General features: G+C 41.2%; 1 pseudogene; it reads left to right on the plus strand.

The window, feature by feature from the left end:
• The first annotated feature begins 89,413 nt into the window (after nucleotides 1–89,413).
• On the plus strand, nucleotides 89,414–91,732 carry LOC129638931 (heat shock protein HSP 90-beta-like; annotated as a pseudogene).
• Nucleotides 91,733–144,179: the final 52,447 nt, after the last annotated feature.

A 144,179-nucleotide genomic window follows, 5' to 3' on the forward strand; every position in this document is an offset into this window, starting at 1 on the left:
CTAGGACAAACACAATTTACCAGCTTAAGCAAACAAGCACAAATTTCTACCCCAACCATTCTAACATGCAGTTTCCTGTCATAAACATTCATAGTCTCAGGGTTACAAGTCAACAGTCTTTAGAGTTACTAAAACAAACCTTGCAAGATCATAGAAATGTTCTTTGCCCCTTTTCAGTAAACAGCCTTAGAAATTCAACTATATAATGACAATATATAGAAGCAAAGATTTAGCTTAAATGTTGTGAAAACTTGTAGGTAAATATTTGCTAAACTTCGCCTTTATCTGTCTAAGCAAAGGGTAATGGTTAATCCAGTGTTTTCATTTGTCAAAAATGCTTGTGTCTGTCATGTCTTAAACATTCTCTTTGTGTTTTCTATTTGAAACTTGTAGCCTCTGATTTCAGTGTTTATATCAATTGAGCCTGAATTGTAGATACTCGGGACTTGTTTTATTATTTTCCATAATGATGTATGTATAACTTTATCTGATAATTACTAAGAGTTTCGCTGAATTGAACTGAATTAAATAATGTTTTAGAAAATAGTTAAGAAGTAAAGGTGCCCACTGGGTGTTCTGATGGTTTTATTGTATTTCCTCTTTTCAGAGATGTAAACTAGGACAAGTATGGTTAATAATGATTAAATTAAGGTGAACTTAAACACGACCTTGAGATATCTTTCATGTATGCTCAGTCATGTCCGACTTTTTGCGACCCCATGGACTGTAGCCCGCCAGTCTCCTCTGTCCATGGGATTTCCCAGTCAAGAATACTGGAGTGGGTTGCCATTTCCTCCTTCAGGGGACCTTCCCAATCCAGGGATCGAACCCATGTCTCTTGAATTAGCAGGCGGGTTCTTTACCACTGAGCCACCTGGGAATTCCTGAGCTATCTTGAGCAGGAATCTAGTATAGAAGAAAGGTTTGGAAAATAAGAGGGGAAAATACAAGTGCTTCTTTAACATGTTGAGTTAGGATGGCTAGACAAGCCATCAGTCATAAGCAAAGTGGGAAAATGAGCAGATCTAATAAACAGAAAGGATCCCAAGTTAAAACAGGGAAGAGGAGAAAGATCTCTAAGGATTGGAACATATTAAAAGCAAATAAGTAAACATTCCTGTAATGTATGTGTGTGGAGGGGAGACCAGAATCTGTGAAAAGATTTTCTCTTGAAAAACTTCTGGTAAATCAGTGGAGTGCTAAAGGCCCACACAGAGCTTCTTGTAGGTTGAGTTCCCACATGTAAATCAGGGGATGAGAATTCACATGAAAGTGACTTATTAGTAGGCATTCCCAAGGAGGGGAGTGGGAAGGGGGCATGGGGAAGGAGGAGGCCAAGCAAGGGTGCTGCAGCCAGCAAACCTATGGAGGGTAACGTGGGCTCCGTCTTGAGGGAGCTCTGCAGGCGGTGGCGGTCACACCCCAGAGTTGTCCCCCACTGGGAGCACAGGGACTGGAGTTGCACTCCTGGACTGTCAGTCATTGGTCAGAAGCTACCCTGGGGGCACCTACAGCTCTCTCTTCACCCAGGCCAAGTGGGTGCCAGCAGCCGGGGTGGTCCTCCAGGAAGGAGGTGAAAGTGCTGCGGTTGAGAGAGCATGCAGTGGGGAGCAGGAGTGCACAGAGATGCTGAAGGGATCCAGGAGGTAACAGGCTGAGCTCCAACAGCATCTGCTACAGAGCTCTAAAGCCTCACGATTAAAAGTGGGGCAACAGCTCCAAAATCCCTAGAGCAAGCAGAATTGGAGAGGGAGATGAGATGCTCTGTGGCTTTTTCCAGGCTGCTCTGGACATCTGTGGGAAACAGGCCAATCTGAACACTTCCCCAGGGCTCTGCAACCTGGAGCTGAGAGAGAGAAACCGTTAGTCCTCGGCTGTAGACTTGGATTGGGTAAACTGGAGCTTCGTTGAAGTCACCAGGATGCGGCTCGCTGAGATCATGAAGGGACACCAGACAGGGTGGCAGCCCAGCCTATTGGTCAAAGGGAGCCCCGAGGGCATTCATGCCCTTAGTTCTATTATTTATCCCTTTTGCCATGGATTGGATTCAGAAATTAATTCTCCTCTTCGCTTTATTCTTCAAATATTTACTGAGCACCTATTATATACCAAGCACTGCTCTAGTGCTGAGACTGTGGCAGTGAACAGAAAAGATAAAGCCTTCTAGCCTATGCTTACAGCCTAGTGGAGAGAGAAGCAATTATCTGTGTGAAATGTGAGCTAGTTCTTTTCCCACTAGACTATAAGCTCCATTTTATATATGTGCATATGACAATGTCCCATAGAGACAACTGCTACGAAGGAAAACAGCCAGTCAGAGCAAGTGGATGGAGTGAAGAGTGAGGAGGTTATTTGGCATAAGGCTGCCAAGGGAGGCCTTTCTGCCAAGGGACATTTGAGCAGAGACTTGAATACAATGAGGGTACAAGCACGCAGGCAGGAGGCAAATATCTGTCAGTTGCAACCAAAAGTCTGATTTTGAAACATCATGGCTTGCAGGATTGTATGTGAGCCAACCTACCGTGGTTCCTTGGGCTAAGGGGGTGTGTGTTCCTTCTGGGTCAGCGAGGGCCTTCGCTTGGTGCTTTTGCCTCCTTGTTCAGGGCTGAGTGGGCTTCCCTTGTGGCTCAGCTGGTAAAGAATCTGCCTGCAATGTGGGAGACCTGGATTCGATCCCTGGTTTGGGAAGATCCCCTGGAGAAGGGAAAGGCTACACACTCCAGTGTTCTGGCCTGGAGAATTCCGTGGTCTGTATAGTCCATGGTCACAGAGTCAGACACGACTGAGCGACTTTCACTTTCAGGGCTGAGTGTGCACAGGGCTATGCCTGACATGACCTACTGAGAGGTGACGGTCTAGATTTTTCTTTATGGTCATTTGGATTACAACATTGGAACTTTTCTTTCCTAGTTCAGTTGTAAAATTAGGTTTTAAAATCTGCTTATATGCCAACAAAGGTTAGTCTAGTCAAGGCTATGGTTTTTCCTGTGGTCATGTATGGATGTGAGAGTTGGACTGTGAAGAAGGCTAGCACTGAAGAATTGATGCTTTTGAACTGTGGTGTTGGAGAAGACTCTTGAGAGTCCCTTGGACTGCAAGGAGATCCAACAAGTCCATTCTGAAGGAGATCAGCCCTGGGATTTCTTTGGAAGGAATGATGCTGAAGCCGAAACTCCAGTACTTTGGCCACCTCATACGAAGAGTTGACTCATTGGAAAAGACCCTTATGCTGGGAGGAATTGGGGGCAGGAGGAGAAGGGGATGACAGAGGATGAGATGGCTGGATGGCATCACTGACTTGATGGACGTGAGTCTGGGTGAACTCCAGGAGTTGGTGATGCACAGGGAGGCCTGGCGTGCTGCGATTCATGGGGTCGCAAAGAGTCAGATATGACTGAGCGACTGAACTGAACTATATGCCCTCTTACTTCCTGGTTCAAGGATGTGATCTTTCTTTCATTTTGGTTTGGTTTAAATCAGGTTTATTAAGATATCATTGGTATTCAGTAAAAAGTCACCCTTTTTAGGTGTACAATTATCTGAATTTTGACAAATACACAGAGTTGTGTTACCTCTGCCACAAGCATGACACAGAACATTTCCACTGAAGCCTCTGTATCCCAACACCAGATTAAATTTCAGAGACAAGAGTTTTGGGTGAAGTGGAAAAAGATAACTTTAATGCTTTGCTAGGCAAAAGGGAGCCACAGTGGGCTAACACTCCTAAAACTATGTGTCCCAACCTGGAGAGGATAGTGAGGAGTTTTGGCATAATGCTTCAAAGAGCACATGATGAGCTTGTGGACATTCTTCTGATTGGTTGGTGGTGAGGTACGTGGGCGTCAGCATCATCATCCTGGTTCCAACAGGTGTGGGATCTACTGTGCTTGTGGGCAGCAGACCATCATTAAATTTAACTTCTCCCACCCTGTGGGGGTTTCAGTATCTGCAAACAGCTCAAAGATATTGTTCTGTATACCGTGAGAGGGGACCAGCTCTCTACCCCAAGGCTGTCCTATTGTTTCTCCTGACTGCTCATCCTTTGTCTCTGCATCCCCTCCCTTCCCTGTTTGAACCTGCTCCTTGGAACTCAGGAAAAGTCTGGAGGCTGAATGAAGCCTACTTCCTGTAATCAAGAAATAATAAGTGGCCACGGAAAGGACCCACAGGGTCCTGCTCGCTATCACCATCACCCCAAGAATATGTCCTTGAGAAAACTTAGGACCTTTTCTCTCTCTCTCTGCTGACAAGTTGGGGATACAAAGATACACAAGCATGGAAAATAAAGTTAATACTTGAAAACCGAAATGGAATCTTTGCCTGGGAATTTAAGCTACAACGGATAAACTATTATAAAGATAAATATAAAATAATTACATAAATATAAAAATAAAAATATATTACAAAAAGATACCTTTACTAAACGTATTTTTTATATAAATTGAGCTGTTTCTTCTAGATTCATAAACAAAATAGTTAATATGTGAAAATTGTAATCTTCACCTAGACAATTTGAATTGTAGAGGATTGACTTTCTTTTTTTCTGTCTGCTTGGAGTTTATTGTCCACTGGCTGCAAGGCAGAGTTATGGGGTGTCAGGAAGGCTCTCGTGTGGCTTGGGTAGCAAAGAGTAGGGTTCTCTCAATTTCCTTTTTGGTGTTTTGGTGTTTTGATATTAAAAAACCAGCTGCTTCTTCTGGCTGCACCCTGCTTAGTCTCGAGGAGGTGAAGGAGGAGAGGGGGGCTCTGGAGGCCTGGGGAGATCCAGGGTGCTCTGGGGACTCCAACACTGTGGCCATAACCAAGAGACTGGATTTCCCAAAAAAGAAGCTACCCCACCAGTGTCCGGGCTGGGCTCTGGGGACACCGGGATGGTGGGGGATGGCTTCCCCAGGGTACAGAGCACAGGAGCCGTTACTGGAACTGGAGCCCAGGTGGCCCTGGTAGTAGTCATTGGTGGCTGCCATGCTCTTTCCTGGGAGCTGAGGGAAGCCTCGGTGGCGACCCCTCAAGGGCCTGGGCTCGTGATCACAGGCGGCAGGGATCAGAGCACTAGGCCACGGAGCCCATCTGGGCAGGAGACAACGGGCAGCTGCCCCAACCAACAAATTTTATCAAATAATAATGTGAACAGGTATGTTTTAAGACTAATTGAGCTGTTTCTTCTTGGTAAGCAACTACTATTTAGTCGAGGTGGGGTATTCCTTCAGGAATCATCTTGGTTCTAGCGTGTTCAGGACATTTGCGTTGAGATGAGATGTGGATGACCTGGTTCCTTCCATTGTCCCCCTCCCTCCTGCAGCCTCCATCAATGACCTTCCCTCTCCAGGGATATCTTTCTTTTTTCAACATGCCAGTTCTCCTCTATCTGTGGGGAAAAGCAGTTAATTCTTCTCTCTTAAATCCAGCTGGGTTCCCAGTAGCTAACATTTGTTCAGTACCAGCAAATTTCTAATTGCTTTTGGTCATCATCCCACTTCATTCTCCCAGACCTTGGATGCAGGTGGTTCTTTACAGAAGAAAAATATGATGGCCCTGTGCCTAGATTATCAGTGTTATGAGATCCCAGCACATCATCCTCTTTGATTCTCACAGCAAATCCTGTGTTTATCAGTGAGGAAACTGAGGCTTAGAAGGGGCAGGAGAATGTGTGATATTTCAGGCTCTTGGGAAATTGGTTTCATATTCCCCTTGCAGCTTCATTGCTTTGACTTTGCCCTCAGCTCTGCAGCCTGGCTGTGTTTCTCCTTCATTCCCTGCACCTGAGTCTCCCAGCCTTTACTCAAGGTGTTTGGGGCTGGGGGTGGGGGGAGGGGAGAAATTGCAGAAATTCTTTCAAAGTGGCTTAAATTTTAAAGGGGGGCTTCCCTTGTGGCCCAACTGGTAAAGAATCCACATGAAATGCAGGAGACCTGGGTTCGATCCCTGGGTTGGGAAAATCCCCTGGAGAAGGGAATGGCTACCCACTCCAGTATTCTGGCCTTGAGAGTTCCATGGACTATATAGTCCATGGGGTCTCAACGAGTCGGACATGACTGAGCAACTTTCACTTCACACACTTCACACAAATATGTTATAGAGGGTTATCACACAGTACATATGGTAGAAAGTACTGGTAGGCTTCTGATAGGACTGACACCAGGAATTAGACAGCAGTCAGGAACCAGGGCAACATCTTCTTATTTATTTGAACATGAAATCCTTTTACATGGGATATCCTTAACACCAAGTAACTAGTGTTCCTTAGAACCTTGTTAGACCAAGCATGATTCATGGACCATCAGCATGAGCTGAGAGCTTGTTAAAATACAAAGTCAGGCAGCACCCTCGCCACAGCATCAGATTTTATATTTTAACAAGATCCCTGGGTGACCTGCGTGTGCATAAAAGCCTGAGAAGCACTAACACTGGTGTAGAGCACAATTAGGGGAAACACTAATCTCTCAGGCCTCCATCAAATCGGGAGATTGAGCAAATGCCTTTATAGTTTTTAACCCCCTGAAGACAAACACTGGCAAACTTGTTTGCTGTGTTCATCAAGAGGCCTCCACTAGATAGTCCATTAGAATATGAGCTCCATGAAGCTAGAACTTTGTTTTGTTATAGGTCTTCCCCTTGCAGTTAGAATAAGGCCTGACATATGGTAGGCACTCAAATGATACTTGTTGAAAATTTTTAAAAAGCACCACAGGACAAAGGAATGTAATAGAGATAGTCCCCTCACTCCCTCAACATTCTATGGTGCTTGACTTTGCTTCAGTAGAAGACACTGTAATGATTGGCTGCGTGGGACTTACACTGCTTGGCATGGACTAACTACTGAACCAAACAGACCCAAAACTGTACAATGGCTCAAATACAGTAGAACTTGATTTCTTGCTCACTTACTAGTAAACAGATCAACAGGGTACTCTCCTCCATGCAGTCACTCAGGACCCAGGCTGATAGAGTGGCTACTACCTTTAACACGTGTGTCCCCAGTTGTCCTGAGAGTGTTTCATTTCAGTCATCTGAAAAGGGAAAGGCGCTTGAAGCAGCATGTGAGAATTCTTTCTTCCTTTGGTAGCCAGCCTTTGAGATAGCCCCTGCCTCCTGATCTTGATCATGTTGAGCCCCTCCCATACTGAATGGGATTGACCTGTGGAACAAATACAATATTGCAGAAATGACAGTGTGTGACTTCCAAGGCTGAGTTTTACTCTTGAATCACTGAGGGAAGCTGGCTGCCACATTATGAAGACATTCAAGCTTCCCACAGACGGCCCAGAGGCATCCCACCAACAGACATGTGAGTGAGCCAGCTTGAAAGTGGATCCTCCAGCCCAAAGCAAGCCTTCAGATGACTGTAGCCCCACTTTGACTGCAGCCTCATAAGAGGTGCTGAACCAGACCACCTTATTAATAGACTCTGAAATGCCTGATCCTCAGGAACTAGGAAATAACAAATGTCTATTGTTTTAAGCAGCTTAGCTGCAGGATGATTTGTTATGTGACAGTAGATGATTAATACATTTCCACTCATTTAATTGGCTAGAAATCAGCCACGTGGCCATACATAACTGAGAAACATAGCCTGGCCCAGAAATAAGAGGGTTTTACTAAGCAGTGGGCAGTCTTCCACAGGAATAGATAGAATAATCCAAAGATAAAATAAACAGAATTAAGGACATGGGTTCAAACCACAGAGCTAATGGACACACTTTGCCTTTCTCTCCATCTCTGCAGAGTCCACCTGCTCTTAGAGGGTCATCTCCCATTCTTGCCTCTTCTTGAAACTGTCTCTGTGAACTTCAAATCACATTCCTCCCTCTCCCCTCTGAACTCCTTTAGCTTTTCTTGGCTTGGTCTCTTCTGTATATAGCAATATACGTCACTGGTTCAGAGACAGGAGGCATCATTTGACATTCAATCATGCATTTCCTTGTTATAGCTCTTATATCACTGTCTAGGATGATTAACTTTTCATGTCTGTATATCTTGTCTTCCCAATTGTGTTTAATATCCTAGAGGGCAGACACCAGTGGAGGTAGATGATATATGATTTGTGACCGCATTAGCCCAATAATCTGTAAAGAGATTTATTGAAACCACCAAATCTAATCTTGATTAGAGTTGAATTTTAATAGGAATTCAGTCCTTTCTCTAGATCACTAAACATATGATCACAACCATGTATTTAAAATTCTGTTTGCTAAGCATTAGGTCATAGCCTCAGTGGTACCTAGCACAAGGGCAGTCAATGAGTATTATTTGAATACAATTTTAACAGTAACTAACACATCAGAAACTTGATTAAATTTTGGATAATGATATTTAGAAAAATGCAATGAAAATAGCTATTAATCTAGATTTATTTTGATACAACTCGCTCACCTGTGGTTTAACAGATCCTAATCAACTTTAAATTTCAACTACTTCTTGGTTTTATAGGAGCGACCATCATGTTGCCAGCAAATGTTATTTCATTTGCTCTCATTAGCCCCTCCTTGTGATATATATTAGTCATTTGACATAATTGCAGAGGCTTTATGTTCACCTTCCATTTGAATCTTAGCTTGATGCCAAAAGTACTGACTGAAGGACTGACAAGTAGATATTGCCTTATAATAAATTTATGAGGAGTTTATCAAGCATGTGCACTGTTCTTTGTCAAGCATCTTGTAGCTAAACATAGCAAGCAGACCATTTAAAGTAACAATGTTCACAGTAGAAGCTTTTAAGAACGATCACAGAATACAGCTTCTTGAAAAGGCCAAGTTTAAAAAAAAAAAAAAGCACCCTGTGATCAATTACTTCGGCTAATAAATACTTTGGTGACAATTTTGTTATTTTCTAAACTGAAAAAAAAGTTTTATTTTCATATCACTGATTTTTTTTTAAAGACCCATAGAATAGTAGAATAAGGAACACTGGTTGAACTCTTGGAATATGTAGTCTAACTGGCTCTATAAATACTTGAAATTAATTATTTATACTATATGTAAGGATTTGTTCTTAGAAACTGAGGAATTTAGATTTTAAAATACTGGACCTTTTAATGTGAAAGGAAAAAAATATGACTATGAGCTTTTCCCCAAAGATAAATGTTCTACTCTGACTTGAATCACTACATGTCAAACACACATTTTTTTCTGCTGAATTAAATTAGGGAATTGATTTGTTTTACAGATTCTGTAGAAATTACAATGGCTTTGAGCACCAGGCAAACTCACTGAGAGTACAAAAATCATTGGTTAAAATAAAAGGTTCTTTGTGTTATGTCTTCATGTGTTCAGACCCCAGAGTCCCTGAAGCAATATCAGCTAAGTACGCCACACTGTGATCTTGTAAATAAAACATGACAATCTGAAGGTCAGAAACTGTTTTACCAGGGTGCTCTCTGACTGCTAAAAGTAGGACCCATGATTGACACACGTCTTCTGTACAATTGTGTCCTTTACTCTGAGTCACCAGAGTTCAGTGTATAACCACATTTCATGTGCTCCCTTACAGAAAATTTTTAAAAATATGTCAATTGACTCTTAGCTGTCATAACTGTTTCTAAAATACTACAAGTACCACAGTATTTGTTAACTTGTTCATATGCTGTAAGTTTAGCATGATTTCATCATTAAAATATTAATAGAGACTATAAAGCTGGTTAGAAAGGCATGCTATAAAAACATACACCATGCAAAATAAAGTGAAGTTAAAATATACTGTTATCACTCACAAGAAACAATATAGTGGACTGTTTTTGGAAAAAATATATTTTCACTGATCAAAATGATTCGGTGTCAGTTGAATGCCAAATTATTTTTATTTAGAGAACACACAAATCAAAGGCACTAATAGAAGGATTATACAGAAGAAGGGATCCTTCCAGACCAGAAGAGGACAAATACTGGGCAGGGTTTAAGAAGGTGTGGGTGTACCTTCTGGGTAGTACCCCTGCATTGGGGTCTGGGCAAGAAAGCCCCTTGAAGTGAAGAGAAACTGACTGCTTGTTATCAATGATAACAATATCACCCCTCCCACCAGTTTGGGATAGACCCCTCCAGAAGGGGCTAGTTTTATGAAAGAAAAGAAGGCCTTAAGAAAAAGAGTGATGTCTCATATCCCTTAAAAGTGGCCCAGAGGGAGTTCCCTGGCGGCCTAGCAGTTGGGATTAAGGGCTTTCACTGCCAGTGGCCTGGGTTCAATCCCTGGTCAGGGAATTGAGATCCCACAAGCCAGGATCAAAAGTGGCCCAGAGGTAGAACTAGTGGTTGACCCATGACCTTGCTGGGCCTCTTTGTAACTGGAGAAGAACCACCACAGAGCTTGCTATGACCCATTGGCCTCTGGATGAGCCATCTTCTTCTGCCCCAGCCCCAGCCCTGGATCAGCCCTCTTTCTTGCTGCTACAACAGTACAGGAGCTGAGAGCTCCAGAATTTTATGGCAAGAGAAATGGTTGATGCTAGGCCCTTCAATGGTGCAGACATATTTTAGAATAACTTCTGAGATTTTAATCATCATTAGGGACAGCTTGGCTATGGGTTGAAATAATCATTTGAAATTACAAAACTCTGTTATAGCTGAGCAGCAAAGGACTTTACTTATGAATACTGGAAGCTTTCATTGGTATATGAGAAATTAGAGAAGTAAATATAAAGTATGTATTCTCAGCAGACTCAAGATAAAAATAAAACTCCCTTTAAAAACTCAAGGCAAACACAATAACACATTCAAGGCATTTAACAAAGAGCTGTTTAAGAGTCAGAATATTCAAGTGTTATATTTTTTAAATTAAGGCTATCATGATTATATTTGTTAGAATATGCACTGAGCTGCTATTTCTCTATTCTGAAATACACTGAGCCTCCCATAGAGAACCAATTTACCCGTCATCTTTGCCTGTAGTATGCCAGCACGGCTGTACTTTGCATTATCACATCTGAGACTAAGTCAGTCAACAAAAGCAGATTTAATATGTGACTAACAGCACTCATTTTTCTTTAAAGAATAACATAAAAAGAGTAAAATAAAGAATCAGAGACAGAAGCCATACATCTTCATATGGCTTAATATGCACCAGAATAGACCTTAATTAACATCATAATTCACATCACATAGGTCAGTGTTTCTCAAGCTATTGTCACAGACCAATAATTTTATAAATTACAATGAAAATAAATTATTAGGAAAGTATTAAAAAGCATACAAAACGCAAGCCCACTGATCACATAGTGCTACAGTAATGTCAAATTTTTGTAGAAGTTTCTACATGCTTATTCCCAATCCTTGTGCTTACCACAGACTAGTAACAGTTTGTGGACTAATAGTTTGCTGGTCCCAGTTGGTGTTAGTTAGTCACTCCAAGTTTCATAGGTCAAAATGATTTTTTATTTAAACTTTGTCAAATGTCCCTTGAAATAAGAGAGCCATTGACAGTGACTTGGACATTATCACCCCCTTTACAGTAACCTTCACAATATCATTTTAATGTGTGTTCAAAATATGACATATCATTCTGTACTGAATAACTTTTCTAAAGTGAAAGCTGCCTTCTCTCATTTTCCTGGGTATTTATTTATACCACCAGCCCCCAATCTTGTTCCTTAAATAATTTAAGAAAGGAGGATTGAGTGTGGTGTATACTCAGGTACTTGTTGTTTCAACCTTATTTGCAGAAGACGCATGCAAATTCAGTTCTGCAGATTTGTTCAGTTTAACCTCAAAGGTGTTTTTAAAACATTAGACTTTCAATGTCTCTAAGTGAGGCATTGGCACTTACCCGGCCCCACATATGAGTTACATGGCTCTCAGTCTTTGGTTTCTTAACCAGAGCCTCCTGCTGTTGTGGAAAAGGATGTGCTAGAGGCTGAATCCATTTGGGCTAAAATTTTAGACCTGTGACAGATGATGGAGACATTTCTCGTGCAACCTACACAAGTTGTTTAAATGCTCTTAGATTCATTTCCTTATTCTCTAAAATGGAGATAATACTTAGATTGCAGGATTCTTGGGAAGATTAAACAAGGCAAAGTAAGTGTAATGCCTGGCGTGCGTAGTTGAGAACACAATAATATTATTTCCTGTCCGAATCTACCTCTCTATGCCCCATTTCCCCTCACCCCCACTCTGCCTGCCCCTGCTCTTTGCACCATTGGTATTTCGCCTCTGGTGAGTGTACTGCTTCGCTCTGCTGAAGAGAAGGATAAATGAACCCACCAAAAACATACCTTTTCTAAGTACAGAGGAAATACCATACTAATACTTGCAGCTTTGCCATCCTTAGAAAAAAAGATGACTCAAAGATGGTACTAAATGAAAAGGAAAGCTCTGAAGGAAAAAGCTGTGGAAACACCCCTTTCCCAAAAGCAGGAACTGCTCATCCATCTGATGGAGTCTTCTTGCCGTCCACCGTCCCCATTTCGCGGATGAGCACCATGGCCTGAACAGCACTGCACTTCAGGAGAGTGTTTGATCTCTGTTAGCTCTAATTCTTCACTGGAAAAGTACTTGCTTGTCTGTTAAATATAAATATTTCCATGATTTTAGGAAATGTCTTTACTAATGGAATTAGCAGAATTGTATGCTTTTATGCGCTTTTTGTTTCCTGTGAAAACTGGTATCTTAGATAATAGCTTACTTAGTACCAAATGATTCCACTTATAATCATTTAATTTAAATATGTTTGAGAGAATATATTTAAGAAATCAAATTGTGTGCACTCCTAATGCTTTATTGGCCCTTGTAAGACACTATTTATACTTTCTGGTCAATTGCCTAATACAGTGCAATGATACTATCCCACACTTGGTTTGATGTGTCCACAAGTTAATGTATATTTTTCATTCAGTTTAATTATATATAATTACTAAGTGTTTAACTTCAGTTATAAAATTAATGACTATCACTAGTAAAAGTCTCAATTTAGAAGTAAATGAAATAAAAAACGTGTCTGCTCCTTGGTGTTTACCCAAGGGAGTTGGAAACTTAGGTCCCCAACACAGTCACACACATATATTTATAGCAGCTTTATTTATTTATAATTGCCAAAACTTAGAAGCCAAACCAACATGTGAATGGATAGATAAATAATGGTACATTTAGCTAGTGGAATATTATTCAACACTAAATGGAAATGATGAAGATATGGAGAAATCTTAAGTGTATACTACTAAATGAAAGAAGCCAATCTGAAAAGGCTACATATTCTGTGTACAACTATATGACATTCTGGAAAAGGCAAAACTATGGAGACAGTAAAAAAAATACAAAATACAAAAATCAGTGGTTGCCAGGGTTTGCAGGAATGGGCAGGGTAGGGGAGGGATGAACAGGAAGAGAACAAAAGATTTTTATGGCAGTGAAAATACTTTGCATGATACCATAATGATGGATACATGTCACTAAATATTTGTCTAAACCTGTAGAATATACACGACCAGGAGTGAGCCCTAATGTAAACTATGAAGTCTGGGTGATAATGGTGTATTGATAGAGGTTCATCAAGTAGCACAAATATACTGCTCTGGTAGGGGATGTTGATAATGGGGGAGACTATGCATATATGAGGCAGGGGTCTTATAGGAAATCTCTATACCTTCCCTTCAACTTTGCTGTTTTCGACTGAAAAAATGCACACCCTAAAAGTTCAGAGTTATGTTTTATTTGGCAGACATTCTTAGAACTTCAAGCCTAACAGCATCTCAAGTAACCCTGAGAAAACTGCTCCAAGGAGGTGAGGGGGGAGCTGGGCTATATAAGAGTGTTCTAATAAAAGGCAGATAGTCTTAATATCAGAGGATTATTGTTAATTAAAGAAAACCAAATATCTCAAGTTAAGGAATTTAGTACTTTTCTATATATGGGAAGATGCAAGAGTGTGGGCTCACTGACATCATTCCTTTGATGTTCATCTCAGCTAACTGGGGCTTGTATCCTGTTTTCCTATCCTGAGTTTCCCATGACATCCTTTGTTTACTGATAAGCAGAAAATGTTTTATTTCTCACTGTAAACCTGAAACTGCTCTTAATAAGTAAAGTCTTAAAAAAAAAAAAAGCTAAAGCTACTCCTACCATAAACCACTATCCCACTCACACCCCCCCAGTCAACACCCTTCCCCATCCCCACTAAAGGTCTTTTAGCCCTAAGAACCTGCACATTTCTGCCTTATTACTCAACTCACTCTGAAACTTTAGGTATAACCCATTCTTCAGCCATTCTGCTTTTCTCCATGAAAGATCTTTCTTCTCTTTTTTACTTCTAATCCTCTACCCCTTCAGATACTAGAATCCACTTGACTAAAAATTCCAACTCGACAGTAACAAAAAATGAATTACTAATTTTATAGAGATATACATCAGACAGTAAAGAATCTGCCTGTGATGCAGAAGACCCATGTTTGATCCCTGGGTCAGGAAGATCCAATGGAGAAGGGAATGGCAACGCACTCCAGTATTCTTGCCTGGAGAATTCCATGGACAGAGGAGCTTGGCAGGCTAACAGTCCATGGGGTCACAAAGAGTTAGACATGACTGAGTGACAAAGTATGGATAACAGACATATAACATTATATTAGTTTCAGTGTACAACATAATTCAACATTTGTATTCACCAAAATAGATCTAACATCCATCACCATACATAGTTACATATTTTTTGCCTTGTGATGATAACTTTTAAGATCTATTTGCAGCAATTTTCAAATATTCAATACAGTATTATTAGCAGTAGTCACCATGTTGTACATTGCATCCCCAAGACTTACTTATTTTATAACTAGAGGTTTGTAATTTTGACTCCATTCACTCATTTCACCCACCCCTCCAGCCTCTGGGCCTAAGAACCACCAGTGTGTTTATTAAGCTTGATTTTGGTTTTTAGATTCCACATACAGGTGAGATCATACAGAACTTGTTTTTCTCTGTTTGATTTATTTCACTTAGCATAATGCACTCAAGGTCCATCTATATTGTAACAAATGACAAGATCTCCTTCTTTTTTAATGACTGAATAATATTTGTGTGTGCTTGTGACATTTTCTTTACCCATTTGTCCACTGATGGACACTTACTTTTTTCCATATCTTGGCTATTGTAAGTAGTGCTACAGTGAACATGGGGATATATGTATCTTTTTACATTGGTGTTTTTACTTACTTTGCATAAATACCCAGAAGTGAAACTGCTAGATCATATTGTGCTCCTCTTTCTAATTTTCTTTCAATAACGTCCATACTATTTTCCATAGAGGTTGCACCAATTTACATTCCCTCCAATAGTGCACAAAAGTTTTCTTTTCTCCACATCCTCACCAACACTTATTATTTTTTGTCTTCTTCATAACGGTCATTTTAACAGTTGTGAGGTGATATATCATTTGTGGTTTTGATTTGCATTTCCCTGATGATTTGTGGTGTTCAGCATCTTTTCATGTGGGTGTTGGTTATCTGTTTGTTTTCTTGGGTAAAATGTTTAATTATATCTTCCTAGCTCTAATCAGTTGGAGGAGGAAATGGCAACCCACTCCAGTGTTCTTGCCTGGAGAATCCCAGGGACGGGGGAGCCTGGTGGGCTGCTGTCTATGGGGTCGCACAGAGTCGGACACGACTGAAGCGACTTAGCAGCAGCAGCAGCAGTTCTAATCAGATTGCTTGTGTTTTTGCTATTAAGTTATGTGAGGTCTTTACATATTTTGGATATTACTGTCTTGTCACATATATAATTTACAAATATATTCTCCCATTCCATAGGTTGTCTTTTCATTGTATTGATGGCTTCCTGTGCTGTGCAGAGCTTTTTTTCCCCTAGATTTAAAAAAAAATCGAAAGGAACAAAATGGCGGAGGAGTAGGTGGACATAGAGTATATCTCTCTCCACAGATACATCAGGAATACACCTTCAGACACAGAAGTGCATGCAGAACACCAGCTGAGAGTGGACAGGAGTACCTGACCAGTGGAAAAGAATATACAGAACCACGCAAAACTCGGTAGGACGAAATAACTAGGGGAAAAAGTAGGAGTGTTAGTAGGACTGGACCTGCCCTCAGCCAGTGGGTGAACTGAAGCAGGGGTCTGATCCCCACATCAAAGCAATCGTCTGAGTCAGAAGAGAACCACTTAAGGCTGAGAGTGTGGCACCCTAAATGGAATAAGAATCAGACAGTCCTTGCCAAAGCCATACATACCCCAGACAGGGATGCAGGTCCCCTGGAAGGCACAGTGGCTGGGAGCTGGAGTTTAGGGATTGTGGAGCTATCCCAGGGCAAGGGCTGCTGTTAACTATGGAGAGACAGATCAAAGGAATGTAAGGGGGGAGACTGTGGTGGGAAATGCCTGTGGAGGAAAGCAGGGCAGCCAAGGAAACAAGGCGATACTGCTGAGTCACACATAGCGGGTAGAGCCATCACCATAGCCTCTCTCTCCCCACACACCAACATGGGCAGCTGAACAATAGAGAGGCTGGGCCATCAAATGCCTGACGCACTGAACTACAGAGTAGGACCCCACCCAGGGTGCCCCTTTAAGTACCTGATGTGCCGATCTACAGAGTAGGACCCCAGCCGGGGGTGGGGGGGCCTCTATGTGCCTGATGCACTGAACAACAGAGAAGGACCCCAGGCAAGGGAGCCTTCTAAGTGCCTGAAGGGGCGGAGCTACGGAGAAAGATTGGCCAAAGAGGCCAGTCTTGAGCTACAAGATGCTCAAAAAAAGACTGATAGGGCCATAACTTTTGTGACTGAGGCAGTCCGTGTCCCTGCACACTTGGCACCGCCAGGGTCCCCATATGCCAAGCAGCTGTGCCACCTTCACGCTCAACTCTCACTGGGGCAGAGCTGCCACAAGCAAAAAAAGTCTTGCATCTATGCATGCAGGGTCACTTTGGTCGTGTCTGACTCTTTGTGACCCTGAAGACTGTGGCCTGCCAGGCTTCTCTGTTAGGGAGGGGGCTTCTCCAGGCAAGAATACTGGAGTGTATTGGCCAATACTGGTTGCCATACCCTTCTAGAGCACTATATTTCCTGCTGCCCTAGCTGCCAACTCCCCTGAGTACCTGATGCTGCCAGAACCTCTGCAACCCAAGCAGCTGCACCACCTCCACACCTGGCCCTTACAGGGGCAAACCCAAGTCCTCCAGGGCAGCCTCAGGAACAAATCCCAGTGGACGACCCACATGCAGAGGTGGAAATAAAACCACAATTGAAACCCAGGTGCAGTGTGACTAAGGAAGAATATCCAAAACCTTCCCACAAGCTGTACAAACTGCAGATTAAATCCACACAATCAATAAGGCAGACTCTGTGTCTTGCAGTTCAGTTCAGTTCAGTCGCTCAGTCGTGTCTGACTCTTTGCTACCCCATAAACTGCAGCACACCAAGCCACCCTGTCCATCACCAACTCCCAGAGTTCACCCAAACTCATGTCCATTGAGTCGGTGATGCCAACCAACCATCTTATCCTCTGTCGTCCCCTTCTCCTCCTGCCCTCAATCTTTCCCAGTATCAGGGGCTTTTCAAATGAGTCAGCTCTTCACATCAGTTGGTCAAAGTATTGGAGTTTCAGCTTCAACATCAGTCCTTCCAAGGAACACTCAGGACCAATCTCCTTTAGGATGGACTGGTTGGATCTCCTTGCAGTCCAAGGGACTCTCATGAGTCTTCTCCAACACCACAGTTCAAAAGCATCAATTCTTCGGGACTCAGCTTTCTTTATAGTCCAACTCTCACATCCATACATGACTACTGGAAAAATCATAGCCTTGACTAAATGGACCTTTGTTGAGAAAGTAATGTCTCTGCTTTTTAATCTGTTGTCCAGATTGGTCATAACTTTCCTTCCAAGAAGTAAGCGTCTTTTAATTTCACGGCTGCAATCACCATCTGCAGTGATTTTGGAGCCCCCCCGCCAAAATAAAGTCATCCACTGTTTCCCCATCTATTTGCCATGAAGTGATGGGACTGGATGCCATAATCTTAGTTTTCTGAATGTTGAGCTTTAAGCCAACTTTTTCACTCTCTTCTTTCACTTTCATCAAGAGACTCTTTAGTTCTTTTTAACTTTCTGCCATAAGGGTGGTATCATCTGCATATCTGAGGTTATTGGTATTTCTCCCAGCAATCTTGATTCCAGCTTGTGCTTCTTCCAGCCCAGCATTTCTCATGATGTAGTCTGCATATAAGTTAAATAAGCAGGGTGAGAATATACAGCCTTGACATACTCCTTTTCTGTGTCTATGGAATATATAAAAGGTCACTGAGAGTGCCCACAAAAGAAAACACACTAGTTCTGATAGCTGTGGACATTGGAGGCAAGAACACACAGGAGTAGGACTAGATTAGAATCTGAGCTGCCCCCACAGCAGGTCCAGGATCAGTGTTGGAGGGTATCCTAGAGAGGTGATGTGGACTGTGACTCCCAGCGAGGGAAAGGACTCTCACAGCAGTGACTCAAGAAAAACATTTATTATTCTTATGTTTTGACTTGTTCTATAGATTCTTTTGGAATTTTTTTTCTTTTTTTCTCCTTTTCCCCCTGTCTGTTGTAGTTGTTGATTTTATTGGCACTATGAAATCTAATTAAGCTTTTGAGCTTTTTTTTTCCTCAGTCACATTTTTTATTGTTGTTATAAACCTCTGCCTCTACATTCGGCTTTTGCAGTTCTGTGGAGTTTTCCTTTTTTAGTTTCTCTTTTTTAAATTTTAATTGTTAATTTTTTAAGCCTATTATTATTTTTTCTACATTTATTCCTTTGTTTGCTTTTCCTACTGTTCTTGTCCCCTTGTAGTTAATCTTTAATGTATACAAATCTTTATCTACCTTATTTAACTTTGCATATCTATTCTTTCTTTCTTTTCTTTCCTCTTAACATATGTTAGTTTTATTTTTATTGCTTTATTCTCCAATTGGCACCTTGCCTTAGTTTTGTTTTCCAGTTTGCACTTTAGTTAGTTTTGTTCTGTTAGATATAATTTTTGGTTTCCTATGTTCACCAGATCAATCTATTGTACTTTATTTTTGCTGGACTGTTTTGATTTTGCTTATGGGTGTATATGTATATGTGTATATTCAGTCACAGTTTTTATTGTCATTATAAACCTCTGCCTCTACTTTGGGCTTTCACAGTTCTGTGGAGTTTTCCTTTTTCTCTCTCTCTCTTTTTTCCTTCTTCTTCCACTTTTTTCTTCTTTTCTCTTTTTTTTAATTTTAATTTTTAAAATCTATTATATTTTTTCTACATTTATCCATTTGTTTGCCTTTCCTACTGTTCTTTTCCCCTTGCAGTTAATCTTTAATGTATATATATCTTCTTCATCTACCTCTATTTAACTTTGCATATCTACTTTTTCTTTTCTTTTCTTTCCTCTCAACATATTTGTTAGTTTTGTTTTCATTGCTTTATTCCCCACTTGGCACCTTGCTTTAGTTTTGTTTTCCAGTTTGTGCTTTAGTTAGTTTTGTCCTTAACTGGTAAATATACTTTTTTAATTTCCTTTGTTTGCTGGGTCAGTCTACTGTACTTTATTTTTGTTAGACTATTCTGACATTGCTTATGGGTGTATATGTATATGTGTATATTCCATTATCTTAATTATTATTTGCCCGATTTTATAACTGCCATTTGTCTGGGGTTCATCTTTGGTTTCTCATTTTTGGGTATTTGTTTTAATCTCACTAAATACCATAACAAACCACTTGTGGAATCTTCGTTCCTGACCAGAGATCAAACCTTGAGCTTTTGGAGTGGGAGCACCGACTCCAAGACCTTATACTACCAGAGAACTAACCCTAGGGAGTACCAAATAGTGAGAACTCAAACAAAGGAAACCACTTGAATACAAGACCCAGCATCACCAAACACCAGTAACACCCTGTACAGGATGCCTCATCTAAACAAACAAAACAAATATACAAACCCAATTGTCAGGAGACAGGATTACCACCTCACTCAGCCTTGCCCATCAGAGGAAAAACTAACAAACAAACAAAAACTCAGCACAAATCTCACCATATACTAAGCTTGCACAAACCACTGGACCAACCTTAAGAGGGAAGAAACAAAAAGGAAGAAAGAATTCAGCATTGAAGCCTGGGAAGAGAAAACCTCAAATACAATAAGTTAAAAAAAAAAAAAGAAAAGGCAGAGAAATACTATACAAATGAAGAAACAAACTAGAAACACAGAAGTCCAAATCAATGAAGAGGAAATAGGCAAACTACCTGAAAAAAATTCAGAATAATGATAGTAATGATGATCAAAAACCTTGAAAACAAAATGAAGAAAATGCAAGAATTAATCAACAAAGACCTAGAAGAATTAAAGAATAAACACACAGAGACAAACAACACAATTACTGAAATTAAAAATACTCTAGAAGGAATCAGTAGCAGAATATCTGAAGCAGAAGAATGAATCAGTGAGCTGGAAAATAAAATGGTGGAAATAACTTCTGAAGAGCAGAAAAAAGTAAAAAGAATGAAAAGAACTGAGGATAGTCTCAGAGACCTCTGGGACAATATCAAATGCACCGACATTCCAAAATAAGGGTTCCAGAAGAAGAAGAGAAAAAGAAAGGGTATGAGAAAATTTTTGAAGAGATTATAGTTGAAAATCTCCCCAAAATGGAAAACGAGATAGTCAATCAAGTCCAAGAGGCACAAAGAGCTTCATACAGGATAAATCCAAGGAGAAACACACCAAGACACATACTAATCAAACCACTGCTCCTGCTAAGTCACTTCAGTTGTGTCCGACTCTGTGCGACCCCATAGACGGAAGCCCACCAGGCTCCCCTGCCCCTGGGATTCTCCAGGCAAGAACACTGGAGTGGGTTGCCATTTCCTTCTCCGATGCATGAAAGTGAAAAGTGAAAAGGAAGTTGCTCAGTCGTGTCTGACTCTTAGCGACCCCATGGACTACAGCCTACCAGGCTCCTCCATCCATGGGATTTTCAAGGCAATCAAACTAACAAAGACTAAACACAAAGAAAGAATATTAAAAGCAGCAAGGGAGAAGCAACAAATAACATACAAGGGAAACCCCATATGTTTAACAGTTGATCTTTCAGCAGAAACTCTGCAGGCCAGAAGGGAATTGCAGGATATATTTAAAGTACTGAAAAGGAAAAATCTACAACCAAGATTACTGTACCTGGCATGGATCTCATTCAAAATTGATGGAGAAATAAAAAGCTTTTCAGACAAGCAAAAGTTAAGAGAATTCAGTACCTCCAAACCAGCTTTACAGCAAATGTTAAAGGGACTTATATAGTCAAGAAATACAAGAGAAGAAAAAAGATCTACAAAGTCAACCCCAAACAATTAAGAAAATGGCAATAGGAGCAAATATATCAATAATTACTTTAAATGTAGATGGATTAAATGCCCCAACTCAAAGACAGACTGGCTGAATGGATCCAAAAACAGGACCTATATATATGCTGTCTACAAGAAACCCACTTAAGACCTAAAGACACAGATAGACTGAAAGTGAGAGGATGGAAAAATATATTCCATGCAAATGGAAAGCAAAAAAAAGCTGGAGTAACTCATATCAGGCAAAATAGACCTTAAAATAAAGAAGATTACAAGAGATAAGGAAGGACACTGCATAATGATCAAGGGATCAGTCCCAGAGGAAGACATAACAATTGTAAACATCTATGCACCTAACATAGGAGCACCTCAATACATAAGACAAACACTAACAGACATAAAAGGAGAAATTGACAGTAACACAATAATAGTAGGAGACTTCAACACCCCACTCACACCAATGGGCAGATCATCAAAACAAAATTAATAAGGAAACACAAGTCCTAAATGATACATTAGATGAGATGTATCTCATTGATATCTTCAGGACATTTGATCCAAATGCAGAAGAACGCACCTTCTTCTCAAGTGCACATGGAACATTCTCCAGGATAGACCACATCTTGGGTCACAAATCAAACCTCAGTAAATTTAAGAAAATTGAAATTGTATCAAGCATCTTCTCCAACCACAACACTGTGAGACTAGATATCAATTACAAGGAAAAAAACTGTAAGAAATACAAACACATGGAGATTAAACAACATATTTCTAAATAACCAACAGGTTACTGAAGAAACAAAAGGGAAATCAAAAAATTTCTAGAAACAAGTGACAATGAAAACACGACCACTCAAAACCTATGGGATGCAGCAAAAGAAGTTCTAAGAGGGAAGTTTATAGCAATACAATCCTACCTCAACAAACAAGAAAAACATCAAATAGACAACCTAAGTTTACACCTAAAACAACTGGAAAAAGAAGAACAAAAACCCCCAAAATTAGTAGAAGGAAAGAAATCATAAAGATCTGAGCAGAAATAAGTGAAAAGGAAATAAAAAAAAAAATAGTAAAGATTAATAAAACTAAAAGCTGGTTCTTTTAGAAGATAAAATAGACAAACCTTTAGACAGACTCATCAAGAAAAAAAGAGAGAAGAATCAAGTCAACAAAATTAGAAATGAGAAAGGAGAGGTTACAACAGACAATACAGAAATAGAAAGGATCATAAGAGACTATTATGAACAACTATATGGCAACAAAATGGAACCTGGAAGAAATGGACAGATCCTTAAAATGCTCAATCTTCCAAGACTGAACCAGGAAGAAATAGAAATTATGAACAACCCAATTACAAGCACTGAAGTTGAAGCTGTGATCAAAAATCTTGCAAAAGACAAAAGCCCAGGACCTGATGGCTCCACAGGAGAATTCTATCAAACATTTAGAGAAGAGCTAATGCCTATCCTTCTAAAACTCTTTCAAAAAATTACAGAGGGAGGAGCACTTCCAAACTATGAGGCCACCATCACCCTGATACCAAAACCAGACAAAGACAACACAGAAAAAGAAAGCTACCTGCCAATATCACTGATGAACACAGATGCAAAAATCCTCAACAAAATTTTAGCAAACAGAATTCAGCAACACGTCAATAAGCGCATACACCATGATCAAGTTGGGTTTATTCCAGGAATGCAAGGATTCTTCAATATATGCAAATCAATCAATGTGATACACCATATTAACAAATTGAAAGATAAAATCATATGGCAATCTCAATAAATGCAGAAAAAGCCTTTGACAAAACTCAGCACCCATTTATGATTAAAACTCTTCAAAAAATGGGAATGGAAGGAATCTACCTCAACATAGTAAAGGCCATATATGATAAGCCTACAGCAAACATTATTCTCAATGGTGAAAAACTGAAACATTTCCCCTAAAATCAGGAACAAGACAAGGGTGTCCATTTTCACCACTATTATTCAACATAGTTCTGGAAGGCCTAGCTACAGCAATCAGAGAATAAAAAGAAATAAAAGGAATCCAGATCAGAAAAGAAGAAACAAAGCTCTCACTGTTTGCAGATGACATGATACTGTACATAGAAATCCTTTAAAGATAGTGTCAGAGAATTACTATAGCTAATCAGTGAATTTAGCAACGTTAGAGGATACAAAATCAATACACAGAAATCACTTGCATTTCTATGCACTACCAATGAAAAATCAGAAAGAGAAATTAAGGAATCAATCCCATTCACCATTGCAACAAAAAGAATTAAATATCTAGGAATAAACTTACCCACAGAGACAAAAGAACTGTACACAGAAAATTATAAGACACTAATGAAAGAAATTAAAGATAACATAAACAAATGGAGAGATATCCCATGTTTCTGGGTAGGAAGAATCAATATTGTGAAAATGACTATACTACCAAATGCAATCTACAGAGTCAATGCAATCCCTATCAAATTACCAATGGCATTTTTCACAGAACTAGAACAAAAAATTTCACAATACGTATGGAAACACAAAAGACCCCAAATAGCCAAAGCAGTCTTGAGAAAGAAGAATGGAGCTGGAAGAATCAAACTTCCTGACTTCAGATTATACTACAAAGCTACAATCATCAAGACAGTATGGTGCTGGCACAAAAACAGAAATATAGACCAATGGAACAAGATAGAAAGCCCAGAAATAAACCCATCCACCTATGGGTACCTTATTTTTCACAAAGGAGGCAAAAAAATACAATGGGGCAAAGACAGCCTCTTCAACAAATGATGCTGGGAAAACTGGACAGCTACATGTGAAAGTGAAAATGAAAGTGAATTTGCTCAGTCATGTCCGACTCTTTGCAATCCTATGGACTGCTGTCTACCATGCTTCTCTGTCCATGGGATTTTCCAGGCAAGAATACTGGAGTGGGTTGCCATTTCCTAACACCATAAACAAAGATAAACTCAAAATGAATTAAAGACCTAACTGTAAGACCAGAAACTATAAAACTCTTAGAGGAAACATAGGCAGAACACTCGATGACATAAATCAAAGCAAGGTCCTCTATGACACACCTCCTAGAGTAATGGAAGTAAAAACAAAAGCAAACAAGTGGGACCTGATTAAACTTAAAAGCTTTTGCACAGCAAAGGAAACTATAAGCAAAGTGAAAAGACAACCCTCAAAATGGGAGAAAATAATAGCAAATGAAACAACTGACAAAGGATTAATTTCCAAAATATATAAGTAGCTCATACAACTCAATGCCAGAAAAACAGACAACCTAGTCAAAAAGTGGGAAAAAGACCTAAACAGACATTTTCCCAAAGAAGACATACAGATGGCTAACAAACACATGACAAGATGCTCAACATCACTCATTATTAGAGAAATGCAAATCAAAGCTACAATGAGATATCACCTCACACCAGTCAGAATGGCCAATCATCAATAAGTCTTCAAACAATAAATGCCAGAGAGGGTGTGGAGAAAAGGAACACCCTTGCACTGTTGGTGGGAATGTAAATTGATACAGCCACTATGGAAGATGGTATGGAGACTCCTTAAAAAACTAGGAATAAATCCGCCATATGACCCAGCATTCCCACTCCTAGGCATATACCCTGAGAAAACCAAAATTGAAAAAGACACATGTATCCCATTGGTCATTGCAGCACTATTTACAATAGCTAGAACATGGAAGCAACCTAGATGTCCATTGACAGATGAATGGATAAAGAAGTTGTGGTACATATACACAATGGAATATTACTCAGCTATAAAAAGGGATACATTTGAGTCATGTCTGATGAGGTGGATGAACCTAGATCCTATTATACAGAGTGAAGTGAGTCAGAAAGAGAAAGATAAAATATCATATTCTAACACATATATATGGAACCTAGAAGAATGGTACTGAAGAACTTATTTACAGGGCAGCAATGGAGAAATAGGACTTCCCTGGTGGCTCAGAGGGTAAAGCATCTGCCTACAATGTGGGAGACCCGGGTTTGATCTCCAGGTCAGGAAGATCCCCTGGAGAAGGAAATGGCAACCCACTCCAGTACTCTTGCCTGGAAAATCCCATGGACGTAGGAGCCTGGTAGGCTACAGCCCATGGGGTCACAAAGAGTCGAACACGAATGAGTGACTTCACTCACTCACTCACTCACTCAATGGAGAAACAGATAAAAAGAATAGTTTTATGGACATGGAGAGAGGGGAGGAGAGGGTGAGATGTATGGAAAGAGTAACATGGAAACTTACATTACCATATGTAAAATAGATAGCCAAAGGGAATTTGTTGTATGGCTCAGGAAACTCAAACAGGGGCTCTGTATCAACCTAGAGGGTTGGGATGGGGAGAGAGGTTCAGAAGGGAGGGGATATATTACCTATGGTTGATTCATGTTGAGGTTTGACAGAGAACAACAAAATTCTGTAAAGCAATGATCCTTCAATAAAAAAATAAATTTAAAAAATTATTTATTTTTTGACTGCACAAGGTCTTCATTGCTGTGTGCAGGCTTTCTGTAGTTACAGCAAATGGGGACTACTTTATGGAGATGCAGAGGCTTCTCATTGCAGTGGCTTCTCTTGTTGCAGAGCACGGGCCCTATGCACCCCAGCTCAGTAGTTGCAGCTCACGTGCTCTAGAGCACAGGCTCAGTAGTTGTGGCACCTGGCCTTACTTCCTCTGTAGCATGTGGAAACTTCCCAGACCAGGGATTGAAACTTTCCTTACATTGGTGGAGAGATTCTTAATTCTTTATTCTTCTTTCTCCAGATTGCTTTGGCTATTTGGGGTCTTTTGTGGTTCCATGCAAATTTTAGGATTGTTTGTCCTATTTCTGTGATTTACCACCAGGGAATTCCAGAGCTTTTTAATTTAACATAGTCCCAGTGTTTGGTTTTGCCTTTGTGGCCTTTGCTTTTAGAGTCAGATACAAAAACTCATTGCCAAGAGGGATGTCAAGGAGCTCATTGCCTGTGATTTTTTCTAAGAGTTTTAGGTTTCAGTTCTTGCATTCAAGTCTATAATCCATTTTGAGTCAATTTTTGCATATGGTATAAGATGGTGGGCCAGTTTTATTCTTTTGTGTGTGACTATTCAGGTTTTCTAATACTGCTTATTGAAAAGACTGTCTTTTTGCCATTGTATATTCTTGCCTCCTTTTTCATAAATTAATTGACAATAGGTGCATGGGTTTGTTTCTGCACTCTGTATTCTATGCCATTGATCTATGTACCTGTTTTTATGCTAATACCATACTGTTCTGATTATGATAGCTTGAAGCCAGGAAATGTGATGCCTCCAGCTTTATTCTTCTTTCTCCAGATTGCTTTGGCTATTTGGGGTCTTTTGTGGTTCCATGCAAATTTTAGGATTGTTTGTTCTATTTCTGTGAAAAATGTCACTGAAGTTTTGAAAGGGATTGTACTGAATCTGTAGATTGCTTTGGGTAGTATGGGCATTTTGACAATATTAATTATTCCACTCCATGTACACAGATATTCTTTCCATTTATTTGTGTCTTCTTCAGTTTCTTAGTGTCTTGACTTAGTAATGTTTTAAAACATGTAAAATTGTATTATGCATGCTTTATGTTGTATTCAAGCATGAAGGCGCAACAGTTTGCCTGAAGTGGAGGTAAAAGTCTCCTTACAAGACTTCCACTAAATTAACTAACTGACCATATATTCTCTCTGCAAAACAAGACAGTCAAAGCGCATGACACTTGGAATGCCCCACATTTCACTTCACCCATGCAGTTTAGCTCCCATTTTTTAAGTTGTATGCTTAAAAAAAGATCATTTGGAGTTTTGTTCTCAAGTTTGTTTATTCCAGTTGTAATTGTAGGTATATTGTTTAGTTTTAAATACTATGAAAACTAATTAAATGTGAGTGCTAGTGAGGAGAGGGAAGCAGAATTTTACAGAGGGAGAAACTGCGTGGCAACTGCGTGGCAACGTGATGATCCCAGGGGCACTACTTCATAAACATCTTGCCCACTAAACTCCGTTTCAGGATCTGCTTCCCGGGAAACCCAATCTACAACAGTGTTGCTATGCATCAGAGCACTTAGCCTGGGGAAATAAAAATGTTTATGTCCATTCAGCTTAAATTTAATTTCATCCAAGTATAGTCAGACCTTAGACCAGAGGAGAGTTAATTCAAGGTATCCCCTAGCCAAGAAAAGCACCACATCCATTACGGATATAAGCATCTCTTCTCCTGAGCTATGCTGGCTGATAACCATAAAAGATGGGAAAAGTGTGATTTTTAAGACATATATCCTATCGATCAAAAAAAAATCTTATAGGAAAAGAAGTTAAATGTAGTAAATATATTTAGGTTCAGAAAATCTAGACACTCCCACTTAATATTAATATTAGAAGTCCTGAGTAGATTAGAAACTGTGAGACTTCAAAAAAAGAAAAGGACAGAAAACACCAAGAATTCAACATTGCAACAGAAATCTCTAGATCCTTTTCTAAGATGATAAATTTAGGCAAGGGAATGATTGCTCCTCATTACTGATGAAAAAAGAAATATGCTTGACAATAGTTGTGGGTGGACTTGCTACTTGGTCCCCAAAGCAGTCAAGATTAAAAAAGAAAAAATAGTCATTGTCTGAAATTTTCCATCGTGGTGACAGCTATTCCAGTGTGCTCTTTTGACCTAACAATCTAATCTATCTGATTTGCTGCAGGAATGTTTCACTAGTGACTAAAATGTTTATTTAGCTAATAAAATTATTCACTGTCATTAGATAGAATGATAGAATATTTTAATGCAAATAATGAGAAGAAAAGTGTCATCAACTGTTTCATTTGCAAGAATAGGCTAGCAAAGAAAATAGAAAGGAAATAAAAACATTGTAATGCATCACTTCAAGAATTATTGAATCCCTTTACTTTTTTTCATATGCATAGGGACTTCAGATATATTCACTTCCCATATTCTATCAGGGTGAAAAATTACATCTTTCCTATCTATAAATAGAAAATTTTATGACCTGCTAAAATTATACTATATACCCAAATCCTACATGGAATTATAAGTAGAAGGAAACTTAGGAATTGACACAGTTGCACTGAGAAATTTTCATCACCAAGAATAAAGAGGTTAACCTGTCTCCCCTCCACTCTCCACCACCTATGCTTCTTTTATCGGTATCATCTGACTATAAGTTCTGATTATCTGCCTCCAGTAGGTCTAGGACCTTGCACCACCTTTGATCTCTTATCAGCAACATTTTGATCAACCATCCCTAAATCTTTTCTAATGTGTGTGTTTTTAACTGAATTCCGATGAAAATTTGGAAAGGTATTGCATCTAAAAAGAAGTGCAAATTTCTAATGGGAAAGGGCAGATGTGGCAAAAGCAACCATTGGTATGCTTCATACTCATAGGGCTTCTTGGGGAGAAGAGGATGTACCAGATAACAGTGATTCTGTGTAACAACCAACCACAAAATCTCAGTGGCAAACAGTAATAAACATTTGTTTAACCCATGCACAACCTAGTTGACAGGAGTTCAGCTGATCTAGGCTGGGCTTTAGCTGAGTGACTCTCCTGATCCCTGCTGGGCTTACTTATGCATCTGTAGGGTTGACCGAATATCAGTAGATCTCTCTGGGCTTGGCTTGAATGACTTGGCTCTGCTCTACATGTCTTTAATCCTCTTTCTGGGACCAGCAGGCTAGCCTGGGCATGTGCTTCTCAAGGTGTTGGCAGAGAGGTAAGAAGGCAAGCCTAATCATGTAATGTCAACTTCTACTTTGGGGTCATCTCACATTTGCTAACATTCCATTGGCCAAAGCTCATCACAGAGCCAAACTCAACGTCAAGTATCAGAGAAATATCATCCACCTGTTTAGTGGGAAGAACTGTAGAGTCATATCACAAAGAATGTGGACACAAGAAGTAAAAAAAAGGGCCATTAATTCAATCTACTATAGGAAAGGAGGAAAAGCAGTTGCTTTGATATCAGAAGGGACACTTATTGATGTGCAGGCATATCCTGCACAACAGCATCTGATGAAAGGGGAGGGAGGGGCTAGAATCCAGCCCACACTCCACTTCCCAAAGCCATGCACCCTGGCATGGGGCTGTGTCTTTCTAACAAAAGCACTACATAGGTTGGTGGATCCCTGTTGGAAATTTACCACTGAAGATGTCAAAAGCTACTGTTGTATCACTGTCTACCCACTGGACAATTGTAAACTTTCTCATCAGGTTTTTCAATTCCATGCTCTTCTACTTCATTACCCCCTTCTACTCCCAAACCACCCCCTCCAGATATTATTTCCAACACATGCAGTACATATCGATCACAATGCACAAACCTACACTGTCAAGGAATTTAACTTAACTTTTTATGTGTGTATGCGTGCTATGTCACTTCAGTCATGTCCAACTCTTTATGACTCTGTGGACTGTAACCCACCAGGCTTTTCTGTCTGTGGGATTCTCCAGGCAAGAATACTGGAGTGGGTTGCCATGCCCTCCTCCGGGGGATCTTCTTGACCCAGGGATTGAACCCATGTCTCACGTCTCCTGCGTTGGCAGTCTGGTTCTTTACCACTAGCACTACCAAACTCAATCCTTTTTAGTCCCCCATTTCAGTCAGTGGTAGAAAATTAACCCCAGCCAATTGAGCATTACCCCTTCTCCACAGTTGTGTCAAATGCATGGGGGCTTCCATATTGTCATGCAGTCAGTGGAAGATCTGGTATATGATCATCACGTAGTCAGTGAAATGTGAGGCTGATGTGCACCCATAAAATCCTCTCACATGTGATCCTCCATGTTCCTTCCCAAAGCTGAGACCTTAGAAACCATGCATCAAAGATGATAAGGCCACAAGAGAGTAAGAGCCTTGGATCCCTGAATCATCACCTAAACTAGAACCACCTGCCCATCAGGAACACTCTTTGAGGATTTACATAAAAAGAAAGAAAGAAACTTTTATTACATTAAGCCACTGATGTTGGGAGTCTATATTTTCAGCAGGTAGAATAACACAAATAGAGAAAATTAAGACAGGAAGTTGACTGGGAAATGCAGGATGACCAGGCTGTACCTAGAACTCATATGACTTTGATCACTAATTCAAAGTGCAAATCATTAGCACAGTTACGGGTTTTTCTCCAACCATATTAAGCTTCTCAGTGCAGATGTTGAGTAAGCAAGAGTCCCATTTTGAACCTCAGGCCTCTTGGCCTCATCCTCAATGATTTTAACACCCAGATAACTATCTTTCTTGACAACATTACTCCTGTCATAATTCTTGGAAATGTCAGTATCCACACAGATGGTCCTTCCAGTTCCCTTTCCTTGCCAGCTCACTTAGTAAGAGGCATATCTTTCTCCAAAGGTTGGTTTTTCCAGAAGCAGATTCTGAAATGGAGATTTTTGTATAAGGGATTGATTGAAGAAGTACTCTCAAGAGTAAAGCAGGGTAGGAGAGAACAAGCTATGAAAGATGTAGTTTCAGCTCTAGCCTCTGCTTGATCCCACAAGAAGCTCTGGTGCTTGAACCAGCACCATGGAGTTGTCCTACCTGGAGACAAGAGTGGACAGGATTTTGTACCCTCCCCCTAAAGCAGATGGTCATTGGCTGTGGGAAACCCTCATGGGAAAGGCATGATGCCCCATGCAATTCCAAGGAAAGCAGCTCCAACTGACCAAGGATACTTCTCCAAGGACTAGTACAACTATCAGTCATAAACAGCCAACTCTCACAGGAAAGAGCATCTGAGTGAAACACCAACAGCTTATGACCACATGTGACCAAGAGTTGTCCTCCAGTAAGAAAAATCAGCTTTTCTCTGTGTGGCCTTCTTCAGAAGGAAGCTAACCAGACCACTTCTCACTGGCCAGTTGCCTGGCAGAGCTACCTGGTGAGCCTCGCTGCCAATCCAAGGTCATATCAGATGGATGTCTACATCCTAGTAGCCACTTGGAAAGGGGTAATGCTAAAAGCTAAATCTCTACCTAGAGTAAAAAGCAATAACAGGCAGGTATTAGCTTGAGTTATTATGTCTCCCACCTTGTTTCAGCTGAGATAACTTGATGTAGCCCTTAACTGCTGCTGCTAAGTCGCTTCAGTCATGTCCGACTCTGTGCGATCCCATAGACGGCAGCCCACCAGGCTCCCCTGTCCCTGGGATTCTTCAGGCAAGAACACTGGAGTGGGTTGCCATTTCCTTCTCCAATGCATGAAAGTGAAAAGTGAAAGTGAAGTCGCTCAGTCGTGTCCGACTCTTAGCGACCTCATGGACTGCAGCCTACCAGGCTCCTCCATCCATGGGATTTTCCAGGCAAGAGTACTGGAGTGGGTTGCCATTGCCTCCTCCGGTAGCCCTTAGCAATCTTGTCTTATTAGGAATTTTGTGAACTTGATATGCAAAATAAAACTAAAGGGAGGATGATCTGTGCTGTTAACCTCACTGCAGTTCACAATTTTTGTGCAACATTTCCCATGTAACTAGCTTTTCCATTACTTTCCAGAGTGGTTTCAAATTATGGTGACAGAATTATTCTTGCAATTTAAAAAGCCATTTCATGAAGAAATTTTGGCTCAAGACATGCTCAGAGAGCTCTTGAAATTGAATTAACCAAGTGAATGGGGGCCCTTGTCTTTCCAAATTAATCAAAGACCTACTTCTCCTCCATAATAACAAAACACTCTAAAACTCCCTTTTTTCCTTGCTGATGATTTATCAGCCCCATTAAAAAAATCCACCTACCCAGTCTATAAAACTCGAGGAAGGAGTTCTGCTTTCATTCAGTCCTACCACCTACCAATTTCTCAAATATATATATTACACACACACACACAGACACACACACAGACACACACACACACACACACATATATATATACATACATGTATAAACACATGCAAAAACTAAAATATTGGCCAAAGTTATCATTATATGTCAACTATCTTATTCAATGTGACAAATATTTATTTAGCATAACTGTGCCAGACACTGTGCTAAATGCTAAGCTTGCAAAAGAGAATGAGGCATGTGACCCATCTTCAAGTTGCTGCCAGATCATTCATTGGGAGAGATGGACTTGAATTCAAATAAATTACAGTAGAACTGTGGCATGTGGATGAAACAAGTTTTCATAGGTTAGTTTGCAAAAGCTTCATTGAGATGGTGGCAATTTTTTTGAAGTTTAGAGGATGAGTATGCATCGTCTAGTAACTGTAACAGTTAATTAATATCCTAATTTATAGAATAATCAATGATTCTACATTTCAAAATTCAGAAGAGTCCCTTTTTTCCAAGATATACTAGTGAAGCTTCCAATATAAAATGCTCCATCAAAAAAACATAGATAATAAACATTTCTGGCATCTAAAACCAAAGAAAAGAAAAGGGCTTGATACAGTGTAAATAGTGAATTTTAAAAAAGGAAGAAAATCATAATTATACAGACCTTATTGTTTGCTACCAAATTATGTTTCTTCTTTCCACTCGTTCAGCTCAACAAACATTTACTGAATACTTTCCAGAAGCCACACCTGGCAATATTTAAGATGATGAAGAATAGTTGTGTGTGCAAAATCAAAATTTCAGAACTTTAGAGCAAAACCTCTGGCAATGAAAGCCATTAAAAAAAAAAAAGAAACGATATTCATAGAATTGTTTGATGCATTGCTCATATTTTTCTTTACCAAAGACTTCTCTTGCAAAAAATTAAATAATTAATTCTCTAAAACACGAAAACCGGAAGCACCCCAAGGATGGCAGGTACATTAGGAAACGTAAGGAGCTCTCCCACCTCAAGAGAGTCTGCCGCTTGAGTAGTTCCAGACTATGGAAGATGGATTAGCCATTGCTGACAACCATGAAATTGATGTAGCTAGAGACTGATTCAAGCATAAGAGTCACAGTCATAGTCATGGGATTTAGAGATGGAAGGAAATCCACTCATCAGGAGCAGACAGTTGTTTGTCAAACACTCATCCAATTTAAATAGCTCTTCCTGTACTGAAACCAAAGGTCAAGATTAAAGCATTGGGGAAAAATTTGGCGTGGCAACCCACAAGCACAAGGTGGGCAAGGAGAGGCCACCCATTTGGGCTGCAGTGATTTCAGGGCTCCCAACCTTTAACATGCCCAGCATGTGCACAAGCACACACATGCTCATTCACACACACACACACACACACACACTCTTACTCTGTACCTTCAAAAGCACAGCCGTAAGTCTCACACTTTCAGAGTCATTACAGTTCAGATGTTGAATTCATTCCTGGACCCAGTTAGAGTAAAATTCCTCTGGAAAATAGAAAAACTTGTTTACTGTGTGATCCAACAATGCCATCCCTAGAGAGGAAATCTTACATTCCTACAAAGACTTGTACAAGAATGTTTATAGCAGCTCTACTCATAATTGCCCAAAGCTACAAGCAAATGTCCTCCAACAGGTGATAAACTCTCTGCAGTACATCTACAGTCTGGAATACTACCCAGCAAGAAGGACTGACTAAGAATGCAAGACAGCGACATGCGTGGATCTTATAGGCATTATGCTGAGTGAAAGAAGCCACTCTCAAAGGTCACCGTCACAGTGAGATTCTCTTTACATGATATGGAGAAGGATGGAGAACAGATTTGCAGTTGCCAGCATTCAGGTGTGGGAAGCAGGGTTTTCTAAAGTGACAGCCCAAGGTTTTGTTTTGTTTTTTTTTTTGAAGTGATTGAACTATTCTGCATCCTGATTCTGGTGGAGGTGACACAAGCCTACCTGGTGTTAAAACTCATAGACCTCTATATTAAAACAATTGCAAAATATGTCAATTTTTTTTTAAAATTTAAGACAATGCATGCCAATCTCAAAAAGAAAAGAGAGATGTATATTTAGCTACAATGTGGAAGGATAATTAGATTCTCCTTCTCTCCAAAAATCTGATTTATAAAAAGTGAGAGGGAAGAAAGATGATGAAAGCATTTGGGGCTCCTGGAGGTGGATGTGCAGGGGATGTAATGTGTGGGAAAGAAATGGCATGAGTGAGGGAGGATAAAGAGCAAAGAAAATGAAGTCTGGGAAGCCAGGGTGTTTTCTGACTCCTCCATTTTGCCCAAGGAGCAAGTCTGAGACTCGGAACCATAACAGCACCAATTCCAAAAATTGAGCAGATAAGATGATGCTCTTTATTTATTTTTTTTAAAGGCTTAAAATGTATTTTAATAAGTTCATGTTGCATTATTCATTTCTCAGAAAAACTTCAAAGGTATTAGGAACAAAATCAAACATGGTACACCAATAAAAAATGCACAGCATAACTACCTAAGATAGGCAAAGCTAAGAGCTACCGTCTGACATTCAGCATACAGCAACCCTGTTCTCAAGATTGTACTACGCCTATCAAGAAAGCTGTGAATGGCAACATCACAGACACAAAAGGGCCATTTCTGGGTTGTCCTTACCCAAGAAAAAGATGGAGGCAAGTTTAACACAAGATTTTTTAAAGATACACTAAATGAAAATCTCTAAGAGAAAATGTCTTCCTTGGGACATGAAAGGGTAATATATGGGACATAACAGAACCGTATGTATGTTGTCTGTGACCTCTGTGGACATGTGCCTGAATTCCCACCTGGGAGTGATTGGAACAGTGGGGCCAAGGTCATTGGGGGATGTTTGGTTTTTGTGGTATATGTGGCAGGATCTCTGGGGTGAGACAGTGCACTAAGTCGTGTCCGACTCTTGCGACCCCATGGACTGTAGCCTGCCAGGCTCCTCTGTCTATGGGATTCTCCAGGCAAGAATACTGGAGTGGGTTGCCATTTCCTTCTCCAAGGATGATGCTCTTTAGAACCAATTACACAGCCCCCAATTTTTGTTCTTCAAGAAATGGAGGTTGAGAAGAAGAGAGCTGAATAAAATGGGAGGAGCAGGGGCAGATCAGCAAACTAAAACAAGAGGAGGTGTTCCCCTAAGAACTTTCACAGTAGATATTGCTTTTCACCTTGTGTGTAAGTGCAGAGGTGAGTCAGCAGCTCTCCATCAATGGTAGCGTTGAAATCACCTGCCTTTGCCGAATGAACCACCTCTTGTCCATTCCCAGCCCTTGAAAGAAAATGATCCAATTACTTACTTTCCACGTTGACAAGAGGCTGGTTTTTACAAAGACTAGGAATCATCATGGAGAAGGCAATGGCACCCCACTCCAGTACTCTTGCCTGGAAAATCCATGGACGGAAGAGCCTGGTAGGCTGCAGTCCATGGGGTCACGAAGAGTCAGACACGACTGAGCGACTTCACTTCCACTTTTCTCCTTCATGCACTGGAGAAGGAAATGGCAACCCACTCCAGTATTCTTGCCTGGAGAATCTCAGGGACGGCGGAGCCTGGTGGGCTGCCGTCTATGGGGTTGCACAGAGTCGGACACGACTGCAGCGACTTAGCAGCAGCAGCAGGAATTATCATCAGTTAAACAAGCCTTCCAAACTTTAAGCCTCTCAGATGAGTCACGTGCATTGGGGAGCATATGTTTATTACATATCTACTTCTAAACCAGTGATTCTCAACTGGGGACAGTTATGCCCTTCATGGGATACTTGGCAGTGTCAGGAGACATTGTGGGTTGTTACAGCTTGGGAGAGGATGCTACTGTGTGTCTCAGGTGGAGGCCAGGGAGGCTGCTGAACATCCCTACAATGCACAGGAGCTGCCCCACAACAGAGAACTACCCGTCCCCAAATATCAGTAGTGCCAGGATTTTAAAAAACCTGTTCTAAGTGTTCTACTGGTACTTGAAATATTTCCATTACCTAACTTACATGCTACCTTTTCCTGAAATAACTTTTACTCATAGGGGTTTTTCTAACACATGTGGTGTGGCTGGAGATCTGGTTGGGTTTCTTGACTTCACAACTAAAGCTGCTGATCACCACAGGAAGCTGCGAACTCAATACAGTTGCTTTGACTTAAAAACCCAGGCTGCACGCTCATCCCCATATGCTAAGTGCATTTTCCACATGTGGTGTTTTTTATGGGGCAAATAAAGCCCACACTGCTTTCTCAAGTTCATACGAAGATCAATCAGTGTTCTCCATGGAAACATCACCCAGCTCAGGGCAGAGCAAAGAAATGTGCCCTCTCTGTGAAGGGACAGTCCTTCTTGTTTCACAGGCTCATGACAGGTAAGATGATACGTATGTTCATGCTTCCTCAACGTTTAAAAAGCATGAATTGTTTTCAGTGTAATAGCCAGAACAACCTGTTGAAATCACCAAGCTCCCTGTGTACCCCCTTTCCTGTCCTCATCACCCTTCTCTCTTAAAGCTGCAGCTGTCCTCAGCTGGGCGATGATGAATTCCTTTTAACCTGAAATGTAGACTAGCGAATCCTCTGCATCCTCTAAGACACAAGGAAGAGAAGGCAAAGTAAACCCGAGTCACATCTCTTTCAGTGAAGGTTTAATAGAAACGTTAAGTTGCCATTCATGCTCGAATGAATTCTGTACGTGCTGAACTTTCTTTTCCTGCATCACAGACACTTGGGTTTTTCATACATTTGTCTCCTGTCTCTCTTTCACCTCCTGTCCCATCCAGGCTCAAAGAATCAGCACAAAGGTACATTATGCTGCTGTCTTGGTTCTTTATTCAGTGTCTTGTTAAAAAAAAAAAAAAAAAGACAGCGATGAATGGTGTTGAGCATAAATGGAAGCAGGTGTGGCACACCTTGCCTTCCATCTCGTGTCTGACATTTTCAAACACATAATAGGAAAATTGTGCTCTAACAGGGCCCAATTTGTTGCCATTTCTAAAATGCCTAAAGCGCTAGAGGATGACTAACAGCTCTAGCTCATTTCTTCCATCTACGCATTATTATGAGAGCAATACATTCACTACAGATGAAAAGGACATTTATTCAAAGACCACCTGCCCCCAAAGGCCTGATTTTCTATGTAGAGACTCTTTTCTACAAGAAGAGTAACATTTCAGCCTGCACTTAATAGCCCCCTTACTATGATGGGCTCCATAAGCTGCTTGTATTTATGGCATAGTGAAGCTACATCCAAAGAGAATGATCACCTAAAGCACAGCTCTGGCTAGAAATTTCGGTCACTGAGGATTTGGGGATGTAGGATAGGGGCTGTGAAATACGTGTGTTAAATCAACAAACAGTAGGTGTAGCATTCCAGGTTCTATTACAGGTTTAAAATGACCTGCCTGCAAGGAGTTTAAGATATAACTGAAAACATAAGACAGATATACTTACAGCAAAAGGAAAAAACCCACTAAAACTAAACAAGGGCACTACAGATGTACATATTTCACTTATTGCAAGCTCTATATGATGGTGGTTAACCCTCAAATAAAAAAAAAGCCAAACTTCCTTTTGGGAGATTCAAAGAATATGATATCATATGATAGCCAGATGACATCAAACGCAAATCAAATGTGGGTTTTCTGAAGACATCAAGGTATGGCAGCCATATGTGGATGATTTCTAAAGTAGTCCCAATTTCAAGTATTTTATCATCTTGCCAGATTTGGTGCCAATTTTCAGTTCAGAAAATATGGTCACAATACGTGAAGGGCTGGCTTCTCCTCAGTGGGGTCTCTACACACCACCATAGGAGGAAGTTCCTAGAGAAAGACTTCTCAGGATAAGGAATCCCACCGTGAGTGGACAATTATCTCAAAGAAAGAAGGTAGCACTTGGTCTTTCTGCCCTCACACTTTAAGAGGTGATTCTCACTTTTGAACCTTTGGGCCCCTAAAAATCAACTAAATTTCCTATCATCATGCTGAGGAGTCCGAAAGCAGAGAAACAAGCGATGTACTTTTGCAAGCAGTGTACTTAATCAAAGAGCAACAAATCTCTGACACAATAAAGACATTGTTTTTTGTTGTTGTTGTTTAAAGCAAGGGATATTTTTATCCTGGTCAGGCTGTGACATTTATATGGGAATACATAAAATGAATTCTTATTCTCCAATTAGCCGCAAAGCTCTTGACCCAAGGTTATGCTTATAAAGGAAGCAAAGAGAATCAGAATTCAGAGAGAAGATGCCTCAAGCCCAGTATATCCATTGAAAACCATCAAATCCATCAAATTCAACATGAAAGAGCTTCTGTATTGTCTCCACAAACAATTTCTTTTTCCCATCTCCCTATTTTTCTCTTGCTGAGTGGAGAATTTTCAAAAGAACCATTGGGTCAATGACAAATTGATGGAAAATGCTTCAAGCCACTTGTTCTGTCAGCATGTATAGACTCCTTTAATTCTCAAATGACTGTCTTTGGTAGCCTTCCTGTTGTTATGAGTTAGGAGTATTGATGTGTGATGAATAAATTGCACCCATTGGTTATTGTCAGAACAGAGTTAAATTACATGTTGAAACTGGCATTCCTTTCTTAAACCTTATTGGTAAATGAAGCATGAGTGATATGACTGTGAAAGTCCTTCCTGACTCAGAGTAGAGTAAAATAAAAAACAATTTTTAGATGACTGACTCCTTATAGGATAGGAAGAAAAATCCTAAATACCCGCGAAATATCCAAAGGCCTTCTGGAGATCCTCTTAGGGCTGTGTCTCTTTCCTTCTCCTGTATCACACAAAAGCTAATAGTTCTATGTAAGACCAATGATGAAATGCTTGAGCTCCATTTGTTCACTGTTGTTCAGTTCCTAAGTTGTATCTGACTCTTTTGTGACCCCACGGACTGTAGCCTGCCAGACTCCTCTGTCCATGGGATTTCCCAGGCAAGAATACTGGAGTGGGTTGCCATTTCCTTCTCCAAGGGATCTTCCTGACCCAGGGATTGAACCTGAGTCTCCTGCATTGGCAGGCAGATTCTTTACCACTGAGCCAGCAGGGAAGCCCCATGCTCCATTAGAGAGGAGAATTAAGATAAGAATCCACTAATTTGTGAAGTTAGAAGTGGTTAACTGAAACCTAAGCAGGCAGGTCATCACTGTTGATATCTCATGCTTTCATGTAGCAAACCCTGCTCTAGTCTTTCACGGCCTCCTATGATTCCTTACTCTCTTCCTTGTGAGTTTTATTTTTTTTATATTTATTTATTTTATTTATTTGGCTGTGTCAGGTCTTAGTTGTAGCACGTGGGATCTTTTTAGTTGCAGCATATGAAGTCTTAGTTGCAGTACATGAACTCTTAGCTGCAGGATGTGCAATCTAGTTCCCTAACCAGGGATTGAACTTGGGCCCGCTGCATTGGAAGCACTGTGTCTTAGGCACTGGACCACGAGGGAAGTCCCCCTTATGACTTTTAATGGGAATAGAAAAGAAGAAAAATGTTCCAATTCACAATCCTATTAATGAAGATTCAGTCCAAATTCAGGACTCTGTATAAATTATTATACACTAAGTACATCTTAAATTACATCAATATACTTGAAACGGGAAATGAAAACAGGTTTATGGATTTTTTTTTTTTTTGCCACACCACACGGTTTGAAGTATCTTAAGTCCCTGACCACCGCCACAACCCCACCCTCACCATTGAAAGTGTGGAGTCTTAACCACTGTACAGCCAGGGAATCAGATTTATGGATTTTAAATAGCTACTGATTGCTTGCCAAATGAACTTGCCTTTGTAAAATCCACTTGATAACTCACCCATATCCCCAACACATTATTGTTCTGTTGTATGGAATATTTAGTCATTGAAATTGTTTATTCAACAAACTATTCATTCAAGTAACACTTACGGAGTTTCCAATATCTAACTAAGACAGGTCTTAATCTTAAGGAGCTCAGTCTAAGGGGGAAATTTTATCTAAGGTCATAAAAGAAAATTTAAAGTCATCAAAAAATCATAAAGAAAATTTAAACCATTCAGTAATGTTATTGTTACATCTAACTGTGATAGTCTTATTCAGAAGCTATTTTTTATTCGTGTAAGATAAAACAATTATATTAAGAATCAAAATTTTTCAGAGAAAATAATTACAAAATGAAAAAAAATTTAAGTGATATTAAAGTTAATTGGATGTATCAGTATGAAGTCATTTGTAAAATATACATATAATTAAAATGCATTAAAATGTACTAAAAGCAGTCACCCCCAATCATCGAACTTAACCTTGAAACTTTTTTTTTCTAATACTTGTTCCTCACTCAAAGGAACTATGTCTCTTTAAAGAAATGGCTGATACCAGGCCTGGGGCCGAGAAGGTACAATTATAGGTCTGAAGTTACAATTATAGTTTCTTTTAGGCAAGAAAGAAAGGAAGTTTTTGAAGATGAATTGAGGCATGTCAAAAGGACAGAGGAGCCAGACTGAAAGTGCCCCGCCTACTGGCCAAAGTTGTTACAAATGAGCATCAAAAAGAACAATGTAGTCATTTGAAATGTATTGAATGTATGAAAATCCATAAATCAAAAAAGAGAAAGCCAGGAAAAATCCATTTGGCACCATTAAGGGCAGCTCTAAAACCAACTCCTTCCTTTGAAAGTTGGTGATTAAATGAAAAGAATTAAGCATTTATCTTGGAAAGGTAGCCAAATAGCTGTAATTGATAAAAGACAACTCTTCATTCCATAAAGATGCCAGTTAATACATGTAAAAGGAATGCTGCTGCTACTGCTAAGTCGCTTCAGTCATGTCCGACTCTGTATGACCCCATAGACAGCAGCCCACCAGGCTCCCCCATCCCTGGGATTCTCCAGGCAAGAACACTGGAGTGGGTTGCCATTTCCTCCAAAAAGGAATGCTAGGATTATGCAATTATTATTTTGCCGCCCTCAGAGAAATTATTGATTCGGGCAAGGATTATCAATCGGTGTTTAAAAAGAAAAATTTTAAGGGAATGGTTGATTCGAGGAACGAGGCATTCATATGCTGCCAAGAAAAACCAAACTAAATCTTCAAACTCTGGTCTTGAAGAGTAAAACTTAAGTGTATGGCAAAGAGATCAAGCTATCATCACTTTAATCCAGGGTTAAGTCTCTGCAGCACCAATGGTAGAACAAGCAGATATCACATGTCACCTGATATGACGCACTATAACGTACTCATCATCTATGATGAATTCTTGCAGCAAATATTTAGCATGTACCTATCGAGCTTTCAGAGCCAACTTCTACTTTACAGGAAATACAGCCAAATACAGCAAAGTGACACCACAAGGAATCAACCACACAAATCCAGACAGTGAAATATTTTTATGGGCAACTTGCCCATCAGTAAGTCAAGGTCATGAAAAAGAGACTGTTTTGGAATAAAAGATACTTAAAGGAAATCACCATATGTGATGGGTGGTCCTATGCTGAACTCTGATTGATTAAAGGGCATTTTGGAAGCAGGTGGGAAAATTTGAATATTGACTGCATATTAGCTTTAGGGAACATAATTTTAGCTTCAAGCATGATAGTTATTTTGCCCAAGATGATTTTTAAAGATGCATATTCAGTAGCTTATTTAGAGTGGTATGCAACACAAGCCAAGCCTAGAGCTAAGTGTGATCCATGAACCAGCCACACAAGCCTCGTCTGGGAGCTTGTTAGAAATACAGGCACTCAGTCTTCACCCTAGACCTACTAAATCAAGAGTCTGCAGCTCAACAAGATCCCCTGGGGATTCCTCTGCACATTGCAGATTAAGAAGCATAGTTGTAGAATGTGTATCTTGCTACATGGGAAACCACAGAAGAATGTTGTGACAGGATGTCAATTGCTTCTGCCTCCAGCTCCCAGTGGACTGATGTGCCCCATTCCATCCAGAAATGGATTGGGGGGATTCCCTGGCAGTCCAGTGGTTAGGACTTGGTGCTTTAACTGCCAAGTGTGTGAGTTCAATCCCTGGTCAGGGAACTAAGATCCACAAGCCAAGAGGCATGGCCAAAAGGGAAAAAGGCAAACCAAAGTTGGATTGGGACCTAGCCTCTTAGTCCACAAGACTCAGCCTTTAGTTTTTCTGTCTGCCTTCTTCACTTTCTTCCCGTCTTATAACTGCTCCTGTGGATGTGTGTGTGTTTGCTCAGTCGTGTCTGACTCTTTGCGACTCCATGGACTGTAGCCTGATAGGCTCCTCTGTCCATGGGATTTCCCAGGCAAGAATACTGGAGTGGGTAGCCATTCCCTTCTCCAGGGGATCTTCCCGACCCAGGGATGAAACTCGCATCTCCTGCACTGGCAGGAGGATTCTTTACCACTGCGCCACCTGGGAATCCATAACTGCTCCTAGTGGTTCCCAGTTTTCAGCTCCAGGTTAAGGAGAGTCTGGTCAGGAGATGTGCTATTGTATTCAGTGGACTGAAGCAGTCATCCAGTGAATATGGAAAACCCTTCTTTTGGGGGGCGGGGAGAGACTTATTTCCATCCCATCCCTTCCCTTCTTGCCCAGGTTCTGCTTAGTTCAGAGTGAGCTCTGCAGGTTCCCTCTTAATCTTTTCCAGGACTTAGTACTGTCCCATACTGGTATACTGTTTTAAATAGTGCCCCCCTCCTAAAACTCATGTCCACCTAGAAACTCAGAATGTGACTTTATTTGGAGATAGAGTCATTGGAGTTGCAATCAAGTTAAAATGAAGTCATACTGAAGTAGGTTGAGCCCTAAATCCATATGACTATTTCAGGAAATTTGGACACACACACAGGGAGAATGCCACGTGGCAATGGAGGCAGAGATTGGAGTGATGTGTCTACAAGCCAAGGAACACCAAGGACTGCCAGCAAACAACAGAAGTTAGGAAGAGGCAAGGCAGGATCCTCTCCTAGAGCCTTCAGAGCCTTGCCAACACCTTGGTTTCAGACTTCTAGCCTCCAGTACTGTGAAAGAATAAATTTCTGTTGTTTTAAGCCATCAAATTTATGGTGCTTTGTTTCAACAGTCCTTGGAAACTAATACACCGGGCAGTCCTCCCATCCTAAATTCAAAAGGAAGAATATGAATATTAGTTAACATTCATCAAGTGTTTATTGTGAGCAAGACACCAGACTACTTTATATGCAATTATCTAATTTAATTTTAAAATCATCCTATCAATTAGATAAATTTATCCTCCATTCTACAGATTAGAAAACTGAAGCTGAGGGAAATCAATGACCTTGTATGAATCTACAAAGTTAATGAATAGCTGGATGAGATTTAATGCATCTGTCTGACCACAGCCCATGCACTTAATCACCATGCTGCGAAAGTCAAGATGAAAATAGAATCATATTTTGACCAGGATTTTTCAATATGCATGTCCCATGATCATTTTGATTATGGACTTGTATCATTTCCCAGTCAGAAGGCAGCAAAAGCCAAGGCCCAGAAAAACTAGGGACCCAGGGTCACTCAGAAGGCTACCAGTCCCGGTCTTTTGGTTACCCGATCTATCAAAGTGGCTTTTTTATTCTCACTTACTGATGTCTCCATTGTTTCTGAATACAGTTCATGTCACAACTGAACCTAAAATAGCTTTCAGTCAGCTCTATCCTATTAGATACTTGAAATAATCAGTCTTTTATTCTTGTTAGGACAGAGATAAAGCCAAAAAGTGTGATCTGTACCATACATTACCATTGACTAGGTGAAAAATGTCTGACTTAAATAATCATTAGCTTCCTGCACTAGCTAAAAGCCAGAAAGCTCTATTTAAAATACACCAGTATTTTTACTCAATTGCCTCTTTGTCTTTCCTACAAAACCCAGAGACAAATCCTCCTCATTATCAAGAGTGACATCTGGGGAAAAAGGCTGCTTAGGAACGGGTCAAAGTTACCTTTCAATGATTAACAGCTTAGATGTGAATTTAGTGTTCCAGTAGTCTCAATATTTTATGAGAATTCTAGGCTTTTGAATTATTACTACTTAAGTGTCTAAATAACTCGTAAACATAATTATGAGAATCCTAAAATGATTAAAGTGGCTTGCGGGGGTAGGGGTAGGGAGGCTGTTATTGATTTCAGTGCTAGAGCCCAGTAAGGTAAGAGGATTCGTCACAACTCAGAGCCAGAAATATTTGGGTTTTCCTTTCTTTAACTGATTTTTAAAAACTATTTATTTACTTATTTATCTGGCTGTGCCAGGTCTTAGTTGTAGCACGTGGGATCTTCGATCTTCTTTGTGGTCTTGAACTTTCAGCTGCAGCATGTGAACTGTTAGTTACGACATGTGGGATCGAGTTCCCTGACCAGGGATCCAACCCAGGCCCCTGCATTGGGAACACAGAGTCTTAGCCACTGGACCACCAGGGAAGTCCCTGACTGATTTTTTAAACCATTTAAATAAGTATCTTATTGATCTCCAGCTCTTGAGGCTGCTTTATTTTGTTTTCAGCTCCTGTTTTATGTCTCATGTAGCCTATCAAATCAGCCCAGGGCTGAGAGGGTATGACGGGGAGGGGGATCTATATTACATTGTCTTTATTTCTTTCCACTTACATAGAGCTTTAGAATTTCAAATCTATTATCGTATTTGATGTTCACAATACTTGTAAGAGGGAGGAAGAAAAGACATTACTCTGGTGGCCCCTTGTGAAAAGAGAGTTTGCTTTGATAGTCCAACAAGTGAGTTTTGGGACTTAGATACTCTTGACCAAAGGGCAGAAAGACTCCCATAGGCTTTGGGAGGGGTTAACATAAGGAAGAAAGGGACGCCTACTTAGCTGGTCAGATCAATGGAGACAATCCTGGCAACCAGTTCAGTAACAGATGCTCCAGCCAGATGGCCCTTTCATTCATTTTACACATGAGGAAACTGAGGCCCATTCATGCAACAGATTCATCGGACAAATATTTACTGAACACTGGGCTTGGGATACAGTATCCAGAGTTGCATTCTAACCAGGGGAGTGGACATTAGCTGAATGGATAACTGCTCTGAAGATAAAGCATGGTGAGGGGACAGAGAGGGATGGGAGTGCTGTTTTAGATAAGACACCATTAAGGCGGATCCCTGAAGGTAGTGGGGGAGTTAGCTAATGGATATCCAGGGCAAGGTTATACCACTTAGAGGGAATGGCAAGTGCAAAGGCTCTGAGGCAGGAACATACTTGGAGAGTTCAGCAGCTGGGAGGCCAGTGTGACTGAGCAGAGAGAAGGAAGGGAAGAGTGAAAGAAGAGGTCAGTCTCATGCTGGAGGTGGGTTGAAGGCAGGGGATATTATATAGGGCTCATGTGATTTCTTTCTAAATGCAGTTGGAAACCATTGTGGGTTTTTCACAGGGCAGTGACGTGATCTGACTGGCACTTTTAAAGGATTACTCCACCTTGCTGTGTTGAGAACAGATTGTAAAGTGGACAAGAGTGAAAGAAGGGATGCTGGTCCAGGCAAGAAATGATGGTGGAAAAAAAGAGAAATGATGGTGGTGATGAGAGACAGCAGAATCAGAATATTTTTCTAAGAGAGAGCTGGGAGGATTACCGAAGAATTGGGATGGAAGTATGAGAGAGAGGAATCAGGAGTGACTCCACTTTGGGGCCTGAATAATTGAGTGAACTATAATCCCATTACTTTAGATCAGGGGTCAGCAAACTTTTTATGTAAAGTGCCAGATGGTAAATATCTTCAGCTTTACAGACCAGACAATCTCTTTCGCAATTAGTCAACTCTACCGTGAAATGTGAAAACAGCCATAGGTAACAAGTAATGAATGGACGTGGCTGTGTTCCCATAAAACTTTATAAAACAGATTTACTCATGATTGCGTAGCTGATATGGAGCCAGGATGAGAAGTCTGATCTACCAGTCCCCACTCTGCTGTTTTTTCTGCTGTTCGGCCTCTCCTAATAAGATTGCTCCTACCACCGGCAGTATGTGAGCATCACAGTGTACAAAGCCAACAGTATTTTAAAAACCACCAGGCACTCAGTTAGTACCATCCAGTGGGCATCTACAAATGACAGAGAAGTTCAGCAGCCCACATGCCTGAGAGAGGGCCAACAGTCTCCCCTCACACCTCTGTTCTAAGGGATATGTTCGCACGGGCACTTGTTGAAGGTGTTCGATCTTGTCCTGCTTTCAGTAAGGTCACTGCAATGAACTTGGGGCATGCTGTTCTTTGTCAGAGTAAATTTGCACAATATTGCCAAGCAAGAAAAACGAAAGATATCCTACTGCATCATCTCAGTAGCTCTAACAAGATGAACCTAAAATTGAGGTTTCTTTTTTTCCTTTTTGGCTTCTGCCAAGAAATAAAAGAGAGATTCTGGCTGTATCTCCTGTAATAAACTGTAATTACTGCAGTGATTAACAGTCACCTCTTCTGTTTCCTCAAGCCTTTTCTGTTATGTCTCTGACTGCGGGTCACAGAGGTGAGCAGTCTCAGGGCTTCAGCAGGAGGTGTCTGATTCTCAGTTATTATTGGCTTTGGCCCTCACTAATGCCCTCCAAGTTTGCATCTACAGCTTATTTCTGTGTGCCCATCAGTAATCAATTACACAAAATTCTTCATGGGTTCCTCATCCTGACCTCAAGTCCCCTTGAGCTCTTCCAGCTCATGTTCAACCACTTCTATTATGCTCTCAGGGTACAGGAAAATCTGAATCTTCTCTTCTACCACTAGGGAGGGCCAAGAGATGTGAGAGTTGATCGTATGCCCTGGCCACCTGGACCCTCCTAAATGGGCCCCCATTTCCACTCTAGATGACACATTCTGGGGAATCCTTAGGCTCTTTGATGTCTTTTCTGGTTCAAGCCTAGAAATAGAGTACAAGATTCTCTGCCCTCAGATTCCCAAACTTGGGTGAAGGATTTCTCATGTTCATACCCAGTGGCATGCTTGAGCCAGCTCCTACAGATTCGCTAGAGCCAATTGTGTGTATTTCTTTCCAACTCCAGTCAATGATGTTGTCTTGGTAACTTGAAATTGGCCATGCATGGTGGGAGTATTTATACAAGAGAAAGTGGAAAACACTATAATTGAGGCTTCTTTTCTTTGTTTTTCCATCTGTTAAACATTTACCAGCACATGACTACCCATACCCACTTCACGGTCTGATGGGGATGTGGGAGATGGGGGTCAAAAATGTCCTTCTCAAGGACATTATTAATGTCTAAGCTACTGTCTCTCTATTTCACCTCTCCTCTCACTTGTTAACCTGTGGAAACTTCTAAGTGTAAAGCAGTAGAACTTTCACCAGGATTTCTTCATAAATCTACTGTTTAAGGCACCTAGGTGCCCCCTCCACACATTCCAGTTTCATTGGTACAGGTACAACCTTGGCATTGATGATTTTAGCCCCCCAAGGTGATTCTAACATGCACCAAAGTTTGGGAACAACAGTTTTAAGGCATTGGTTCTCCACCCTGCTTGCATGTTAGCATTACCTGGGGAATTTATAAATATATATATATATATGAATGCCCACCAAAAATCAATTACACTTGAATCTTTTCAGTTAAAATACAGGTACTGGTAAATTTTAAAGCACTTTCTGCTGATGCCAATGCTAGGAGAAGCCTGAGAACTGCTGTTTCTAGCATACAATTTTGCTCCTTTAGTGTTTTTAAAAAAAATTCTGTTAAAGTTCAATGCCTTTTCTCTGAATCTATCTAGAAATTCAAAAGCTGTAAAATGTCATGGCTTTCTCTCTATTTTCCTGCTACAACCAGCCTACCTTGTGGGGAATTTGTTTAAAAAGGTTTCACTCTGCCTGAATGGTGCAAGAAAGACATAGGTAAATGGGAATTCCTGTAGTCAAAAAACACACAAATGTTATTATAAATATTATAAGACTTTAAAAAATAGTCTTTAAAATAAAGCTTAAAAACCAATTCAATCGTTTTCTTCAAGAGAAAAGAAAAAATGGCACAATCTCTAGGTATCTGAAACTGTTTGTGCCTTACAACAGAATATCATAGACTAGGTGAGTCAAAAATAACAAAAACGTATTTTTCACAGTTCTGGAAGCTGGAAGTCCAAGATCAAGGCACTGGCAGCTTCTGTGTCGGTAAGGGCCCACTTCCTAGTTCATACATCAGGGTCCTCTTACCATGCCCTCACACGGAGTGAGGGAACTCTCCCAGTCTATTTTCATAAAGGCACAAATCCCATTCATGGGGGCTCCATCCTCACGACTAATCACCCTCTCAAAAGCCTCCACCTCCTAATACCATGGCACTGAGGGTTAGGTTTCAGCATATGAATTTTGAGGGGACACAAACATTTAGTCCATAGCATTTGGCTTCTGTGGTCATGTTGGTTTGTCTGCTTTTTAGAGTTTAGGTTGTTTTTCATTCTGGTTTCAGTTTTCAGAAGCTCAGATCACATCCAGGAGCTCACATCAGATCACATTTCAGAAGCTCAGATCCAGTGTTCTTGCCTGGAGAATCCCAAGGACGGGGGAGCCTGGTGGGCTGCCGTCTATGGGGTCGCACAGAGTCGGACATGACTGAAGTGACTTAGCAGATCGCATTAATGATCTTGTGGCAATGAGTCTTTACAGGCAATAAGTCTCTACAGGGAGATTAGTATAGTTACTTTGTTACATTCTGGAAAGTGCTTGTTCCTCTACCATGCACAATTAAATCCTGTCCTCTGCTTTTTTCCACTAAAAATCCAGTTAGATACTTAATAACTCTTATTATTTTTATAATTTCACACCCCAGTGAAGCTTCAAATCACTTCTCCCTACAAGATACCTCCCCCTTCCACTGAGATTTATCCAAGAGTGTTCAAGCTGGTTTTAGAAAAGGCAGAGGAACCAGAGATCAAATTGCCAACATCCACTGGATCATCGAAAAAGCAAGAGAGTTCCAGAAAAACATCTATTTCTGCTTTATTGACTATGCCAAAGCCTTTGACTGTGTGGATCACAATAAACTGTGGAAAATTCTTCAAGAGATGGGAATACCAGACCACCTGACCTGCCTCTTGAGAAACCTATATGCAGGTCAGGAAGCAACAGTTAGAACTGGACATGGAACAACAGACTGGTTCCAAATAGGAAAAGGAGTACGTCAAGGCTGTATATTGTCACCCTGCTTATTTAATTTATATGCAGAGTACATCATGAGAAACACTGGGCTGGAAGAAGCACAAGCTGGAATCAAGATTGCCAGGAGAAATATCAATAACCTCAGATATGCAGATGACACCACCCTTATGGCAGAAAGTGAAGAAGAACTAAAGAGCCTCTTGATGAAAGTGAAAGAGGAGAGTGAAAAAGTTGGCTTAAAGCTCAACATTCAGAAAACAAAGATCATGGCATCTGGTCCCATCACTTCATGGGAAATAGATGGGGAAGCAGTGGAAACAGTGTCAGACTTTGTTTTGTGGGGCTCCAAAATCACTGCAGATGGTGACTGCAGCCATGAAATTAAAAGGCACTTACTCCTTGGAAGGAAAGTTATGACCAACCTAGATAGCATATTCAAAAGCAGAGACATTACTTTGCCAACAAAGGTCCGTCTAGTCAAGGCTATGGTTTTTCCAGTGGTCATGTATGGATGTGAGAGTTGGACTGTGAATAAAGCTGAGCACCGAAGAATTGATACTTTTGAACTGTGGTTGTTGGAGAAGACTCTTGAGAGTCCCTTGGACTGCAAGGAAATCCAACCAGTCCATCCTAAAGGAGATCAGTCCTGGGTGTTCTTTGGAAGGAATGATGCTAAAGCTGAAACTCCAATACTCTGGCCACCTCATGTGAAGAGTTGACTCATTGGAAAAGACTCTGATGCTGGGAGGGATTGGGGGCAGGAGGAGAAGGGGACGCCAGAGGATGAGATGGCTGGATGGCATCACCAACTCGATGGACGTGAGTTTGAGTGAACTGCAGGAGTTGGTGATGGACAGGGAGGCCTGGCGTGCTGCAGTTCATGGGGTCGCAAAGAGTCGGACATGACTGAGCGACTGAACTGAACTGAACTCAGCCAGCAGATCTATTCATTCAGTGATGGTGGTATGGTAATGATGTTGGTAAAACCATATTTTAGTAACTAAAAAAGTTAGTTACTAGCTTCATTGTTTCAGTGTGACATTGCAATGTGTCCCATAAACACATAAACATCACTGCCTCAATATAGTCCTTTGGCAGATATAACAAGCTCAAATGCAAAATGGGAAGCAACACTCTCAAGTCAGAGTGACATGGATTTGAATCCCATTTCTGCCACCAAATAGACATGTGGATTTGGCAAGTTATTTTTCCTCTAGGCCTTGGTTTTCTCATCCATTAACTAGAGATAATAATGCTTTTCTTAGAGAGGTATTACAAGAATCACAGTTAATGCATTTAGACTGAGAAATTTGATACATTAAGTGGGTCTTTTTAATTACTATTTTCAGGTCTAGGCTTAGCCATAGGACAGTAGCCACATACTTATATTAAAGTGCTTTCTCACAAGCAGAGAGAAACAGTAAGCATTCATTTGCCCTTTTAATTTTAATATATTAGCAACCACCAACCTATACCTAGCATTCAGTGTACCATGTGTGTGCCAGAGGTTGTAGTAAAGAAAGGGAAAGGAGGCAAGAAAAAGAAAAGAGTGGGAAGTATGCTGCACAAATTATCAGATTTCATTTTCAAACCCCAAAAATCACCAGTAAAGATTAAAATGCAAAGGGAAATTTGTTCCAGCAGAAAACTATTCAAATACCACCCTTTCTTATTTCCAGAGTTCACCAGTTTGTCAGTGCTCATCTAATTCTTCTGATGACACAGAGAGCTTCTATTGGATGTAAGTGTTATTTTCGCTTCCTGTGTGTTCCTCCAGCAGCACTTTGTTTTTACCTCTACCTAACACTTTGCATGTTTTAAAATTTCCCTTTACAGATTTGTCTCTTCCCCCTTCCCTAGTGTTTCTCTACCTCAGCTGCACTTTGAAATCAGCTGGGGAACTTTAAAAGGTATGAAAGTCTGGGTTCCCCCAAATTCTGATTTTATTGTGCAACTTAAAGTTCTCCAGGTGACTATAATCTGCAACCAAACTTTTGACGCCCCCTAGCCAACACCCTCCCCAGATTACGTGAGCACCATGGAGACAGTGTCTGTGCCACACTCAGCCTTGCGTGCCTGGTGCATAGCACAGCGGCTGGAGCAAGAGGTGCTCAACAAATGCAGGTGATACTTAAGATCTTGTCATTTGTCATTCTCTCCCAAACAAAGAAGGAAATGATCAGGATATTTGTAATAGTCTGATCCTAGAATCTTGGGTCCACCAATCCCAGGGGCTCTTGTAATTAGGTTCTCATGTTCGCCAGTTGGCTCAGGCCCTGGATGATGATGGTACTAGTGGCGATCCCCCAGCCTTCTTTCATATATTAAATAGAGACAGAATAATTTCATGTCATTTGGAAACCTGAGACAGAGGGATCACCAATCCTTTTTGCAAAGGCAAAATGAGAATTTCCTTCCTGGAAATACTTAATGGAAGCATAAAGAATATGGCAGCAAAATCTCCTTCTCAGTGGGTAGCTCCATCCAAGTTAAGGCATGTCAGCCTATCAATAAACATGGCAACGTGTGACCTTATTTCATAATCTTCACTGCAACTCCTTATGCCTAATCATGTGTTTCATCTAGGGCACGTTTACTGAATGGATATTTTGTGCAAGGTTCTGAAATTCGTGTTATGAGAAATACAAGGAAGATCCAGTATGATTTAAAAAATACATCAAAATTGCAGAGTACTTTACATTTACACAGTACATGACACTTTCTTTTTTTTTTTAACTTTACAATATTGTATTGGTTTTGCCATATATCAACATGAATCCACCACAGGTATACATGTGTTCCCCATCCTGAACCCTCCTCCCTCCTCCCTCCCCATACCATCCCTCTGGGTCGTCCCAGTGCACCAGCCCCAAGCATCCAGTATCGTGCATCGAACCTGGACATGACACTTTCTAAACTTTATACTTCAAAAGAGTCTTGTTCAACCCAGTCATCTGCCAATAAATTCACAAAATTGTCCTGTCCCTCCTTCCTTCTCTTTGCCATAGTTACAACAAATTCTACTACTTTAATTTCCACATCTAAAGCCAGCCTCACAGAAAAATAAGTTATTACTTGCCTGGGCATAATTTAAGAAGTTCTAGAAAGATCTCACAGCCAAAAACACCTACCTTCCTCGCCCACAACTGAAATTCCAACATTTGAGATTCTTCTCTTCTTGATATCCTATTGGGAAGAATAGGAGAAAACTCTTACAACTTAAGGAATTTATCAGCTGCTTCCTTATCCCAGGGAGCATGGGAGAAGGAGAGCAGGATCAGTGAAAGTTTGGAGGAGAATGAATAAAGAGATGGTGGAGAGCATGGAAAACAAATTTCTCCATCTCCATACTACACTTAAGGTCAGGGCTGAGCACTGCCCCATTTCTGCTTTGGGTAAAGTGATCACACACTCAAAATGTCCAAAAACAGACTTCACTCCTTCTGTCTCAGTAAGCTCCCTAAGTCTGCTTTCACTTGCTTGACATATTTTGTTTATGTTCTTAAACCTTCTGAATAAGAATTGCATATAAACGGCTCAGTATCCCCTGAGGAGGGGAAAAAATATTTCTCATCTGGGCCCTATTGGCATTTTGAATGGGACAAAATTTGTGCTAGACATTTTCCCTCCCTCCTCGACCTCAGCAACTGGAAGCAGCACACCCCCCAGTCATTGTGACAATCAAAAATGCTCCCACACTCCTCCAAATGCTCACTGGAAGGGTGGTTCTGGCGTGGGTTCAGAATCGCTCATTTTGCATCCTGAGCAAGCAAGACACAAAAGGCTCACAGCCGTCTTGTAGCGGCATTTTGCCTGCAGAACTTTGAGGATGAAGTTGTCGTCTTATCCTACCACCTTCAGTAACAAGGCAAAAATTAGAAACTATCCAATCACGTGACGCCCTTTCTACAAGAAATAAACCGGAAAGGAGTCTTCCCTCCCTCTTGCGAGAGCTTAAACATCTCATATATCCCTCTTAAGCCTTCCCTAAATTGAATGGTTCTCAATAAAACTCCAAAACATTCTAAATTTATTTTGAAAGCTTTGAAGAGAGTTACTGAAGGAGTGAAGTCTGAGACATTATTCAACATATCTTAATAAACTTGACCTCAGTCAGACGTTATGTCTACAGGAGGAACATTTCAGTGTCCCCCAGGGGGCGCCATAACCCCTTCACAAGTATACCAGCCCGGTGTTCTGTGGTTAGGCTGGTCTCCAGCCCACCTCCATTATCAGCGGGTTGGTAGCAGAGAATAACTCTCAGCAATAAGGTTGCCTGGAGACCATCCAGCCCAATTCTGGTAACCCCGTGGCACTTGGGCTGCACTGAGCTCTCATAATCCATCCTGCTTGGATCTCTTCCAACAATGCAACATAACTCTGTTTGGCCTTGGGTGATCTCAAGGTGAACCAAGCTATCCTGTTTCTAAATGATGAAACCCAAATTAATCCAATTTCCAAGGTACTAAGCATTCTGTTGCAAGGACTTCTGAGCACTTCCATCCATTCAGACATTCAGCACCCGTATTCATCTCACCAAGAAAGAATCTGAACTATATCTCCAATTTCCCAAGCAATAATTTGAGATATTCCAAGTCTAAATGCTAAAACATTGTGTTCAGGCAGTACAAGGTTTTGTTCTCACTTTGCCAGGAACAAACAATACATAATCACTTTTTATGTACCCTTCCAGTTGGTATCAATTTTAATTTTATGCGTGTATGTTTTGTAAATTTTAAAAACAGACCCAGCACTACTGGTCTTGGGTGTGTATCCTTAAGAAATAGGTACCCAAACAGCTGTGTTCTGTACACTATCCATAAAAATATTCCTACAAGAATGTTTAAATCAGCTTGTCTCATAGTAGACCAAAACCCCAGAAAAATTCATCAGCAAGAAACTAGGTAAACTGTGGTACATTCATACAACTGGATACTACCTAGAAATAAAAAGGAATGAACTACTGATGTATACCACAGCAATCTCAAATGTGTTATGTGAGGCAAATGAAGCCAGATTTTTGAGTACATCCATTTATATGAATTTCAAGAACAGGTGAAACTAATCTGCAGTGTTAGCAGTCAGAAGAGTGGTTACCTCTGGGAGAGGGTGTTACTTGGGAAGGAGCACAGGGAACTTTCCAGGTGGTAGAATTGTTCTGTACCTTTAGGTGGTGGTTATATAAGTGTATGGGCTTCCCAAGTGGCTCGATGATAAAGAACCTGCCTGCCAATGCAGGAGATGCAGGAGACGCGTGTTTGATCCCTGGATGGGGAGGATCCCCTGGAGGAGGAAATGGCAACCCACTCCAGTATTATTGCCTGGGAAATCCCATGGCCAGAGAAGCCTGGTGGGCTACAGGACATGGGGTTGCAAAGAGTCGGACGCAACTGAGCACAGCACCGTATGAGTGTATAGATAAAAATTCAGAAAACTACATACTTAAGATGTGTGCATTTTACTGTAGGTCAATTATTCCTCAAAAAAATTCCAGGGCAAGTGAAAAATAATAAAAACAGAAGCCTCAGTGAAGCTTTTGTCTTGTATGCAGTAATTACATGTGATGCCCAGTGTTTACGCTAATATTTCTGTCACCTATGTCATGTGTTGTGAAATCATATTTTTATGCTTTCCTCTAAATTATGTAATTGAACAGGGCTGTCTGAGCTGGGGCAGCATCCAGAAGAGGAAGCAAACTTCCCCAAATCAATGAGTGGTCTCAGTTTAAAATGGGATTTGCTAAAGAGGCACTTCCTTATCCTCCAAACCTTGCCAGGAATCTTCGAGACAGGCCTCCTTTTATGAGGCCTGCTGAACTCTACAATAACTGTTGGAGCAATAATTGCCCTATGCCCCAAGTTTCTTCCTTTTTAAATTCAGTCTTTGCTCCTGTGAATAATTTATGACAAATCTGGTTTAGAAGACAAACACACAGGCTCTACCTGATTGAATGCCCCTTTCAGCTTTTCAAAATGCAGTAAAGCAATTCAGTGATCTAAAATTGTTTTTCCAAGCAAGCATTTAATTACTGCACAATTACCTAGACCCTGCATCTGAACTGGCACTTGCTAACTCTATCGCAAGAATAATTAGAAAATAAAGAAAGTCTTTAGAAAATCATATTCCAGTTGTATACAGCAACACAGTGCACTTCTTGCCTGCTTATCACATTTTTTTAATCACAGTAAAACAAATTAGAATTTCAAAGAAAGTTATTGCAGCATTGCTTACAGGGTTTTTGTTTCTCAGCAAGCTAAGAACTTGATGAAAGCTTGATTTATTATTACATGTCAAAGTTCAAGGCCACTAGCTGAGCTCAACAGAGGTAGACCCACCGATGAGCGAGGCTCAGTAAAGGACACTCCAGTAATCCTTCATATTTTATCAAAACATGAATGCATTGACCGCATAAGTTCCCACTGCAAAACCTGAAGAACTTTCATTCACACTTGTTTACAGGTTATAAGAACGTATAAATTGAAGGATAAAATTGGGAAGCAATGCCTTCTTAAGAAGGAATTACAACCAGAAAATTAAGATCTGCCAGTAGATCCTCAGGGTCAGTCTGAGATACCTACACACCCATTGCTGACCCCAAGACTTGCTTCTTGGGTTTGTCAAAGTTCTGTTCTTACATGGGGTCCTCTAGCAGCAGACCCTCAGGCTCGGGTGTATAGGTACGCAGTTTATCAACGAAGAGCTCCCAGGAGAAACCAGTAAGGCTAAGAGGGAAGCAGGATGGGTAAAGGGAAGAAGTCTAAGTAGGGTGTTATCTCAGGTATCTGGGGCTCTCAGCTCATGCGGATCCCATGGAGAGCTCTGGAATGTAAATCCTAGCTTGAGGCAAGAGAGCTCCCGCAGTCATGCCCTAATGGATCTGCGGTGGAGGTAGGAAGAGATACACTCCCATTAATTCTCCTAGTGTCTGAAAGTGGGCTCCAGTAGCCCAAGGCCAGGTCCCTAAAGAAAGATGAAGGCAGTTACGTATTGGTGGAGAAGGCAATGGCACCCCACTCCAGTACTCTTGCCTGGAAAATTCCATGGATGGAGGAGCCTGCTGGGCTGCAGTCCATGGAGTCACTAAGAGTTGGTCACGACTGACCGACTTCACTTTCACTTGTCACTTTCATGCATTGGAGAAGGAAATGGAAACCCACTCCAGTGTTCTTGCCTGCAGAATCCCAGGGACGGGGGAGCCTGGTGCGCTGCCGTCTATGGGGTCGCACAGAGTCGGACGACTGAAGCGACTTAGCAGCTTAGCAGCATGTATTGGTAAATACTTAATGGGCTTCCCTGGTGGCTTCAGTGGTAAAGAATCCACCTGCTAAGCAGGAGATGCGAGTTCAATCCCTGGGTAGGAAAGATCCCTTGAAGAAGGAAATGGCAACCCGCTCCAGTATTCTTAACTGAGGAATCTCATAGACAGAGGAGCCTGGGGGGCGACAGTCCATGGGGTCACAAAGAGTCGGATACAACTTAGCAATTAAACAACAACAAAAAATACTTAACAACTGTCTGGGGGCTAGGGAGCAAGAGCTTTGATTTGTAGCATTTGCCAATTTCTGTAGTGTAAATACTCCAGCTGTGGCCAGTGTCAAACTACCAGCTTGCTATCACCGGACATGGGGACTCAGAAAGAGATGCACAGCAGGCCCTTCCATTGTGTAGTATTTCTACTACACAAACACACAAAATACACATAAATCACCTCAAGAGCTTAGACCATGGCAATAGGTAGCAAAGTCATTAGGAAGTGAAACATTTTGAGTATTTATTACCTTTATTGTACAGTCACTTCTCATTATTCATGATATTTATGTTCTGTAAAGTTGATGCAAACACTGAATTAGCAAATATTAAATCATTGCTTCTAGAGGAAGTGGAGGGTAGGTTCCTCCAAGCCACTGGGTCAAAACATTTTGTCAACTGATTGATGTGTAGCCTTGTTTTATGTGTGTTTCTGTTTAAAGACATCTTATTTAATATATCTTGCTGATTCATGAACAGTGAACTCATGGCCAGCAGACTGACTCAGGCCTGAACAGAGCTCCTCTAACACACATGTAAGTTCTCCATAAGGCATCTCACAGCCTTTCTGTGCTCAGGAACATTAGACAGCACTTCAGCACTACCCTTAGCCATTTTAAACAGTGAAATCACTCACCAAAGGCATAAAAATGTATGAAAACCTGGCACTAAATATACCACAAAAAGGACACTTGTTTACAGTATGAGAGCTGGAATAAGAAAGCTTTGTTTGATCTCAGCTGGGAACATGCATGTCAGGCAACCCAGGTTTTTCACAACTCTGCATGAGTTTTTCACAGCTCTGCAAATGACCACAAAAGTGCCCCAAGTATTGATTTGGGACTTACAAATACATTTTAGTAAGCCAGTGAATGCACAGATAGAATACGTGAATAATAGCTGTCAACTATATCTTAATTCTTAATTTTTAATAATAGCTGTATTTAACAACTCATGTGCAGAATTCCTGAAAATTTAGCAGCTCTTGTGAGCCTGAGTGAGCCAGCTCCAGCACAGCATTGAGTGGACTAGACATTATCTTGACCATCATCTCCATTGACCTGTAAACTTCTACAGTGCAGAAACCAGGTCTTGTTTATTTTGTTTATTTTGTTATTCCACCACTTAGCCCAGTGCCAAGCTCATGGCAGGTAATCAGAAAGTGTTAATAGATGGATGAATGAGTGGTCTGTTTCTCTCTTTTTATTATCATGGAAAATTAATAATCTCACATTGGAAGAGCAATTTCACATTTATAAAGTAACTTCCCATTAAAATTCTGTGGTCAGCTTCTACAATTTTGCAGATACGAAAATGAGGCTCTGAGATTTGGGTGACTTCCCAAAGGTGACAGTCAATCAGGAAGAGAATCAGGACTCAAAATATTCATGCTTTAAATCCCATGTGCTTGCATCATACCAGGATTAGCTATATCCCTTCCATTAATGAACATCAACAGCAAACATAGACAAGCTATGCCTGTGTAGGGTCCCCACATTTGCTTCAAAGGTTTCAACTGAACAAGTCACTTTGTGGTTGTTCAGTTGCTAAGTTGTGTCCAACTCTTTGTGACCCCATGAACTGCAGCACACCAGGCCTCCCTGTCCTACAACTCACTAATCTACTCAACAAATAACAACAACAAAAACCACCTCCTATAGTAGCAGTTCTTTAGTCATTCATGGTACAAAACTTAGCATTCTAGATTTTTAAAGGCTTCAGATAACTTCAACACAAATCCTTTAACCATAATTGTTTCTGTAGAAACAGTTTTTAATAAAATGTGTCTAAAATGTATTCTATGCAGAAGATAATTTCTAACTTCTCAAGCAACAGAGATGTTTGTGCAAGCTCCTGGCTATCTCCTAAATCATATTTCCTTTAAGAGTAGCTTATTTCCTGTGCATGTCCACACACCACAAGTTATCTGCTTTTTCAACTTTTACTAGTGTTTTCTCTTTCACTTACAGCTATGTCTAACAAAGAAACACGTTTAACTGTCTTTGTACCTTATGTGAGTAGAGAATGCAAGAGCCATGTTGAGGTTCAGAGGTTAAATAGTTGGCTAAACTTAACAGTTAAATGATACAGTTCTGTAACCCAGCCTCACAAAGCCTAAAATTCTAGTCACGTACACACAAAATCTGAAACTGCTTCCTCAACTGTAATGCCATGTTCAGAAATGTAACACATCCTTAGAGATTCCAGATCATAATCATAAGCTGCAGGGCCTGAAACAGCGCCTGGTTCATGGTAGGTACTCATCAACCGGCTCAGTCACTAACCAGAGTCTGTGTTCCCCTCCTAAATCATCAGGAACAAGAAAAAGTGTATAATCATTGAATGCAAGATCTTTCTCAGCTCTCGTCCTGACCAATGAGCCACCTACCAGCTCAGCTACATTCAGGAAGAAGTTTGCTAATTATATGGGAAATAAGTCAGGACAGCTGGGCACCAACAGCCTTAGAACGTGTTAGTGTACAGTTCTCAGCCTTATTTCCTTTATGTAGAGAGCTTGTATAATGGCAAGAAATGAGACTCAGCTCATCAGTGAGAGGAGATGAGTCCCTTCCAAGAGTAATGTCTAAAGGAAGACTTGAGACAGTTGACAGCAATTCAACTAGGGAATGTCAAAAGTCTCTGTAACAGATAAATCATTTGCCCTGGCAATTTCGTATCTGGGAATTTAACTGTAGGCAATAACAAGGGATTGATAAATCAGGAGCTCCCACAAATTTCTTTTTTAAATATTTATTTGGCAGCACTGGGTTTTAGTTTCAGCACACAGGATCTTCTGTCTTCATTGTAGCATGCAGGATGTTTAGCTGTGGCATGTGGGATCTAGTTCCCTGACCAAGGATCAAGCCTGGGCCTCCTGCATTGGGACTGTGAAGTCTTAGCCACTGGACCACCAGGGAATTCCTTCCCACAAATATTTAGCAAAATTATAAAGAATGTGACTTTAACAGAACATGTTTCAGGAAAGAAGTATAAATAACCAATTATTACAGGAAAGAAGTACTATACAATGGTGAGGTATCATTTTCATCCATCAGTCAGCCTGGAAGAATTACAAACATGAGTAATAGCCAATGTTGTCAAGGGTGTGGAAAAATATGTGGGAGAAATATAATTTGGTTCTCCAATGTTAAGAGTCAACTGTCTACCAAGGGTCCCCAACCTCCGTGATCTACTGCCTGATGATCTGAGGTGGAGCTGATGTAATATTTAATAATAATAGAACTAAAGTGCACAATAAATGTAATGCATTTGAATCATCCCCCTCTCCTAAGTCCATGGAAAAATTGTCTTCCACAAAACCATCTCCGGTGCCAAAGAGGTTGGGGACTGCTGGTATACTATTGAAATTGCAAATGCCCATACTCTCTGACTCAACTGCTGTTACACCTCCAGGCAACTATATCTTAAAAATACCTGCACACGTACAAAAAGGTATATATGCAAGAGTACTTATTTCAGCTGCCACTTTTTGTCATTGAAAAAACAATCACAACTAAAAGTCCACTACCCAGGAAGTCATTGCACAAATTATGCCATGTCACTTCAATGGAATAATATAAAGCAACTTAAAAAAACAGTGGGTAGATATATGAATATGAAACAATCATCATGCTATATTATTAGACAGAAAAAGCAGTTTGCAGAATGGTACAGACTGTAGGATCTCGTTTAAGGGAGAATAACTCTATGAGCATATATACACACTCTTGAATATATGTATATAGAGAAAGTATAAAGGGAGCCACAATAAACCATTTGTAGTTGTTACTTCTGGAAAATTGAGTAGATGAAGGGTCAAAGTAAAAAGATGTTTTTACATTTTACTGTGGATGCTACAATACTGTCATAACTTTGCAAGTGAATATATATTTATATAGTGCTTAAATTCTTTTTAGAAAACAACAAAAAATATATGAAAGCAAAATGGAAGTTTCAAAAAATGAAAATAAAAAGAGTGAGTGACTCTGTACAGCTGAAGGTTCAAAGACCGCATGCTGACTCTCTACCCCCAAAGTTAAAAATTGGCCACTGAGAGGAAGAGACAAGGAATCACAGGGAGTTCTATTGACTGCTCAGGCTTGACTTAATCTGATAAGAACTGGGGAAGAACATGAATAAATATTTTTCTTTCCACTTTTCTCTCTGTAATAGATTAAAGAGGGCCACAGATTCTTTGCTCCCGCATCAAGAGATGAAGTCTATTTCCCTTCCCCTTGAATCTAGACATGCCCTGTGACTTGCTTTGAACCAGTAGAACATGGCGGAAATGACAATATGCTTGTTCTGGGCCAAGCCTTTGAGAGGCCTGGCAGCTTCCACTATCTCAGAGGAAGCCAGCTTTCAGTTAAGAAGTTTGACTCTTCTGAGGCCAGTATGGGGTGGCCTAGCTAGCCATGTGGAGCAGTCACATGGCAGAGAACAGACAGCCCAGGCATATGACCCCAGCTGAGCCATCTCATCCACTTCCCAGTTGTTCAAGCCACCTAGCTGAGGACCCAGACATTGGCCAGGGGAGACAAGCCATCCCCACTGTGCCCACAAAATCACAAGCAAGTAAAATAGCTATTGCTTTAAACCACTAAGTTCTAGGGTACTTTGTTACTCAGCAATCAGTAACGAAAACTCCGTGCTGTTCTTCTTCTCTCCTCTCAACCATAAGAAGACGTTACAGAATTTATAGTCTGACACAGTTGACATTTATTACAAATCTTGTAGTCATGACGCTGACCATGTAAACTGACTAACGTTCTGACCAAAAAGATGCACCATGCCAGATACTCAGAAAGCTCTCTTCCTAAACACTTCCAACTAAAAAGTATTGTCAGAGAGCCAATAACGCATGGGTGTTTTCGAGCTGGAAATAATCAGGTCATGATTGAGTTTGGAAAACCAAATTGCCAGCTCCTAATGTCACGAAAGATTTGCTCTTCTCTGGAACCTGCCCTGCGCAAGTTTATCCAGGGGCTGGACCCTCTGGGGGCATACACTGGCTCGTCCACCTGGTCCTTCTACATGCCGGGCTAGGCCCTGAGCAGCGCGCATGGGGAGCGCCTGGGAGTCATCAAGCATCTGAGGGAAGTGGCAAGTGAGAGAGGTCACAGATGTGGGTGGGAGCAAAGCCACAGATGTGGCCCTCAGAGATTGACTGGGTGGGCCCTGAGACTGAGCCTCCAACAGGGTTGAGACCCAGGAAAATCTGGCCATTTGAGTACTGGAAGCAGGAAGTGGGCAGTCCCTGTCACACTTGGTCTGAAGCTTCTCCAAATGCAGTGCTTCTGGCACACTGAGACAGGAAGTTGCTTGGTTTCCCTAAACCTTGAAGTCAGTCTGTCCCTCAGAATCATGGCTTCCGACATGCACATGGGCCAGTATTCACCACCGTCCAGGAGCTAGCGAACACTGTATCCATCCAGATGAATGTACGCAGATGTTTCAGACTTCACTCTCACATGAAAAGTCACTGAATTGCTCTTTCTCATTCTGGAATACTCTGACTTAGTTTACTGAGACTTCATCTGGCTAACTAACAATTGAAGTATTTTTCTGAGGGTTTTCTTATTTTTATTTTTTTTTAATTGAATGAAAGATTCTTTAAATTCTATAGTGCTTTACACTTTTCAAAAGTTTCACATACATGAATTCATACAATCCCAGGATAACCATTTTTTTCACCCACCCCTATATTTCCCTCCTCCACCTGCCCCGTCCACCACCGGTAACCACTAGTTTGTTCTCTAGATCTGTGAGTCTGCTTCTTGTCTGTTTCATTCACTTGCTTATTGTAGTTTTAGATTCCACATATAAGTGACATTGCACAGTGTTTGTCTTTCTCTGTGTGACTTATTTCACTTAACATAATGGCCTCCAAGTCCATCTGTGCTTGCGTGCTCAGTTATGTCCGACTCTTACGACCCCATGGACTGTAACCCACCAGACTCCTCTGTCCATAGGATTTCCCAGGCAAGAATACTGGAGTGAGTTGCCATGTCCTTCTCCAGGGGATCTTCCCGACCCAGGGATCATACCCATGTCTCCTGCATTGGCAGGCAGCTTCCTTATCACTGAGCCACCAGGGAAGCTATATATATATATATATATATATATATATATATGAATATGACTCAGCCATAAGAATGAAATTTTGCCATTTGCAGCAACATGAATGGACTTGGGAGCTTCTCCAGTATTCTTGCTTAGGAAATCCCATAGACAGAAGAGCCTGGTGGGCTACAATCCATGGGGTCGCAGAGAGTCAGACATGACTTAGCAAGTAAACACAACAACATATATATGCCACAGCTTGGCTGTTCATCTGTTGATAGGTTGCTTCCATATCTTAGCAATTGTAAATAATGCTGTTATGAAAATTGGGGTATTATAGTTGAAGTTTTGAAACCTCCCAAACATGGTAATGTTCAGTTGTTTGGCATAAATATATGTGACCACCATCTAATCTAGGTCTGGAAGCTTACCACTTTGGGAACCAGCAGCATCAGCATCACCTTGGAGCTTGTTAGACCTGGAGAGGTCTTGTTAGACCTCGCAGGCCCCACTGAAGATCTACTGAATCCGAATTTGCTTTTAAACAAGCTCCTTGGGGGATTTGTGTGCTTACTGACATTTGAGAAGTGCTGGTCTGGGGGAACCACATCCTTTGACTGTGGCTCCAGAAGCATCCAGGTCCTCCTCCTCCACCCCCAACCCCTAAGTTTCTTACAGGCAGAATCAGTTTTTGAGAAACATGAAAAGTGGCTTTGAAGAAGAAAATCAGGCCAAATAGGCCAGCACGTTGCCTCATAGAGCGGGAACTCGATTAGGTAGGAGTAGGACTTTGGCCTTGATGAGTTCTAGCTCTGGTGACGATGTCACAGAAACAAGCTTTCTCACAAGAAGAAGAGAACATAAGTATTTAAAGGTACCTGGGACACCATGCACCACCCTGTTTTAAGCCCAGTAGGAATAAGAAGAAAGTGAAAGATCGCACAAACGCCCTTCAGAACGTAACTTCCTCGTCAGGGACTCAGCAAGCAAACTGGCTAGATTGCTCAGGAGGGTGCTACAGAAAACAGCTCTCTTCTGCTCTCTGCTCTGTCTCTCTTGCCATAACAAGCACTCTTATCTGGTTTCGGTGTGTCCTGTTTAGTGCCACATGGAGCCTTCTATGGTTCTTCAGCAACATCACTGATGCACTGTGACTCTGAACCTCAGGCTGAGAGGGGAAATCCTGCCCAGCGCCCTTTCTCAAGATACCGAATGTATGTTATTTATTTTGTCTTATCCCTCCCTGTGGTTTACCGAGCATTTCAAAAGATCTTAGAGCCAAAATGAACCTCAGTAAACATCTGGCCCAACTGTCTTACACATGATGAAATAGAGGTCCAGAAAGGTCAGATGTTGGGCAGCAAAGCCAACATTGGAAAAAAAAAAAAAAAAAAAGACTCAGGCTGTCCAACTCGCAGGCTCTGCTAGTTTCATGGCCACAGTAAATAGACTGGCCCTTGACCATTTTTCATCTGAGGCAAGCTTTAGGAGACCACAACAACAACTTGAGCGCAGCCTTTGAAGTTGAACAGATCTGTTTGAGTTCTAAATCTTCCACCTACATGTTGGATGACCCTGAGCAATTTAACCTCTTGGTTTCCTCATCCCATACAGCAAGGATAAGGCCACCTACTCAGAGATGGCTGTGATGACCGATGAGAGAACACGGGAAGTTCTGTGTCAGTTGGGGTGATTTCAGCTCACGGTGTCTTCAATTTCACCCCTACATACACTCCCCAGCCACCTCTACCCCTTAAGATCTTTCTCTTCCAAGATCCTGGGTGTTAGCTTCAGCTTCAGGCAAGCAACAAGATGGCTGCAGCAGTTTAAGACATCTCCTCTGGGCACAGCAACTCCAAAGAAGAAGAAATTTTTGTGGCCCTCTCTTGGGAGTAAGGAAACTTTTTCCAGAAGACTCCCAGTAGGCTTTTCTTTGTTTCACTGGCCAGATGAGGTCGCATGTCCATTTAAGCAAAATGGGAATAATGTTAAACCAACTAGGCTATCCCTGAATATGTGGACAGGATTGGTTTCTCTTGGGGACACATGATTGAAAAAATGTAAGTTTCTGTTAAAAAAGAGGGCAGAATGGATGCTGGGCAGACAAGAAGCAGTGACAATTACAATAGATTATTTCCATGAACTTATTGTGAATGAAGAAGATACTTCTGAAGTATCTTAGATGACCTTTCTGATAAGGTTTTATATATATATATATATATATATATATATATACACACACACACACACACACACACACACACATATACATATATGTATTTGTCTGTGCCAGATCTTAGTTGCAGTATGTAAACTCTTAGAATCTAGTTCCCTGACCAGGGATTGAATCTGGACCCCCTGCATTGGGAGCTCAGAGTCTTAGCCACTGGACCACCAGGGAAGTCCCTGATAAGGTTTTAATGATAGTCATTGATGAATTCCTTTCCCTCATCCATGCCAGTTCACCCGAAGTGAGTTTCCTGACATTCCTGCTATGGCGTCTCCCTACCCCTCTGGGAAATATGTGGGCTGCACCCTCGGCATTGTGCTGGAAATGAATAGAATAAAGCCATCTATGTGAATAGTACTCTCAGGTTTACAAAGATCTTCAGCCCTGTTATCCCATGTGAGCCTCTACATCTTAGAAGAAGGAGGAACATGGAGAGGTGAGGCAAGTTACCTAAAGTCATAAACTAAGAAGTTGTGGTGTGGTCTGGAACGAAACCACAAACACAATGTGCTTTCTGCCCCTCTACTTTGCCACAGAGAATTTCATGTCAAAACTTGGTGTATGTGGCAGCAGGAACAGAAAAAGGTTATTGGTGCCAACTGCACTGTGGAGTCTGCAGTCTGAACCCCACTATATCTGTTCTTTAGAGATTCATCCATTTTCCTCGAAGCACAAATAAAACCTTCCTTAGTTCAAAGTAGAGCTTCTCATTTATTTGTCAAACATTTATATAGCACTTGCTGTGTGCCAGGCATTATGCAATGTGCTTTACAAATATTAACTCAATTAATCCCACTTAGCTCTATCTGCTTAGCAAAGGCCAGCATCCCGAGGTCACACACGTTTCACAAAGCCTTGTATAATTTATTCCATTGGAAATCCACTGAAGGACGAAGTCCCAAAAGGGTCCAGAATTCAGGAACAGATCAAACTTTGGGGCAAAACGTTTCCAGAACTAATTATCCTTTGTCCCATTCTTTTATTAGTAACAACCTGTGCCTAAATTACCCAGTCAGGGCAAACACATGTAAACAAATCACGCTGCAGTCTGCAATTGCTTGAGGAAAATTCTGGATTGTCCTAAACTTATTATAGAATGTAATCCTTTTGTAACCCTTTTTTCTATTTTGGCAGATTATAATCTTCCTTAAAAGGCGAGGGAGCTTTCTGGTTCAAGTTTAGGAGGGCCAGAGGGCATTGGTTGGTGCCGTTTTTGTGTCAACACATTCTTAATCTTCCTGTTGGTATTTTAAAATAACAGATCACCCATGGAAATTATAAACTGTACAGTGTCAAAGTCTCTGTGAAGTGCTGCCATTTGCAAGAAGGGCTTTCTGACAGCCCAAGAAGTCACAATATGTCTCCCTGCTTTTCATGTGACAGTAATTAGTATCTAAGCTCTAAAGTGTTTACTCCCGCAGCTGAGAAGACAACATTTATAACAGCTTCCAGCCACAAACCATTACTGTTTGCAATATATAATCCCCATTTTCAATAAGGAAGGAGAAAGCCTTTAAGCATAAAAAGAGAGAACCTAAGATATTTTCTCCAATTTAACAGTTTGGGGGAACCCTTTTAAGGAGGATACAGTCAACAGCCTCACATTCTTGCAAAAACAAGTCACAGTTTTATAGACTTGATTAACAAAGTACCCAGAGGTGCTGGGGTGTTTTTTTTCTCTTACACAATTTTTTCTCTTTTTCTTTTTTAAATTAAAATTTCCCACAGATAAACTAATAAAAATTCCTACTTCTTATACCTTGGGGAACTAGAGAAAATTCTGTCAGATTCTAAGAAATTTGCTTAAGTTGCCCTTGATTAAATAGGTATCACAAATAGGCACTCCTCTATAAAATGTCAAATGTAGAAAATTAAGATTTCTTCCTTAAAACTGTCTATACCAGTGCTTCTCAGACCTTAGCAGCTTGTCAAAAGGCAGATTCCTACCCACTCTCAGAAAATCTGATTCATCAGGCTTGGGGTGGAGCCCAAGATGTGGCAGCTCTAACAAGTCCCCAGTTAATATTGATGCTGCTGGCCTGGGAATCAGCCTGTGAATAGCACTAGTCTATAGCAGTAGCCTATTCAGTGAAGGCTGAAATTCCACCTTTGGAGATTCCTTTCCTGGAGTAAAGAAATGTGCAAATCAAATATACTAACCCATGTTATCAACTAAACTTGTATTATGAATTTGAGTTCAGCTCAATTCAGCAAGCTCACTCTGCTGCCTTGCACTGTGCCAGCTGGACACATCAGTTTACATTTAAGAAGATTCTGATCTATACATGTACAGAAATAACAAGGCAAATTGTAATGATACTGTGAAATGAGAAATAGCAAAAATAAGATACAAAGTCTTATGAGATTATAGCATGCAGAGAGTATCAAAATGGAGATGAATAGTATAAATGAGTATATATGACATATATATTTTATATATATATGCTTTACACATATTTTATAGGTGAGAAAATGAATGCTTAGAGAACTAAAAGTAATTTTCTAAAGGTGTGTTTAAAACAAATAAGTCAGATTTTAAGTCGTGGAGCTAGGATGATGGGCATCCTCAGATGAAGAAGCAGGAGGAGGAGAGAAAGAAAATTATAAGGTTCTAAGAGTAACAAAAATAGTAATAGTAGATTGCCAACATTTCTTGACCACTTAACAAAGCAGGCACAGTCCTATGAACTTAATAGACTCTACCTCCTGTCATCCTAGAAAACAATCCCATAAAATAAGTATATGATTATCCCCTCTTACAAAGGAGAAAAACAAACACAGAGAGGTTGAGTAATACGTCCAAGGTCACATAGCTAACAAATGGCTCTGCCAGAATCTGAATCCAGTTCTTTTACAGTTTCAATAAAGAACAAGGGAGGGACCATTGACTAGAGCTTTGTTGCTGGAGGTGAAGGGCAGATGAGGTTAGAAAAGGGTCTTAATTGTTGGAGTTGATGTCAGTGGATTTGAAGTCAAAAGGAAGTCAGTGCAAGTTTTATTTAACAAATGGGAATGAAAAGATCAGAAATCGGTTTTAGAATGATGTTTGTAGCAACAGTATCTAGGATGGTTCAGTGGGAGCAGAGAAGAGAGGCAGGTGAATCAGTTACGGCTGTCAGGAGTCCCCTGAGAGCTGGAACCAGAAGCGTGTGATAAGCCCCAGGTAAGTGCTGCATCAGGAAGGTGAAGAAAGGGCTGTAGAGTGAAGACTGTCCAAGAGGGGCTGCCAGAGAGAGGCATCTGGGCTTCTCTGAGCAGCCTTATGGGTTGAGACCTCAAGTAGACCTCAGAGAAGCCTGGAGTCCTTATGTTTGTGTGGTGCCTTATACTTTACCATAGAGTTTCCATGTAGCCTCCCTTGGTCTCCAGAATAAGCCTGTGAAGTAGATATTATCTACCCCATTTTGTAGATGAAGAGATGAAGGCCCAGAGGGTGAAAAATAATTTGCCAGAGTTACAAAGCAAGAGAGCTGGAGCCAAGGAATAAAGTTCAAAGCTAACATTATGCTTCCCTGAAAGAAAATTTGGACACATCACAACTTGGCTGAGACAGCCCTCTCTGATGGTGATTCCCCATGGCAGCAGGTCATAGGGCCCTGCCAGCTGTTAGTGGGAAGAGGCTTCCAGGATCAAATAAGAGGAGGTTAAACAGGGTTGTCTCCTGCAGAACTTCTCAAAGCCTTCAATAGAGGTGTGTAATCCAAAGCTGTAAAAAAGGGGCTATAGGACAGGGTAATACTGTTAACAATACTATGCTGTGTACTTGAGAGTTGCTAAGTGAGTCAATCTTAAAATTGTTCACCACAGAAAAAGGTAATTATGTGAAATGATGGATATGGACATGTTCATTAACCTTATTGTGACAGTCATCTCACAGTATAGTTGACCCTTGAACAAAGCAGGTTTGAAATGCACAGGTCTACTTATAAGTGAATATTTTCCAATAGTAATGCTACAATACTGCAAGGTCCATGGTTGGTTGAATACACAGAAGTGGAACCTTGAATACAGAAGGCCAACTGTAAGTTATATGTGGATTAACCCCAGTTGTTCAAGGGTCTGTAGATACGTGTAGCAAATCATCATGTTGTCCACCTTATACTTATACAATGTTATGTCAGTTATATCTCAAGAAAGTTAGGGGAGGGGAGAATTGATGCAAATGCAAAAAAAAAAAAAATGGAGGAGAGACTGTAGTACACATCATATACCGAAAAGAAAATATTGGCCCATGGAAAATTTGCCTTTTGCAAAATACATATGTATTTAATTTTTTATTTTATAATGGAGTATAGCTGATTAACCAGAATACATATTAACTGTATAGCAGAGAGTACAAAATCATTCCCTAAGGAAATTATTTTCAGTTCAGGTCAGTTCAGTTCAGTCTCTCAGTCGTGTCCAACTCTTTGCGACCCCATGAATTGCAGCACGCCAGGCCTCCCTGTCCATCACCAACTCCCAGAGTTCACTCAGACTCAGGCCCATCGAGTCAGTGATGCCATCCAGCCATCTCATCCTCTGTCGTCCCCTTCTCCTCCTGCCCCCAATCCCTCCCAGCATCAGAGTCTTTTCCAATGAGTCAACTCTTCGCATGAGGTGGCCAAAGTACTGGAGTTTCAGCTTTAGCATCATTCCTTCCAAAGAAATCCCAGGGCTAATCTCCTTCAGAATGGACTGGTTGGATCTCCTTGCAGACCAAAGGACTCTCAAGAGTCTTCTCCAACACCACAGTTCAAAAGCATCAATTCTTCGGCACTCAGCCTTCTTCACAGTCCAACTCTCACATCCATACATGACCACTGGAAAAACCATAGCCTTGACTAGACGGACCTTTGTTGGCAAAGTAATATCTGCTTTTCAATATGCTATCTGCTGCTGCTGCTGCTAAGTTGCTTCAGTCGTGTCCGACTCTGTGTGACCCCATAGATGGCAGCCCACCAGGCTCCCCCGTCCCTGGGATTCTCCAGGCAAGAACACTGGAGTGGGCTGCCATTTCCTTTTCCAATGCAGGAAAGTGAAAAGTGAAAGTGAAGTCGCTCAGTCGTGTCTGACTCTTAGCGACCCCATGGACTACAGCCCACCAGGCCCCTCCGTTCATGGGATTTTCCAGGCAAGAGTACTGGAGTGGGTTGCCATTGCCTTCTCCAATATGCTATCTAGGTTGGTCATAACTTTCCTTCCAAGGAGTAAGCGTCTTTTAATTTCATGGCTGTGGTCACCATCTGCAGTGATTTTGGAGCCCCCCAAAAATAAAGTCTGACACTGTTTCCACTGTTTCCCCATCTATTTCCCATGAAGTGATGGGACCAGATGCCATGATCTTCGTTTTCTGAATGTTGAGCTTTACGCCAACTTTTCCACTCTCCTCTTTCACTGTCATCAAGAGGCTTTTTAGTTCCTCTTCACTTTCTGCCATAAGGGTGGTGTCAGTGGGGCCATAATATGACTGCTTGCTGGACCTAGAAGTGAACCCATTGGATGGCTTTGGTACTTCCCTGACTTTTTGTGTGAGGCTGGAACATTTAACAAAGGCTGGTCACTTTTAAAAAAAAGAGAAAAATATCACTCACTATCTGAACTTGGCTAAACTCTCACTGTCTGAAGGCAGAAGCTAAATTGAGTTGAGAAGCAAGGAATATTTGTATTTATCCCTGTCAAATGAGATACATATTCTTTACCATCCTTAGGGAAGAAATAAAAAAGTAAGCCTTCATGGAAACAGATTAATAATAACATAACAGGCCATAACTGTTCAATTGCCTAATTCCATCATTCCCACTCTTCTTCACTCATCTCTTTATTGGCAGGGACAGGAAACTTGCGAACTACATTTCCCAGACTCCCTTGCCTGTTGGCATCTGGTTGGGTTCTGCCAGTGGGAGAGAATGACAGGAAACTGGAAGGTGAAAGAAAAGAAGAAGTTCTTTTTCTCCTGCTTCTGGGGGTATTCCTGGCACAACGGGTGGCCTTCTGTTTTTCCAGCAGCTGTGCTGGTGGGCAGTTGTTGGTGACTGCCAGCAACTAAGGACTACAGTGAAAGTAGCAGATCTGACATCAGGGATAGCTACAGGCTCTAGTGGCCTTTGGTGTTTTCAGGAGGGAGCAGGATTCCGAAAGCATCAGCAGTGTTTAAAGAGTTTCACTGATGAGCGTCCCCCTCTGGTAGTACCACCTCTTCCCTTTTGCTCCTCCATTCCTAACAATGATTCCTCCAGTCTTCGGAGGTAGCTTCCTGCAATTACTACTGTCAGGCTTTCCTCATCTTTTCTGTGAGCTCTTTGTGCCTTGCCAACACTGTGTAAACCATTTCCTGTACTAAATTCCCCATGAAAGACCTAGAATGAACTCTGTCTTCCTGACAGACCACTGACTGATACACCCATACAACTAAGTTTTCCCTTACTATTGCAATATTTCTCAAACTTTCCTATAGAAATCCTTCTCAAGTAGAGAAGGCTCAAGGTGATTGCTTTGTTCCCCATACCTGGCATCTAATGATTTAACCCAAAGTAGTTTCCAAAAGCAGGAAATATATTTTCAATCTCTTTGCTTCACATTAAAACTTTTCTTTTTATACACATATGCATCATGAATAAGACTTGACATTGAAGATGCATCAAGTTTATTATGTGGTTCTGCTTACCCTGGCATGTCACCACATAGGTCATGTGGTACAAATATCTCAGTTTGAAAAGCTAGAACGCAGGGGCTCTCTGAGGCTATCTTAGCCATGAGTCATCAATGGACTAGCCCTTTTCCTTAGAAAGCAAACTCTGGTAGGCAGCTTGGCCAAGTAGAAAACCTGTGGTTTTGGAAGCAAGACAGGTTGTGTCCCAACCCTGAGAGATATTTGCTAGCTGTGTGACTTAGGTCCAGTTTCTTAACCTCTCTGAATCTTGCTTTCCCTGTTTATAAGTTGAGCCTAGGAATCTCTCCCATACCAGGTTGTTAGGAAAATGTGCTATAATATGGAAGATCCCCTGGAGAAGGGAATGGCAACTCACTCCAGTATTCTTGCCTAAAGAATTCCATGGACAGACCATGGGGTTGCAAAGAGTTAGACATGACTGAGTAACTAGCACTTTCTACTTTCTAAATTCTTAATAAACGGTAAATTGCTGGTTGCTTTCCAAGCTCCCCCTCTCTGTAGATCTTGGGAATGAAGACGAGGCTAACAGCCCACTCCCATGTCTATCAGCCAAAAAGACTTCACAGAAGTTGATAGCTGCTTCCCATCAAGAGGAGGATAGGACCCCTCGACCCAGTGACTTTTACTTTTAGTCAGCTTTAACCTCACCTGACTGAGACCTGCTTTATGAAAGGGGTCAATGACACCTCTAGGGAATTCCCTGGTGGTTCAGTGGTTAAGAGTCCATGCTTTCACTGCAGGGAACACGAATTCGATCCTTGGTCAGGGAACTGAGGTCCCACATGACTCATGGTGAGGCAAAAAAGAAAAAAAAGACACCTCTACTACTTGCGATGCCTCTCTTGTTCTCTTAAATTCCAGAGAGTCAGGTAATGTCTGAAAATCTAGGCACAGCTTAGAGAATAAAAACACTTTTCTTTAATTGTAGGATGTATAAATTCAATATTGAAACCACTCTGACTGTGCCACATTTAACTTAAGGCCAAAACTTTAATAAAATGGACAGCCTGGGCTTCAAGTTTTTGTGATGGGAGTGTATTTTGGGGTTGTTGAGTGTTTTTTACCTTTGTTCCTAAGTAAAACTTCCAAGTATTACTATAAGCTCTAATAATCATAATAAACAACAACACTGCCCAGAAACGTATAACTGCAATGCTATTTTTAAAAAACACTTGCTTTGAGGTATTTATATTTATAGTGTGGTTTCTCGCTGTTAGTGTTGCCTCCTGTCACTCCTTTTCTCCTATTATCCCCATGGTTACCTCTTTGTCACGAAGTGCTAACTGGGCTAGTGTAAATAGACCCTATTTAAAATGTTAAATGAATAATAATAAACCAGAAGGAATTAGATCTTAGATTTTAAAGCTTGACTTTACAAGATTGTGAAATAGGTGGTCAGTTGGTTTGAAAAGAGAGTTCGGTACATTTACAAAATAGCAGGGACTGACTTTACGGATGGAGGAGGCAATGGCACCCCACTCCAGTACTGTTGCCTGGAAAACCCCATGGACGGAGGAGCCTGGTAGGCTGCAGTCCATGAGGTCACTAAGAGTCGGACACGACTGAGCGACTTCACTTTCACTTTCATGCATTGGAGAAGGAAATGGCAACCCACTCCAGTATTCTTGCCTGGAGAATCCCAGGGACAGGGGAGCCTGGTGGGCTGCCGTCTATGGGGTTGCACAGAGTCGGACACAACTCAAGCGACTTAGCAGCAGCAGCAGCAGACTTTATGGAACAATAGAATTTTTATAGAAATGAGTTCACCATACTTTAAAATGTGATCAGCATATCTATATTAGTGTTTTGGTAGTCTAACACATCCACCTAACTGATTAATATTGGAGACCACACAAGACCCATTTATTCATTCAAAGAGCAAATATTTATTGAGTATCTACTATGTGTCAGACATTGCAATAGGCAAAGACAAATAATCTCTGCCTTTACAAAACTTAGAGTCTAGTGGGGGTGGCCCACAAAAGATGTTCTACCTGGAACTTTGAGTATTACCTTATTTGGAAAAAAAGGTATATATAAATGCATATGTAAACGGTAGATATAATTAAGGTACGGTTCTTGAGATAAAATCACCCTGAATGGGAGGGGGGAGGTGGCAGTGGCTAAATCTGATCAGTGTCCTAAGAGACAGAACAGGATGACTCTGAGACACAGGGGAGGTCATATGAAGCAGGAGACAGAGATTGGAGTGGTGCAGTTATAAGCCAAGGAATGCCAGGAGCCACCAGACCTGGAGGAGATGAGGAAGGAGTCTCTCTAGAGCATTCAGAGTTACTATGGCCCCATTTGCACCTTGCTTTGAGACTTCTGGGATTCAGAACTGTGAGAAAACATATTTCTAGTTTTTTTAAGCCACAAAAATTGTAGCAATTTGTCTCAGCAGCCCTAGAAAACTAATTCAGCAGATACTAGTCAAGTAGCCACAAAATAAATATAAAATTGCAGTGGTGCTGAAAGTTATGATGAAGAGTTAAGTGATGTAAGCCAATACCACAGGGCTCTGACCTCCTTGGGAAGATCAGAAAATGATCTGAGGGATAAAGAGGGAAGGGGTGAGTGAATCCTCTGGGCAGAGGGAAAGGCACAAGGAAAGTCCCTGGGAAAGAAGGCAGCACTGGCTAGGACCAGGTCTCAAGATGACTTTGCGGTTCCAGTTCATCCAGACCAGACCTTACCAACCATTTTAAGGATCTCTGATGTATAATCTAAGGCGAACAGAGAAGAATTCAAATATATGAAGTTCAAGGGATGCTGTGTAATCCATTCAGAAGATTAAGCAGTTGATTGAAAAGGCTCCATAAAATAAGAATCATTTATTTTTTTTTTATTTTTATTTTTTTTTTTTTAATAAGAATCATTTAAAATGACACATGTATACCTTTCACATTTTATTTGAAACATATATTCATTCATCAATCACTCCATGAAGACCCAAGACTTTAAGTGTGGTTTCGATGAGTGTTTTTCCTTGGTCTCTGTCTTATCCATATAATGTGCTGACTGCAGTTTTCCAATTCAGTTGCTTTTAAAAAAGAATTGATGTACATGTGCAAAGAATTCAGAGAGCAGAATTATTCTAGAGTTTTATTTTATTAGATCTTTTATATATTTCTCACTTATACTTAAGTGAATACTTTTCTTGATAGCAATTCATCTTTATTGAGTCTTCCCAAAGTATCTAACCTAGTTTTCAGAGGGAAAAAGCAAAGCCCTCTGAAATATGAATGTGTTCATGTTTCATCAGCTTACATAATACATTAAATTTGGTATTTATTTCAAAAACAGACAAAAACAGGTTAGAGACTCTTAGTAAACATAGAGCCCAATTGGTAGGAGCAGAAATATATGTGCATCCTGGAGAGCAGTCTACTAGCAGTGAGTAAGCAGTGTGCTGTGGGCATGGACTGTGTTTTTACAAAGGGTATCATTGGAGAGCAGGCTTCCCAGGTGGCTCAGTGGTAAAGAACTCGCCTGCCAATGCAAGAGATGTGGATTTGATCCCCGAGTCTGGAAGATGCCCTGGAGGAGGAAATGGCAACCCACTCCAGTATTGTTGCCTGGAGAATTCCATGGACAGAGGAACCTGGTGAGCTACAGTCCATGAGGTCACAAAGAGTTTGACATGGCTTAGTGACTGAGCACAAGCACAATCATTGAAGAGTACTGTTGTTAAATTGAGCCGAGTGATTAAGTGTGATGTCAGTTATAAGAATAAAACTGAAAAAAAAAAGAATAAAACTGAATCTTGGTTTTAAGAAGAACAGATTTCATGGAGAAAAAGAATAAATGGTTGCAAGCCAAATAGGAGGCTAACATAGTTCATGTGAAATATTTGTAGCTTGGGTTACAAGAGTTCTCCATAATGATAAAGGAAAGATAGGCCCACATTTGAGAGAAACATAGGACCTAACATTGGCAAGATAGTGGGTTAGATGAAGTGAGAAATAGAAAGGGTCAAACATGACTCCAGGTTTCTGGTCAGTGATGTTCTCACTAAGTTAAGTTATGCTGGAGTTGAACTAAGTTTGAGATGAGTTTGGGATACATTGAGTTTGAGTTACCTTTAATATCCAAAAGGGGTCTACAGCTCAGAGATATGTGGGCTAAAGTTTAATGTTTAAATATAATCAATCTCATCTACCAATACATTGATAGTTATGGCAGGTTTCAATCAGCAATAATTGTGCTTTGATTAGAACCTCATTAACTATGCAATCACCTCTACACAAAAATTGCCATGGCAGTTTTGCATGTATGTATACATTATACAGCTATACATTGCCAATATTTAACAACCTGGCAGACACACATACACACACATACAGACACCCACACAGACACAATTCTGTAGGTGACAACCTTTTGAAAGAAAATCTGATTCATTATGGTTTTTCTCTATTCCTCATTAATACTGATAGTAAAATATTGAGTGCTTTCTACAGGCATTCTCCTAAGTGCTCATACGTATTTCAGTTCATTCAATCTTTGAAAAGATACTTGAAGGTAGATACTGATGTCATCATGTCCATTTTACAGATGGAAAAGGTGAGCCACAGTGGGACTAACTGTTCTCATATTGCCCACCCAGCAAGTGGCAGAGCTGGGAGTCAAGTCAAGGGTATCTGTGTCCATAACTACTGCACATCACCGCTCCCAGCAAAAGGAGGTATCACCACCCACAGAGCTTCTGGACACAGAATATTCCAGCACCTGAAAGTGGAGGAGTACAAAACAGTGCAGCCATGATAAATGTCCTATTTGATTAGGCTCGCTGTCCATAGTCATGCACTTTCCCAGCTCCTAGGATCCTGTGTTTTTAGAAAAACATATTCTCTAAAGTAGCAACTCAAACTGCTTCTTCAAAAGTTTTGAAGTCTTTGTGCTGCTGGCTCAGATAGTAGTCTTGCTGGCATTGGAAAGCAGTAAAGCCAATAAGGAAATTACAAACGAAAGCTTCTTTAAAGAGGTCTGAAATCATCTTTCAGACTATGGAGAAGGAGGATATGTTTGCAAAACAATAAGAACTGTCTCCAAAGCCTTCTCAAAGCTTTAGCAATACCAGGTACTTGATATCTACAAAAAAACCTCTTTAATCTCTGAAAGAGTAAAGACGTCATAGAATCAGTGCATTAATAACAAGGGCCTTGTTTTGCTGTCAGGCAACTAAAACATATTTCTCTCCTAGGAAATATTTTCTAGATTTCATCATTCCTGGTCATAAATTAGGCATTTCTAAATTGTTGTTAGCCAACTGCTAGAGTCGGCTGGACAATTCTTTTTACAGAGGCATAACTTGACAGTGATTTGATATCACGAACTTCATTGGGCCTGCCCTGATTAAGTTTGTCAGAAAATAAAATTATTTGAAGAAAGTGAATTCATCTCACATGGAAAAACTATAATAAAATTTCACTGTCTTTCACACAGCCCTGGATAAGCTTCAGAATTCACTTTTCTTTTATCTTACTGATCTCAAAAAAATTGAAGTTGTTTTAACAGCTATTCTTTCTTTTTCTTGCTTTCTTTTCATCTCTTGTCTCTTTTCATTGACATCCTCCACCTATCTCTTATTCCTTCTTCTCACTCAACTCCCAGACTTCCCTGGTGGTCTAGTGGCTAAGAGTCCACACTCTCAATGCAGAGGGCACGAGTTTGATCCCCAGTCAGGGAGATAAAATCCCATGTGCTGCCTTGTCCAAGAAAAAAAAAAAATCCCACTCAAAAAAAACCCTGTGATTCACCCAGTGCTCTTTTTGTCACCTGTGTCTGCCCTGCACCTCCAATCTTTCTTTTTATCTCAGATTCTTTCCTGTTCTTATAAGAATTAAACCAGGTACATAGTTCACAGTATCTATCTTGGCCATTGATATAAAGCAGGAGTCGGCAAACTACAGCCTTCTGGCCAAATCCAGCCCTCTGCCTGTTTTCATAAATAAAATTTTGTTGGAAGACAGCCAAACGTATTTGTTTACACACCATCTACGGCTGCTTTCATGCCACAACAGCAGAGATGAGTAGTTGCAAGTGAGACCATATGGCCCACAAAGCCAAAAATATTTGCTATTGAACACTTTTTAGAACAAATTTGCTGACCCCTGGTATAAAGCAATGGGCTCCAGACTTGAGCAGCCATATTTCCAGGGTCTTCAGAGCACTTCTCTCTCTAGCCAGGGGACTAGATCACTATTCTGCCAACTTGGAATCTCTTTGCCCAGTTCTCTCACTTGTAGAATCAGTCCACAAAAAGTCATTCTTGCTCCTATTTCAGAATGCTGTGGTGATCATACATGAAATAATATTCCTGATATTAATACATGAATGGGGAAAGGTATGGGGGCACTATAACTTCAGATGCCAGGAGGAAAGTTTTTCTATGGACACCATCATGGAAAGTATAAATGACCTAGGCAAGGAATATCTTCCTTTTTGCACCTTGACATATCTGAATCATAGTATTTATTTCTAACAGCCTGCTCACCTTTGCATCCACTCTCTTGTGAGAGCTCCCTTATGATAAGGAAGTATAAGGCCAGCTTCAAATACCCACTGCAGAGGGAACTGGGGAGCTAGGTCCAGCTACGGAGCTACCGAGATCCCATAGCAAGCTGCCAAGAACGGACGTTGGCCATGGCTGCTTTGAGTTCATTCTTTGGCTGCTGTTTCTTCAAGATGTTTCCAGATTTCCATTTTGGGGCTGTGGCCACCACCCTGTTTATTATACCTTCAATTTACAAAGTGTGATCTTATAATTCAAACTGTTTGGGGACAATCTACTTTCTCCTCACACCAATTTGGTAAGATGATCCCCTTAGGAAAAGATGGATATAGTACGGAGAGCCTGTGTGGAAATCATGGGTGAGTTTGGGATTCTTCATCACCTCTTTAACATCACTTCTTCAACAGGGTGTCTACAGAGTAGACACCCTGTCGAGTTATCACAAAGTGGTGGTCATCAATAGAACATTGTCTCCAGGTACGTAGGATGAACCATCGGAGATCAGCCCGGATGAACCCCTTCCTGCTTTCCTATTTGACTGATGGCATGAAATGGCTCAAGTTAAAACATTAATATTATTTGGGAGAGGCCAGGCTTTCACCTCGGAACTCTCTGAATCCCCATCAGCCAGTGAAGTCCTGGCAGATTTGATGCAGAAGCAAGAAATGAGAAAGCCCTAGAGTAAGGAAGGTGGGAAAGGAGGGCACACCACATGCCTGCCCCAAAGGTGGCACCAAGACACAACTGACCGGCAAGAAGTCCTGTAAAGGGCTTCCCTCCACGCCAAACAGGAAGGCACAAGCACCAAATTCTTCAAGACCTCCTAGGATCTCGCCGCTCAAATGTGAGCATCCCTGGGAGCTTGTCAGAGATGCAGAAGCTTAGGCCTGGGGGACTTGTATGCTTCTTAAAGTTGAGATGCATTGTCCTGGGATGCACTCAATTGTCAGAAAGGACTTGTGCCAGTTGTTAAGTTGTCCATTTATTCACGTGTTCTCTCAGTCCCAAGCCCACCCTTCCATGCTCTGTCCCGTGACACTGGTGCTGGGACTCTGCAAACTACATTTCTATTTTGCTGATTGCTCATGGTTTGGCTCGGCCAGCAACCCACCCCCTCTGTGGGGGTCAGTGCCTGGGCCCATGAGCCCCTTTTCTTGGAGATGTCAGCACCAGTGGCCTCCTCAGAGAGCCGAGTTTCAGCAACATGTGCACCTTCCCCAAATCTCTGTGTGCATGCTCAGTTGCTCAGTTGTGTCAGACTCTCTTGCAATCCCATGGACTGTAGCCCACCAGGCTCCTCTCTGCATGGGATTTCCCTGGGGCAAGAACGCTGGAGTGGGTTGCCATTTCCTTCTCCAGGGGATCTTCCCGACCTAGGGATCTGGCACTGGCAGACGGGTTCTTTACCACTGAGCCGCTGTGAATCCCACCTCCCTCCATGCCAAGTCTCTAGCCTTTGCTCTCTCAGCCTCAGGGGTCAGAGTTGCTTCCTACAGTTGCTACCTTAGTGACATCTTAGAATTCTCCTTTCACCTTTTTGGTTACCTAGTTAACAATTGTATACATAGTTCAGTTCAGTTCAGTTCATTTCAGTCGCTCAGTCGTGTCCGACTCTTTGTGACCCCATGAATCGCAGCACGCCAGGCCTCCCTGCGTTGGTCATCACCAACTCCCGGAGTTCACTCAGACTCACGTCCATTGAGTCGGTGATGCCATCCAGCCATCTCATCCTCTGTCGTCCCCTTCTCCTCCTGCCCATAGTTAGTGATGTCTTAATAGGAAAACCTTATTGTTCAATAAGGTTCAAATAACTCATGTAGCTTCCATCCCCTGACTGGACCCTGCCTGACCCCAGACCCTAAGCTGCTACAACAGAACTGGTCCCAGGACTGACTGCTCCATGGGACCACCCTACGACTTTGTCTTCCATACTCAGAGCCACAGAGAAACCCTAAAAAGAGCAACACACCCCACAGCCCCCAGGGAAAAGCCCTTTCTCCCTCAGAGGATAGGCCAGTTCTGCTTAAATACCAAAGCCAGAGCCAAACAAGAAGCCAGGGCAGAGAAGAGGGCCAAAGAGGGAAGCTTCTGGGTTGTCAGCCTATGAGGGGCCCGGTGCCCTCAGAAGGCCTTCTAGTGATCACTGTTGAACTTCCTCCCCCAGCACCTCTGCACCACCAGCTGGTTCTACTCTGAGAGAATGGGCCTTGTATTTAGCAAGAGGAGTAGCTTCTTTCTTGGGTCAGAGTCCAGGTGTTCTGAGCCCCCTGCCACAGCCACAGGCATTTCAAACAAGGAGCTGAGGAGTGGGCTGTCAGCTGTGCTAGAGCAAAGATGGGTGTGGAGGAGAATGGGACTTGGAATTTAAACACCTAAAATTCCACCCTACCACACACAAGAAATAGAAAGATGGCATTGTTTTTAGCAGTGGGTCACCTCAGCACAAGGTCATATTCCTGCCTATGGTAGAGGCACACCCAAAATGATGGGTTCTGATTGATCCTGTCAGCTGTTCAGAAGCAAGAAGTTGTCAGGAATATCTAATTAAAAGAAGAGCCCAAAAAACCCCAAACCAAACAAAAACAAAAAGGAACCAGTATGTTTAAGCAGCAACATCCATTTGCAAAAGAGGGTACAGCAACAATAAAGAAAAAATAAAGATTGATGATAAACACCAAATGGAGCAAGAATTGTGTAACTTGATGTAAACTGGCATAATGAAGAGAAATGGAATAAAACAAAAGAAAATACAGATTTTCAAGAAAATCAGAACCAAATTTAGAATACTTCATTTCCTTGTAAGTTTTGAAACTACTTAAAAGTATTATGAGTGCATATCATCTCTCTACCCATGATTTAAATGGAGGAAAAGAAGAGAGACCACATCACATTGTTGGTCCCACTATTGCCAGGGATTGAGTTCAGTGCTGCACATGGAGGACATCAGAGAATTTTCTCTCCTTTGCCAAATAAACCTGTAGCTATTATTATCCCCATTTTAGGAGAAAAATGGAGCTCAGAAGTCCTGAGTCTTACTGAAATTTTGGCACATGTTGAAATGGAATTAGGCCACAGATTCCATGTCCTGTTTTCCATCCCATGCAGCTGCCTCCCAACAATCTACTTGTGGGTTATTGACATCTCCCATTGTCTCACACCATTTGGGTTGCTATCACAAAATACTTCACACCAGGTGGCTTACAAATAACAGAAATGTATTTCTCACAGTTGTGGATTCTGGGAAGTCCAAAATCAAGGCACCGGAAGATTCAGTGTCTAGTGAGAGCCCACTTCCTGGTTCAGTAGACCACTGGAAGTGCCTTCTAGGTGTAACTTCCCTCAGCAAAGAGAGCAAGGGAGTTTTCCTGGTCTCTTTTATAGGAGCACTACCCTCTCCAGTACTCTTGCCTGGAAAATCCCATGGATGGAGGAACCTGGTAGGCTGCAGTCCATGGAGTCGCTAGACACAACTGAGTGACTTCACTTTCACTTTTCACTTTCATGCATTGGAGAAGGAAATGGCAACCCACTCCAGTGTTTTTGCCTGGAGAATCCCAAGGACGGAGGAGCCTGGTGGGCTGCTGTCTATGGGGTCACACAGAGTCGGACATGACTGAAGTGACTTAGCAGTAGCAGCAGCAGCAGTCATGGGCTCTGCCTTCATGCCCTGAACACCTTCCAAAAGCTCCACCTCCTGATACCATCACCTTGGGGGTTAGGTTTCAACATATAAATGTGGGATGGACACAAAAATTCAAACTGTAACACCCTTCTGTAGTCTGTCCTTATTTATTATTTCCTGAGATTTGAGTAAAACATTCAGCTTTGCATGACTTGATTATTTAAGTAGTTCATTATATCATCCTGTTATGATTCTAGTACTTAGAGAAGGAATTTCTAGCCACTGGGAACCTACAGTTCTTTCCTCACCACACAGGAAACTTCATTCAGGATCTCTTTGCTTTATCTGTACAACGGAGCTTACCACCTGATAAATTCTCTGGTATCTCAAGATGGAACCCCTGAAGTGGATTATACTTAAATCATTAGATAGTCCCCAGTTCATCTTTAAAAGCCTGCTAGTTCATGAGCAGGGCAGACTAGAGATAACCCAACTTGTGGGTTCTTGTAAATAGACTACATGTTGTATTGAAGCATCCCTTTGAATGGCAGCTAATTTGTCCTCTATCGCAGTGGTTCTCACACTCCCCCAAATTCCCTGGGGAGCCTGTTCACACAGATCAGCAGGCTCTACCTCGGAGTTTCTGAGTCAGCATCTCTGCAGTGGGACTCAAACATTTGCCTTGGTAACCAGTTCCCAGATGTTGCCAATGCTGACGGTCTGGAGTCCAGACCTGAGACTCAGCACTCTATAGCAAGGTTATGGAAAATGAACTAGCCATTGCCTCTTTCTTCTTTACTAATACAACTGATTTTTTAGAGACTTTTTAAAAATTTTTATTTTATATTGGCATATAAGTTGACTGGGGCTTCCCAAGTGGTTCAGTGGTAAAGAATCCACCTGTGATGCAGGAGACGCAGGTTCAATCCCTGGGTCAGGAAGATCCCCTGGAGGAGGAAATGGCAACCCACTCCAGTATTCACGCCTGGAAAATCTCGTGGACAGAGAAGCCTGGTGGGCTACAGTCCATGGGGTCACAAAGAGTTGGACATGACTGAGTGGCTAAGCAATAATAAATAGTTAATAGACAATGTTATGTTAGTTTCAGGTATACAGAAGTTATGCATATACATGTGTCTATCCTTTTTCAAATTATTTTTCCATTTAGGTTATTACAGAGTACTGAGCAGAGTTCTCTGTGCTGTACACTAGGTCCTTGTTGGTTATCTATTTTAGACATAGCAGTGTGTGCTGGTCATTCCCAAACTCCCAATCCATTCGCCCCCTCCCTTCCACCCTGGTAACCATAGGTTTGTTCTTTAAGTCTGTGATTCTCTTTTCATTTTGTAAATAAGTTTGATGAAACAGATTTTAAATCAGGGTGGAAATGCATCTAACCAAAAGATTCTATTTCTTAGCCTCTCTTGCAATTTGATGTGGCCCCATGACTAAGTTCTAGCCTGTGAACTAGAAGGAGAAGTGTTGGGTGGTAACTCCAGAAAGGCTGCTTGCAGGAAGCTGGGTCACTGGGAAATGCCTGTGGGAGGCAGCCTCTAAGATGGCCCAGTGACACCCATCTCCTGGTGTTCAGGCCCTGCCGACACCATGTGAGCAGGTTGGAAGCAGATCTCCTGAATGGAGCCTTGGGGTGACTGCAGCCCAGCTGATGCCTTACTTGCAGCCTGGGAGACACTGAGCCATGAACACACAGCTAAGCTGCTCCCAGTGGTGAGAAACTATGAGATAATAATATCTAGGAGATAATATGGAAACTGAGATAATGAATGTTTCTTATTTCCAGCCCGTAAGTTTTAGGATGACTTGTTAAGCAGTGAAATGTAACTGATGCAGAGCCCGTTTCTTGTTCTCCTGCCTGGATACCTGGATATGAGAGTCAAAATCGCAGAAGTCATCCTAGCCCTTGAGGACAGAGTCTACATGATGAGGATGGCAATGAAGGACAGGCGTCTGGGTCCTGATGATACGAACATTGGGGCTGCATTCCCCACTTTCTTTATATGTGAGAGAAAGAGGCTGCTCTCTCATTATTTTTTTTACCTGGAGTATAATCACTTTACAATGTTGTATTGCTTTCTGCTGTACAACATAGTGAATCAGCCATGTGTATACATATATCCCCTCCCTCTGGAGCCTCCCTCCACCCTATCCCACCTAGAGGGTCATCACAGAGCACTGAGCTGAGCTCCCTGTGCTACACAGCAGCTTCCCACTAGCTCTCTATTTTACACATGGCAGTGTAATACGTCAATGACTGTTCTCTTATTAAAGCTTAAAAATATTTATGTATGCCTGCCTTTCCTCCTTTCACCAAGTCTATAAAATAACAATATTACAATTTTTGCAGACATTTAGCTCTTGCTATAGGCCAGATACTGTCTAAATACAAATATTTACCCATGAAATTGACATTACAACCCTATTGTTGGTCCCATTTTGCAGATGGGGAAACCTGGGACACAGCGAGGTTAAATGATTTGCTGAAGGTCACACAGCTAGTGAGGGTTATAAACCCAGGAAGCCTGGCTGCAGAATCTGTGCTTTTAATCGCTAAGCCTTGTTGTGCTAACATTTCCTAAGTACTTCCCAAGTGCTGGCCATCATACTAAGTGCTTTACACATTTCACAGGAGAGGAAACTGAAGCTCAGGGAGGGTTAAGTAACTTCCTGAAAACCACAAGGCTGAAACTGGCAAGTTGAGATTCAAATCCATGTTTCCTGGCTTCCAGGGCCAGGGCTTTCACTTCTTGTGAATTGATCCTTCTGCTCTGGACCTAGTTTGTCTTCAGGGATTCCCAGTAACTGCATCATTGAACCCTGAAGCCCCCCAATCTTGGCTGTGCATACAGATCAGCTCGGAGGCTTGGTAAATGCAGATTCTGACTCAGAAGTTCTATTCTGGGGCCCAAGAGTCTGTATGTCTCACAGGTGCCCAGATGACAGTGATGCTGCTGGTCTGGGGACCACACTTTGTGCAGTGAGGGTCCAGATGGCAGGAGATGGACTTTCTCCTTAGCGGGACTTGACCCTAAGTGGCTGTGGCTACCTGTTTCCTTTTCCGTAAAACAAGAGGGAACTAGAGGAGATGGAGGTTTGATGAGGTTCTTCCTTCTGGCTCTCAAAGTTCTTGATTCTCCACAGAATATAATTTTCTACCACTCTCCACACCTTTGTACTTATCTGACAAAAGAATCATGCATCATTAAATGCATCTACTTTGATATCAGGGAGAGGATCAATTTGTTCAAACCCTTCACTTTGCAAATGAGAAAACAGAAGTGAAGTGACTTGCCCAGGTCACAGGGCTGGGGTGCAGGAGAGCTTGTGACCCGATGCTGTTGCTTCTCAGACTTGCTTGTCCCTCCAGGGATCTGGGTACAAGGCAGAGTCTAGTTCTGGGGCTTGTGCTTTGTGACCCAGCTCTCAGATGAGGCCAACACGGGGCACAGATCCAGTGCTTCTCACAGTATCGCTCTCCTCTCCAGCCACATGACTGGGCGTCAAGACGGCTCAGCTGGGGCTGGAAATGGAGACCAGGTCTCCGAGCCCTCGCAGTCACAAGAGACAGGAAGTGCACGGTGAGACAGGAAGGAATGAGCCAAGTGACCCGAATTTAGGAGGACCACCACCGCAGGAGGGCTGAGGTTCGGGGAGGGACTGAAGTTCAGGGGAAGTGGTTAGAGTCCCAGTGAGGGCTGAGAACACAGCAAGAGCAGAGCCACTTCCGGCTCTGCAGCACAGCTTTCCTGGCATTTCTCTAACACAGGGGCCAACCCCTTGGAGGTGGTCCCGGTCTGTAGTTGGGCACAGACCTGGGTGGTAGCACTGGGGCGGTGTGGAGTGTTCAGGGGTAGCCCTCAGGCAACAGCCTGACCTGAGGCCCTGGGGTTCATCCCATGCATCTATGAGAATGCTGACCTCAATTAATTAGTCTTTAGTAAATGTCCCCTGTGTGCGTAGTGCTGTGCTAGGTGGTCTGGCAGAGAAAATGAAGTATACAATATGGTTTCCACCCTCAAGGGGTTTGTCATCTAACTGGGGGAATCAACAGAAAAGTCAAGAATTCAAGAGTTCCAGAGAATCCTCAACTCTGCAGTGAGGACTGGATATGCAGTGGAGAATCTCAGAAGGAAAAAAAAAAATGGGTGTGAGTCTGAGGGAGTCAGAAAAGGCTTCTTGAAGAAGTGATACCTAAGCTGGAGCCTTAGTGTAGGTGGTGTTGGTAGTGTTCATTTGCTCAGTCGTGTCCGACTCTTTGCAACCCCATGGACTGCAGCACACCAGGCTTCCCTGTCCTTCACCATCTCCTGGAGTTTGCTCAAACTCATGTCCATTGAGTCAGTGATGCTATCCAGAGGTGGGGCCTATTACTAAAATGGCCCCAATTCTTCCCCCTCCCTGTATCCTCAGCTTTTGTTACGTAACTTGGTAGCTCTCCCCACTTCCCTGACCATTTGCAAGTCAGCCATGTGACTTGCATTGGACAGGGGCGTGTTAGAAAACTTGACGGAACAGGGGTCTGAAAATTGGCTTTCGTAATTCTGCTTGCCTTTTACACCCTCAGGCATCACCAGGCAGATATGCCCAGGCTGGCCTGCTGGAGACTGAGAGACCAGCATGGCAAAGCCATTGCACCCCAGTGGTCCTAGCTAAGAAGCAGGCAGACCCCAGTCTTAGGAGCCAGCTGAGTCAAGGTCAGCAGAGCCACCTAGTCAACCACCCCAGTTGTGCAAGCACTAAGAGCTTCTTGTTACCTGACATTTAAGTTCTGTGACTGTTTTCATGCTGCATTATTATGAAAATGGGTAAGTGATGTAATAGGCAGAGGTTGGAAGAATGGAGTACTCAAAGTGGCTCCTGTGGAAACTCCTTTAGAAAACTAGCTTGGTGTGATGATAACAGTTGCGACTTAGAACAAGGCTCCCTTGGTTAAACATGTTTGGGAAACACTGAGTAACCTAAAATAACAGATTTCTTAATATAGGACTTCCTGGGACCTTGACTATGAAATTGTACATTGTAAATCTCCAGCAGCAACATTTTTTGAACATTATGTGAAATGCCTCATGGGATAGATGTGCCCCGGACACATTTTGGGACATGCCGGTCTCAGCAAATCATGTGCCATTCCATCACTAGTGGGGATAGCGTCTTTCTGTTTCAGTGCTGTATCTCTGGGGACTAGACCAGTGCTTACCAGGTCATGGGCACTCAGTAGATAGAGAGAAGGGGAGGGAGGGAGGGAAGGAAGATGTGGGGTTTCTTACCCCTGCTCTCCCTTTTGTGCTGTGCCTCTGCCAACAATGAATGCCTTGACTTTGTCTACCTGGTGAGCCCCAACTGTGCATCAAAGCTCAGGGTACAAGTCCTCGATTCCCTGAGGATTTGTCTGAGGCCCTCAAGCAAAGTTGGGTGATTCATTCACCATTATAAGCACTTAAGTATGGCTATGTCCCTCTCCCCCATGATGCTGGGAGCTGGGCGGCTAACTTCATCCTGCCCCCTACACTGAGTCAGTCACACTGTAGATGCCTAATGAGTAGGTGCTGGGAGGAAGCAAGGGGGAGAAGGAGGGAGGGAAGGAGGGAGAAAGGAAAGAGGGATTGAACAGCAGGAAAAAGAGAGGGAGGGAGTAAGAGAGAGAGGGAATAAGAGAGGAGAGAAGGAGGTAGAAATTAATATCCTGGGGGTAATTTCGTAACAGCAAATGGTTAGAGATGAGAAGATTGGAGACATTTCCTGAGGGCAGGTGGTGGAGAGACATGAATATCAGTAAACGAGTTCAGTCTTTATCCTGTAAGTTGTAAGGCACCACTGATTAATATTTTAAGCAAGAAAGTAGCATTAGATAAGCTTTCTCAGGAAATTGGTTTTTTTTCCAAAAGGTAAAACACTATTAGACCATGTATTCCAAGGTAACCCAAATATGAATTAAGTCATTTGCTTAATAGAGAAAAGAATGTAGCCAAAGAGAAAAAGAAATTTTGTGCAAGTCCCTCAACCTTTGTAAACTAATACGGAGACCTCTACTGAATGGAGATGCTGCACTCAGCTGGGCTCTGGTGACCAGCAGTCATCACCCATGAGGTTGAGCCATGTGTTTACACATTAAATATTGATTCAAATCTGCCCTGTGTTGATAAAGGAAGGCAGGAGTCCCAAGAAGAGTCACCTACACTCAGAGTGGAATTAAGTATTTTCCTCTTCTGAAAGGCAAGAACAGCACAAATAAGCATTTAATCAAGATTTGTTTATCATCAACCCTCATGCATGGAACATAAAGAGCTTGTCAAATTTATGGGTTCCATTTTCTACCCTTTAAACTCTCAAGCACATTCTGGCAGTTTCTTCATGGCTAACATGCCTGCCAAAGTTGAAGGAATGCCTTGTATTTTTCTGAAAGCTATCCAGAATCACAGTTACGTTAAATGCTCTATACTAAGGAGGAGAAAATCAGAACATAACCACTGTGCCTGCTTCGTACACTTGTCGCTGCTGCTGCTGCTAAGTCACTTCAGTCGTGTCCGACTCTGTGTGACCCCATAGATGGCAGCCCACCAGGCTTCCCATCCCTGGGATTCTCCAGGCAAGAACATTGGAGTGGGCTGCCATTTCCTTCTCCAATGCATGAAAGTGAAAAGAGAAAAGTGAAAGTGAAGTCGCTCAGTTGTGTCCGACTCAAGCGACCCCATGGACGGCAGCCCACCAGGCTCTTCCATCCATGGGATTTTCCAGGCAAGAGTACTGGAGTGGGGTGCCATTGCCTTCTCTGTTGTACACTTGTAGTCCTTACTAATTCAAAGCTGACTGAGATCATTAAACAAGCTAAATCTTATTTGTATTGACATTTAATAAGAGGTGAAAACTCAATTCTGCCCAAATCTAAACAAGCCAAAAGAATTACAGAAGTTGGAGAATTGTCCAGAAGTTTCCAAAAATTTAAGAAAGAGTGTGTGTGTGCATGCGTGCATGTGTGCACACGCACATGCATATTAGAGTAGGGAGGCAGAGAAGGAAATGATGGATAGGAAGAATCTCTGTTGCAGTCAATATATGGAGGTGTGACATTTAAGCATATCCAGGAGGGGATGAGGTTAGGTAATGGATGTGATTAGCATTCACAAACGGAGAAGGCAATGGCACCCCACTCCAGTACTCCTGCCTGGAAAATCCCATGGATGGAGGAGCCTGGTGGGCTGCAGTCCATGGGGTCGCTTGAGTCGGACACAACTGAGCGACTTCACTTTCACTTTTCACTTTCAGGCATGGGAGAAGGAAATGGCAACCCACTCCAGTGTTTTTGCCTGGAGAATCCCAGGGATGGGGCAGCCTGGTGGGCTGCCGTCTATGGGGTCGCACAGAGTCAGACACGACTGAGGTGACTTAGCAGCAGCAGAAGCAGCATTCACAAAAATAATCTATACAGACCCTATGAAATTGTGACTGAAAATATTTGAGGATACATCCATCCCACCAAAATATTTTGAGAAGGATCTCAAGGAAAATGACTAGAACTTTTAAAAGCTGATTGGATTGCTCTTGAGTCACCCCCGCATAGCCTTCTTGCAGCGAGTGAGCCCGAGGCAGCCATTGCCTGCTCGGTGTTCTCTAGTACCTGTGATTCTTATCCTTGAAGATGCCTGAGGAAGTGCACCATGGAGAGGAAGAGGTGGAGACATTTGCCTTCCAGGCAGAAATTGCCCAACTCATGTCTCTTATTATCAACACCTTCTATTCCAACAAGGAAATTTTTCTTCGGGAGTTGATCAGTAATGCTTCTGATGCCTTGGACAAGATTCGCTATGAGAGCCTGACAGACCCTTCCAAATTGGACAGTGGTAAAGAGCTGAAAATTTACATCATCCTGAACCCCCAGGAGTATACTCTGACTCTGGTAAACATGGGCATTGGCATGACCAAAGCTGATCTTGTAAATAATTTGGGAACCATTGCCAAGTCTGGCACTAAAACATTTAGGGAGGCTCTTCAGGCTGGTGCAGACATCTCCATGATTGGGCAATTTGGTGTGGGCTTCTACTCTGCCTACCTAGTGGCAGGGAAAGTGGTTGTGATCACAAAGCATAATGATGATGAACAGTATACTTAGGAGTCTTCTGCTGGAGGTTCCTTCACTGTCCGTGCTGACCATGGTGAGCCTATTGGCTGCGGTACCAAAGTGATTCTCCACCTGAAGGAAGACCAGACAGAGTACTTGGAAAAGAGGAGGGTCAAAGAAGTGGTGAAGAAGCACTCTCAGTTCATAGGCTATCCCATCACACTTTATCTGGAGAAAGAACGTGAGAAGAAAATTAGTGATGATGAGGCTGAAGAAGAGAAAGGTGAGAAAGAAGAGGAAGATAAAGATGATGAAGAGAAGCCTAAATTTGAAGATATGGGCTCAGACGAGGAGGATGATAGTGGCAAAGATAAGAAAAAGAAGACTAAGAAGATAAAGGAGACGTACATTGATCAGGAAGAACTGAACAAGACCAAGCCCATTTGGACCAGGAACCCTGATGACATCACCCAGGAGAAATATGGAGAGTTCTACAAGAGTCTTACCAATGACTGGGAAGATCACTTGGCAGTGAAGCACTTCTCTGTAGAAGGTCAACTGGAATTCAGAGCACTGCTGTTCATCCCCCGTCAGGCTCCTTTTGACCTCTTCGAGAACAAAAAGAAAAACAACAACATCAAACTGTATGTCTGCCGTGTGTTCATCATGGACAGCTGTGATGAGTTGATTCCAGAATATCTCAACTTCATTCGTAGGGTGGTTGATTCTGAAGACCTTCCCCTGAGCATCTCCCGAGAAATGCTCCAGCAGAGCAAAATTTTGAAGGTTTTGAAGGTTTGTAAGAACATTGTTAAGAAGTGCCTTGAGTTCTTCTCTGAGCTAGCAGAAGACAAGGAGAACTATAAGAAATTCTACGAGGCATTCTCTAAAAACCTGAAGCTTGGAATCCATGAGGACTCCACTAACCAGCGACACCTTTCTGAGCTGCTGCGCTATCACACGTCCTAGTCTGGAGATGAGATGACTTCTCTCTCAGAATATGTGTCTCGCATGAAGGAGACCCAGAAGTCCATCTATTACATCACTGGTGAGAGCAAAGAGCAGGTTGCCAACTCTGCATTTCTGGAGCATGTGTGGAAGTGAGGCTTTGAGGTGGTGTACATGACGGAGCCCATCGATGAGTACTGTGTACAGCAGCTCAAGGAGTTTGATGGGAAGAGTCTGGTCTCTGTGACCAAGGAGGGCCTGCAGCTGCCTGAGGATGAGGAGGAGAAGAAGAAGATGCTGGAGAGCAAGGCAAAGTTTGAGAACCTCTGCAAACTCATGAAGGAGATCTTGGATAACAAGGTGGAGAAGGTGACGATCTCCAATAGGCTCGTGTCGTCACCCTGCTGCATTGTGACCAGCACCTACGGCTGAACCGCCAACACAGAGCGCATCATGAAAGCCCAGGCGCTTCAGGACAACTCAACCATGGGCTACATGATGGCCAAAAAGCACCTGGAGATCAACCCTGACCACCCCATCGTGGAGACCTTGCGGCAGAAGGCAGAGGCAGACAAAAACAAGGCCGTCAAGGACCTGGTGGTGCTGCTGTTCGAAACTGCACTGCTCTCCTCTGGCTTCTCGCTTGAGGATCCCCAGACACACTCCAATCGCATCTACTGCATGATAAAGCTTGGCCTGGGCACTGATGAAGATGAGGTGAAGGCCGAGGAGCCCAGCGCTGCTGTTCCTGATGAGATTCCCCCCCTTGAGGGTGACAAGGATGCCTCTCGCATGGAAGAAGTAGATTAGGAATTTCTACCTGCAGACTGCTCCCTCTGTATAGCGTCCCCACAGCTCCTGCAGCAGCAGCAGCCCCGGTGGCCCTGGCCCATGTGGTTCCCTCTGCTGATGTCTAGTGGTTTTATTTCTGTCCTTCTAAGGCAGAATACATGGGCCTCAAGCCCTATCCCTCTCCATGTTTGACATGGGGTTTGAATGTTGTGTGTTGTGTTTTTTTTTGTTGTTTATTTTGTTCTGAAATTAAAGTATTAAAAATAAAGAAGATGCAGGTTTTTTACACAGTTTAAAAAATAGTTGATTGGATTAAATTCTGATTTTTTTTTTTTAAAGATTTTAAAAACCCCTCCCTGCCAACAAGGATGCTCTGATTAAAAGCTAGAAAACAAGACTTGGAAAGCAAGAATTAGTCAGCATCTCAACAACCATCCAAGAGTAAGGAACTCTGAACAGCCAAAATGGGCATCCACCCTACTCAACAAAGACATAACCTTTTTGGTCAGCTCAGCTGTTAGGTTTCCTATTGTGAATTTACTTTGCATTTATGCATTAGTCTCTGTGAGAATGACTAGCAGAAGCCAACATCCCCCCCAACTCCCACCCCACCAAAGTTGGTTAGCTTCAGTCATTCTAACACAGTCAGTTTTCTGGACCTGCAATGTTGAGGTCTCAGTGTATAGGTTCCTGAGGTTCTCGCCATCCTACTGAATCCCGGCCTGGGTGGCCAGCTATCTTTCCTTGATGACATCTCCATCTCCTCTGTCAAAATGTAGCAGTGGCCTGAATTGGGTGAACTCATTTCAGGTACCTGTGGAAAGGTGGAGCCTTTTTTCCAAAAGATATAAAAATATCATGAAAATAGACACTTGATGAACTCGTCAAGTATCAGTCAGTTGCAAGTGAAGTAACCCCAATTCAGATTAGCTTAGGTAACAAAGAGAAACTCAGAATGGCTTAAAAACTTAAATATAAGATGTGATACCATAAAACTCTTAGAAGAAAACAGGCAAAACATTCTGACATAAATCATAACAGTATTTTCTTAAATCAGGCTCCCAAGGCAAAAGAAATACAAAATAGTAATAAAGAAATGGGACCTAATCAAATGTATAAGCTTTTGTACAGCAAAGGAAATGATAAACCCAATGAAAACACAACCTACAGAATGGGAGGAAATATTTGCAAACTATGAGACAGACAAAGGCTTAATAAACTAAATATACAAACAGCTCATACAGCTCAATACCAAAGGAAAAAAAAAACAGCAACCCAATCAAAAAAGAGTAGAAGACCTAAATAGATATTTCTCCAAAGAAGACAATCCAACTCCTGGGCATATATCTGGAGAAAACCCTGGTTGGAAAAGACACGTGCACCTCAATGTTCATAGCAGCACTATTTACAATAGCCACAACACGGAAACAGCCTAGATGGCCATCAACAGATGAACCGATAAAGATGTCATGCATATATACAGTGGAATATTACTCAACCATAAAAAGAATGAAATATTGCAGCAATGTAGATAGACCTAGAGATGATCATACTAAGTGAAGTAAGTCAGAAAGAGAAAGACAAACACCATATGATATCACTTATATATTGAAGCTAAAAATAATACAAATGAATCTATATACAAAACAGAAAGAGGCTCACAAACATAGAAATAAATTTATGGTTAGGGGAGGGAGGTTAGAGGGGAAAGGGAGGGATAAAGTAGGAGTTTGGGATTAACAGATATACACTGCTATATACTAATTAGATAAACAACAAAGACCTACCATATAGCACAGGGAACTATATTCAATATATCTTATAATAACCTATAATGGAAAAGAATCTGCAGAAGAATATGTGTGTGTGTATCTGAATCATTTTGCTGTATGCCTGAAATGAACACAACATTGTGAATCAACTATACTTCAATTAAAAAATAGCTTAGACACACAAACCAAAAAATTATTTACTCTCATATCTGAGGTTCAGAAGGAAAGCTTCAGCTTCAGGCATACCTGGATCCAGAAGCCCAGTAATGTAACCAGAAATTCATCCCTTTCTATCCATCTCTCAGTTCTGTCTTCCTCTTATTGACTTTCAGTCTCAGGTATGCTTTTATTGCTGGGTGGCAGATATATCCATTAGAAGTTCAAAACTTACTTACCCTTCTATCTAGCAATCACTGCAAAAAGCAGTTGCCTTTTTTTTTTTTTTTTTCACTTTCTTTTTTTTTTTTTTTTTTTATTTTATTTTTAAACTTTACATAACTTTACAAGTTGTCTTAGCAAAAATTCCTGGGGAAGCTCTAGTTGGTCCATCAAGAGTTACAGATCCTTCTTTGAACAGTCACTACTAGGAAGTTTTGTGCTAAATTGTCAATGTGACAATTCTCAAAATGTTTAAGTATGAACAGTGTGAAATATGTGTTTAAATCAAGTTGAATCTCCACCCAAGGGGTGGTTAGTATTTGAAATCTTCTAATCAGGAATCAACACCCCAGGAGTGATTAGCTAGAAGTGCACTGTAATCAGTAATCAACACCTTTCTAAAGTCCCAATAGGAAAAAGATAGCCCACTCAAATTAAGATAATTCAAGCAGGGTTTAATAAGCATATGGTTTACAAAGGTGTAGATAGGATGTCAAGAAATCTCAAAGGATAGTACAGTACTTAGGAGCTAGTAACAGCGAGGCTATTACCACCCTAGGCCCAAAGGGATGAAAGGAAGGAACAGTTTTGAGAACCTAAAGAAGACAGTCATGTAGAGGTTGCCCCCTTGAAGGAATTGTGGCCTTCAAGATGCGTCACAGACAACTTAAGGAGACCCTGTGGAGATAGAGTTGGGGGAATTAATACAGTAACCACTCTCTTCCCTCTCCCCAATCACCTGCAGGCCTCACCTTTGGCCAAACTCAGTTGGAAGCCAGAAAGTATGTATGGGAGCCCATTGATACAGTTCATGTAGGCCAGACAGCAGAGAGAGGAAGGATGGACAGTACGATCTGGACAGGGCAACAGAAAATATTCAGCAAAAGATGTGATGATACAGCACTCAAAACCTAAACATGGGATGTTTCCTAATGAGCAGAAAGAATGTTAGAGAAATGTATTGATGAAATGTATAATAATCAAAGTAGCATATGGTTTGAAAAGCTATAGCGGTTACACCACTATTGTGTGAGAATCTGGCAGGACCAGCAGCCTAATGCCATAGGCGACCCTTGGGTGTAGAACCTCACCTCTCTGTGTCACTCCCTTCAAGAACGCTATCATGAGCCCACATACACGGCTGACCTGTCCTGCTGTCAGAGCACTGTGTCATCCACAAAGGGCTCCCATGCAAGGTGCTGTTCTCAGTGTCTAGGAAAGAATGGAACTTCCCTGAACTACAGAGCAGACAATGGTATGCTTGGGGCTGCTCGCCAAAAAATGTGCATTCTATAGTACTTAGTCTAAGACTTGGTTTCATTGGATAGTTAGGTTAAGGAGGAAGGGCACCAATTGCTTCCTTTCACCAATTGCTAACCACCACAGGCTCCCAAAACTTCCCAAGGGAGTCCAACATCTGCTGACCAGCAAGACTGGATCATGTGCCCAACCCTTAGCAAGGAGGAGGGGTCATTTCCACAAAGTTTATCCAGAATGTATTTTTCCATAAGCAAAATAAATTCTGCTACAAGAAGAAGGTTAGGGAAGGAAGGACAGTTTATTAGGTGGACAGTAACTGTAACTACCCCAGCTTGCTACACTTTCCACTTGTGGATTTAACATTTATGGTTCCTGAGTCATGTTTTTTTGTTTTTAATATTTATTTATTTACTTATTTGACTGCTTCAGGTCTTAGTTGCAGCACATGAGGTCTTCATTGTGGCATGTGGGGTCCTTTAGTTGTGACAATCAGGCTTAGTTGCCTCCTTGCGGCATGTGGGATCTTAGTTCCCTGACCAGGGATCGAACTCCCATCCCCCACATTGGAAGGCAGATCCTTAACCACTGGCCCACCAGGGAAGTCCCATTGAGTCATCTTGAATACCATAACATTCATAAAAGTTGAATTGCCCATGTATTAATACAAAGCCAGGGAAATGGTGCTTAGCTAGTGCATGAGCCTAGCTGACCACCTGTCAACCACATCTCAGAATGGTTTTGTTCTCTCCTACATCTACACAGCTTTAATAAGAGGCAAACTTTGTTCCTTGGGGAAAACGTCCCTCAGGTGATGGCAACTATTGATGTTGACGCTGAAGTGAAGAAGTGACTGAATCTTTTCTAAAAACTAGAACCACATTATATTCAAAAATCATCATAAGCCTGAAGGGACTACTCAGATATTTTCATCTTAGCTGATTGCATATTATGAGTTTAAATGTCACAAAGTCTTCAAGAGCGCCTGAGACACACACTATATGAATGATGTGGATTTACTATACAAAAAAAAGTCTGCATAACCCTTTCAGTTATCTATTCTTACATAACAAACTACCCCAAAACTCAGTGTCTCAAAGCAACACACACTTTATTGACAGTTCCACAATCTGGGTTGGAGTCAGCTAGGCGGTTCTTCTGCTAGTCTTACCAGCACTCACTCATGAGCCTGGATTCACCTGGTGTGTTGGCCAAAAGCTAGGCTCAGCTAGGACATTAGAATGCTTGGATCTCCCTCTCTCCATAAAATTCTCAAGTCCTCTCTCTATGTATTCTCTTCAGTTCAGAGAACTTCCCATATGGCAGGCAGACTTCCTGTATGGCAGCTCAGAGCTCCCAAGGGGACAAATGCAGGAACTACCATGTCTTCCTATGGCTTAGGCACCGAACACACTCTATTAATTAAAGTGAGTCACAGTGCCAGCCCAGATTCAAGGGACAGGAACTCCACAAGGGCAGGAATATAGGGAAACATGGTCCATGGGGGCTGTGGTTATAACAGACCACCACGGCTCCCCTATACTCCAGTTGTAGGTGCATTAGTCTAGTCTTTCACTGAATAAATCCAGATGCATCCTCATTTTGTAGATAATGAAGTGAGGCTTGTAGAGATTAAGAAACTATCCCAAAGTTGCCCCGTTAGATTTGAATCCAAAGACAGTGCTCAATCCACTAACCATAGGATGTCATACTAGCTTTGGAACATACAATTAAGTTCAGTTCCTGGAAATGTATTCATTGGGTGTTTCCGTCGGGTGTTTCCTGGTAGATTTCAAAACAAAGACACCCTTTCATCTTCCATTCTCTCCTGTTTAACCTCAACCCCAATATTATCATCCCCTACTCCAGGACTTCCGGCCACTCAGATTCCAGAGCTCATTTCTCTATCTGCTTTTCTCCAGGCACAAAATTAACCACTCACTGCCACACACAAAACAGCACCCACTCAACAGTTAAGTGTGTGTGTTAGTCACTCAGTCGTGTTCGACTCTCTGTGACTCCAATAGCCTGCCAGGTTCCTCTGTCCATGGGATTTCCCAGGCAAGAATACTGGAATGGGTTGCCACGCCCTTCTCCAGGAAATCTTCCTGACCCAAGGATCAAACCCGGGTCTCCGGCGTTTACAGGCAGATTATTTACTGTCTAAGCCACCTGGGAAGGCCAAGACTGAACTCAAATGCAAGTACACCTAAGTTTCCCTTGTCCCTGATTCCCCACCCCTCCATCCTCCATAGCCTAAGGTAAAGGCTCTCCATACTATTCAAAAGTACTGTCATGCTGCCAACCCCTCCCGCTCCTATCAGCTTTCAGCCAAGGTGGTATCATCAAGGAGGTTTTGAGGCTGTGGACTCTGGGCCAATGAGCTGAGGTTGATAAGCCTAGACTGGTGGTCTCAGAAGGAGGAGAGGATAGCTCAGGGTATAGTCAAGGACCCATGAGTAAGAGAGCCACCAAGTCAGGCCTACTTTATTATTATTATTATTAATTGATATTTTCAAAGATGCAGAGACAGTTTATTGATAAATAACTGTTAAAGCATATTGACATGAAAATTTGACTCTGACAGCTTTTCATAACAGCCTGGTGCCAAGCAAGTGCACTGAATATCCAATTTCATGTTTTCCCCACCATGGTCTCCACAATGGTGATTTGGAGAAGAGACTGAACCAAGAGTGAGAAGGAGAAGAGAAGGCCTACATGAGTCACCCTTGAGCCCACTGTTCCCCAGATTTCAGGTTCTCCCCTCTTGTAGTAATCTCCCCTGTACCCCAGGAGTTTACTTTCCTCCTTATGACAGTACCCTGGTGGCTCAGATAGTAAAGAATCCACCTGCAATGCAGAAGACCTGGGTTCTATCTCTGGGTTGGGAAGATCCCCTGGAGAAGGGAATGGCTACCCACTCCAGTATTCTTGCCTGGAAAATCCTATGGACAGAGGAGTCTGGTGGGCTACCATCCATGGGGTCACAGAGTCGGACGTGAGTGGGTGACCAACACTTTCACTATGACAGTACCACACTCCCTGGGTTTATGCTACAACCCAGGCTGGTACAGGGACCCAAGGTGGGAAGGGGAAACATAGAGGCCTTGCCCTTGCCGCTAGAGGGTTGATGAATGAGGGACAATGAAACCCCCTATGTTTATATGTCTGAGCCCAGCCTCAGCTCTAAGTGGGTGCCATTTTGTGTGTACATGCGAAACAGTTTAAAGATGCGAAGAAATTGTCAGCCTGAATTTTCCAAGATGTATAATCTGCATCAGCGTGAGAAGAGAAAAGCACAGAAATTGATTTAACTCTGTAAATATAATACTAATTATATCCTTTAAGTGATCTATTTACTGTTTAAGCTAAATCACCACTTGGCACAATAGCAATTATGGGCATATCATTAAAATGTGTCCTGTTGGTATGGTTTCAAGTTATATTTGATTCTGATAATAATCCATGAGACTTATTTTATGAGCAATATATGAAAATTAATCTTTTTACTTTATAATTATATCATGAATTTTCCATCTTTGTAATTTGCTGCTCAGAAAATGTGGTCATGGCTGAAACAATTGAAGAAAATGTTAACTGTTACTCAAATCACATATTGCTTTTTCTCCATTTAATTGGTTCTAAAAATTCTAAGAGTTTCCATTTAAAGAAGTCAGCGATCCTTGGCTGTGGCACCATGAAATGTCTGTTCCTTCTTTCAGACATTTAATATGCAGTGTTTCTCTTCTGTTATGCTTAGTACATCTAACATCTTGTATTTCTTAGACCAGGGCCATAAAAGGAAAATGTAGTAGCATATTCTACCTTTACCTTTTATCTATAGATACTTTTTAAAATTTATCTGAGCTTTAGTGCTGAACATTGAGGAGGCAATATATGAGAACAAGTTACCAAGGTGTCAGAGTTCCAGCTCCACAGTGATGATTTTTTTTCTCAGCTCTGCTGGACAGGGGCTATATGTTACAAGATGCTAAGGGCCACGAGATGATAGGGTGACTGGATGAGATCTCTGTGACAAGCAGGCAAGCATATCCAAATTGGGACAGAGATTGAGTAGGTAGATTTACCCTCCCATTTGCTTCTGCTAAGGCACCCCCTGAAAATTGATCTGAGGAAATTGTTGAGTCACAAGTTTTCAGGGTTTGGGGACTGATAGGAGTTAGAAGTAGATGAGGGCGATAGTTCTTCTCTCCAACAATCTCACTATCAGGTGCTGCTGCTGCTGCTAAGTCACTTCAGTTGTGTCCGACTCTGTGCAACCTCATAGACGGCAGCCCACCAGGCTCCCCCGTCCCTGGGATTCTCCAGGCAAGAACACTGGAGTGGGTTGCCATTTCCTTCTCCAATGCATGAAAGTGAAAAGTGAAAGTGAAGTCACTCGGTCGCGTCCGACTCTTTGGTGACCCTACGGACTGCAGCCCACCAGGCTCCTCCGTCCATGGGATTTTCTAGGCAAGAGTACTGGAGTGGGGTGCCATTGCCTTAAACCAAGTGTCAGCTCAAATTCAGGCACTCATACAAGCGTTCATAGCAAGGAGACAGCTTAACCGTCACACAATCTGTACTGAAAGTGCAATGATGTCCCATCCTGGTGACCCTTTGGCCGCTCCTACTGCACCTTGCATTGGAAGCTTCACATGAGATCTATGTGCAATACTAGGACTGTTGAATTTACCAAAACCTCTAGCCAGAATCAGGTAACCAAATCCCCCCCAAAATGGGGAAACGAGGGACCAGTCTAGAATCCTAATCCTCGAGTGCCATCCTAAAGGGATGTGGGCTATTGGCATCACCACATGCTTATACCCTTAGCATGCAAAACTAGGACTTTCTGAACAATATTTCTAGCTACTGCACACTGCTTAAATACCTTTTATTTCATCAGTGAGAAATTATTTCTAATATCCCATTAGGCTAATTAACAAAGCCTGTGATATTGATCTGAGATAAAGATATTCGAGGGCTTATAGCAGTTGCTTTGGGAATGTTGATTTCTGATTAGAGTCTTTCAAGGGAGAATAATCCCTAGAATGAATATCTTCAATTAGAGGACTTCAAATGTGAACAACTGCCCCTAGGGTATAGATTAAAATTAAGAGGCATAAATATCTATCATATTGTCTTTCTTGACATTTAATAAAGTAAATTACACCACAGCAACCATATGCTATGAGATATGATGTTATTATGGCAATGATTATAATAAAAGATGAATTTCAATATTTTGTTTGCTTTACATGTATAAGCTTTTGTCCAAATGAATGCCTTTGAGCTAAGCTTAAAAATCACTTTTGCTAGAATGGCCATATGATCCAGCAGTTCACTTTCAAGGTATAAACGCAAAAGAATTGAAAGCAGAAAGCAGAGTCTCAGAGATATTTGTAGACCCGTGTTCATAGCAGCATTATTTACAACAGCTAAAACGTGGAAGCAACCCAAGTGTCCATGGAGAGATGAATGGATAAAGAAAATATGGTATATACATACAACGAAGTATTATTCAGACTTTAAAAAAAAAAAAAAAGGAGATCAGTCCTGGGTGTTCTTTGGAAGGAATGATGCTAAAGCTGAAACTCCAGTACTTTGGCCACCTCATGCGAAGAGTTGACTCATTGGAAAAGACTCTGATGCTGGGAGGGATTGGGGGCAGGAGGAGAAGGGGACGCCAGAGGATGAGATGGCTGGATGGCATCACCAACTCGATGGACATGAGTTTGAGTGAACTCCGGGAGTTGGTGATGGACAGGGAGGCCTGGCGTGCTGCGATTCATGGGGTCGCAAAGAGTCAGACACGACTGAGCAACTGAACTGAACTGAACTGAACTGAAAAAAAAATGGAATTCTGACATGTGCTATAATGTACATGAATCTTGAGGACATTAAGCAAAATAAGCCAGTCACAAAAAGACAAATACTGTATGGTTCCACTTATATGAGGTACCTGTGCTAAGTCACTTCAGTCGTGTCTGACTCTGTGACCCCATGGACTGTAATTCACCAGGCTCCTCTGTCCATGGGATTCTCCAGGCAAAAATACTGGAATGGGTTGCCATTTCCTGCTCTAATATGAGGTACCTAGAGTAGTCAAAATCATTAAGACAGAAAGTAGAATGGTAGTTGCCAGGGGTTAAGGGATTGGGAAAAGGGACACTGGTGTTTTGTTTTGTTTTTTAATTGAAATGTAGCTGATTTACAGTGTTGTCTTAGTTTCAGGTATACAGCAAAGTGATTCTGTTATATATATATATATACATATATATATATATATATATACACACACATATGTATATACATATGTGTGTGTGTGTATGGGCTTCCTCAGTGGCTCAGTGGTAAAGAATCTGCCTGCAATGCAGGAACTACAGGAGACATAGGTTCAATCCCTGGGTTAGGAAGATCCCCTTGAGGAGCACATGGCAACCCACTACAGTATTCTTGCCTGGAGAATCGCATGGACAGAGAGAGGAACCTGATGGGCTCCAGTCCATAGGATGACAAAGAGTCAGACATGACTGAAGCAACTTAGCATGCATGCATATATATATAATACATACTGATATATATATATGTGCTTTCTCAGGTTCTTTTCCCATATGGGTTATTAAAAATATTGAGTATAGTTCCCTCTGCTATACAGTAGGTCCTTTGGTTATCTATTTTACATATAGTAGTGTATATGTGTTAATCCCAAACTCCCCACCCTTTCCCCTTTTGTAACCATAAGTTTGTTTTCTATGTCTGTGGGACTATTCTGTTTTGTATATAAGTTCATTTGTTTCCACTTTTTCTATATTTCACATATAAGTGATGTCATAGGATATTTGTCTTTGACTGCTTCACTTGATATGACAATCCTTGGGCCCATCCATGTTGTTATAAATGACATTCTTGCTTTCTTTTTAATATCTGAGTAACATTCCATTGTATATATGTACCACATCTTCTTTATCCATTCCTCTGACCATGGAAATTTAGGTTGCTTACTTGTCTTGGCTATTGTAAATAGTGCTACTAGGAATACTGGAGTGCGTGTATCTTTTCGAATCATGGTATTCTCTGGATATATGCCCAGAAGTGGGATTGTAGGATCATGTGGTGGCTCTATTTTTAGTTTTTTTAAAGAACCTCCATACTGTTCTCCATAGTGATTCTACCAATTTACATTCCCACTGACAGTATAGGAAGTTTCCTTTTTCTCCATACCCTCTCCAACATTTACTATTTGTAGACTTTTTAATGATGGCTATTCTGACCCGATGGGTCAGATGGTCAAGAATCTGCCTGGAAGACGGGAGACCCAGATTCGATCCCTGGGTCAGGAATATCCCCTGTAGAAAGAAATGGCAATCCACTCCAATATTCCTGCCTGGGAAATTCCCATGGACAGAGGAGCCTGATGGGCTACAATCCATGGGGTTGCAAAGAGTTGGACATGACTGAGCATGACTAACACACAACACACACATTCTGACCACTGTGAGATGATACTTCATTGTGTTTTGCTTTGCATTTCTCTAATAATTGGTGACATTGAGCATCTTTTCATGTGCCGGTTGATTACCTGTTTATCGTCTTTGGAGAAATGTCTATTGAGGTCTTCTGCCCATTTTTAAAAATTGGGTTGTTTGTTTTTTTGGTATTGAGCTGTATGAGCTGTTTGTATATTTCGGAGATTAAAAATCCCTTGTTGGTCACACTGTTTGCAAGTATTTTCTCCTCTTCTGTAGTTTTGTCTTTTTGTTTTGTTTATGGTTGCCTTTGTTGTGTAAAAGCCTTTAAGTTTAATTATTTCCCATTTCTTTATTTTTCATTTTATTTCATTTAATCTAGAAGGTAGAGGCAAAAAGATATTGCTGTGATTTATGTCAGAGAGTGTCCTGCCTATGTTTTCCTCTAGGAGTTTTATAGTATCCATTTTACATTTAGGTCTTTAATCCATTTTGAGCTTATTTTTGTGTATGGTGTTAGAGAATGCTCTGATTTCATTCATTTACATGTAGCTCTCCAGTTTCCCAGCACTTAAAAGAGACTGCTCTTTCTCCATTGTATATTCTTAGCTCCTTTGTCATAGATTAATTGACCACAGGTGCTTGGGTTTATTTCTGGGCTTTCTATCTTGTTGCATTGATCTATGTTTCTCCATTTTGTTTCTCAAGATTGCTTTGGCTCTTTGGGTTCTTTTGTGTTTCCACACAAATTGTAAAATTTTTATTATTCTAATTCTGTGAAAAATGCCATTGGTAGTTTGCTAGGGCCTGTTATGACCAACCTAGATAGCACATTGAAAAGCAGAGACATTACTTTGTCAACAAAGGTCCATCTAGTCAAGGCTATGGTTTTTCCAGTGGTCATGTATGGATGTGAGAGTTGGACTGTGAAGAAAGCGCTGAAGAATTGATGCTTTTGAACTGTGGTGTTGGAGAAGACTCTTGAGAGTCCCTTGGACTGCAAGGAGATCCAACCAGTCCATTCCGAAGGAGATCAGCCCTGGGTGTTCTTTGGAAGGAATGATGCTAAAGCTGAAACTCCAGTACTTTGGCCATCTCATGCGAAGAGTTGACTCATTGGAAAAGACTCTGATGCTGGGAGGGATTGGGGACAGGACAAAAAGGGGGCGACAGAGAATGAGATGGCTGGATGGTATCACTGACTCGATGGACGTGAGTTTGAGTGAACTCCGGGAGATGGTGATGGACAGGGAGACTGCGATTCATGGGGTCACAAAGAGTCGGACACGACTGAGCGACTGAACTGAACTGACTGAACTGAGAGATTGCATTGACTCTGTAGATTGCTTTGGGTAGTATAGTCATTTTTACAATATTGATTCCTCCAATTCAAGAACACTAAATATCTTTCTGTTTATGTCATCTTCAGTTTGTTTCTCATCAGCATCTTATAGATTTCAGAGTTCAGATATTTTGCCTCCTTAGGTAGGTTTATGATCTTAGTTTTGCAAGACAAAGAGTTCTGGAGCTGGATAGTGGTGATGATTGCACAACAGTATGAAAGTATTTAATGTCACTGAACTGTGTATTAATGGTAAATTTTATATTAGGTGTATTTTATCACTATAAATTTTTTAAAATCACATTTCCTGCTTTCTTGATATTTGGGTTCATCATGAGAAAAATATTTTCCAGGTTTCTGTCCCTCTATTATTACCCTGAAGCCTCAGGAAGAATCCACTTCCTGCTACAACAGGTATTATTCTAGCAACAATAAGAGTAAGGTGAGTTCAGAGGTATATACGCAGCCCACTATGTTAAAAATGAGAACTTGAGTGGCAAGGAGATGAGATGAGATCTGAGAGAGTAACAGGGGCCTGCACAAAGGCAAAACTACTTGGCTGGGGCAAGTAAGCTACCTAGGGAGTAAAATTTAAGGTGGTATTCACACTCAAATGCTAACTCTACATTTTCACAATCCTTGAGAGTGGGTGCCTTCTTAAATTTTGCACCCAAGTGCCTTTATTGCCTCCTCCTACTTCCAGTCCTGCACCTTGGGCCTTGTTTGCAAAGTAAGAATATTAGATTACATCCTGATGGCTCGAAGGAAACTTTGCTTTTTTTTTTTTTTAAATGAGAATTTATTTATTTATTTATTTTTAGATTTTAATTGGAGGCTAATTACTTTACAATATTGTGGTGGTTTTTGCCATACATTCACATGAATCAGCTATGAGTGTAAATGTGGTCCCCATCCTGAACCCCTCTCCCACCTCCCTCCCCATCCCATCCCTCAGGGTCATCCCAGTGCACCAGCCCTGAGCACCCTGTCTCATGTATCGGACTTGGACTGGCGATCTATCTCACATATGATAATATACATGTTTCAATGCTATTCTCTCAAATCATCCCACCCTCGCCTTCTCCCACAGAGTCCAACAGCATCTGTGTCTCTTTTGCTGTCTCGCATATAAGGTCATCATTACCATTTTTCTAAATTCCATATATATGCATTAATATACTGTATTGGTGTTTTTCTTTCTGACTTACTTCACTCTGTATAATAGGCTCCAGTTTCATCCACCTCATTAGGACTGATTCAAATGCATTCTTTTTCATAGCTGAGTAATATTCCATTGTGTATATGTACCACTGCTTTCTTATCCATTCATCTGCTGATGGACATTAGGTTGCTTCCATGTCCTGGCTACTGTAAACAGTGCTGTGATTAACATTGGGGTGCACATGTCTCTTTCAATTCTGGTTTCCTCGGTGTGTATGCCCAGCAGTGGGATTGCTGGGTCATATGGCAGTTCTATTTCCAGGTTTTTAAGGAATCTCCACACTGTTCTCCATAGTGGCTGTACTAGTTTGCATTCCCACCAACAAGGGTAAGAGGGTTCCTTTCTCTCCTCACTCTCTCCAGCATTTATCGTTTATAGACTTTTTGATAGCAGCCATTCTGACCAGCATGAGATGGTACCTCATTGTGGTTTTGATTTGCATTTCTCTGATAATGAGTGATGCTGAGCATCTTTTCATGTGTTTGTTAACCATTTGTTTGTCTTCTTTGGAGAAATGTCTGTTTAGTTCTTTGGCCCACTTTTTGATTGGGTTGCTTATTTTTCTGGAATTGAGCTGCAGGAGTTGCTTGTATATTTTTGAGAGTAATTCTTTGTCAGTTGCTTCATTTGCTATTATTTTCTCCCATTCTGAAGGCTGTCTTTTCACCTTGCTTATAGTTTCCTTCATTGTGCAAAAGCTTTGAAGTTTAATTAGGTCCCATTTGTTTATTTTTGCTTTTATTTCCATTACTCTGGGAGGTGGGTCATAGAGAAGACTGCTGTGATTTATGGTGGAGAGTGCTTTGCCAGTACCATACTGCCTTGATGACTGTTGCTTTGTAGTATAGCCTGAAATCAAGCAGGTTGATTTTTCCAGTTCCATTCTTCTTTCTCAAGATAAACTTTGAAATAACCTAAATAAAGGATTCAGGTTTTTGAAAGATAATTCTTGCCATTGTGTAGAGAATTGATTGGAAGAATGTAAGACCCCTGGAGGCAGGGAGGTTAATCCAGACAAAAAAATTATAAAGGCCTTATTTTGAGTCTTAGGGCTGGAGGACAATGGATGCAGAAAGAGCTATTAAGGAAGCAGGATTGAAAGCCTGGTGACTAATTCAGTATGGTGGTGATAAAAGACAGGAATGGTCAAAGATGACTCCTTTGCTCACTTGGACAACTTGATAACATGGTAATACCATGCACTGAAAAGAGATAAAGGAGGTGAATAAATCGAGAGTGTACAGAGAGAGAAAATAGGATGCATGTGTCTGCATGCATGCTAAGTTGCTTTAGTCATGTCTGACTCTGCGATCCTTTGGACCGTAGCCCTCCAGGCTCCTCTCTCCATGGGATTCTCAGCAAGAATACTGGAGTGGGTTGCCATGCCCTCCACCAGGGGATCTTCCTGACCCATGGATCAAACCCATGTCTCTTACATCTCCTGCATTGGCAGGTGGGTTCTTTACCACTAGCACCACCTGGGAAGCCCTAGCTGAGAATCAGTGCTTTATATATTAATGGAGAGGAGGGATGGAGAGGGAGTTCACCTGTTGGCTCACCCCTGTCTCCTTTTCCAGTAGATCAAAGTTCAGTACATGTGGCATTAACTTACCTGTTCTTCCCTGTTGCATTAACTGCCTGGGTAAACTAGACCCCACACCCACCGGTTGTATTTGAGTTAGGGAAGAATGAGAAAAGCCAGAGTCTAGGCCTCAGACTCCAGAAAGGGAACCACTTGGGCCCACACAGAGACTATTGCCATAACAACACAAGTCGCAGAGAGTCCAGGAGACAAGTGAGGTTGCGAAAGTCTGAGGAGGAGGTGGAGATGGGTCTGATGCACAATGAACTTGACCAAAAACCGGAGGGGAGTGGGGAGTGCATTCCCATCCTTAAGACCGTAGCATTTCCATCATGATTTCCTAAAAAACTCATGCTGGAAGGTATTCTATCTATGCTGAAAGAAACACAACCTCTGGAGTGGGCACAATATATTAGTTGCCTACCCTAAATTCCTTCCACTGATGAGTGGTTTATATAATTAGGGAACAGGCCTCCTTACCTCCCCTCCTACACCCTCCCACCTCAGAATGGACGTCTGAAACTGTCTCTGTGATGACTTTGGCTACAGCTGGAAAGACTCAGTAAATCTTTGCCATTCTATATAAACAGGAAGCCAGGAAGGGAGAGGAGCACTGTAGAAACTTTCACAGAGAATTATGTGAAACAGTCCTGCCAGAACAATACAGCTGGGCAACATCTTGCCTTTCTTTTTCTTATGGAAACTCTGTTCAAAGCACAGAAACACACACACACAAATCACAACCACAAATGCAATAGTGTGCGTGCGTGCGTGCACACACACACACACACACAACAAAATTTGCCAGTCTCGCTAGCAGGGGTAGTTCTGAAACATTGTTTTAAATTTATTTACTTTTGCTTCCCTGGTGGCTTAGCTGGTAAAGAATCCGCCTGCAGTGTGGAAGACCTGGGTTCAATCCTTGGGTTGGGAAGATCCCCTGGAGAAGAAAAAGGCTACCCACTCCAGTATCCTGGTCTAGAGAATTCCGTGGACTGTATAGTCCATGGGGCTGCAAAGAGTCGGACACAACTGAACGACTTTCACTTCACTTCATTTACTTTTGATTACACTGGATTGTCATTGCTGCATACAAGATGTCTCTAACAGAGGTGAGAGGGGTCTACTCTTCATTGCAGTGCTCAGGCTTCTCATTGTGGTGGCTTCTCTTGCAGATCATGGGCTATTGGGCAGGCTTCAAAAGTTGCAGCTCCCAGGTTCTACAGCTTGGGCTCAGTAATTCTAACTCACAGGCTTAGTTGCTCCATGGCATGTAGAATAGTCCTAGACCAGAGACTGAACCTGTGTTTCCTACATTGGCAGGCAGATTCTTATCCACCATACCACCAGGGAAGTCCTTGAAATCAAGTATAAACCCTAGCCGTACAAGCATCTTCTGTGCCACACTGGAGGAACTTGGGGTAACTGAAAAAAAAAAGGCCAAAATATTCCTCAGAACGCAAACTAGTGTTTCTCTTGCCCAGCTGAGAAGAACCCCAGGAAGTGAGTTTGAGAAGGGGAAATTTGGGAGGTTATTTTTCAAGGGTGAAAACACAGTAGTTTCTCTTAAATATTCAATTGCAAATATTTCTTGAGATCCTTCTATAGTTGACAGTTCTGATAGACACTGGAAGACGGGTATCATGAAGTGTAGAAGGCAGTCCTCACCTCTGGGACAGAAAAAGCTCTTTTCTCTACTTCTCCTTGGCCCTTAAATATAAAGTTCTCTTTATACCTTTATGTCCTCACGGACATGGTAGACAGGAGGTTTCACCCTTCACTCCTTTCCTGGTAAGACAAGAAGAGAGACAAAAATCTAACATCCATTGATCTTCCATCAAGTGGTAGAAATGTCACTGACAGAAGTGGCATGTGACTTTCTGGAGACATCCTACCCATGGGAGGGGGGTAGGTTTCCTAGGGCTTGCTGTCTCTTCCCCGTTATAAGCACACTGGGGTGGTGCGGGGGAATCTTCCTTGCTGTGCTGGAGAATCCTTCAGTTTTCTGCTTGCTCCCTCTTTGTTTGGGCAATTAAAGGTGGAAATTGTAGAAAGATTGATATGGGCCTTAGTTCTAATGGGAGGACCCCTTTCTTGTTTCTGTTATCACCAAGTGAAAAACAGGCCATGACTAAGCCAATAATTCAAGGAGAGTGAGATTCATGTAGAACAGACATGACCTCAACCTACAGTTGGAGCTGCCCAGCTGAGCCCAGCTGATACTGGCAAACCCATGCCAGCCAACCTGCAGACATGTGGAACCTAAATGCTGATTATTATTTGCCACTAAGATTTTGTAGCTAATTGGTACAGAAACTGGTGGTTCTAAGTAATTAAACAACCGGAGTCTGGTTCTAATTGAATCAATCCAAAAGTCGATAAAATTCAGACAAGTTATACTTCCCTTTTTTGTGTCTGTATATCCATCAAATGGGTATAACACTATTTCATGTCCCTTAGAAGGTTGTTGTGAAAATTCAATTTCTTAATGCATTCAGAGTTGTTGTTCAGTAGCTCAGTCGTGTCCGACTCTTTATGACCCCAAGAACTGCAGCACACCAGGCTTCTCTGTCCTTCGACAACTCCCAGAGTTTGCTCAAACTCATGTCTGTTGAGTCAGTGATGCCTTCCAACCATCTCATCCTCTGTCATCCCCTTCTACTGCCTTCAATCTTTCCCAGCATCAGGGTCTTTTCCAGTGAGTCAGTTCTTCACATCAGGTGGCCAAAATATTGGAGCTTCAACTTCAGCATCAGTCCTTCCAATGAATGTTCAGGATTGATTTCCTTTAGGACTGGCTGCATTCAGAGTGCATGAAGCAATACCTGGAACACAGTAAGCATTCAATAAATGTTTACCAGCATCATTTTATCTAGCAGTAAAGCTGGTGTTATATTTTTGCACAGGAATGCAAATGTTAGAGTCAACTTGCAAACTTCTATCAAAAACTCCTGCAGGGATTTTGATTAGTATTGCATTGAATCTATAGATCAAGTCAGAGAGAATTGCATTTTAGCTCTGAATTTTCCAGTCCATAAATATGACATATATCTCCATTTATTAGGTCTTTTAAAGTTTCTTTCAGCAATGAAATCTTGTACATAGTCTGTTAGATTTATACATGAATATGTCCAATTTTTATATTTTAAATGGCATTTTTACTTCACTTTCCAGTTGTTGATAGCTAGTATATTGCATTGTATCTTGTAAACTTGCTAAATGCACTTTTAGTTTTAGTAACTTTTTGATAGATTGTTTTGAATTTTCTATGTAGATGAACATTTCATCTGTTCATAAAGCAGTTCTATTTCTTCCTATTCAATCTTTATACCTTTTTTTTCTTGACCTCTTACACTAGCCAGAACCTCCAGTACAATGTTGAATAGAAATGATCAGAGAAAATATACTTGCATTATTCTTGTTCTGAGGAAGAGACAGAGCATTCAGTCTTTCACCATTAAGTTTAGCTACAGAGGGACGTCTCTTCAAAAAAAACCTTTGTATGATAATGTTCTTCTTTTTAAAATATGTTAATGTGGTAAATTACATTGATTGCATTGACAGATACAGCTTTGCATTCCTGGGGTAAACCCCATTTCTTCATTGTGCAATATCATTTTCATATGTTGTTGGATTAGGTGTGCTAATATCTCGTTAAAATTTTGCATCTATGTGAGGGATATTGGTCTGTAGCTTTCTTTTCTTATTATGTCTTTGTGTGGTTTTGGTATCAGGATAACACAAGCCTTGTAAAATTAGTTGAGAAAATTTTGCTGCTCTTCTATTTGATTGAAGAGTTTGTATGGCAGTAGTATTATTTTTTCCCTTGGTAGTGCTTGGTAGAATTCACCAGTAAAGTTTTTTTGGGGGGAAGACATTTCACTATGAAAGAAATTAATAGCTATAAAGTTATCCTGAGTGTATCTTCTTGAATGAACTTTTGGTCATTTGTGCTTTTCAAGATTTTTTGATCTACTTTGTCAAATTTATTGGCATAAAGCTGTCCACAGTATTTCCTTATTTTCTGTTTAATATCTGTATGATTTTTAGTGATGTCTCCTCTTTCATTCCTGGTGTTGGTAATTTGTATCTTCTCTTTTTCCTGATCAGTCTGGTCAAAGGTTTAGAAATTATACTGATATTTTCATAGAATCTACTTATAGTTTGATTTTTCTCTTTTTTTCTGTTTTCTGTTTTGTTGAGCTCTGCTCTTAATTTTGTTATTTCCTTCCTTCCACTTGGTTTGGATTTAATTTACTCTTCTTTTACTAGATTCTTACAGTAGAAACATGGCTCATTGATTTGAAAATCTTTTTTATTTCCAATACAACCATTTAATGCTATAAATTTTTATCTAAGCACTGTTATCGACATTCCACAATGTTTGATATATTCAGTTCCAAGTATTTTCTAATTTCCTTTGTGCTCTCTTCTTTAGCCAGTGATGTTGTTGTTCAGTTGCTAAGTCGTGTCCGACTCTGAACCCCATAGACTGTAGCTTGCCAGACTTCCCTGTCCTTCACTATCTCCTGAAGCTTGCTCAAATTCATGTCCATTGAGTTGATGATGCCATCCAACCATCTCATCCTCTGACATCCCCTTCTTCTCCTGCCCTCAATCTTTCCCAGCATCAGGGTCTTTTCCAATGAGTCAGCTCTTCACATCAGGTGGCCAAAGTGTTGGAGCTTCAGTTTCAGCATCAGTCCTTCCAGTGAATATTCAGGGTTGATTTCCTTTAGGATTAGCCAATGATGCTATTCTTTAATTCATACATGGATCCTGCATCTCTGTCTCAGTTGGTTCAGAATGCATATGACAAAGGGATGTGTTTTATTACTATCACCCAGTGAGTTAACAACCAGGATCAAGCTGTGAGGTCAGACATAAAGCAACAGCACCTAAGTGCCGAAGGCCAGTGTATCCTATAGACATAATACACCAGAATCACCGAAGTGGCTTTGTTTTTGTTCCTCAGAGACTCTACTTCAGTATATTTGACCTGTAGATATAGAGATCTTTATTTTAAAATCTGCATTTAAAAAATAACACAAGAATAACTCTGTAGGTAACTATGATGTTCAGCTAGATTGGGTAACTCGTGTTTGGATGTAGAGAGAACGTGCTTTCTACAAAGCCTGAACTAGAGCCAAGGAAGAGAAGCACCTAGGGCACCACATTTAAGGAGGAACTCATTCTCAAGGTTTCAGGTGTGCTTACACACATCTGTGAGGGAATGCCACCTTACATTTTGTGCACCTGGTAAGTTTCTTGCCTCACCCTAGTCCTGGTTTTCAGCATTCAGAAAAAAAAAAATGCAAGTAGGCAGGAGTCCCTGCTCTGCCTGATGCCCTGTCTCCCCGCACTCCCAGGCTTCTCTCCAAACTACCCCAGTTTAACGCCAGGCCACTTGCTTGCCAACCTGGAAGCAACTCTGCTGTCAGTCCTGCATCCCTAGCCATTCCCAATAGCTACATTCCTATCTTAGGCCTCCTTGGTGACCATCTCTCACTCTTGCATCACCATCTCCTAAAAACTCAGCACATACTGCTTTATTTCCAGCTCCTTTCCCTAACTTGAGAATGAGTTTCTTTCAACTCTGTTTATAAGTCAGTTGTTTGTGGTTTGAAGGATTTCAGTTTAATTCTAAGGCTAACGGAAGGTCACTGGAAAATCATTGAAGAGTTTTCAGCAAGCATCTTAAATGCCACGTGTTTGTTTAGTTCCTCTCTTGTTTCGAAGAAATAGATCTCTATGTTTTTCTGTTTGCAAGCTTTGTTTGCAATGATTTTCTTTTTCTGACATCTTCAAATGTGAACATTCTTTGAATGCTTTAATTAAAGATTTCCAAATGGCTTTGAGAAAACAATGAAATAAAATTTAGAGGACTCACAACAGTGTTCAAAGCCAATGTAGAACACTTAGTTTGATTTACAAAGTAATTCTTCAAAGCCTCAGAGATTTCTAAAATCGACTTGATGATTGCCAGGAAAGAGAAAGCACATACTATCATGTTAAGTATTTTTAATTCAGCATCAGCTTTATCATAAAAATGTTGTATTTCAGTTATTCTAATGTTGTATAGATAGAAACATTTGTAAATTCTGAAAACTGCATCTTCTATTTTGATTGGTAGAATATTGCAGCTTGTTTGTATACAATTAATTATAAATTATGTTTGCACCTTGACAAATTCCAAGTACACTTAAGATTTCTTAATTTTAGTAAGAACGTTGTTCTTGCCATCATGTTCTGCTGCACCAATATTTGTATTTTAACCATTACCTTCAAAACAATTTTATCTTCAAATGTTAAACTTCTAAAATGAATTTACTATGAAATTACTAACAAATGATGGCAGATGTTTCACCTTTATTAAAACGAATCTCCAAAAGCTTTTTTTGAGTCCATGAATTGGATGAAAATATTAAATTATAATTAAAATAAATTAATTTTTTATTCAAAACATCTGATGACACTAATATAAAATGTATCACATAACTCTTTGTGAACTTTGTCTTCTGATGGAACCAACATGTTGACAACTCTTGTTTCACTTTTGTACATGCACAAGAAAACTTAGAATGCAGTCCAGCCATTTATGAAACTATATGCTCCACACAGTGATATGTAAATACTCTCAGATGTAGACAGGAAGGACCCCTGCCCTCAGACATGAACTTTAGGTGGCCTGGCCCATCACAAACACACACAAAATAAGTATGTTAAAAAACTTGTGGACAGCCCTGTCACTCATGATCCAAAACTCAGTACCAAAACCCTAAATGTCCACACTCAAAACTAATACCTTTTGAAGCTCTAGGCTCTCTTTTCCACAACTCATCCCTACTGTTCTAGAAGCAAAAAGCAACTGCATGCAAATACTGTTGCTGAAATCAAAGAAACAGTTTTAGACTGCAAGCAGGAGGTAAGGAGCACAGGCACTTACATAAGAGAAAAAGCGAATTAATTGATCTTTCAAATGTTTCCCTGCAGATAGCAAGAATGCTGGAGATTTATGCACAACCATATTATTTCCAATTAGTCCTGAGCATCCTTTGCCTTGCTTTTCTTTTTGCTCCCCTTCTTGATTCCAAAGGTACTAATGATTTAGTATGTGTTAGTAATGTTTTACAAGAGTAAATAATTCATAATATTCTTAAATGGGTGTGTGTACATATATCCATACATATAAATATATTTAGTTCATTTTAGGTAATTATGTGTAAGAATATATAAATCTAGCAATAACATGGGTGAAGTGTGATGCAGGTTCTTTTTTACTTTTGACCACTCCACGATGTTTGCAGGATCTTAGGATCTTAGTTTCCTGACCAGGAGTTGCAGATTGTTTTAATTTGTGACTGGATAGGCAATGAACCCTAGAATTGTGAGTAGTTCTATTTTTATAAGATTCCTTAATACAGCTGGATTTTCAATTGCAAACTTAAATTGAAATGTTCACCTTTCTTAATTTTGATTGTGAAATTTGTTGATATACATGAATCCTAACTTGTATTTCCCTTTTAACTGGCAATTGATCATTTAATTGATAATTTTGAATATTTTAGAAGAAAAACCCCATTTTTGAAAACCTGAAAAGTACTTATTTTTTTATATTTTTAAATTCACTTTACATATTTCGATGAACATGTGTTCAAGTGCTATACATTTAATATAATTACATTTTATTTTTTAATCCTTTAGATTTTAACTATGAATAGAAACCAAATTATGTGACGATCTCAAATACAAATATGGAATTAGTGATTTTGCTGAAATGGAAGAATAAACAATTTCATAGAACAAATATAATTCCTGTATTACATATTACTTTACTTGTATTACTCATCTAAACTTTGACAGCCCATCAAGAGAAAAATTCAGACATGTTCAATATTTAAGTTTAATCATCTTTGAGTCTTTGCCAACTCCATATAAATACTGTAGCTTTGCATATTTTGGAGGGGTCATAATGAAGGTATTTTGTCAAGGTAGGAGCATAGAACATATTTTATTGAACAGTTTGCTAGCTTGATTTATCACTTGTAAATATTTAAACCTAATGGAATGCGGGCTTTCATTTGTCCTCTTGCCGGGGGCCCACAAATGTCAGGAACAACCAGAACACAGGTCTGCAGCTGCATGTGGTAAATCACCATCTCCAGGCAGTCTCCCCACAGTGGTGATTACCTCTTGAAGCAGATGATAACGCTTCTTCAGCAGCTTTGGCTTTTCTACTTCCCACATGGTCAGTGACATCTCTATGGCCTCCATGGCAGGTGATAAATATGCACCCACACTTGGTGCAGGTCACAGACTCAACATCAACATTCCCTTAAGCTTGATGTCAAAAGGGTTTACTGCAAAAACAAACCACCAAAAAAACTAGCAAATGATACAATAAATGAGGAAAGAGATCTAGGTTAGCACAATACAATAAACAACAAAACCCCTGTAGCAAAAGCATTGCGACTACTCTTTCCACACTCCACAGAAGCACAGATCAGCTTCTATTTCCTGCACATACTTCACATACATCTAACCTGTGATGTCCCCATTTCCCACTGATGCTGCCAAGAGGTGGCCTCTCCGTGTGAGTCACAGCAACTGGCTGGCTCACAAAGAGGCTGGCGAGGACAGTAGTTTCAAATATCACCACCCAAGACTGGAAGGGCTTCAATTGCTGGGGCTGCTATAATCTGAACCCACTTGGTTTTATCAGGGAGCAGCCTGCATGTTCCTCTTCATTGAAAGGCAGGCATTAGCTCCCTTGCATCTGGAAAGGGCCAGGAAAAGAGAGGCAGGCTATCGCTGGTCTTGTTCCACGTTTAACTACATGATAAAGTGAGACCTCTGGTCAGCGAATATGCCTCTCACTACTAGACAGGACCATGACAGAAGCTGGAAGGACACAATGGAAGTCTACCAAACTCACCTAGACTTAATTGAATGCTTTGTAATTATAATACTTAATTTAAAAATGAAAAACCCAGGATAAACGCTCTAAACTGGGCAGAATCCCAGGACAACAGGTGTAGATCGAAACTGCCTCAAGCCAACTGGCACTTACATCACTCAGAATATTCCCCCCTGATTGATTCTCCAGAATGCGGCCAGAGTGGCCTTGCTAAAGCATAACCTTGATCAGGTCAATCCTGTTTACAACTCTTCAATTACTTTCCAGTACCCTAGGGTTAAAATGCAACCCCCATGATGAAATAGACTATCTGGACTCTGCCCAGCTCAGCTTTGACTCCCTCCCCCTACATTCCTCTGCTGGACCCAAACTGAGTCTCACCTAATCTTCCTTCTTCTAATGATATCCTTCCTCCCCTGTAACCTTTCTTTGGCTAACTGACATGTATCCATCCATCAAGATAGTTCAGCCCTCCTCTTTTCTGGTAAGATTCCCTGGCTTCTCTCTTCTAGTCAGGCTGTCCATCCCCTCTTTCCCCATGGTGCGCTTTGAATGTTTCCCACATGAGGTCTATACCACAGATTGCAATCTTCAATTTATCCTTTCTACCTCCTCTGTGAGCACCTTGAAGACAGAGACCTTGTCACCTCTACATCCTCAGCACTTAAACATTGCTCTAGTCTACATGGATTTGGGTTGGATTGGATACAACATGAAAATAAATATTTAGAGCCAAAATATGCAGAAATGTTAATGCCTGGTTAATGAAATTATGCTTTGCTAGATGGCTGATAATAACAAATGGGGAGATTCTCAGCTGAAGAAGGCATGTTGACAGTATTATTTTAGGAGAGTCAGTCTGGAGGTGTACGGAAGCAAATTTCCGCTCACTCTCATAGGCTCCCCACCAATAATGTTCCCAGTAAACACCCTCACATTCCCTCTCCACCCACTCCATCTGGGCCTATCAAAGTCACTAACACATGAGAATATGGAAGGCATTTCTAACTCAACATTTTTCATTTTTAGTGAGTAAATGTTAATATCTTTACTGTATAAAGCGGAAACTTATAAATAAACATGAAAAATACTAACATCAGTTGGACCAAAGAGAAAGGATATAAATAGGAATGTCACAAAAGAAGAAGTTGGGCCAAGTAAGCAAAGAAACTGCAGACTAAATTAATAGTGAGATGCCAATTTTGCCTATCAAATTGTCAGAAATTATAAAACGAATAATAGAGTAGGCAAGGCTTTAGGAAAATGGCACTCTTATATGTTAGATGTAGGAGTGGAAATTAGGTTTCTGGAATGGAAAAAGAATTCAGAGATGAAGATAACAATATAATGTACTAGACATTCAGAATATTTATATTCACTCAGAAATTTGCAAAGAACGGAGTGGCCAACAATAAGGGAATAATTAAATTATGATAGTCTAATGACTATTTCATACAGTTATTCAAAACCTTAAAAGAATATTAGATATTTAGGGAATTTCATATTTCTAATATAATGTTTAGTTTAGAAAACAGAATATGGACATCTATATAGAGTCATACCGAATGCATGCTTTGGCTGAATATAACATGACTGAGTGTTAAAATTGATATGTGGCTGAAACCAAATCTCACCATCACAGAACAAACTTCTGAGATACTAGAGTAAATTAGAACTTTTATCCAAAATTTAATTCAAATTGCAATTTCATTATAAAAATATTAGTAGTTAAAAATTCAATGTTGCCCTTATAGTATTAGGACAATAATTTGAGGTATTCAATAAATGTTTTTTAACCTAAGGCTGGTGGAATAACAAGATATTTTCATGTAGTTCATTTTTAAACATAATCTTCATGTTCTTTATATTCTTCATGATGGAGTAATTGAGGATGGTATTTCATTAATGTTGCTGTGTGTGATTTTAAATTTCTTCTTCTATTGTTATTACATTTTTATAAACATTTGTTGACTTGAAAAGGATGTAATGAAGTCTCTAAAATTACTAAGCTAACACACTCTCTTAATGTTCCTATTATCTGTGCATTTATTTATTTAGCTGTTTTAGAATAATCATTTTCATACTTAAAATTAACAGATCTTACAGTCTTATAATAATAAACATACATCCATACTTCACCTGATTAGTAAAATTTCAGTACATAACACACTTAAGATATTCACTTCATTTATACCTAGTATCTTAACTACATTTGAAAGAAAATAACCAAGTAAACAATAAAAAAATCATACTAATACAGCTAACTTGCCTTCTTCATGATATAGTTTGGCCTTGCTTTTTTATCTAACCTGGTTATTTCTCTCTTTCAATTGGGATATTTAGATCATTTACATTTAATCTTATTGTTGATACAGTTGGATTTAAATCTACCATCTTGCTATATATTTTCTGTTTGTCCCATCTGTTCTGTGTTCCTTTATTCCTCTTTTTCTGCCTTTTTTTTTTGGATTGAGTTTTCTTATGATTCCATTCTCTTTTTTGTGTGATCATTAGCTAAAACTCTTTGCTTTGTTATTCTAATGTTTGTTTTAGGATTTATAGTACATGTCTTTAACTTATTACAGTCCACCTTCAAGTAATATACTACTTCATGTTAGTATAAGAACCTTACAACAATGACTTCCACTTCCCCACTCTCATGCACCCAGAGAGAAGGCTTATAACTTTTCAATTCAAGAGTCCACTAGAGAGTCACACTCTGGATTCTTCTGTTTCAGATGATGACCTGATCACACCAGCCCAGCTTCTGATTGGTTGTCCCAAATCAGGTGGCCACTCCCAGCCTAATCAGCTGAGGCCAAAGGTGATACAATACAAATATGGCTGCCTAAGTCCTCCCCTTCCTCAAGGACAATTTCAAAGAGGGGTGAGTTCCACAGACGTCCTAAAATGGCCCTGACACATATGTGTAAATAAATACAATATGAAAGGCCAAAACTGTGAACCCTGTTTCTCTTTGGATAACTTTTCAACAGGTGACTGAGTCCCAGAGGCTTGGGAAAAGATTAACATTTGTACAGCACCTCTTAGAAGTCAAGGAAATTGGGGCAATAATGAGCAACTCTTACCATAATTACTCATCTTAACTGACCTATAAAGCAGCTTGAAGGGAGAGTATTAAAGAGTGTGGGGCAAAAAGAGAAAGTGGAATATAAACAGAAAAGAATATAAAAGGGAAAGGAATGACTGTTTATTGAACATATATTGTGTGTCATACAATGTGATGGGCACTTCCCACAGGTTTTCTGGTGTGTTTGTTTGACATGGGGAAGAGAAGGAGGAACTTAGGAAAGAATTAAAAAGTTTGAAAATGTGTTCTCTCCACCACTGGTAAATGCCACTGCCTGTTTTCCCACAGGGTGGATTTATTTTAAGAAAACTCTATTTTTATGTTATCTGTAGAGCAAATCTCAGTTATCAGAAAACTTCAGGTGATGGGCAAGTTCTTCTAGTTTTAGGTGTAAAATATTTTTAAAAATTTTAATCAGCTCGTATAATTGAATCTCAAGCATTATGCCAAGTGAAAGAAGCCAGATTTGAAGGGCTACATAGTGTAGTTACACAACTGTATACACTTCTGAGCACACATAGCACTATCCATACCTAAACAGGATGAATTTAATAGTATGTAGATTACACCTCAGTAAATTTGTCTACATTTTTTTCTTATTCAGACTGAAATATTTTGAAATCTTATTACCTACTGTCTTATGTGTTCTGTCTCTAAACATAAGCTGACCTTTCTTTATTGATTTAGGATTTGAAAACAATGGGAAATTCTAATGAGTGTTCTCTTCTGTATAAAATTGATACCTTCAGAATCTATTTTACCCAAGACTGAATGGCCCCAGATCTCTGTGCCTTTTCAATCCTTACGACTGTTTTATAATTTTTCTTCCCCCCACCCTTGCTATGTTATCAGTAGTGACATACACCCACCCCCACTCTCCTCCCACCGCTACCCCGGGAGTATACTTTCCCAAAACAGCAATTCTAGGGTGCTGCTTCTAATTTGTTGTGAACTATGAAGAGTAGGAGTGAGGGCAGATAATTGTGTGGATAAGAATTGTGTGTTCAGTACAAATAAATAAGTGCTGAGTAAGGGTCTAGGAAGGTTTCCTACAATAAAGCGCACCAGCTTGTGTGCACAGATTTGAGTAATTAGTTAAGCCACTCAGAGGCCCATTTTACTTATTTATTAGTTCTTGCCCAAGTTCCTGAAAGGTCAGGTTGCTACATCCCTGCATTCATTTGAGGTGAGGTGTTATCACAGTGTTTTATTCATACAAACACTCATACATACATATTTACACACAACAAACCACTTACTTAAACAACAGGAGAGAGGAGGGAGCCAAAAAAAACATTCCATTCTGGATAATTCAGAAGGTACAGCATAGAACAGAGTTAAGGAGGAGGGTGGATTACACACACATACATACATATATATTATATATATATAGACACACATATTATGTTATATAAAAATTATATGTAATATATATTATGATATAATATACACATATATGGCTTCCCAGGTGGCTCAGTGAGTAAAGAGTCCACCTGCAATGCAGGAAATTCAGGAGATGTGGGTTCAATCCCTAGTTTGGGAAGATCCCCTGGAGGAGGGCACGGCAACCCACTCCAGTAGTCTTGCCTGGAGAATCCCCATGGACAGAGGAGCCTGGCGGGCTACAGTCCATGGGTCACAAAGAGTCAGACATGACTGAAGCTACCAAGCATGCACACACATGTACATATATACTACATACATATATATGTGCATATATGCATGTTTCTTGAGTTAGAAAAGATTTTATTCACTGACCACATGAGGATAAGGTCACATTTTGAGTCAACCAACTGGTAACAGCAGGAAAGCATTTTAAAGAAGCATGAACATTAGCGGCTGTTTTCTCTTTCTCAAACAGGGCATTTGATTAACCTTTTTGCAAGATAAGAGAATCAGTGACGTGCATAGCCTGTTGCATGTGTATCTATGCACGATGACACCATTTAAAATCTATAAAAATCAGGTGATTTCTACACTCACAAGTCTAGACAGAATTTTGTTAATTCATTCTCAGAGGACATAGTAATTAGTGCAATATTTAAAACGACAGGAAATACTAATGAAGCTTTGGAGTTCTGCTGTGAAAAGGCATAATGACTAGAATATAGAAATTCAATTCTTGGCTTCTCTTCCCTGCGCTAAAACCTCAACAATTGAATTTGTAGGTGAATTTAGTCACTTTAGTCAGACATCCTCGGTTTGCTTCCCTATCTGTTCTGTAATTGCTACCAACTTCAGAACAGCTTTGTAAAAATTAAGGCATTCATTTCAGATTTATCTTCTCCTAATATTTTTACGCTTCTCTTTTGTCTCAGGCACTGTGCAGGTACTTTTAATCCTCAAAGGATAGGTACTAATATTTTCTCCATTTTATAGCTGAACTAACTAATGCTCAAAAAAAGAGATTTCAATAGACTTCCCAGTGATACATAGCTAGTAGCAGGGAGCTGGAGTCTGAGGCAAGGACTCTGTGCTAATGTCCTCAAAGTCATTGACATCACTTTGACTCAATAAAAGGTAGAGGCCTTGTTTCCTTTTGTTGTTGCAGCAGAGAGTCTCCACTAAATCTCTATCTTTGTGTATTTTAAAAATTAATTCTACCTCCAGTGCCTCCACTCATGTGAATTATTCTCTCATCATTTTGTTTGGGCCAACAGCGCATTTTTCGTAAACATGAGCCACAGTTTGCTATCTCTAGGAATTTTTCATTTTCTCTATTATGTACCAAGGTCTTCAGAATCCTCTTTTCATTGTGAAAATGTCCATTTTACCCTTTCCAAGTATAAAGATGGCTATCTCAAGGCTCAACTTTATAACCCTCCCCTGAAGAAAATGGACTGAGTCTTCATTTTCCGCAAGGTTGAGCAGTCCTCCCTTCCCACTTCAGTTCATATGATCATCAAATCTTAGTAAGAAAAGAATTGGACCGTCTCAACAGTTTCATAGGATTTTTAAAAAAGGAATAGGAACGTCTAATTCAATCCCTTTGCTTCATCTTTTATGCTTTTACACAATTTATTTAAAAACGTATGTCTTCACCAATGCTATGCCTCTCTTTCCAAGGGACTCTCTAGAGAAATACAGAGGTTAGGAGAACCTTTACAGGGAAAAGGATGAGGCCCAGAGAGCCCAGAGAGATGTTAGAGTCCCTCCCTCTGACCCCCTCTCTCCTGCTCGGCCTGGGGTTTGCCTCCTTCCCACTGGTTTTCTCCCGATACCTGGCTCTCTTCAGTCTCCCTGTCAGTCTGCTCACAGAGAAGGCTATGTCTGTGCTTTCTAGCAAAAACAACTTCTGAATAGGTACCCATTTGTTTTCCTTGATGATTAAAGCACAACCCTGCTGGTGTTAACTTTCCAAATCATCAGATAACAAATTAAGTCATCTCTATGTTCCATGCGGCTAGGCCATCCACTTGTGCTGACTGATGAGAAATGCCATGAAGGGCAGGGAAGCGATTCTGGGGCAACAAGTCAGAGGAGCAGGGATCGATTCTTTGGTACAATCGTGCTTGTTAGGTCAAGATAACCCACCCCTTTGCAAAAACCTGAATGGGAAAAGAGAAATGAGAAGTCCTTCTAGCTCTCACCAGTTTTGTTTTAATTTACACATCTTGTAAAAATGAGAAACTGAAATGAAAGAGGGAATGAGAGCGAGGAGAGAGAATGATTACTCTAGGGTACAGGAGAAAGTTCAAAGCGGAGGAGCAAGCCCAGATTTTTGTCCCTCCCCTCAAGAGCTGGCCCTCTTCCTTTCTGGAAGCAGGCAGGCTGCTCCACGCAGTTGGCCACCTGTGAAATATTGCCCCATGCTGGGTTTTCATCAGGAAAAACAAACACCAGCCAAGTTTCCTCATGTGTAAAATGCAAAACACAACCTGTGCCTCAGAGTGCTGTGAGAATGGCATGATAGGACTAATGTGAATGTGCCCCAGCACAGGCCTGACACAGAGAACGTGCTTCTCGAATGGTAAAGCACGTGGCAGACCCAGAGCCCCTTCTGGGAAAGGCTGGTGGGCCCCCCTGCCAGAGGTGCTGTTGGCCTCTCCAGAGACTGCCTCAGCTGGGGCGCCCCCTTGGCGTAGGCATACCCTGTCCGGGGTGGCCCACACCCTGGAAAGGCAGGAGTATAAAGGCCTAACCTTTTGGGTCCAATTTAGGACAACTTCGATGGGCTGTTTAGTCAAACTGCTCCCTGTAGGATTGGCCTAAGGGGTCACAGCTTCTCCCCCTGTCCGCTCTTGCTTCCTCCCCCTCTCCTCCACAGTTTCAACTCCCAGGGCACCCTAATAAACATCCTGCCCACTCAACCCTGTCTCAGAGCCTGCTTCCCAGGCAGCCCCTCCTGCAATAGGAGAGTATGGAATTTGGGGTTTAAAATGGTGTGTAGCTCTGGCTAGCACTAATACAGCTTGTCCAAACCTATTAGTATAAGATTTGTAAAGCACCAGAAAAATACGCCTAAAATGCATAATGACTTTCTAAAACTAACTCAAGTTAATATTACTTGTCAAATGGGACTAGGAAATTAGCCACTGGGAAAATTGACTCCTAGGGAAAACATTTTCAGATATAGGCTTCACTTCCTATATCTACCAATTCATTTTCAGATATATTTCAGAGTTAAATGCATTTTCTTAAAATATAGGAAAATGTATGGGTGAATATTTAGCTGATTTCTGCCTTTTATGAATGTTTTAAAGTAATTTACACATCATTGTTAAATTTTAATTTTTTCTACTTTTGAGAAACTTAAAAGTTATAAAAATAGAAAGAAAAATATAACAAACTCCTATAGCCCCATCACCCAAAATTTATAACTGTTGATATTTTCTAATGTTTGCTTCCAGTCATTTGTTTAAAATTCACATGCATGGTATTTTTTTTATTAGTTTGAGTATTTGAAATCAGGGGCTTCCCTGATGGCTCAGTGGTAAGAATCCACCTGCAGTGCAAGAGAGGCAGGTTTGATCCCTGGGTCGGGATGATCCCCTGAAGGAGGAAATGGCAACTCATTCCAGTGTTCTTGCCCGGGAAATCCCATGGACAGAGGAGCCTGGGAAGCTACAGTCCACGGGGTCACAAAGAGTCAGACATGACTTAGCGACTAAACAACAAAATTTTGAATTCAGGTAAGCAGAAGAAGGATACACTGGTTATTGGGTCCTTAAAGCATAGAAACAAAGTCTGGAGATGGCCCCTTAAGACAGGCAAGCCCAAGGGCTACTGGACAGTAGGCAGCACCACCAAGCTATGGCAGAGGAATAGTCTTATTTGGAGCCATCGCTGATCCTACCACTGCCTGCATTAGACACCTCTATCTCTGGACTCTCAATGTGGCTGTTTCAACCCTGAGTAATTTTTCAACTCTTCCTTAATCTTAGCATCAGTCTCTCAAGATTCAAAGTACATTCAAATGCTCTAGCTGTCGAGGTTGGGGAGAGGGTATATCTGACCCACTTGGCAGAGACAAGACTTCCTCTCACTGACTCACAAAATTTGGAGTATCAGTTATTAAGCTACTTTTTCTCAGCTTCAAACCCTATTTCCTGTATACCACTTTGTGATGCTGAGACTGAGTTTCTGTAAACCACATTTCTCCTTTGCCAGCTGCTCCCTATATTGACTGCCAATGGAGGATTCTAGAAGAGAACTTGAAGTCTGGGGAAGAAAGAAAAGTTAATGCTCCTTCCTATTTACTTCCTTTGCCTGTCAGCATTAATCCAGTAATGCTTCTTCACCCCAGCAGTGGTAGAAGATTCCAGACTGCAATTTTTCCAATGCTCCCAAAGTGAGGTCCTCATGCTCCCTTGAGCTCAAGGACACCAGGGCCAGCTAGTCAGCTCCCACCTCCTCACAGGCCTAAGTCCAAGCCCCATGTGGTCCCTGCTCTAAACCTGTAAGGTTTAAACATTCTAACGTTTTGCCTCTCCTCTTTCATTCCTGGGGGTGGTAGTCCTTAGTGTCTCCTCTTCTGTGAATTGCCTGGCCATATTTTGCATTCATTACTATAGTGTTATTTGTCCTTCACATATTGATTTAGAAGACTGCTTTGTATATTCCGGATACGCATCATTTTTGAGTGTCTTCTGTTGTTCATAATATAGCTTTTAACATTTTTGTGATATTATGTGCCAAGCAGATATTTTATAGTTTGATACACAAATTCATTGATCTTCTCCTTTATGGTTTGTACTTTTTATGTCTTGTTGAAAGAAAGGAAGATGAAGGGAGGGAGGGAGGAAGGGAGGATGGAGGGAGGAAGAGAAAGAAGAGAGGGATTGAGCAAGATCATCCAAGCCAAGATCATCCACTCATTCATTCACTGAACAATTTTTTTTTGAGTTTCTGCATTGGTCTTTCTTCTGCTGTTACTTGCAGCAATAAATAAGACAAGTAAGGCCTGCCCTTGTGGTGTGCTTGTGCTTAGTCACTCAGTCATGTCTGACTCTTTGCGACCCCATGGACTGTAGCCCACCAGTCCCCTCTGTCCATGGGATTTTTCAGGCAGGAATACTGAAAATTTGGGTTGAGTGGGTTGCCATTTCCTGGCAACCAATGGACAGAGGAACCTGGAAGGCTATAGTCAATGGAGTCTCAAAGAGTCAGACAGAACTGAGCAACTAACATGCCCTGCAGAATTGATGTAAATATAGAATGGACTGTGGAAAATGAAGGTACTGGGAAGGAAAGTGGGCATGGGTAAGTGGATAGATAGGGACAAGAGAGCTACCTCGCTGAGGGTTGTCTGGGATGCCACTCTAAACAGAGACCTGGATGGAGTGAGGGAGTATGCAGTGCACTTATCAGGGACTGGAGCCTTCCAGACAGAGGGGAAAGCCACAGGAGTGGCCCTAAGATAGTGCAAATGTTTGAGGTGTTGGAGGAGCCATCAGCAAGGAAGCCAGTGGAGTTGGAATCCAGTGAGCAGGGGCAAGTGGTAAGATATGAAGAGAGAGAGGTCAGCAGGGCAGGGGCCACCTGGGGTCACTGTGCAGAGCCAAGAAAGAGATCTTATCTTACAATTTCAAAGAGTCACTGTGTTCTCCCATGCCAAGAACAGGTGAGGGGAGGCATGTGAGAAACCAGAGAGACTAGTTGGAAAGGACCACAGTGTCCAGGCAAGAGATAATAACTGCATGAACTAGGTCATCACCATCTTCTTACATTTCTCACATTTTCTTCTCTTTTAGAACATTGTTTTGTTGTTGTTGATGCTGCTGCTGCTGTTTTAACCTTTAGGACTTTTATGTAGCAGAATTTATTTGGGGACATGATGTAGGGATATAATTTTAACTTTTTTCCATATGGAGAGCCAATTGTCCCAACTCCGTTTATTGAATATAATTGATCTTTCCTCAATTGATTTGTGAAATGAGCCAATGGGCAAGGTCTCTTTTCTGTTTCATGGATTAGTTTGTCTATTTCTATGCCAATACCATTCTATTCAAATTGTTAAAAATTTTTATTGTGTCTTGATATCTAAATATCAATCAAATAACCATTATATCTACTACTGTGGGCAAGAATCCCTTAGAAGAAATGGAGTAGCCATCATAGTCAACAAAAGGGTCTGAAGTGCAGTACTTGAATGCAATCTCAAAAATGACAGAATAATCTCTGTTCGTTTCCAAGGCAAACCACTCAATATCACAGTAATCCAAGTCTATGCCCTGACCAGTAACGCTGAAGAAGCTGAAGTTGAATGGTTCTATGAAGACCTACAAGACCTTCTAGTACTAACACCCAAAAAAGATGTCTTTTTCATTATAGAGGACTGGAATGCAAAAGTAACAGGCAAATTTGGCCTTGGAGTACAGAATGAAGCAAGGCAAATGCTAATAGAGTTTTGCCAAGAGAACGCACTGGTCATAGCAAATACCCTCTTCCAACAACACAAGATAAGACTCTACACATGGACATCATCAGATGGTCAATATCGAAATCAGATTGATTATATTCTTTGGAGCCAAAGATGGAGAAGCACTATATAGTCAGAAAAAACAAGACCAGGAGCTGACTGTGGCTCAGATCATGAACTCCTTATTGCCAAATTCAGACTTAAATTGAAGAAAGCAGGGAAAACCACTAAACCATTCAGGTATGACCTAAATCAAATCTCTTACAATTATACAGTGGAAATGAGAAATAGATTCAAGGGATTAGATCTGATAGAGTGCCTGAAGAACTGTGGACGGAGGCTCATGACATTGTACAGGAGGTGGGGATCAAGACCATCCCCAAGAAAAAGAAATGCAAAAAGGTAAAATGGTTGTCTGAGGAGGCCTTAAAAATAGCTGTGAATAGAAGAAAAGTGAAAGGCAAAGTAGAAAAGGAAAAAAATACCCATTTGAATGCAGAGTTCCAAAGAATAGCAAGGAGAGATAAGAAAGCCTTCGTCAGAGATCAATGCAAAGAAATAGAGGAAATCAATAGAATCAGAAAGTCTAGAGATCTCTTCAAGAAAATTAGAGATACCAAAGGAACATTTCATGCAAAGATGGGCTCGATAAAGGACAGAAATGGTATGGACCTAACAGAGGCAAAAAATATTAAGAAGATGTGACAAGAATACACAGAAGAACTGTACAAAACAGATCTTCACAACCCAGATAATCACGATAGTGTGATCATCAACCTGGAGCCAGACATTCTGGAATACGAAGTCAAGTGGGCCTTAGGAAGCATCACTACGAACAAAGCTAGTGGAGGTGATGGAATTCCAGTTGAGCTATTTCAAATCCTAAAAGATGATGGTGTGAAAGTGCTGCACTCAATATGCCAGCAAATTTGGAAAACTCAGCAGTGGCCACAGGACTGGAAAAGGTCAGTTTTCATTCCAATCCCAAAGAAAGGCAATGCCAAAGAATGCCCAACTACCACACAATTCCACTCATCTCACATGCTAGTAAAGTAATGCTCAATATCCTCCAAGCCAGGCTTCAACAGTACGTGAACCGTGAACTTCCAGATGTTGAAGCTGGATTTAAAAAAGGCAGAGGAGTCAGAGATCAAATTGCCAACATCTGTTGGATCATCGAAAAAGCAAGAGAGTTCCAGAAAAATATCTCCTTCTGCTTTACTGACTATGCCAAAGGCTTTGATTGTGTGGACTGCAACAAACTCTGGAAAATTCTTAAAAAGATGGGAATACCAGATCACCTGACCTACCTCCTGAGAAATCTGTATGCAGGTCAGGAAGCAACAGTTAGAACTGAGCATGGAACAACAAACTGGTTCCAAATCGGGAAAGGAATACATCAAGGCTGTATATTGTCACCCTGCTTATTTAACTCATATGCAAAGTACATCATGAGAAACACTGGGCTGGATGAAGCACAAGCTGGAATCAATTTCTGGGAGAAATATCAATAACCTCAGACATGCAGATGACACCACCCTTATGGAAGAAAGCAAAGAAGAACTAAAGAGCCTCTTGATAAAAGTGAAAGAGGAGAGTGAAAAAGTTGGCTTAAAGCTCAACATTCAGAAAACTAAGATCGTGGCATCTGGTCCCATCACTTCATGGCAAATAGGTGGGGAAACAGTGAGAGACTTTATTTTCTTGGGCTCCAAAATCACTGCAGATGGTGACTGCAGCCATGAAATTAAAAGATGCTTACTCCTTGGAAGAAAAGTTATGACCAACTTAGACAGCATATTAAAAAGCAGAGACATTACTTTGCAACAAAGGTCCATCTAGTCAAAGCTATGGTTTTTCCACTAGTCGTGTACGGATGTGAGAGTTGGACTATAAAGAAAGTTGAACACTGAAGAATTGATGCTTTTGAACTGTAGTGTTGGAGAAGACTCTTGAGAGTCCCTTGGACTGCAAGGACATCCAACTAGTCCATCCTAAAGGAAATCATTCCTGAATATTCATTGCAAGGACTGATGCTGAAGCTGAAACTCCAATACTTTGGCCGCCTGATGTGAAGAACTGACTCATTGGAAGAGACCCTGATGCTGAGAAAGTTGAAGGTAGGAGAGAAGGGGACGACAGAGGATGAGATGGTTGGGTGGCATCACCGACTCATTGGATATGAGTTTGAGCATACTCTGGGAGTTGGCGATGGACAGGGAGGGCTGGCGTGCTGCAGTCCATGGGGTCACAAAGAGTTGGATGCGACTGAGTGACTGAACTGAACTGAACTGAACTGATATCTAAAAGGATGAGTTTCTCCCTTCTCCCCACTGTATTTTGTTCTTTTTCAAAAGTATTTAAGATTGTGGTGTACTTTCATTGTTTCATGCTAAATTTAGAATCAGTTGTTGTTGGGTTCCCCACCACAATCAGAAAAATACTCTAAGGTTTTTGGTTTTAATTACACTAAATACATAGCTTAACCTAGGGAGAATTTACATCTATAAAGTCTTCCTAAGTATAAATGTAGCAAACTCGCTGGTGGCTCAGATGGTAAAGAATCTGCCTGCAATGTGAGAGACCTGGGTTCAATTCCTGAGCCAGGAAAATCCCCTGGAAAAGGGAATGGCAGCCCACTCCAGTATTCTTGCCTGGAGAATTCCATGGACAGAGGAGCCTTGTGGGTTGCAGTCCATGGGGTCGCAAAGAGCCGGACACGACTGAGCGAATAACATTTCAACCCTTTTTCCATATATTCAGATCCTTCAATAAAGTTTAAAATTTTTCTCCATAGAATCCTTCCAAGAGCTCTAAAGTTTTTATTGCTATTATGAGTCTCTGTTTTCCTGTTTTCTGTTGGTTACTCCTGGTAATGAAGGACTCCACTCTTAGTGTCAATAAAAACGCTTATCAAATATTAAAAAAGGCAAATAAACAACTAAAAACAGTAGGCAAAGGACAATGAACAGACAGCATTTTCAGGAGAAAGACAAATAACCTATTAACATATTGAAGTTATTCAGCCCACAGAGCAAAGAAATACAAATTCAAACAACCCTGAGATAATCATTTTACACCTGCCAAAGTGGAAAGGTTGATTTTCAAATTCTGTGCTTACTCTATTTTGACTATACTAACAGGCACTCTTATACTTTGCTAGTGAGAATGTGTTTGAGGTAAAAGAATGTAGCACAAGGTTTCAAAAAAATTTTAAAGTGTATATTTGCAATCCTAGGGATTCTAACCAGAAGGAAAATTCAAAGATTATTGGGGGAAAAATGCTCATCAAACAGCCATTTCCAATAACAAAAACTGAAAGAGTCTAAATCTCTGATACCAGAGGGATAGATAAATAAAGTATATTATGGCCACATGATAAAATGATGCATCTCTTATCATAACCATGTTTTAAAAAATTTTAATGGCTGAGAAAAAGGCTCATGATGAAATGTTAAATGAAAAAGGAAGATACAAAACTGTAATCTGTTTCTTTTTGTGTGTATGTGTACATATATATGGGCTTCCCAGGTGGTGCTAGTGATAAAGAACCCGCCTGCCAATGCAGGAGACATAAGAGATGAGGGTTCGATTCTTGGGTCGGGAAGATCCCCAGAAGGATGGCATGACAACCCACTCCAGTATTCTTGCCTGGAGAATCCCACGGACAGAGGAGCCTGGCAGGCTATAATCCATAGGGTCACAGAGTCGGACATGACTGAAGTGACTTAGTATATATATATCACAAATCAGATTAGAGAAAATATATCAAAATATAACAGTGTTTATCTCCTAATAGTGGAATACCAGTGATTTTTATTTTTGTTGCAGCTATTTATATTTCCTAAATTTTCTATGGTGGGCATGTGTTATTTTTTAGATGCAGGACATGAAAATGTTAAGTAAATAATAAATTCTCAGAAATGCTACTAGAAACTAGAAGTATGAAAGGACCCACCTTGAATTCTCAGTTCACTTTTTAATGTTTGGTTTATTATATGTAATAACAGACACTGCCTGTGGACAGATTGGTCTCTGCTTACAAGTGCAAAATGTTGGTTGTAACATTTGAGCTCCTAATGAGAAGGGGTCCACTTCATAGTCTTAAGATCCTTAATGAAAGCAAATGCAGCAATGAGATCTGAGAGCTATATAGTGTCAGGAATAGGGACTTTGTCCATGTATCTTATACTGGGAACTCATCATAGTTCTAAAGTATCTTTATTGCCCACCTATCCACTCGATAAATATTTTCATGCATATTTGGTTCTAGACTTTAGTATAATGTTGGCATTCTAAGAAAGATGAGTTTGTTGTGATTTTAGCAAAAACAAATGCATTTTTTCCTAAGGTTTATGTTGTGACTTGGTCTGGTGTCCAAGCCCAGCATATCCGCAAATATAATCCCACCCACAGCCTTTCTGGAGAATGTAATTCACTCCTCCTCGCCCTTGCAGCCAGGAAAGATTTCAGAGTATCCTTTTACACTTACGTGGAACTGCCTCCCAAGATATTTTTATCGTATCCTCAAAACCACTCATCTCCTTTTCATTTGCCTTTTATACTTACAATAACTTTGACTCTTTCCTCTTTCTGAAAACAAGGAAGTTCCCTTGATATTTGTGTATTTATTTTGCTAGGAAACAAATTGGAGTTAAGCCCACATTTCTATTCAGTGTCAATAGAGCTCATAAAGAGACCAGTTTCCCCCTCTGTTTAGGCCTCTTGGTCAAATTTACTCAGCTTCCCAGTCAGCAGTCCATCCCACTCACAAATGCTGGGCACCTCCAGAGAATAAATAACCTAGGCCGGGAGCTTGGTGACTAATAGTGTTTGCCCAACCCTCACCATTCCCTCATTAAACAGCTTTTAAAATTCAACTTCCTCTGTCTACCAGCGAGTAACCAAAATACAGGGACCCTCCATCGCCAGCTCCAGTCTAAAATGGCAGCTCCTCTTGGCTGGGTCCTCATGGGCGGGCAGGCACGTAATTGATGTGTTGTGTGTCCTTGCTCAGCGTTTGCCCAACTGGACAGACGCCCTTCGAAGCCTGTCCCCATCAGTAGTGTCTCCATTCAAATACGAGCCCTCAGCCAGCAAGTCCAGAGCTAAGGGAAGGATTTTTATGCTCCCCAAAATGATGAGGCCACTTAGCTGAGTCATCTGGAGCCAGAAAGGAGAATGGTGGTTGCCAGGGGCCAGAGGCAATGGCAGTTGGGAGTTAGGGTTTAAGCGGGGGACATAGTTCCAGTTTGAGAAAATGAAAAAGTTCCAGAGATGGATGGTGGTGATAGTTGCTCAGTGGTATGGATGTACTTCATGCCACAGAGCTGTGCACTTAAAAATAATTAAAATGGTCAATGTGTGTGATGTGTATCTTATAATATTTTTTTGGTAAATCAAGTTGATAGAAGGTAAAAGAGAAAAGATAGACAGAAGGGGAAGGAAAAAGCCCCCTTGTTTCTCTCCTGTAATTCAAACCCTCTTATCTAGATGCTGCCTCTTAACATTCCAGATGGGTGAGCTCTTAGATTTTCAGAGTTCCACACCAGGTCAACTGGTAAAAGGGACTGTGAAGAAGGGGAGAGAAGGGAGAGTTAAGAGGCACGTGCCCACCCTGGAGAGCCCGCAAGGAAACTGCACAAAAAGTGCACGTGGCTCCACAGCTCCTGCAGACTCCCTTTCCTGCCACAGGCTTCCTAAGCCCTTATTAGGCAGAGGGCCTTGTTTCTATACTTCATCTTTTTTGGAGGTGAATGCCTCTCTCACCAGCTCCAACGGAATTGATCCTATTTGCCCACCAGCTTTGCAGACTGCAGCCTTGGGTGAAGCACTGAGTTTCCCGCTTCCCACCCCACCTAGCCCGTTAGGATCACACCCTAGCTGTGCCCTCCCCAAATAGCAGGGGAGATGGATGGGACAGGTCAGTAGCGTGGGCATTTGACTCTGCATTTTGCTGAGCATTTGCCCCAATTCCTAAGTAAAATTCCTAAAGTAAAAATGGAATTTTTGCTGGAAGAGTTTTTAAGTCAAGCAAATCTGCCACATTCCTTAAACGACAGCTGCGGTAAGTACAGCTACTGTGTTGTTATGCAACATTCAGCCAATATTGGCACAACCGAGCACATGGATAAAACATGAAATGCTTTCCCTGTTTTCCATGTTTTGCCACAAAATTCTGTTGAGAAAAGTCTGCGACTCTTCACTGTCTGTCATTTCTGTGGGCTCATCCGGAAATTTAGAAAGTGCCCTTTCAGTTAAAACTCCTCCCCAGTGTAATGAAAGTCTTTGTTCTCACCTTGGGTAACACATTCTTACCTGAACTCATGTTTACCTGTGTATGCTTAAGCGGCAACAACTCCTGTTTTTATTTTGCACTTTCAAGGGTTAATATATAGGATCCCACTTTCCCAGGTAACTGAACTAGCAAAGACCCACTCATCTAGTAGAAAGCCGAAATTCCCCCATTCAGTTAATATTCTACAGCTTCCCTGCTCTTTGGAAACAGTATTGCTAACACTTCTCTGTATTTGCAATCTGTTTAGGTGTAACATTGTTGGAATTAACTGTAAGGTGTTACTTTAAGTGAACTAAAACAACAACTTTTGAACCTGAAATTTTAATGTATGCCAGGTAAAACTAATATGTCCAAAAAGGGAGAAAATGCTCAGGAAACTACTTGGAATATCACAAGTGTGTTTAGTCCCTCAGTCCTGTCCAACTTTTTGAGACCCCCCATAGCCTGTAGCCCACCAGGCTCCTCTGCCCATGAATACTTCTAACTTAATTAGGCTTCACTCACAAATTGGAAAAATGCGCTTATTTGTTCCTAAGAAATCAATTTTTTAAATATTTTGAATGCTTCTTTCCTTCTGGGAGAAAACTTTAATCATTCTTTTAGTTATAGGATTATAAAAATGAAAGAAAAAACTGGTAAATAAAGTTGAAAAGATTTTTCAGATTAAAAACAAAATATCTACAATGCCAAGCCAAAATATTTTCCAAAGCCAGGTTCTAAAAAATGAACTACATCTTTCAGGATCCCCAAGGATCATTCCAGATTGAATTTCATAAAAATAAGTACCATTTTGGCAAAAAAAAATGTTTATTCAACAATAGGATTGCCAAAACCCTAACCAGTACCCATTCACTATAACAAAATTTCAACACACTAGTATTAATGTTTAAATGGTCCTTACAAATTCCAATGGAGTGTGTGATAAATACAAAACAATATAGGAGTAGCTTGCCTTATATAATACACTAGATGTGTTCCTACAATGATAACAGTAACTTAAGTTTTGTTAGATTAACTCATATTTTTAAGATTTAACAATTCTCCATCAAAAGAACTCTGACAAAGCTCTTATTAAAAGAAGCATTTTTCAAAGAAAATCATCACCTCTTAATTTATGTGCTTTTTTAACATGTCATTTCAGATATTAGGTTTTTGTAAAGGCGAGCTTTCCCCATAATACAACCCTAAACCTTTAGGATAGACCCCTACCCCCAAACAAAGAGTTACCATTCCTCTTGAACCCTTGACTATTAAAAAAGTAGGGCAGCCATATCTTGAAGAATCATACTTACATAGGCAACTTTATGTGGTCCAGTAGTTTTCAAAGATCGGACTGAAGCAAAAGATTGAAAAAAAAACCCTAAATGGCTGTGTGTAGGGGTGCCCTAATAGCTCAGCTGGTAAAGAATCCACCTGCAATGCAGGAGACCCCGGCTTGATTCCTGGGTCGGGAAGATCTGCCAGAGAAGGGATAGGCTACCCACTCTAGTATTCTTGGGCTTCCCTGGTGGCTCAGCTGGTAAAGAAGCCTCCTGCAATGCGGGAGACCTGGGTTTGATCCCTGGGTTGGGAAGATCTATAAAAACTGAATGAAGCTCTCTGTGTACATGTATTGAAAGTCCTCCAAAATATAGTGTAAAGGGGAAAAAGCAAGATATAGATACTGGGTATAGAAGGTTATCCTTTGTGTAAAAGGGATGAGGAAGAAAATAGAAATCTGTATTTGTTTGTATATGTACTTTTTGAATCTGTGGAATAATTCAAAAGCAATTAGAAGCTGCAGTGACCTGTGAAAGAAAGTGAATGGGCAGACAGGGAACAGGTTGTGAGAGAGACCTTTCGCCACATATCATTTTATACATTTCAATTTTTGAAGCATGTAAAGGTATTACTCTTTGAAAAAAAAATTTTTTTTTTAACTCAAGGTCAGATTGAGTGATCCTAAGCCATGTGCATGCATGTGTGCTAAGTCCCTTCAGTTAAGTCCACGTCTTTATGACCTAGCCCACCAGACTCCTCTGTCCATGGGATTCTCCAGGCAAGAATACTGGAGTGGCTTGCCATGCCCTGCTCCAGGGGATCTTTCTGACCCAGGGATCGAACCCACGTCTCCTACATCTCATGCATTGCAGGCGGATTCTTTACTGCTGAGCCACCAGGGAAGCCCCCTAAGTCATATATTCTCTACATATTCATTCCCATCTTGGAAGCCTTCTTCAAGCCTCCCATCTGCTCTGCCTGCAAGCAGAGCCTGAGACAGGCATCCAGATGCTCATGATGGAGTGGAGGACTGCTCTCTGAAAGCCTGTTATGGAGGAGGGGAGACACAGTAGGGTGGGGAAAGAGCCAGGCAAGGATGTGGTCTCAGGTAAGATCCAGAGCATAAATTGCATCACACATTGTCCCTACTTGAGACTAAAGAGCCTGCTTTTGTACCTTGATGTCAGACTCTGGGCCTTGGGGGCACGGGCAGGGGACTGTAACCTCTCAGGCCATGTGGCTCCTGTTCGGCCAAAGGCAAGTCTCCAGAGATTTCAATGGGCCAGCTGGGAGCAGCCAGCAAACAATATTCCTGGCAGCTGGTGGGTGAGCGCATGGCCTGGAGAGGGGTGAAGATCGGGCACCAGCCACTTCCCCTGCTCCAGGGATTCTCCACCTTCAATGCCCATCAGAGGCCCTTGGAGGGCTTCTCAAAACAAATGACTGACCCCCAGCCCCAGAGTTTCTGATTCAGTAAGTGGGGGAAAATGGAGGGAGAAGAGAAGGCCTTGCTATTTCTAGGAAGTTCCCAGGTGATGCTTTGCTGCTCTGCTAGTTCAGAAACCACGTTTGGAGAACCACTGCCCTACAGCATTGTTGCCTGTCCTTTTCCTCCATAGCCAATCTCAGGACCCTCTTATCTCCCTTTGAATCTTCTGCAAGGTATTTCCTCTCCATTCTCATGGCTGATGTTCCAGGGCAGATCCTTATTTTATCAAGACCTAGACTAAGGGTATTTATTCCATAGACAAAAAAGGGCAGGGCCTATTGTGAATTACCTTTACTGGCTACCCTGATTAAAACCACAGAGTAATTATCTCACTCTGCTGCTGCTGCTGCTAAGTCGCTTCAGTCGTGTCCGACTCTGTGCAACCCCATGGACTGCAGCCCACCAGGCTCTTCCATCCATGGGATTTTCCAGGCAAGAGTACTGGAGTGGGGTGCCATCGCCTTCTCCGAGGGAGGGCTTGACACGGGTTCAAACAGTGAAAGAACTGCTGCAGTTCCTTACCAGTGATCCATGTGCTAACTGTTTTTTCTAGGGAAATGTATACAGATCATCAAGTTCAGTAGTTTTTGTGGGGTGGTGGCACTGTGGTGCAAAGGAACAGCTCTCAGAACTGGGGTTGGGGGGTAGGTCACTGATCTCCAAGCCTTGCATTTTAGAGATGAGGAACCTGAGGCCCTGCTCACAGTCACGTGCCTTAGAGTAGCACACAGCTCCTTGTCCTGGGAGAATCCCAGCTCTGGCATCTAAGATGAGGACCCCAAGTTTGGGCTGTTTACAGCCCAAGAACTTCAGCAGCTGTCAGCTCACCAACTCCAGATCCACCTTCCTGCTTTCCAGGCTCCTCATCCCTAAGAAACAATGTAACTAACACTTATCGGGACCCTAGTGTGTTTGAGACAACATACCAGAGTCGTCATGTATACCACCTCTTTATCTCCCTTACACATCTCTCCAAGACCAATTCCAGGACTAGCGTGAGACAAGAGGAGTATGCAGTCCCAAGCCTGACCAGGACCACCACCTTCAGGGTGGGTACAGCCACCCTCTGGGGATGCCCTGCTCCTGGCATCCCTGACAAAGTCAAATCCTCTCAAGTGACATTGTGCATGTGATCATGGCAGAAGAGTGCTCCTTAAGAAGTGATGGTGTTGTGCAAAATACTGGTCAATGAGAAGTTACCCTTAGGTTCTCAGAATCACGAACTCCTTTGTAAAAAGGGGAGTGGTGTCAGCCACCCAGAAAAGCCATCTGTAGTCTCATTTTTATGTCCTCAACTCTGTCCTTAAAGGTCACTTGGGAATGGAGGCTTCTTTTGATATGAGATGTCTCTTTCAAAAGGTAATGGCATCTCTTTCCAATGGGAAGATTTCTTGTTCTTTTGATGGAGTGAGTGGCTACCTCCAGGCAGTTATTTTGTCTATAACTGTGAAGGCAATGGCACCCCACTCCAGTACTCTTGCCTGGAGAATCCTATGGATGGAGGAGCCTGGTGGGCTGCAGTCCATGGGGTCGCTAAGGGTCGGACACGACTGAGCAACTTCACTTTCACTTCTCACTTTCATGCATTGGAGAAGGAAATGGCAACCCGCTCCAGTGTTCTTGCCTGGAGAATCCCAGGGACGGGGGAGCCTGGTGGGCTGCCGTCTATGGGGTCGCACAGAGTCGGACACGACTGAAGCGACTTAGCAGCAGCAGCAGTGCCATCCAATATGATAGCCATCAGCCACATGTGGCTATTTCAGACTAAATTTAAATCAATTAAACAATGCAATTAACAATTCCATTTTCAGTCTCACTAGCCACAGTGCAAGTGCTCATTAGCCACTTGTGCCCAGTGGCTACAGTATGTGACAGCACAGATAGGAACATTTCCATCGTTATTGAGAGTTCTGTTGGACAGTGCTGGTATAGTGGCTTTCCCTATCCTTGATTTTTTCAAAAATTTTATTTCTCAGAGTCACCTAGAAAGAAAAAAAGTTTTCCTCCTTAATTATACAGAAACTGTTTTTGCCTTTAGTGTCATCCTTTAGTTTCTCTATGACTTTTAACTGCCTGAATTCACTTTAAAAATAAGTTCATCTATGTCAGTCATTCTCAAAGTAGAGCCCAGAGATCCCTGAGGGCTCCCACAAGCCTTTCAGGGGGTCTGCAAGATCAAGCTATTTTCATAGTAATAAAATAAGTAAGACATATCTTTTTCATTTTCATTCCTTCCAAGTGTACAATGGAGTTCTCCTGAAGCTACATGACTTGTGATATCACAGAAGCAGATAAGATAATCCATGAATCTTCTATTAAGCCGGGAAAATCCATGAATCTTCTATTAAACCAGGCATTAAAAGAGATTTGCTAAAAGGTAAAAGCAGCACTACTGGCAAGGACAATAAACTAGGAGTTTGGGATTAATAGATACACACTACTATCCATAAAAATGATAAACAGCAAGGGCCTACTATATAGCACAGGAAACTATGCTCAATGTCTTGTAATAACCTATAATGGAAAAGAATCTGAAAAAGAATAGATATATATATTTGTGCATATGACTGAATCACTTTGCTATACACTTGAAACTAACACAGCATTGTATATCAACTATACTTCAATGTTAAAAAAGATTACATTATATCAGAATAAACAGTGCTACTTTCTCACTAATTTTTTTTTGTTTTGGAAAAGAGCTATTTTTATTTCTTTTAATGTCACGTTAACATGTAATGGCTTATTAATGTTATCTTAAATGAATTGATGAATCATTTTAAGTATGTTTTCATATCTTATCTGGTAAATATTGATAGTTATAGCCTATGTGAATAATTGCTCTTTGGCGGCCTCAATTGTGTTTGGGAGTGTAAAAGGGACTACATTTTTACACTGCCAAGCTATGTTATTGCACATTTTTGTTTTCATCCTGGCTTTTGACATATACCCATCACTAGATAGGACTGGTCCCATCCCAGATTCTCCCATTGTTCCCAGCTTGTTTGCTGCAACATTAAGGAGGCAATCATCTCTAATCCCTTGTAGAATGAAACTGATGTGAACAGGAGAACAAGGGCTCTGTTGTCTCCCGCACAGATGAGCAAAATGAACATCTTCTCAGGAAGTGGAGCAGCAGGCAATGAGAATGTGCTACACAAATGTCTTTCCCAGCCACTAGCCCTTTTCTCTCCCAACCCGCCCCTGCCCTCTTAACCTAAGAGAGCTGCTGGAGAAAAATCCAAAGCTTGAGGAAGGAAAAAGTCAAACTCAAAGGTTGTGATACCCAGGGAACACTGGGGTGAACAAGGTTGCCATTCGAATCAGTGGCTGCTAATAAGATTGGTATTAAACTATTAAGAAATAAATTAAAGAGTAGGGAAATATACACCTGTGTATTTTAGGAGTCAATGTTTTAAAAAAGAAATTCTAAAGATGCAGCAGTTTCACATTGTTTAAGCTTTGTGGGATTTTTTTTGTTTTGCTAAAGCATTGAATGCATACAGGAGGAAGCCATGTGTAAACACAGCTAAACCACTCTGTCCCTGTGAGTGAAGGGAGGCAGGAACAGAGGAGAGGTGAGGGCTCCCTAGAGAAAAATAATATCTAAACAAATGCTAAAACCGAAGAGCATAACAAAGTTATGAATCTTAATGACATAAAAAACAGAAACCCAGAGCCTGGACCCTAGGATGCTGATCTGAGGGAAATTGTCCAAAGATTCAATAAAGTTATATTCTTTTCTCCTTGTTTTTCTCTTTCGAGTGGGAGTAAGAAAAAGAATAAAGGAAGTTGGAAGGTGGGAGGGATATCGTCCCCAGTAAACAAGGTTCTCTGAACCCTGCCATGCCTCTTCCTCCTCCTCCTTCCTCCCTTCACCCACTTTCACCACCTCAGATAATAACAACAGTAACAAAAGTAGCTTCTGTGTATTGAGTCCTTGAATGTACCGGGTACTGTTCTAAACACTTTCCATGTTTTTCCATGTGCAGCTCACTTAGTCCCACAAGCCTATGAGGTGGATACTCATGCCAACCCTCGCTTTATAGATGAGGAACCCAAGGCACACAGAGGTACAGTAATTGTCCAAGGGCTTTGCACTTCTGAGTCAAGAATTCTAAGAGGAAAAATAAAAAGCATTGGTTTTGATTGAATGGATAATGCTTAAAGTTTACAATAAGAAAAATGTGCTGTTTGCACCTAGGATGTTATTCTTCTTTGAAGATTACTCTTTCAGTTCAGTTCAGTCGCTCATTCATGTCCGACTCTTTGCGACCCCATGAATCGCAGCACATCAGGCGTCCCTGTCCATCATCAACTCCCAGAGTCTACCCAAACCCATGTCCATCAAGTCGGTGATACCATCCAGCCATCTCATCCTCTGTCGTCCCCTTCTCCTCCTGCCCTCAATCCCTCCCAGCATCAGGGTCTTTTCCAATGAGTCAACTCTTTGCATAAGGTGGCCAAAGTATTGGAGTTTCAGCTTCAGCATCAGTCCTTCCAGTCAACACCCAGGACTGATCTTCTTTAGGATGGACTGGCTGGACCTCCTTGCAGTCCAAGGAACTCTCAAGAGTCTTCTCCAACACCACAGTTCAAAAGTATCAATTCTTCAGTGCTCAGCTTTATTCACAGTCCAACTCTCACATCCATACATGACCACTGGAAAAACCGTACCCTTGACTTGACAGACCTTTGTTGGCAAAGTAATGTCTCTGCTTTTCAATATGCTATCTAGGTTGGTCATAACTTTCCTTCCAAGGAGTAAGCGTCTTTTAATTTCATGGCTGCAGTCACCAACTGCAGTGATTTTGGAGCCCCAAAAAATAAAGTCTGACACTGTTTCCACTGTTTCCCCATCTATTTCCCATGAAGTGATGGGACCAGATGCCATGATCTTCGTTTTCTGAATGTTGAGCTTTAAGCCAACTTCTTCACTCTCCTCTTTCACTTTCATCAAGAGGCTTTTTAGGTCCTCTTCACTTTCTTCCATAAGGGTGGTGTCATCTGCATATCTGAGGTTATTGATATTTCTCCCAGAAATCTTGATTCCAGCTTGTGCTTCTTCCAGCCCAGTGTTTCTCATGATGTACTCTGCATATAAGTTAAATAAGCAGGGTGACAATATACAGCCTTGACATACTCCTTTTCCTATTTGGAACCAGTCTGTTGTTCCATGTCCAGTTCTAACTGTTGGTTCCTGACCTGCATATAAGTTTCTCAAGAGGCAGGTCAGGTGGTCTGGTATTCCCATCTCTTTCAGAAAATTACTCTTTAGCATATTTCTAAAAATAATTATTGGAAAATCATTTGCATGTTTATACCATTTAATGTTTTAATAGAAAAGACCTACATAAAAAGGAAAGAGAATGATATTTGTATTTATCTTTACTGTCCACATTTGAGAATCTAATTGCTGATACTCAGTTGCTTGTTCTGTAAAACGGGGATAAGACACCAGCTTCTTAAAGGTGCTAGAAGGATTCGATGCCAAAAGTACAAACAGATTCTAATGTCTCCTAATACACATTAGGTGATAAGTGGCAGCTGTAACAATGGTTCCGCCATCCTCTGCCCCAGTTTCTGTACTTTACTTTCTCCTCTGTGTTGATTTCATCCCAAGGCAGACAAGGTCATGTCTTGTGGTGACAAGATGGCTGCCAGCAGGTTCTCCTCAGCAACTTCAGCAGGAAACAAGGATTGTGACCAGTGTCAAGATCTATGCAGGCTCTGAGATTTTACCCTCTTTGCAAGCTAACAACTTATCCTGCCACAGTTTCATGGATGCTGGGAGAAGACACAAGACTCCTAGGTCAGAGATAAGGGAAAGTTTATTACTCATAGCCATAGTAGTAGCTAGAGTACCAACAATTTTTGTGCTGGTTCCCCAAACCCAGTTCTCACAGGGCAATACTAACAGGGCCTGGTGACACCTGTACACAAGGTAATTGTGTTATGGGGGAGGAGCCTTGAGCTTGATGAACCTGAATCTTTTATAACTGTCTGGAGAGAACTATTATCTTTATTATGTGGGACTGTAAGCCTGCACGTCCTTGCTTTGGAGGGAGACAGTATCTCAATCTTCCAAGTAATGAGAATCACTGTGCTGCTCACCCCAATACCAAGGTCTATTTATTTAATACTCTCTTTGAATTTGCCAAGGTAGCCATCAAGCAAAGCCTGGATGGCCATATGTCTGGCAAGGATGTTATGAATGGGGTAGGAGGCTATGATAGATGTGTTTCCCAAAGTATATGGAACGTTTGATTATCTCATTAGATAAACATGTTTTTGTAAAAAAATAAAACAAAAAACAAATTCCATGACCAAATTTAAGAAGTATGCTACAAAGTTGAACAGGTTTCTTTAATGCAGGATTTTTCAGTGCCTTTAAAATAGTAACATGCACTATGAATCTCCACAAGAGAGAGAACTGCAGAATCACCTATACTTCTTTGACCTCAGAAGAAGCAATTTTTTTTTTACAGAAAACCTAATCATAATTCAGTGAAGCACTGTGAAAGATGAACACTAACAATTCTTACCAAATCAGAGGTTTCATAACTCTGTTACTTTATCCTCCACTGAAGACCTAATAGAAATGTGACCAGTGATTTTTACATTTTTATATAATCGACAGTGTCTATAGGACTAAAATTTCCTCCATAGATTATGTAATTCTTCAACAAATTATGGAAATTTTAGTTCGGCTCCAAATTCTTTTACTGTGACAGAGCGCTTAGGGTTTCAAGATATCTAACTAAATGTGTCAAAATTAAACATGATTATTACAGACCAAGAGAGACAAAATAAAGTCAAAATTATCTGAACACTGGCATTTTCTTCAGGCTAAAATACACTTTTTACAGAGTGCGCAGCCATAAAACTAGCATTTATGTCAAGCTAGGATTAGTATTATCATATTGTAGATACACTGAGGTACTTTTAGCAATTTTGAAAGACAGTTTCATATTCCCAACTGTAATAGAGTGCCTGAGAAATCATACCCATCTTGCTAAAACTAGTGTAATTATAAGAGTGAAAACAACTAAATAGCTTTGACACAGCCCTTTGGCTGTCTTGTAATACTGAGACATTAAGTTAATGCAGTCTGCCTCTCTGAAGAAATGTAGAATCTGCCCTTCCATTTGAGTTTGAAACAAAAATTGGTAGCATAAAATTGAGAAGTAAATGAACCAAGAAAGATGTCCATATTTTTTGTGATAGCCTTGCCCTAGAGAATAAACCCCCCACTGAAGAAGTAGTTAGCAGTAGAAAATGAGCAGATCAGAGAGTCTCAGAGGCAAAAAGGACCTTAGACATCATCTGGTATTATGTAGACCAAGTTGTGCAATTTATTTCTTGGAAGTAATAAGTATGGCCATAGGAAAAAGATGCCTCAAGGTAGATAATGTCTTATTCCACTTGCTATTTCATGTTGTCTGCCCATGTGAGACTGTGCCAACAATTGCACACACTCTTCCCAGACTTGCCGTTGGGAGCTAGCAAAACCAGGAAGCAGGGACAATGGAGAATCCATGTTGGTGGTGGTGGCAACAGCATTGGCCACGGTGGCAGGCGTATCTGGATTCCAGGGGTGGCAGCATCCAGTGCCACTGGTGCAGTGACACAGCTATGACATTTGCAGGAAGAACGTCACATTGAGGTGTGACTTTTGGCAGTTCGGAGGGCATTACCCAATGTCTGAGCTAGGGTTCAGCTGTCCTGAAGATACTTTGTGAGCTACCCAAAATCTTTTCATTAAACCTTTTGCCATTGAAGTCATCCCGTGTTTGGTTTCTTCTTCCAGAGAAAGGGAGTCTGGGAGATAGTTTTTTAGGTGGCCTCATCAAGGTGGGCTAGCCTGAGGTATTTATCCATGGTAGGCATCCCATCTTGATACCAGTCTTCTGATCAGATCTCAGCACAGCCTTGTCTTTCTAGTTTTACAAACATCACCCAATCCTAGGAGTGCCATGATGCATCTTCATATACTGACTGTAGGAGAGAAGCCTAGAAAGGTTTTTGAGACCAAGTCCCAAAAAGAGGGCTATGAATGTCAGGCATGAATTTCAAAAGTTTCTAAGCAGAGGGCTAGTATTGGGTTGGCCAATAAGTTCTTCTGGGCTTCTCCATAAGATGTTACAGAAAAACTCAAATGAACTTCTTGGCCAACCCAATATGACTACAGCTGCACTATTATTAGTTAATGATGTACAGAATTGAGAGGAAGAATCCCAAAAGGCCAGCTGGGAAGCCATCACAACAATACATGTAAAGTACTACCGCTGGAATAGCCTTCCCACCCTCGGCTGAACAACTAGACTTTGTCCTCCAGTCTCAGCTCAGATGCCAAATCACCTAGGAAGCCATCTCTGAACACCCAGCCAGGCCGCATACCTGTTCTCTCTGCTGTCAGACATTCAAATGCATTCCTCTACATCAGTTCTTAATACATTATTTTGAAAGTAGCAATTTACTTGATAGTCTCTTCCAAAAACCTTACTGTTTCTGTTTGCATTCTAAATACCTAGAAGCTCATGGCATGGCCAGCAAGGACACCCAAATCTTCTTTCCCAAATCTGCTCTAATTCCAAATATTTGCACTTTGGCAAATGACTCCTGGCTCAGGCAAAAAACCTGG

The sequence above is a fragment of the Bubalus kerabau genome, chromosome X (genome assembly GCF_029407905.1).
Source record: "Bubalus kerabau isolate K-KA32 ecotype Philippines breed swamp buffalo chromosome X, PCC_UOA_SB_1v2, whole genome shotgun sequence".
Taxonomy (NCBI): Eukaryota; Metazoa; Chordata; class Mammalia; order Artiodactyla; family Bovidae; genus Bubalus; species Bubalus kerabau.